At 37.0% G+C, this 118,264-nt stretch overlaps 5 protein-coding genes and 2 non-coding genes across 11 annotated transcripts in view; 3 read left to right on the top strand and 4 right to left on the bottom strand.

Moving 5' to 3' along the window:
- Window positions 1-25,262: 25,262 nt before the first annotated feature.
- On the bottom strand, window positions 25,263-62,268 carry LOC121388171 (kelch-like protein 26). Of its 5 annotated transcripts, none has more exons than XM_041519418.1 (4): window positions 61,527-62,268; window positions 43,095-43,295; window positions 35,076-35,200; window positions 25,263-29,188 (listed from the first exon to the last, which is right to left on the bottom strand). In XM_041519418.1, the coding sequence occupies exons 2-4, from the start codon at window positions 43,268-43,270 to the stop codon at window positions 27,660-27,662; spliced, it is 1,830 nt and encodes a 609-aa protein (XP_041375352.1). In that variant the 5' UTR covers window positions 43,271-43,295; window positions 61,527-62,268; the 3' UTR covers window positions 25,263-27,659. The 5 variants fall into 5 exon arrangements, with proteins under 5 accessions (XP_041375352.1, XP_041375353.1, XP_041375354.1 ...); XM_041519419.1 differs by lacking the exon at window positions 61,527-62,268 and adding an exon at window positions 61,239-61,483; XM_041519420.1 differs by lacking the exon at window positions 61,527-62,268 and adding an exon at window positions 56,749-56,851.
- Trnaa-ugc lies at window positions 53,311-53,382 on the bottom strand. The gene has a single exon. It is a non-coding gene; the product is annotated as a tRNA-Ala (tRNA).
- Trnag-gcc lies at window positions 59,942-60,012 on the top strand. Its single transcript has one exon. It is a non-coding gene; the product is annotated as a tRNA-Gly (tRNA).
- Window positions 62,269-64,893: 2,625 nt separating the features above from the next.
- Window positions 64,894-70,408, bottom strand: LOC121389382 (protein preY, mitochondrial-like). The gene is made up of 3 exons (XM_041520984.1): window positions 70,277-70,408; window positions 69,126-69,327; window positions 64,894-65,488 (listed from the first exon to the last, which is right to left on the bottom strand). The coding sequence occupies exons 1-3, from the start codon at window positions 70,401-70,403 to the stop codon at window positions 65,356-65,358; spliced, it is 462 nt and encodes a 153-aa protein (XP_041376918.1). The 5' UTR covers window positions 70,404-70,408; the 3' UTR covers window positions 64,894-65,355.
- On the top strand, window positions 70,392-82,835 carry LOC121389381 (ribonuclease P protein subunit p29-like). The gene is made up of 6 exons (XM_041520983.1): window positions 70,392-70,529; window positions 71,552-71,613; window positions 74,543-74,775; window positions 76,517-76,585; window positions 80,436-80,611; window positions 82,659-82,835. The coding sequence occupies exons 1-6, from the start codon at window positions 70,508-70,510 to the stop codon at window positions 82,793-82,795; spliced, it is 699 nt and encodes a 232-aa protein (XP_041376917.1). The 5' UTR covers window positions 70,392-70,507; the 3' UTR covers window positions 82,796-82,835.
- Window positions 82,836-89,824: 6,989 nt separating this feature from the next.
- On the bottom strand, window positions 89,825-112,768 carry LOC121388659 (3-ketodihydrosphingosine reductase-like). The gene is made up of 10 exons (XM_041520098.1): window positions 112,647-112,768; window positions 105,259-105,348; window positions 103,505-103,564; window positions 100,601-100,666; window positions 98,481-98,576; window positions 97,442-97,633; window positions 95,926-96,009; window positions 95,399-95,482; window positions 92,404-92,505; window positions 89,825-91,363 (listed from the first exon to the last, which is right to left on the bottom strand). The coding sequence occupies exons 1-10, from the start codon at window positions 112,755-112,757 to the stop codon at window positions 91,244-91,246; spliced, it is 1,005 nt and encodes a 334-aa protein (XP_041376032.1). The 5' UTR covers window positions 112,758-112,768; the 3' UTR covers window positions 89,825-91,243.
- Window positions 112,769-114,531: 1,763 nt separating this feature from the next.
- LOC121388538 (fatty acid 2-hydroxylase-like) overlaps window positions 114,532-118,264 on the top strand; it is a 64,964-nt gene continuing 61,231 nt past the window's right edge. Inside the window, exon 1 of the mRNA XM_041519914.1 lies at window positions 114,532-114,849. Within this exon, the coding sequence (XP_041375848.1) occupies window positions 114,586-114,849 (264 nt within the window). The 5' untranslated portion in view covers window positions 114,532-114,585. The remainder of the gene's footprint in view (window positions 114,850-118,264) is intronic.

Genomic DNA, 118,264 nt, shown 5'->3' with positions numbered 1-118,264 from the left:
AAATCACTGATCCCATGGCTAGTACATTTTTAAATCACTGATCCCATGGCTAGTACATTTTTAAATCACTGATCCCATGGCTAGTACATTTTTTAAATCACTGATCCCATGGCTAGTGGATTTTTAAAATCACTGAACCCATGGCTAGTGGATTTTTAAAATCACTGATCCCATGGCTAGTACATTTTTAAAATCACTGATCCCATGGCTAGTGGATTTTATAAAATTCTAGAAGCCCTGTATACTGAGATGATTTCATCAGACAATTTCATCAATTTTGGACACACCTCGAAAATTTCGTTGAACGTTACATAAACGGCAACGTTTTACAGTGTTACAGTGCCTCCACCCCTCCCCTTCCCCCTCCCCCTCCTCCTTCCTCCTCCAATTGAGCACGAAAATGTACGATTTTTTTTCTTCTTATCTCTGTATTCATAAGGTTTAATTCAGGTGTGAAGACAAAATGCCAGACCAGCCAAGGCATGCAGCTTCGTCAATCGGGACGTAGCCCAGTGGTAAGGCGCTCGTTCGATGCGCGGTCAGTGTGGGATCGATCCCCGTCGGTTGGCCCATTGGGCTATTTCTCGTTCCAGCCAGTGCACCACAAATGGTATATCATAGGCCGTGGTATGTGCTATCCTGTCTGTGGGATGATGCATATAAAACAAATCCCTTGCTGCTAATCAAAAAGAGTAGCCCATGAAGTGTCGACAGCGGGTGTCCTCTGTCAATATCTATGTGGTCCTTAACCATATGCCTGACGCAATATAACCGTAAATAAAATGTGTTGAGTGCGTCGTTAAATAAAACATTCCTTTCTTTCTTTCGTCAACATTACCACTGAATCAATCGATAATGCAATATGCAGACACTATAGGTAGAACTGCCTTAATACCTGTATCAAAAGGGAAGATTTAACCTATGCAATTTGATGGTAATTTGTAAAGACACTTTTTTATTTTTATCTAAACTGAAAACTTTTTTTCTAAATATTATTTTATTTGGTATGAGTTTAAAACTTAATATTTTTATTTTTATTTTATTTATTGTACAGTTACATACCAATTAATCGGTTCCGTTTTGACGCAATCGAACTATAGAATATAAGTGTTTATTTTGTTTAACGCCACCACTAGAGCACATTGGTTTATTAATCATCCGCTATTGGATGTCAAACATTTGGTAATTGTGACATAGTCTTAGAAAGGTAACCCAGTACATGTGTCCATTAGTAGCAACAGATATTTTATATGCACCATCCCACAGACAGGATAGTACATACCACGGCCTTTGACATACAAGTCGTGGTGCACTGACTGTAACGAGAAATATAGAATATAAAACACGGGCGTAGGAAGGTGGCAAGGGGGGGGGGGGGGGGGCACACACATACATGTATGTATGTGTGTATATATATATATATATATATATATATATATATATATATATATATATATATATATACATACATACACACACACACACACACACACACACACACACACACACACACACACACACACACACACACAGTTGAATCCCGTTGTCTCGAACCCCGTCGGTGCTCGAGAACGTGTTCGATTGACCCATCGGGTAGTTCGACCGAACCATTCGGTCACCACAACATCGGACATTTCAGTTAGAAAGTTGAATTAGATACAAATTATGTAATACATGTAAGTGCTCAGAAAGAAAATAAACAAATGACAAATTCGTAATCTGTATTTACATGAATTTATTACTAAACAATATATGAATATTTCAACAACAAAACCTCCAACAATGTCCACTTTCTAGAAATGTAGTCGTGTTCACAGTAACGCATTGTGCTGAGGCCCACATGTATAAATATATAGAAACCATCGCTGGTGCTACAATATGGTGGGCACGTGTCCCCCTCCGCCCACCCCTCCGCCCACCCCACCCCCGGTTCCCTACGCCGGTGTAAGTGTAGAGCTGGATGGTTCTTCTGTTGTCTTCATCTCTGTATTGAAAGGGGCGGGATGTAGCCCGGTGGTACAACGCTCGCTTGATGCGCGGTCGGTCTAGGATCGACCCCTGTCGGTGGGACCAATGGTCTATTTCTCGTTCCAGCCAGGTCATCGCGACTGGTATATCAAAGGCCGTGGTATATGCTATCCTGTCTATGGGTTGGTGCATATAACAGATCCCTTGCTACTAATGGAAAAATGTAGCGGGTTTCCTCTCTGTGACTGCGTCAAAATGACCATATGTTTGACATTCAATAGCCGGTGATTAATGAATCAATGTGCTCTAGTCGTGTCGTTAAACAAAACAAAGATTCTGTATGAAGTAACGGTGTTTGAAGTTTTGGCGTGTTTAATTGGTACTGGATGGAACATGCATGATGCATCACGTCCGACGCGCTCTTTGTGTTCCATCCAAAACACCCTGAAACTCCAAGCTGCAAGGGCCCCGTTTTACAAAGCGAACTTAGCGCTAAGATCACCTTAAAGGGATATTCCTGAGTTCGCTGCAATTTTAAAGATGTTATCGACTAACAGAGACTTTTTGACGACTGTAATTACGTATGAAATATATTTTTCTGAATAAAATATTAGTGACTGTATAATTAAATGTGTTTCTGATCTTTCTAATATTTGTACTAGGTTAATTTTATTTTATTTCCTAAAAAAGATTTTTTTTCGTACGTACGAAATTATTTGAAGACAAAATCCAGTTTGGGATTCTTACAAATAGTAATACGACCAGAAACAAATTGAATATACAGACACTGATATTCTAAACAAGAAAATATATTTAATATGTAAGTTTAATCGTAGAAATATTTTATTAGTCGGAAACATCTTACAATGCAGCAAACTCGAGAATGTCCCTTTAAAGGGACACACCCTAGTTACGGCTATTTGTTAACCATTACGGCGTTGTTTTTCGCTATTAAACCCCATTTTCCACAAATACAATTGCACTTTACTTACATTTTATTATTTAGAATACACATTTCCATTCACCTGAAGTGCTTTTTGGTAATCCTGATGTTTGTAAAACCACGAAATGCATTTTTTGCATTTTTTCACAAGACGTGCTGTCGAGAAAAAACCGTTAAGCAAGCGAGGTCCAATCTATTTTTAGAGGGGATATTTCCATTTCAATGTCACAGACGTTGGTATATCACGTGACCGTTATCATTTTGGTTCGGTTTGTTTTCTCGTGCACGGTTCGCGCAATCAACATCCGATTTGTTGTTGTTCATTTGTGAGATTTTTCTTCACAGTTCGTGAACATTTTCAGTAACAATAAAGTTCAGACAAGTAAGTGTCTCAATACAAAACGTTACAAACCATTAAAACCAATAATTTTGCTAAGTCTTACGATATCTGGAGAGGGGATACAACCAGGACAGAACAGTTGGAACATGTCCAGGAGAGGTGAAACGAACGCACCCCAAGTCTGTGAAATTTGTCGTGACGTAGGCATTGTTGTGCTTCGAGCGACATCTACCGGTGACATCAGAATACTAACTTTCAAAATTATTTCAAGCAATTGGGACATGGGGATTCCCATGGTATTTATCGATATAAAACCTGCTTTTTCACTCCATTTGATAAAAACGTGATCTAAGTGTGTTACAGGTTTGTAGATTAACCAAATTATAATTTATTTTCGCTGGAGGGAACTAGGGTGTGCGGCTTTAAGTGCACGAGGCAGATGGCCTCAGACCACAATTAATTTCGCTATATGTTTCTATATAGCCTTAGTGGCTATAACATTTTTATTAATATCAGCAGGCCCGTGAAGTTTTGTATGTACCTTTGCCTGCATGGGGGACACATACCCTGACATGGGGGACACATACTTTCTCCCAGCATATTGGTTTAAACAGACATACCCTCTAAACCAGGCCGTACACCCATTTTACACAAAAAGCACTACTTTTGCATGGGCCGGAATTACCACAAACAAGTCTCCAATGTCAACAAGTTACACATGTTTACAAACTACATGCTATCCCCTGTCACTTCAGTCAAACAGTTGCCACTTCATAGCTGTCTGCCATGAAATAATCACAGTCAAACAGCAGACTACTTGCGCGGTCAAACTTCCGGATTTTGGACAACCAAATGGGAAGATAACTGTAATCTGAGGCCAGATATGCACTTGCGGTGGTCTTTGTGCCAAGATCGCTTCGTAAAACGGGACCCTGCAGGACCCGAACGACCGCTTTTAGGTCACCTAAACCAAACGCTTGCTTGGCACATGAAAAAAAACTCATTTGCGAATTTCGTCATTCTGACTCCAGCTAGATGTTGGCGGGATGTAGCCCAGTGGTAAAGCGTTCGTTTGATGCGCGGTCGGTCTAGGATCGATCCCCGTCGGTTGACCCATTGGGCTATTTCTCGTTCCAGCCAATGCTCCACAACTGGTGTAACAAAGGTCGTGGTATGTACTATCCTGTCTGTGTGATGGTGCATATAAAAGATCCCTTGCTGCTAGTCTTAAACTGTAATACAATATTTGCTAAAGAAGTGTATTTTGTTGTTGATGAAGATTGTTAGTGTGTCTGTGTGTGTGTGTGTGTGTGTGTGTGCGTGTGCGTGTGCGTGTGTGTGTGTGAGTGTGAGTGTGTGTGTGTGCGCGTGCGTGCGCGTGTGTGTGCGTGCGCGTGTGTGTGTGTGGTCTTTTTGAGGTAAAAGTTCCCATTCACATGTAAATAATTATATACGCGTTTAAAAGTGACAAATGATGCATTTGTTTAATGCTATTAATTGCTGTACTAGGTATAGTAACTTTATTTACACGCATGAATATATTTAGCATGTTTTACTAGACAAACCATAAAGTATGCTTAAAAAGGAAGGAAAAGTCTGCCCCTTACATGGATTGATTTATGTTTTTTATTATTCAATACATAACATTCCAATAAATAATATAAATCTATATTGTTATGGGTCTCAGGCTCGTAGCCGGGTGTGGGGGGGGGGGGGGGTCGGGGATCGTACGACACACACACACACACACACACACACACACACACACACCCGCAGGATTGAGAGTTCCGCTCAAATGAAAAACAAAAACGGATTTTACATACAAAAGTCCTTGTCCCCAAATGACCGGGATACCGTATCCGTGTTTGTTACACGTCTGACTCCTTAATCACCAAATCAGCTATAGCGGTATGGTTAAATAATAACAAGGTGTTAATGCTATAGCACCATCTGACGACTATATACATACATGCGTGCTTCTATGGGACAGGAGCACCTTTCTAATTTGGATGACTAAGATATAGATGTGAACGAGGTTGCAACATTATTCGCCCAACAGCACCCGATGAAAATACAATTCGACTCTGTATTTATACAATGAAATGATATGATCTTATGCAAGTCACTCCGTAGGAACGGTGTACGGCAGGAATTAATTGCACACGAATGTTTTGCTTAGGTAAGCTCCATTTTTCCATCATCACCGTAACATTTTGGTAAATATCTTAAAACATAAAAACCTAATGTATTTGAAATTTTACGCTGTAAAAGAAAGATATAAGATGATATTGTATTCGAAGTTTAGCGACTGAATGTTAACAAAAAGTTAATACGTCCGCCAAAATCGAATCTAATTAAAATTAGCTCCACTATTACATGTGGATCTAACAGCAGCCAGTTGGAGCTCATGTCCAGTTGACCTTTCATTCGACCAATCAAAACCTTACTTGCAAAATCATGCCAGTGATTTGAAAAGAATTTGAAAACATTCGAGATTATGCCGAGGGTATACGAAATGATTCGGGTGAATTACGAAGTATGCCGGAACCTAATTGCAATATAAAATTTTATATAAAATTCGTTTCAAGACGACAAAAAAAACATGATGGTATAGCCATAAAATCTGTTTATACTAGTATACAATCCAGAGTTTATTACTGCACTTTTCCCCCTGTTTTTTCAATGTTGAAATAGACCAACAAGTTCGCCTATTGCATAAATAGTCTCGCCCGATATTTTTATAATTTTTATGCTCCCGAATAACGCTATAAAAGGCGAAGTGTAATTGGTCGATATTTAAATTGTTATTTATAGATGAAATGCCACCTGGACATGGGAGTCCACGCAATGCTGTCAGATCTACTGGTAGACCCAGTAGAGGCGTCTCGCAGAATTTTACAATGTGAATATTTTACAAGCAATAAATTAAAACAATAATAATTATGACATCGCAAATGGGATTGCATCCCAAAGAGGAAATAGAAGGAGGAAAGGGTAATGCGGATGACACGGTTATTAGTTTTACTGTTATATTTTATTTAGAAGAAAGATGACGAATGGAGTATTAATCTCACTTAAATTCTGGACATATTTGAATACAGGACAATTTCCTTATTCTCTTTATTGTTTTAAAGGGTTAATGCATATGCACAGTGACGCTAAATTAATCAAAATACAGCCTTCGACATAAAATTAATCCAGAATTTTATTTAATATAGTTTTATTGCTGACATGAAATAACAAACAAATATTCTCTCATCTCGTGTGAAAGGGCGGGGCGTACCCCAGTGGTAAAGCGCTCGCTTGATGCGCGGTCGGTCTAGTATCGATCCCCATCAGTGGGCTCATTGGACTACTTCTTGTTTTAGCCACTGCACTATAAATAGTATATCAAAGGCCGTAGTATGTGGTCAGTGGGGTAGCGTGGGCTGGGCCACCAGGGCGGTTGCCCTGGGCGCAAAATACTGGACTGGTGGAAGGGACTCGGGGAGTGCTAACGGCCCACTGGTTAGGGGCGCAATACTTGCTTTGCCCCGGGCGCTGGCAACCCACGCTACGCCACTGTATGTAGGGCCTACTATCCTGGCTGTGGGATGGTGCATATAAAAGATCCCTTACTACTAATGGACAAAAATTAGCGGGCTTCGTCTCTAAGAAGATATGTCAAAATTACCAGATGTTTGACACCCAATAGCCGATGATTAACAAAAAGTAAAGTGCACATTGATTTTTTTATCTTATCATCGGCTATTGCACGTCAAACATATGGTCATTCTGACACTTTATTTTTTTAGAGGAAACCCGCTGTCGCCACATGGGCTGCTCTTTTACGACAGGCAGCAAGGGATCTTTTATTTGCACTTCCCACAGGCAGGATAGCACTTTTATATTTACACACTTTTACAAAAACGCAAAATATCTGAAAAGTGTGTGGGGAGGGGAGGGGCGGCACATGATCCCCTTGCCCCCAACAAGCTCCTACGCCAGTGCAAATGAATGTGCTCTAGTGGCGTTGTTAAGTAAAACAAATGTTAGCTCATTTCATGTGTAAAGCCACGTGGGATGGTTACGCTTGACAACAAGGGGAGGTAATTCCAGCTATGTCCATTAATTGGCGTTAAAAGGAAAAAGGCGATATTATATATATCTACACTAATTAATATATATTATCAATTTCAAATCCTATTAATTCATAGCATGTTTAGCGATCAATGTATAAAACAGTGGTTTGTGATATTGCAATATCTTTTACGACCAATTTTATACATTGTTCAAAACGGAATTTTACGTCGAAACCCATTTCACGATATTATCGTATAAAAATAAATACTAGATAACTAAATTGCGTACATCAAATTTAAGATTACCGATCGAGTCTGGTAGATGGTTTAACATCGCTAAAGAAAACAGGCTAAGTAAACTTTGTAATACTGATGAATTATATTAGTTATGCAATTTTATTATTCAACATAACCGAGTTAATAATAATCTTACGAAGTACACGTGTAATAAAAAGTGTAATGACGTAATTTTGTGAAGCGACGTCATAACATGACGTTGCTTCTCCAGTCCTAGTTCAGACTGTGTATTTGAAATATGACGTCATTCCGTCGTCTCCTTCTAGTTGTGGCTGAAATATTCTGAGTTGGGTCATGTTATTCATAAAGAAAACAACAATAATAATAACATAGATAATAAAGAAATTTTTACACTCGCGTGTGTGTCATACTGATTTTACGAAACTCGTTTCAGAAAAAAAAAAAAAATGTTTTATTCAACGACGCACTCAACACATTTTATTTACGGTTATATGGCGTCAGACATATGGTTAAGGCCCACACAAATTTTGAAAGGAAACCCGCTGTCGCCACTACATGGGCTACTCTTTCCGTTTAGCAGCAAGGGATATTTTATTTGCGCTTCCCACAGGCAGGATAGCACAAACCATGGCCTTTGTCGAACCAGTTATGGATCACTGGTCGGTGCAAGTGGTTTACACCTACCCATTTAGCTTTGCGGAGCACTCACTCAGGGTTTGGAGTAGGTATCTGGATTAAAAATCCCATGCCTCGACTTGGATCCGAACCCAGTACCTTCCAGCCTGTAGACCGATGACCTAACCACGACGCCATCGACGCCGGTCAAACTCGTTTCAGAATTCATGCATTACTCTAAGTATTATACAAGCTTGTGTGTCATACTGGTTTTACGAAACGAGTGTCAGGATTTTTGTATTGCTCGAGCCATATCGAGGGTAATACATGAATCGTGACACGAGTTTCGTAAAATCAGTACGATTCACACGCGAGTGTAGTAATTTCTTTATTATCCATATTATTACTGTTGTTTTCCTTATGAATAACAAGACCCAACTCAAAATATATCAGCCACATCTAGAAGGAGATGACGAAATGACGTCATATTTCAAAATGCACCGTCCAGCTAGCACTGGCTAAGTCATGTTATGACGTCGCTTCCCAAAATTACGTCATTGCACTTGTTATTACTAACTCGGTTATGTTGAACCATATGGATATAATAATAAATATTGTGATTTTATAGAAACTCGATTTATGTTTGTATTTTGCATTAATATATGTTGGGGCGGGACGTATTAAAGCATTCGCTAGATGCTCTGTCGGTCTGGGATCGATCCCCGTTTGTGGGATATATATGTCTGTCTGTAGTTTTGTATGTCTCTCTCTCTCTCTCTCTCTCTCTCTCTCTCTCTCTCTCTCTCTCTCTCTCTCTCTCTCTCCCATCTCTCTCTCTCTCTGCCTGCTCTCTAAAGTATGGTTTAATCAATATTTAATGCAATAAAGTATGGTTTAATCAATAGGTATTTTGAAAGAATGTTCATCAGTAGCGATTAGCATAAGAGCAGATAAGAAGCGGATGACAAGGTGATGGGTCGAAGTATTAATCCTGATTTTGCCTTGTATACGTGCACCTACATACATGTACAACACTTTATCGCCAGCGTCAGCTTTCTTAAACTCGTCCAGCATATTTGTTTATTACTTGACTCAACCTTGAGTTGGCGACCGTGTTATTGTCGCTGTAGATCACCGCGATAAAAGTGCGTTTGTTTTGTTTAACGACACCACTAGAGCACATTGATTTATTAATCGTCCGCTATTGGATGTCAAACATTTAGTAATTCTGACATAAAGCCTTAGAGAGGAAACTCGCTACATGTTTTTTATTAGTAGCAAAGGATTTATTATATATATCTTAGCACAGAAAGGATAGGACATACCATGGCGTTTGATATACCAGATGTGGTGTACACGCTGGAACGAGAAATAGCCCAATGAGCGCACCAACGGGGATCGATCCCGATCGATCTCGCATCAGTATGCACGAAATACTAGGCAGGTTGTGCATATAGAGATTTTGGTTTCATTTTAATTTAGTTTCGTGCTTATACAGCCTCTCCTCCCCACTCCCCTCACTTTTTGTTCTGTTAACGTGTTCAAAAAGTTAACACTTTGTGATTTTAACAGCTGAAATTTAACACTTTTCTCGGAGTAGAATAAACCTGAACCATCCGAAAAGGTTCGGTCTCATCGGGACCTAGCATTATTAATCTCCGGGCCATCTCACTGATAGTGCCCCCATAGTATGAAGCAAGGTGTTCAATGTGGAAAGGACTATAGGTTCTATTCACCATCACCACCACCCAAGTCCAGATGGCGTTACGCCCCTAATGTGTTCATATATGCTGTAACAGTTACTATAAGGTTTACGTTTTCGAACACAGCAGACTTGGCCAGTCGTTGAGCACGTGAACGCCGTCGTCAAGTCGTAGCCGTTGTTGTTGCAGTCAGCTTCAGTGGTGTAGCTGCAAGTGTGGTCGGCTTGGTTGTCGCAGACAGTAGCTGTTCAAAATAAAACACAGACCACATTCATTGAAGTATATGTTATATTCATTAAAGCATATGCTTGTATTTATTAAAGTATATGTTTATATGTATATGTTCGTATTCATTAAAGTATATGTTTGTATGTATATGTTTGTATTCATTAAAGTATATGTTTATATGTATATGTTTGTATTCATTAAAGTATATGTTTGTATTCATTAAAGTATATGTTTATATGTATATGTTTGTATTCATTAAAGTATATGTTTATATGTATATGTTTGTATTTATTAAAGTATATGTTTGTATTCATTAAAGTATGTTTGTATTCATTCATAATATCAAAGTTACAGATTATAGATATTAATTGGTTGTCAGTCACTGGTCATAATATATATATAACCAGTCCACATTAAAGTATAATATTGATATATTACTTATTATTTGTTTTTAAACAATATTTATTGCCGTTATTGCGTTTTGTAAATTGGCGTTAGCATATATTAAGGCGTCTCGCAGAATTTTACAATGTGAATATTTTACAAGCAATAAATTAAAACAATAATAATTATGACAATACTTAGGAAGCGGGACATAGCAAGAACGTCTGTCTGAGGATCCATTTGATGATGGTTCGATCCTCATCAGTGGGCCCATTTGATTATTTTCCGTCCTAACCAGCGATCCATAACTGGTCCACCAAAGGACGTCGTATGTGCTATCCTGTTTGTGGGATGTGAATGAATGTTTAACGACACCTCAGCACAAAAAAATACACATCGGCTATTGGGTGTCACAAATGGTAAGTATATGAAAATATTATTTATACATATGTATGTAAAACCACAGTGTAAGGAGCTGTGGGGGAAAAGTATAATATAATACATAAAATCAAGGTAAGTATATTTTTAAACTTTGTATAGAAGTCAAAGTGTTTTTAAAACTTTACAATTAATTCTGGATGGAATTTAAAAGATTCCAAAACATTTCTGTTCCCAAATATATCATTTCTCGTCGGCTTGAGATGATCATACTCCACCAAAATGTGGCGCAGTCAGTGTACGCTGACAATATTCACACTGAGGAGGGGGGTCTTTTTTTAAATAAATGAATGCGTTAAATATGTATGGCCGATGCGGGCACAACACAAGACCACGTCATCTTTCCTGCACCGCCTGTATGATGACTGCCTCTCTCCCAGGACTGGCTTGACAGAATGAAGCTTGTTCGCAGCCGCACTGTCCCAATCACCTTACCAAGTCAAAAAAAAATATTGGTTAATATGAAATTTAAAATCACTGTTGGGGACACCAACATGGACACGGGGCAAGTTCAAAGCAGACTTGGCAGCAACATCTGCCTTTTCGTTACCCTTAATGCCAACATGGCTGGGTACCCAACAAAATATAACATCTTTATTGGCAATTGACGTATGCATTCATAGTCATCAAATAAAAACATTTCAATAGCAATTTTACACTGAAAGCTGTCTAGCGTTCAGAAAACAAAAAAAAACCGTTATGCACTAGTTTATTTTGATGTAAGGACATCCATTCAAAAAGACACCGCGCCACATATTCTTACGTCATTTTAATATCTAGTAATGGTGGACTGGAATTAAAGTTGCGTGTACAGTTTACAAAAACACGTTGTATTAAGCTTGAGATTATATGATAAAGAGATTATTACCCTCGTGTGTTTCGGTATCGTCAATATCATATACATGTGTATTAGGAATAAAAATAATGTATTATGCTCGCCAGAGGTTCGCATAATACAATTTTCATTCCTACTGTATGATATTGACGATACCGAAAAACACTGGTAATAACCTCTCTCTCTCTCTCTCTCTCTCTCTCTCTCTCTCTCTCTCTCTCTCTCTCTCTCTCTCTCTCTCTCTCTCTCTGTAAATATATATATATATATAAATATAAATATCTTTACTCTCTTTGTCTATCTCTCTTTCTAACTCCTTCGCTCTATTTATCTTTCTATTTTTTCTCATCTCTCTTTTTTCCTCTCGCCTTCTCTTTCTTTTGCCTTCTTACATTAATCATAGCTACTTTACACTGCTCTTTGAAATGTTTAATTGAGCTTTTCATGTGACGAACAAAATGCTAATACATGAGAAAACATAGCGTAGCAAGAGCCTATTGTTTATGGATGCGCTCCATTAACGCCCTCTGTTTTACTTGAATGAAACACATTTCGTGAATCATACACCTGTTTAAATAATTAACACAAATGTGTTTTACTTCGATGAACACACACATTCGTGAACTATGTATATGTTTAAATAATTAATTACACAAATGTGTTTTACTTGGATGAAAGACATTTCCCCCAGAAAGCTTAATATTGTTTATTGTCCATTAGCGTCAAAAGGGAACCGAGTGCGTGCTAAATCTATAATTTTTTTTTTTTTTAAAGTCATATGAAAACATAGCAATAAGTTTTAAGCTTTGCATATGGGGCACGAATGTTTGGTTCCACGTACTGAGACGATTTCATCAGACAATTTCATCAATTTTGGACACACCTCGAAAATTTCGTTGAACGGCAACGTTTTACAGTGTTACAGTGCCCCCTCCCACTCCCCGTCCCCCTTCCTTCTCCAACTGAGGACGAAAATGTACGATTTTTCTTCTTATTATTATTCTCTGTATTCATACGGTTTACCCCTGTGCGTGCTGTAACCTCACCGTGGTGCAGGGGTGTAACATTCTCTTTTAGAATGGCCAATACAGCACAAATTGAAGTTTAGAGTAAAATTCAGTATCCGTAAAATTCTGTGACATTTGTATTTGTATTTTTGCACTGTTCTTTACACTGTTTTTGTTTAAACCTTGAATTTTTATATTGATGTTGATCATCACTTTATTTATTTGCATTACCATAGTTTGACACCCAATAGCCGATGTATTTTTCGTGCTGGGGTGTCGTTAAACATTCATTCATTCATTCATTCATACGGTTTAAAGCCGCACACCCTAGTTCCATCCAGCGAAAATAAATTATAATTTGGTTAATCTACAAACCTGTAACACACTTAGATCACGTTTTTATCAAATGGAGTGAAAAAGCAGGTTTTATATCGATAAATAACATGGGAATCCCCATGTCCCAATTGCTTGAAATAATTTTGAAAGTTAGTATTCTGATGTCACCGGTAGAAGCACAACAATGCCTACGTCACGACAAATTTCACAGACTTGGGGTGCGTTCGTTTCACCTCTCCTGGACATGTTCCAACTGTTCTGTCCTGGTTGTATCCCCTCTCCAGATATCGTAAGACTTAGCAAAATTATTGGTTTTAAGGGTTTGTAACGTTTTGCATTGAGACACTTACTTGTCTGAACTTTATTGTTACTGAAAATGTTCACGAACTGTGAAGAAAAATCTCACAAATGAACAACAACAAATCGGATGTTGATTGCGCGAACCGTGCACGAGAAAACAAACCGAACCAAATGATAACGGTCACGTGATATACCAACGTCTGTGACATTAAAAATAGATTGGACCTCGCTTGCTTAACGGTTTTTTCTCGACAACACGTTTTGTGAAAAAATGCAAAAAATGCATTTCGTGGTTTTACAAACATCAGGATTACCAAAAAGCACTTCAGGTGAATGGAAATGTGTATTCTAAATAATAAAATGTAAGTAAAGTGCAATTTTATTTGTGAAAAATGGGGTTTAATAGCGAAAAACAACGCCGTAATGGTTAACAAATAAACGTAACTAGGGTGTGTCCCTTTAATACAGGTGTGAAGACAAAATGCCAGACCAGCCAAGGCCATCTTCATAAATCAAGGCTAATATTCGTTCCTCGTATTCAGCCTTGATACATGTCGTCAAGAAATCGTGCCACAAAATGCTTAAATTTCATTGGATGCGATGAGATCTGATTGCAACGAATCGCAACGCTCCTTATAGATTCCCTTGTTATGTAAACTCCATGTTGGCGGGCGAACACTGATATTGCTTTCAAGATTGTCACATGTTACCGATGCTGTGATTGGTCAGCGATGTCATCTTGTAAGGGACATAATCGGTGTTACAAATTTTCTTCCAATAGAGGGCGCTAGTAGTGGATATCAGTAATCTTGACTACATATATCAAGGCTGAATACGAGGAACGAATATTAGCCTTGATTTATGAAGATGAGCCAAGGCATGCAGCTTCGTCAATCGGGACGTAGCCCAGTGGTAAGGCGCTCGTTCGATGCGCGGTCAGTGTGGGATCGATCCCCGTCGGTTGGCCCATTGGGTTATTTCTCGTTCCAGCCAGTGCACCACAACTGGTATATCAAAGGCCGTCTGTGGGATGATGCATATAAAAAGATCCCCTGCTGCTAATCGTAAAGAGTAGCCGATGAAGTGGCGACAGCGGGTCTCCTCTATCAATATCTATGTGGTCCTTAACTATTTGTCTGACGTCATATAACCGTAAATAAAATGTGTTGAGTGCGTCGTTAAATAAGACATTCCTTTCTTTCTTTCGTCAACATTACACTGAATCAATCGATAATGCAATATGCAGACACTGCAGGTAGAACTGTCTTAATACCTGTATCAAAAGGAAAGGTTTAACTGATTTAATTTGTACAGAAACCTTTTTTATTTTTATTTCAACTGAAACCTTTTTTTTCTAAATATTATTTTATTTGGTATGGGTTTAAAACTTAATATGTTTTATTTTAACTTTATTTAGTATAAAGTTACATACCAATTAATCGGTTCCGTTTTGACGCAAACGCACTATAGAATATAAGTGTTTGTTTTGTTTAACGACACCACTAGAGCACATTGGTTTATTAATCATCGGCTATTGGATGTCAAACATTTGGTAATTTTGACACGTAGTCTTAGAAAGGAAACCCAATGTGACCATTAGTAGCAACAGATATTTTATATACATACATGCGTGCTTCTATGGGACAGGAGCGCCTTTCTAATTTGGATGACTAAGATATAGATATGAACGAGGTTGCAACATTATTCGCCCAACAGCACCCGATGAAAATACAATTCGACTCTGTATTTATACAATGAAATGATATGATCTTATGCAAGTCACTCCGTAGGAACGGTGTACGGCAGGAATTAATTGCACACGAATGTTTTGCTTAGGTAAGCTCCATTTTTCCATCATCACCGTAACATTTTGGTAAATATCTTAAAACATAAAAACCTAATGTATTTGAAATTTTACGCTGTAAAAGAAAGATATATGATGATATTGTATTCGAAGTTTAGCGACTGAATGTTAACAAAAAGTTAATACGTCCGCCGAAATCCAATCTAATTAAAATTAGCTCCACTATTACATGTGGATCTAACAGCAGCCAGTTGGAGCTCATGTCCAGTTGACCTTTCATTCGACCAATCAAAACCTTACTTGCAAAATCATGCCAGTGATTTGAAAAGAATTTGAAAACATTCGAGATTATGCCGAGGGTATACGAAATGATTCGGGTGAATTACGAAGTATGCCGGAACCTAATTGCAATATAAAATTTTATATAAAATTCGTTTCAAGACGACAAAAAAAACATGATGGTATAGCCATAAAATCTGTTTATACTAGTATACAATCCAGAGTTTATTACTGCACTTTTCCCCCTGTTTTTTCAATGTTGAAATAGACCAACAAGTTCGCCTATTGCATAAATAGTCTCGCCCGATATTTTTATAATTTTTATGCTCCCGAATAACGCTATAAAAGGCGAAGTGTAATTGGTCGATATTTAAATTGTTATTTATAGATGAAATGCCACCTGGACATGGGAGTCCACGCAATGCTGTCAGATCTACTGGTAGACCCAGTAGAGCTAATTTTAATCAGATTGGCCGAAATCGTGATTGCTATGCATTCTTCAGTAACGTTCGATAAATACTGCAAAATATTAAAACATATATTTAATTTGACATATAGGATACAAAATATAGTCTATTTAGGTTAAGCATGTAAACTTTTCGAGTCTTACCGCCAATATTAACTGAAATATTGCATTTATAAAATGGGTTGTTGAAAAATCAAGTGTACGACGCACACACCATGCCGGTTTTGACTAGTGTACGATTCCAATACCACCCAGTGTACGACGCGCACACCATGCCGGTTTTGACTAGTGTACGATTCCATTACCCACCCAGTGTACGATGCGCACACCATGCCGGTTTTTATTAGTGTACGATTCCAATACCCACCCAGTGTACGACATGCACCCATCAATTTTTAGAAATATGCCGTCTAATGCATAGTTCTAAGACACTATTTTTAATATTTCTTTCAGACCACCATTATCGTGGAACCATATGGTTGTAAACATTATACTTAGGAAGCGGGACATAGCAAGAACGTCTGTCTGAGGATCCATTTGATGATGGTTCGATCCTCATCAGTGGGCCCATTTGATTATTTTCCGTCCTAACCAGCGATCCATAACTGGTCCACCAAAGGACGTCGTATGTGCTATCCTGTTTGTGGGATGTGAATGAATGTTTAACGACACCTCAGCACAAAAAAATACACATCGGCTATTGGGTGTCACAAATGGTAAGTATATGAAAATATTATTTATACATATGTATGTAAAACCACAGTGTAAGGAGCTGTGGGGGAAAAGTATAATATAATACATAAAATCAAGGTAAGTATATTTTTAAACTTTGTATAGAAGTCAAAGTGTTTTTAAAACTTTACAATTAATTCTGGATGGAATTTAAAGATTCCAAAACATTTCTGTTCCCAGATATATCATTTCTCGTCGGCTTGAGATGATCATACTCCACCAAAATGTGGCGCAGTCAGTGTACGCTGACAATATTCACACTGAGGAGGGGGGTCTTTTTTTAAATAAATGAATGCGTTAAATATGTATGGCCGATGCGGGCACAACACAAGACCACGTCATCTTTCCTGCACCGCCTGTATGATGACTGCCTCTCTCCCAGGACTGGCTTGACAGAATGAAGCTTGTTCGCAGCCGCACTGTCCCAATCACCTTACCAAGTCAAAAAAAAATATTGGTTAATATGAAATTTAAAATCACTGTTGGGGACACCAACATGGACACGGGGCAAGTTCAAAGCAGACTTGGCAGCAACATCTGCCTTTTCGTTACCCTTAATGCCAACATGGCTGGGTACCCAACAAAATATAACATCTTTATTGGCAATTGACGTATGCATTCATAGTCATCAAATAAAAACATTTCAATAGCAATTTTACACTGAAAGCTGTCTAGCGTTCAGAAAACAAACAAAAAACCGTTATGCACTAGTTTATTTTGATGTAAGGACATCCATTCAAAAAGACACCGCGCCACATATTCTTACGTCATTTTAATATCTAGTAATGGTGGACTGGAATTAAAGTTGCGTGTACAGTTTACAAAAACACGTTGTATTAAGCTTGAGATTATATGATAAAGAGATTATTACCCTCGTGTGTTTCGGTATCGTCAATATCATATACATGTGTATTAGGAATAAAAATAATGTATTATGCTCGCCAGAGGTTCGCATAATACAATTTTCATTCCTACTGTATGATATTGACGATACCGAAAAACACTGGTAATAACCTCTCTCTCTCTCTCTCTCTCTCTCTCTCTCTCTCTCTCTCTCTCTCTCTCTCTCTCTCTCTCTCTATCTATATATATATATATATATATATATATATATATATATATATATATATATATATATATAAATATATAAATATAAATATCTTTACTCTCTTTGTCTATCTCTCTTTCTAACTCCTTCGCTCTATTTATCTTTCTATTTTTTCTCATCTCTCTTTTTTCCTCTCGCCTTCTCTTTCTTTTGCCTTCTTACATTAATCATAGCTACTTTACACTGCTCTTTGAAATGTTTAATTGAGCTTTTCATGTGACGAACAAAATGCTAATACATGAGAAAACATAGCGTAGCAAGAGCCTATTGTTTATGGATGCGCTCCATTAACGCCCTCTGTTTTACTTGAATGAAACACATTTCGTGAATCATATACCTGTTTAAATAATTAACACAAATGTGTTTTACTTCGATGAACACACAATTCGTGAACTATGTATATGTTTAAATAATTAATTACACAAATGTGTTTTACTTGGATGAAAGACATTTCCCCCAGAAAGCTTAATATTGTTTATTGTCCATTAGCGTCAAAAGGGAACCGAGTGCGTGCTAAATCTATAATTTTTTTTTTTTTTAAAGTCATATGAAAACATAGCAATAAGTTTTAAGCTTTGCATATGGGGCACGAATGTTTGGTTCCACGTACTGAGACGATTTCATCAGACAATTTCATCAATTTTGGACACACCTCGAAAATTTCGTTGAACGGCAACGTTTTACAGTGTTACAGTGCCCCCTCCCACTCCCCGTCCCCCTTCCTTCTCCAACTGAGGACGAAAATGTACGATTTTTCTTCTTATTATTATTCTCTGTATTCATACGGTTTACCCCTGTGCGTGCTGTAACCTCACCGTGGTGCAGGGGTGTAACATTCTCTTTGAGAATGGCCAATACAGCACAAATTGAAGTTTAGAGTAAAATTCAGTATCCGTAAAATTCTGTGACATTTGTATTTGTATTTTTGCACTGTTCTTTACACTGTTTTTGTTTAAACCTTGAATTTTTATATTGATGTTGATCATCACTTTATTTATTTGCATTACCATAGTTTGACACCCAATAGCCGATGTATATTTCGTGCTGGGGTGTCGTTAAACATTCATTCATTCATTCATTCATACGGTTTAAAGCCGCACACCCTAGTTCCATCCAGCGAAAATAAATTATAATTTGGTTAATCTACAAACCTGTAACACACTTAGATCACGTTTTTATCAAATGGAGTGAAAAAGCAGGTTTTATATCGATAAATAACATGGGAATCCCCATGTCCCAATTGCTTGAAATAATTTTGAAAGTTAGTATTCTGATGTCACCGGTAGAAGCACAACAATGCCTACGTCACGACAAATTTCACAGACTTGGGGTGCGTTCGTTTCACCTCTCCTGGACATGTTCCAACTGTTCTGTCCTGGTTGTATCCCCTCTCCAGATATCGTAAGACTTAGCAAAATTATTGGTTTTAAGGGTTTGTAACGTTTTGCATTGAGACACTTACTTGTCTGAACTTTATTGTTACTGAAAATGTTCACGAACTGTGAAGAAAAATCTCACAAATGAACAACAACAAATCGGATGTTGATTGCGCGAACCGTGCACGAGAAAACAAACCGAACCAAAATGATAACGGTCACGTGATATACCAACGTCTGTGACATTAAAAATAGATTGGACCTCGCTTGCTTAACGGTTTTTTCTCGACAACACGTTTTTGTGAAAAAATGCAAAAAATGCATTTCGTGGTTTTACAAACATCAGGATTACCAAAAAGCACTTCAGGTGAATGGAAATGTGTATTCTAAATAATAAAATGTAAGTAAAGTGCAATTTTATTTGTGAAAAATGGGGTTTAATAGCGAAAAACAACGCCGTAATGGTTAACAAATAAACGTAACTAGGGTGTGTCCCTTTAATACAGGTGTGAAGACAAAATGCCAGACCAGCCAAGGCCATCTTCATAAATCAAGGCTAATATTCGTTCCTCGTATTCAGCCTTGATACATGTCGTCAAGAAATCGTGCCACAAAATGCTTAAATTTCATTGGATGCGATGAGATCTGATTGCAACGAATCGCAACGCTCCTTATAGATTCCCTTGTTATGTAAACTCCATGTTGGCGGGCGAACACTGATATTGCTTTCAAGATTGTCACATGTTACCGATGCTGTGATTGGTCAGCGATGTCATCTTGTAAGGGACATAATCGGTGTTACAAATTTTCTTCCAATAGAGGGCGCTAGTAGTGGATATCAGTAATCTTGACTACATATATCAAGGCTGAATACGAGGAACGAATATTAGCCTTGATTTATGAAGATGAGCCAAGGCATGCAGCTTCGTCAATCGGGACGTAGCCCAGTGGTAAGGCGCTCGTTCGATGCGCGGTCAGTGTGGGATCGATCCCCGTCGGTTGGCCCATTGGGTTATTTTTCTCGTTCCAGCCAGTGCACCACAACTGGTATATCAAAGGCCGTCTGTGGGATGATGCATATAAAAAGATCCCCTGCTGCTAATCGTAAAGAGTAGCCGATGAAGTGGCGACAGCGAGTCTCCTCTATCAATATCTATGTGGTCCTTAACTATTTGTCTGACGTCATATAACCGTAAATAAAATGTGTTGAGTGCGTCGTTAAATAAGACATTCCTTTCTTTCTTTCGTCAACATTACACTGAATCAATCGATAATGCAATATGCAGACACTGCAGGTAGAACTGTCTTAATACCTGTATCAAAAGGAAAGGTTTAACTGATTTAATTTGTACAGAAACCTTTTTTATTTTTATTTCAACTGAAACCTTTTTTTTCTAAATATTATTTTATTTGGTATGGGTTTAAAACTTAATATGTTTTATTTTAACTTTATTTAGTATAAAGTTACATACCAATTAATCGGTTCCGTTTTGACGCAAACGCACTATAGAATATAAGTGTTTGTTTTGTTTAACGACACCACTAGAGCACATTGGTTTATTAATCATCGGCTATTGGATGTCAAACATTTGGTAATTTTGACACGTAGTCTTAGAAAGGAAACCCAATGTGACCATTAGTAGCAACAGATATTTTATATACATACATGCGTGCTTCTATGGGACAGGAGCGCCTTTCTAATTTGGATGACTAAGATATAGATATGAACGAGGTTGCAACATTATTCGCCCAACAGCACCCGATGAAAATACAATTCGACTCTGTATTTATACAATGAAATGATATGATCTTATGCAAGTCACTCCGTAGGAACGGTGTACGGCAGGAATTAATTGCACACGAATGTTTTGCTTAGGTAAGCTCCATTTTTCCATCATCACCGTAACATTTTGGTAAATATCTTAAAACATAAAAACCTAATGTATTTGAATTTTACGCTGTAAAAGAAAGATATATGATGATATTGTATTCGAAGTTTAGCGACTGAATGTTAACAAAAAGTTAATACGTCCGCCGAAATCCAATCTAATTAAAATTAGCTCCACTATTACATGTGGATCTAACAGCAGCCAGTTGGAGCTCATGTCCAGTTGACCTTTCATTCCACCAATCAAAACCTTACTTGCAAAATCATGCCAGTGATTTGAAAAGAATTTAAAAACTTTCGAGATTATGCCGAGGGTATACGAAATGATTCGGGTGAATTACGAAGTATGCCGGAACCTAATTGCAATATAAAATTTTATATAAAATTCGTTTCAAGACGACATAAAAAACATGATGGTATAGCCATAAAATCTGTTTATACTAGTATACAATCCAGAGTTTATTACTGCACTTTTCCTCCTGTTTTTTCAATGTTGAAATAGACCAACAAGTTCGCCTATTGCATAAATAGTCTCGCCCGATATTTTTATAATTTTTATGCTCCCGAATAACGCTATAAAAGGCGAAGTGTAATTGGTCGATATTTAAATTATTATTTATAGATGAAATGCCACCTGGACATGGGAGTCCACGCAATGCTGTCAGATCTACTGGTAGACCCAGTAGAGCTAATTTTAATCAGATTGGCCGAAATCGTGATTGTTATGCATTCTTCAGTAACGTTCGATAAATACTGCAAAATATTAAAACATATATTTAATTTGACATATAGGATACAAAATATAGTCTATTTAGGTTAAGCATGTAAACTTTTCGAGTCTTACCGCCAATATTAACTGAAATATTGCATTTATAAAATGGGTTGTTGAAAAATCAAGTGTACGACGCACACACCATGCCGGTTTTGACTAGTGTACGATTCCAATACCACCCAGTGTACGACGCGCACACCATGCCGGTTTTGACTAGTGTACGATTCCATTACCCACCCAGTGTACGATGCGCACACCATGCCGGTTTTTATTAGTGTACGATTCCAATACCCACCCAGTGTACGACATGCACCCATCAATTTTTAGAAATATGCCGTCTAATGCATAGTTCTAAGACACTATTTTTAATATTTCTTTCAGACCACCATTATCGTGGAACCATATGGTTGTAAACATTATAATTAGGAAGCGGGACATAGCAAGAACGTCTGTCTGAGGTTCCATTTGATGATGGTTCGATCCTCCTCAGTGGGCCCATTTGATTATTTCCCGTCCCAACCAGCGATCCATAACTGGTCCACCAAAGGACGTCGTATGTGCTATCCTGTTTGTGGGATGTGAATGAATGTTTAACGACACCTCAGCACAAAAAAATACACATCGGCTATTGGGTGTCACAAATAGTAAGTATATGAAAATATTATTTATATATATATGTATGTAAAACCACAGTGTAAGGAGCTGTGGGGGAAAAGTATAATACAATACATAAAATCAAGGTAAGTATATTTTTAAACTTTGTATAGAAGTCAAAGTAGTTTTAAAACTTTACAATTAATCCTGGATGGAATTTAAAAGATTCCAAAACATTTCTGTTCCCAAGTATATCATTTCTCGTCGGCTTGAGATGATCATACTTCACCAAAATGTGGCGCACAGTAAGTGTACAATGACAATGTTCACACTGAGGAGCGGGGTCTTTCTGTAAAATAAATGAATGCGTTAAATATGTATGGCCGATGCCGGCACAGCACAAGACCACTTCATCCTTCCTGCATCGTCTGTATGATGACTGCCACTCTCCCAGGACTGGCTTGACAGAATGAAGCTTGTTCTCAGCCGCACCGTCCCAATCACCTTGCCAAGTCAAAAAAATATATTGGTTAAAGGGACATTCCCGAGTTTGCTGCAATGTTTTAAGATGTTATTGACTAATAAAATATGTATACGATTAAACTTACATATTAAATATATTTTCTTGTTTAGAATATTAGTGGCTGTATATTAAACGTGTTTCTGATCGTTCTAATATTTGTACTAGGTTAATTTTCATTTTATTTCCTAAAAAATGGGGTGGCCCGGGGGCTTAGGCCCCTAACGCGCTTATCACCCCTAATTGTCTTAGACATTTGTCTTAAGACAATTTTCTTCAAGGTCAAGATTGTTATTGTCTTCAAGAAATAAATATTTACTTCTTGTAAGATGTTTACTTTCTTGAGACAATAATATTTACATCTTATTAGTGTGTGAGAGGTTGTAGGATCGAATCCAAGGAGGTGCATGAATTTTAGGTGAACATAGTTAGAGTTTGTGGAACAACGAACTGGTAGTTGAACATTGAGTTTAGTTAGTAGAATTTCTTGGTATTCTTTCATTACAACTCCGACTTGGTGTTCATTGTTTCTTTGATTGATTCTAAATTCTTAGATATTGTTTGATGTTCTGAGATTATGTTCCATGTTCGTTATTTCAATATAGTATGATATTCTATTAGAATTAATAATGGACTCTTCCAACTCCCCTACAATCCTATTGGTTAACCAGTTGGACTAGTCCAATTCTGATTAGTCAATAAATGAAATAACCCGACTTACCCATGGAAGATTCCAAGTAGACTATATAAGCATACATTTTTAGAGAAAGCCTCTGTCTTGGACGACAGAGCTTGCAGCAAACTCAGGAATGTCCCTTTAATGCCAACATGGCTGGGTACCCAACAAAATATAACATCTTTATTGACAATTGACGTATGCATTCATAGTCATCAAATAAAAACATTTCAATAGCAATTTTACACTGAAAGCTGTCTAGCGTTCAGAAAACCACAAAAAAAACGTTATGCACTAGTTTATTTTGATGTAAGGACATCCATTCAAAAAGACACCACGCCACATATTCTTACGTCATTTTAATATCTAGTAATGGCGGACTGGAATTAAAGTTGCGTGTATAGTTTACAAAAACACGTTGTATTAAGCTTGAGATTATATGATAAAGAGATTATTACCCTCGTGTGTTTCGGTATCGTCAATATCATATACATGTGTATTAGGAATCCAGAGGCTGGCTCGCTCGCTCGCTCTCTCTCTCTCTCTCTCTCTCTCTCTCTCTCTCTCTCTCTCTCTCTCTCTCTCTCTCTCTCTCTCTCTCTCTCTCTCTCTCCCTATATATATATATATATATATATATATATATATAAACTTTTAATAACTTATATATATATATGGGGAACACACACACCCCACCCTGCCCCTGTCTACGGCTCCGCGCCTTCGGCGCTCGCGTTTGATGAGTTCTGTCTACATGACATTTTGATGCCCCTCGCTAAATTAGCTGCCTACGGGCCTGGGTCTCTTTGGTTGTTCTTATTTTGCAAATACATGTATATGTCAAAGATGATATTTTTCTCACCGTTTTAATAAAATAAAATAAAAATTCATTTCAGTTAGGTTGGCCAATTTTAAAAACATATTCTTCTCTACTCCAGAAATATTATACCTGAATAGCCTTCAGATATGTAAAGGTCAATAGACGTTTATCTAATTATTTGTTAATGCCATTAATGGTGGGTCCCTCAATGTTTACTAGAGTTGTTAACCAGTACCAACGCTTCACGAAAAAAACCCGACGCCCCTACACGTCACCACAAGAAAGTACAGCGCAGGTTCGTTTTACATAAGGTCGTCGGGTTTCTTCCTGTAGCGTTGGTACTGGTTAACAACATGTAAGTTTTGATGTCATGACTGGACTCGATCTGCCCCGGGTTGGGCCCCTGGCCTCTCAGAGGCCGAACCCTGGGACAGACATACTCGAAACCTCTGTGGTATATGAGCATGTTAAAACATTACATACACACTGGACTCGAGAATAATCAAACTAAAGCTCTGTGGCATCAGATTTAGGAACAAAATGCGTATTTTACTATCAAATTAGCTTCCAAATGTGAAAATGCGCAGTGATTCGTTTGCAATCCTATATAGCTGTTTGGTAGTAATGCTAATATGAATAAATGTCATCTAGATTCGGGCATTTTCTTTTAATTTCGAAACAAACCAGCCTCCCCCTCCTAAAAAAATAATAATAATAAAAATAATAAAAATTAAAATAGGAGCCCGTACGCCTATACTCTTGCTCATTATCCTCGTTCATATTTAACAAAACAACTGCAAAACAAAACAAAATTACTTTTCTACTTTATTGCACTAAATAGTAAAACAGAATACAATAGTAATAGTTAAATGACAAAGCTATATTAAGTACTATGCTGACAAATTAAATCAATAAAATATGAAATCTGAAACAAAATCAAAAATAGTGTATGCACAAAAATTAATGGAAACCGTGGGATTACGGTATCTGCGAGAGAAATGGGTTTAAGGTTCTTGGGACAAGATTTATTGGGACGAATTTATCGAAAGGTTGAAACGTTGATTGGTTGTGTTGTAACAGGAACGAAAATTGGACTTAAGACCAATACTGGATAGAACTAATTACTAGTTTAAAGCTGAGGTAGATAGCCTGCAATTAAATTATATATCCCCATAACAGAGGATTACAACAACGGACGCGATTATGTGCAGACTTTTATAAACATCTTAAAAACACCCGAGTAAAACTTAATAACAAAACAAATTCATTATATTTATATGAATTAATCACATGCAGTTATCCAAGAGTTGTCGCCATTAAAATGTGCGAAAACATCCAGTTACACCTGCACGTTTCTCCCTTTTATTGTATTAACTGAGAAAATTACTTGACAATGTGTGAATCAGTATAATATATAACTGGATCAGTATAATATATAACTGGATCAGTATAATATATAACTGGATCAGTATCATATATAACTGAATCAGTATAATATATAACTGGATCAGTATAATATATAACTGGAATTTAATTAAGCACCACTTGAAATGACTTCTTTTGTATAACGTAGCAACCAAAAAGGCGCCTAAAAGTAACCGTCCGTGCCGACGTGGTTTAAACCTAATATTCAGACTTTTTACATATTCTATATCTACTGTGAATTTACTGAGATGGCATGAATAAATTAATCACGAGGCGGATCTAGATGGGGGTGGGGTGGGGAGGCAGGGGCTCGCCCCCCCCCAAATTTTGCGATAGTTATAATTTTATTATATATTAATTTTCATATTTTTACGATCCCCCTCCGAACCTCCCCCAAAGTTCCCTTGGCATTCCACCTCATGTCACTGCCCCCCCCCCCAAATTGATTTTCTGGATCCGCCACTGAGCACATTAGTGTGATTTCGACTCCATAGTTAATTACCATACATAAGGTACACAGTCTTTTTTATATTATTATTATTTCACTAGAATACATTACAATAGTAGTATAACGACAGTGCCACTTGTTGTTTGAGCTGGGCGGTATACCGTATATACCGTTCGGTATCGGCATCATGTCAATACCGATTTACCGTACAGGGCAAATATCAAAATACCGAAATTCCAGTATTGAAAAATGTTTTACGCCACTAACGATATATCTGACGAACACAAAATAGCTGAAAAGACGAGAGAAATAAGGGCATTGTGTATGGAATTTAATTTTATTTAGATGAAATTAGCGGGCGAGTCTGAACTCGGTTAAAGCCGAGTATACCGAAAATATCGCTCGATATTGGTATCGGTATAGGCATTATATCAATACCCAATACCGTACCGATACTGAGTTAAATTACCCCCAAAATACCGATACTGATACCGAAACTCGAAATTTCAATACCGCCCAGCTCTACTTGCTGTCGATCGTTTCCAGTAGCGGATTGGGGGGGGGGGTCTGGACCCCCCGCACCCCCTTTTGAAAACCGACCATAACCTTTACGCGGAAACGTAATTATATTAAAGGAGAGATAAGTCATCAGCGAACAAAAATAGCAACCCAGGGCTAGCCCTGTCATCACATTTGGATTCCCCCTCCCCCTTTCAGAAATCCTGCATCCGCGCCTGGTTTCCAATATCATCTGTACACACAGAACGTTAATTCCAGTGTTTTGTACCAACGAATTGTTCACAATTACTTGTCAGTTATAAGCTACAGGATCAAAACTTGGCGGTGCTTAATTAATTTCCAGGTGTATGCTACAGGCAACAATATACTGGAAATTGTTTACTTATTAGTAGTAATATTAGTAGTAAGGATGCTCAGTTCTAAATACTATTATGTCACTTGGAAGACAAACACGTTTTATTATAAAGCCTGACTCTCCCCATTGTATTTACCACATGCTAACTGACCGGGAGATGAAAGATCTTGAGTGGAGTTAGGGCTAGTGCCCAATGCTAGTAGCAGACGTAAACTCACGATGTTTAGTGAAATGGACCCCAGGTGACGAAGTCTGCAACGGACAGACAACATTGGCGTGCTTTAGTGTCGGCCTTATGTGTGACCTCACACGAAGAGGATTAAGTAACTGACCGTATTACAATGCTGGAATGGGTGTCACTGTTGCAGAATAACAAATCTGTGGTTAATTCAACGTGGTAGCTTCATGTTTTAAAATATAATAAATTAGCATGTCATTAAAGGTATTAGCATAGCACTAGGTTAATAGCTGAGGGACTTAGGGAGGTACAGACAACACGTATTGTGTTCCCACAGTTCCAAATCTTGGTCTTGGTCTTTAGTCCACCGGCGTGTGTCGAGGTCAAACTTGTCAATACTCCTGCACTTCTGGCGATATTTTCCATTCCTCCAGCCACCAACCACATGGATCACGTTGTTGAGCAGAGTGTAGGTAGCATACAGTCTCGACTCATTTAGCGACCCCACCGTTTCCCACGTCATTCTGTCCACGTCGTAGCAGTCGATGGATGAGGCCATGACCCGCTGTCGTGTGTTGGGGTCATAGTACCATCCCCCGATCACGTAAATCTTGTTGCCGTGTGTAAACATGGCGTGGTCGGCTCTGGGAACGAGCAGAGACGAACCTCTCTCCCACTGGTTGCTGTCGGCATTGAAACACCACAGGTCATCGAGAACGCCTTCGTCTTCTTGGAAACCGCCGCAGATGTATAGGCGGTTGTCAAGCGTTGTTCCAGCATGCTGTGTCCTGCCACCGGGCAACGGTTCGATTTCCTCCCACCGGTCCGTGCGGGGGTCGTACCGCTCGCAAGGAGCTCCTTCCATCTGGATATCGGAGGCATGGGGATCGCCTCCAACGGCGTACAGGTAGCCGTCTGCTACCCCTAGCACAAAGCGACATCGCTCGAGAGTCATTTGGGCGATGCTCTTCCAGCTGTCCTCCGCCGGGTCGTAGCAGAATCCAAACGGATGGACGATCTCCTGCATCTGGTCGTTGAAGCATCCTCCGATCACGTAGAGCTTGTTGTTGTGGGCAGCCATGCCAAAGTTACATTGGTCAACATGGGGGATCTTGGTCAGATGTTTCAGTAGCGAGCTACTCTGGTCCAGATACCAGACACTGCTGGTCATTCCCGTCTCATTGCTGAATCCACCTGCTACTAACACAGTCTGTTGGAAGCCCCTGAGATTTCCTATTCCTGGAACACTTTTTCTCGCTATACATTTGCATAAGTTAGGACATGTGATGCTGCCAGGGACTCTGGCTTCGCAATCTTTTGTACATTCAGTTGTGTTGATGAATGAGTTTATCAGTTTTGAAAGACCTGGTACTTTTGAGCAAATGTCTTTGAACACGGAATTATGGCAGACGGACTGAAGTTCCTGAAGAGAAATATTTTCAAATAATACTTTGTCCAATACTTGTAACGTGCAATCGTGCCTGTCCTCAACGTCATGGTCAACCCAGTTAAGAATGGACAGAAAAATGTCCAGTTCACTGCAGTCGACTGGAAATCCAGACTTGAGCAGCTTCAGAAGTTGTGACTTTCGGAGTCTGTGGAAATCATGACAGCTGCAGAACTCGTGCCAGTTCTTACACATGAACTGGAAGACAAACTGCTCCAGTGGTTTCAGTGTGTACAGCTCTGCGACATTGGCGATGTCAACGCAGTTGTCGAGAGACAGATGTTTCTTGAGGTAGTCCTCACAGGCAGCGATCACAGGCAGAATCTGGATGTGACTTGCTGCCCCGAGCACATCAACAACGCTGTCTGAAACAATAAAGAAAACAAAATGTTAAAGAGAAATGCTCTCATGCTTTACAGCTGTTGACCCTATTCTTGGGCAGTACATCTTGCAAATTACTTACACCTTTTGGTAAAATTACCACTTTTGGCAAATCCATCGTGCTTCTGGTCATTCTGGTATTTGCAGTAGCTTAAAATTACTTTACAAGAAAAGTATTATCTTGAAAACTAGGATAGACAGCTTAAGTTTTGTTTCAGTTTGGAGTCAGGTTTAAAGTCCATACTCATGGCACAAAAAGTAAACAAAATGGGCCGAACTTACGAAATCTGTTTTTGTCATACACTCGTGTAACTACGTACATTAACAATGCTTAAACACCTGCGTCTAAAGAGAGATATAATTTCATTACACAATGAATTCTTTAACACAACACATACTATATGTACAAATCGGAAGTTTCTTTTTTTGTTCAGTATATATATATATATATATAGAGAGAGAGAGAGAGAGAGAGAGAGAGAGAGAGAGAGAGAGAGAGAGAGAGATTTGACAGAATATAGACCTTGGAGGAAGGGAACATAGACATAAATAATGCAGAGCAGTACCTAGTCTAAACTATACTGCGTGGCAATACAAAACGAATAGAAAGAAAGAAAGAAATGTTTTATTTAACGACGCACTCAACACATTTTATTTACGGTTATATGGCGTCAGACATATGGTTAATGACCACACATATTCTGAGAGGAAACCTGCTGTCGCCACTACATGGGCTACTCTTCCGATTAGCAGCAAGGGATCTTTTATTTGCGCTTCCCACAGGCAGGATAGCACAAACCATGGCCTTTGTTGAACCAGTTATGGATCACTGGTCGGTGCAAGTGGTTTACACCTACCCATTGAGCCTTGCGGAGCACTCACTCAGGGTTTGGAGTCGGTATTTGGATTAAAAATCCCATGCCTCGACTGGGATCCGAACCCAGTACCTACCAGCCTGTAGACCGATGGCCTGCCACAACGCCACCGAGGCCGGTACCTGTGTCTAAGGAAAACAGGCTTTGTAAATTTGGCACTGTATTTTCTGGGACTGAGAAAAGCAATTCATGGAAAGGAAAGGAATGCTTATTTAACGACACCTCGGCACATTTCAACGCACAGTTATTTGATGTATCAGATCCAGATGATTCCATGACATACACCCCGCCCGTCTGAAGTGCCCGTTTCAATTACTTTTTCTTTTTAATTCATCATCCACAAAATACAGTATAGGGACATATTTGCAACTGGTCGTCTGGCAACATATAAACTGATTTTCCAACTGCACAGATTTCTATCACACAATATGTTCCAAACAGAACAGTAGCAAAACAATACTTAGTTGCCCTGAAAATGTCTCTTTGAGCATCTTTACTTCAAACCTTTCCTGGGGAGCATTCTTTTGGACCTTCCTGCCTTCTCCCGTCGGTGGTGCCAGCCAGTGCTCCATAACTGGTGTAACAAAGGCAGTGGTATGTATTATCCTGTCTTTGGGATAATGCATATAAAAGATCCCTTGATGCTAATCGAAAAGAGTAGCCCATGAAGTGGCGACAGCGGGTTTCCTCTCTCAATATCTGTGTGGTCCTTAACCATAAGACTGACGCCATATAACCATAAATAAAATGTGTTGAGTGCATCATTAAATAAAACATTTCCTTCCTTCCCTGCCTTCTAGAGCTGGGCAGTATACCGTATATACTGTATATATCGTCCGGTATTGGTATCATGTCAACATCGATTTACCGTACCAAGCAAATTTCTAAATACCGAAATTTCGATATTGAAAAATGTTACCGCCATTTAGTAAAGCACTAACAATATATCTGATGAAAGCAAAATGCGTCAAGTATAAATCAGATGAGAGCCTTGTGTATGGAATTTTTTAGATGAAATTAGCGTGCGAGCTTTAACTCAGGTATGCATTTAAAGCCGAGTATACCGAAATACTGCTCAATATCAGTATCAGTATCGGTATTGTGTCAATACGGAATACCGTACCGATACGGAGGTAAATTACCCAAAAATACCAATATCGATACTGAACCTCATACTTCAATACCGCCCAGCTCTACTGCCTTCGAAAGCTTACGTCATTTGCCTTCTGGAAACTCTATCTTGACCTTTTTAGAATATTGTGCCCCCCACCAACACCTTTATAAAATCCTGAATCCATCCCTAGTCTAACATATGGATTATTTTTACACTTGGTCAACAAAGAAAGAGAAGGAACCTGCTGCCACCAGAAAGATGCAATGATTTACGAGTGCATACTATCACAGCTTTGTTAAAACATCATTTGGACTCTTGTCTGATGCAGAGATGTGAGCTTGAAAATGTCTATGGTACTGTCATTCAGATTTAATAATGTACGGTAAAGTTTGTTTTGTTTAATGAGACAACTAGAGCACATTGATTAATTAATCATTGGCTATAGGATGTTATAGTTTTCAGAGGGAACTTAATTTGTTTTTTTCATAACAACGAGAGATCTTTTATGTGCACTTTACCGACAGACAGGACTGCATATACCATGTCCTTTAACATACCAGTCGCGGTGCATTGGTTGGGACAGGAAAAAAATTCCAATCAGAAAATAGGTCCACCATGGGGGTTTGAACCTCAAACTCAAACAACTCGGGTAAACACTTTGCTGACTGAGCTAGATCCCATTCTTTGGACTCTTTATCTGGTGCTGAGACACAAGCTTGAACATGTCAATGATTCACCGGTCTCGGTGGTGTTGTGGTTAAGACATCGGACATACAGCTGGTAGGTGTTCGGTTCGCACCTCGATACTGGCTTCCATCTAGAGCAAGTTTATCGACTTAATGGGTATGGGTAGGTGTACGACCACTACACCCTCTTCTCTCTCATTAACTGCTGACCACTAACCCACTGTCCTGGACAGACAGCCCAGATAGCTGAGGTGTGTGCCCAGGACAGCCTGTTTGAACCTTAATTGGATATAAGCACAAACATTAGTTCAAATGAATGTTAATGATTCTGTCATTCAGATCTTAAAAGTGATCTTTTGTATCCCATTAATAATTAAAGTGTAAAGAGTTCTTTCCCCTTGTCCAATGAATGAGGATGTATGCTACATGTACCTCACTGCCAGTGCTAGCATGTAAAAGAGCATATATAAAATAGAAGAAAAACAAATGGTCTCCGTGACATGCACATGTAGTAGATGGTACAGAGGACAATATATCAAAGCCTTAGATAACCAGCAGTCGGTTCACATTATTTTCACCTACATGTGGGTATGGTCAGTTCTTTGTGATTACTGTCTGTTACGGTTCAGGTATACTGTCCTGGCCACATATCTTAAATTGCTTAACAATGTAGCTATTAATTAGGTTCAAGCATACTGTCCTGGGCACATATATATCTTAACAATGTAGCTTTTAAGATTCAAGCATACTGTCCTGAGCACATATCTTGGATATCTTAACAATGTAACTGTCTATTAAGGTTCAAGCATACTGTTCTGGGCACTTCTATATCTTAACAATGTTATTATTAAGATTCAAGCATACTGTTCTGGGCACATATATCTTAACAATGTAGCTATTAATTAGGTTCAAGCAAATGGTCCTGGGCATATCTTAGATATCTTAACACATATCTGGGCACATATATCTTAACAATGTAGCTACTACGGTTCAAGCATACTATCATGGGCACATATCGTAGATACGTTAACAATGTAGCTATTAAGGTTCAAGCATACTGTCCTGGGTAAATAGATATCTTATGTAGTTGTCTGTTACGGTTCAAGCATACTGTCCTGGGGACCTATCACATCTTAACAATGTAGCTACTACGGTTCAAGCATACTATCATGGGCACATATCGTAGATACGTTAACAATGTAGCTATTAAGGTTCAAGCATACTGTCCTGGGTAAATAGATATCTTATGTAGTTGTCTGTTACGGTTCAAGCATACTGTCCTGGGGACCTATCACATCTTAACAATGTAGCTACTACGGTTCAAGCATACTATCATGGACACATATCGTAGATACGTTAACAATGTAGCTATTAAGGTTCAAGCATACTGTCCTGGGTAAATAGATATCTTATGTAGTTGTCTGTTACGGTTCAAGCATACTGTCATGGGGACATATCTTAGATATCTTAACAATGTAGCTACTACGGTTCAAGCATACTATCATGGGCACATATCGTAGATACGTTAACAATGTAGCTATTAAGGTTCAAGCATACTGTCCTGGGTAAATTGATATCTTATGTAGTTGTCTGTTACGGTTCAAGCATACTGTCCTGGGGACATATCTTAGATATCTTAACAATGTAGCTACTACGGTTCAAGCATACTATCATGGGCACATATCGTAGATACATTAACAATGTAGCTATTACGGTTCAAGCATACTGTCCTGGGTAAATAGATATCTTATGTAGTTGTCTGTTACGGTTCAAGCATACTGTCCTGGGGACCTATCACATCTTAACAATGTAGCTACTACGGTTCAAGCATACTATCATGGGCACATATCGTAGATACGTTAACAATGTAGCTATTAAGGTTCAAGCATACTGTCCTGGGTAAATAGATATCTTATGTAGTTGTCTGTTACGGTTCAAGCATACTGTCCTGGGGACATATCTTAGATATCTTAACAATGTAGCTACTACGGTTCAAGCATACTATCATGGGCACATATCGTAGATACGTTAACAATGTAGCTATTAAGGTTCAAGCATACTGTCCTGGGTAAATAGATATCTTATGTAGTTGTCTGTTACGGTTCAAGCATACTGTCATGGGCACATATCTTAGATATCTTAACAATGTAGCTATTAAGATTCAAGCATACAATTTTGGGCATATAGATACATGTATCTTAACAATATAGTTGTCTATTAAGATTCAAGCATACTATCCTGGGTCTAGCCAGTGCATCACAACTGGTATATCAAAGGCAATGGTATGTGCTATTCTGTCAGTGGGATGGTGTATATACGGTAAAAGATCCTTTGCTACTAATGGAAAAAATGTAGTGGGTTTCTTCTCTAAAACTATATGTCAAAATTACCAAATGTTTGACATCCAACAGCCGATGATTAACAAATCAATGTGCTCTACTGTTGTTGTTAAACAAAACAAACTATCCAAGATATCTTAACAATGTAGCTATTAAGGTTACTATCCTGGGCACATATCTGAGATATCTTAATGATTTAGCTATTAAGGTTACTATCCTGGGCACATATCTGAGATATCTTAACGATGTAGCTATTAAGGTTACTATCCTGGGCACATATCTGAGATATCTTAACGATGTAGCTATTAAGGTTACTATCCTGGACACATATCAGATATCTTAACGATGTAGCTATTAAGGTTACTATCCTGGGAACATATCTCAGATATCTTAACCATGTAGCTATTAAGGTTACCCTTGCCACTGCTGTAACCTCACTGTGGTTTGAGAATGGCCAATACAGCACAAAATTGAAATTTTGAGTAAAAGTAAGTATCTATCTGTGATATTTGTATTTTTGCACAGTTCTTTACACTGTGTTTTTATTTAAATCTTGAATTTTTATATTGATGTTGATCATCACTTTATTTGTTTCCATTACCATAGTTTGACACCGAATAGCGTATGTATTTTTTCATGCTGGGGTGTCGTTAAACATTCATTCATTCATTCTATTAAGGTTATTATCCTGGACACATTCTCAGATATCTTAACTATGTAGCTATTAAGGTTACTATCCTGGGCACATATGTTAGATATGTTGATGATTTAGCTATTACGGTTGCTATCCTGGGTATATATCCTGTATATCTTAACAAAGCTATGTATTAAGGTGACCTGGTCTAGATGAAACTAACCACAGTCTATGTTGCTTTTCGAGGTGTACGCGAAGTCCACAAGGTTGGCCATTCCCTTCGCCGTGACCCCGCTCAGTACGATCTCCTCCTGGTGACATTCCTTCAGACCGTCTGTGAACATCGCTCTAAAAAAAGACAATTACCCTCACATTTGACTACATGTAAGATGGTCACCATAGCAACACATATTTTAATCTGAATCGGCTATTGCTCATAATCAAAGTCTTAACAAGTTTTATACACAATAATCATACTGATTTTTATCTATAGTCCATCCCACAGGGAACACCTTTTTCAATACTATAGAATTTACTATAAGTTATTTATTTCTGAGGCAATTGTTTTCTAAATTGCACACAAAAATTGTATTGTTTTGTTAGACTGATTTAATTTTATCTGAAATTCTCAAATAGTCACTACCGGGTACATGATATCAGTACAACTCTGTGAGCTGGGAGGGAGGGCGGGTTCGGGTCCACTACAAATCATAGAACTTGGGGGTTTTGTTTCTCCACCATCAGAATGACAGATTTAATGTCTACCTGAAATAGTCGCTACATGATGCTAACGTGACTCTGTGAGGGGGGAGTTTTTGTTTCTCCTCTACAAGTATTAGTTCTATGACAGATTTAATCTCTACCTGAAATAGTCGCTACATGATGCTAACGTGACTCTGTGAGGGGGGAGTTTTTGTTTCTCCTCTACAAGTATTAGTTCTATGACAGATTTAATCGGTACCTGAAATAGTCGCTACATGATGCCAACGTGACTCTGTGAGGGGGGAGTTTTTGTTTCTCCTCTACAAGTATTAGTTCTATGACTGACTTAATCTATACCTGAAATAGTCGCTACATGATGCTAACGTGACTCTGTGAGGGGGGAGTTTTTGTTTCTCCTTCTATAAGTATTAGTTCTATGTATTAGTTCTATGACTGACTTAATCTCTACCTGAAATAGTCGCCACATGATGCTAACGTGACTGTGTGAGGGGGGAGTTTTCGTTTCTCTTCTATAAGTATTAGTTCTATGACTGACTTAATCTCTACCTGAAATAGTCGCCACATGATGCTAACGTGACTCTGTGAGGGGGGAGTTTTCGTTTCTCTTCTATAAGTATTAGTTCTATGACTGACTTAATCTATACCTGAAATAGTCGCTACATGATGCTAACGTGACTCTGTGAGGGGGGAGTTTTCGTTTCTCTTCTATAAGTATTAGTTCTATGACTGACTTAATCTATACCTGAAATAGTCGCTACATGATGCTAACGTGACTCTGTGAGGGGGGAGTTTTTGTTTCTCCTCTACAAGTATTAGTTCTATGACAGATTTAATCGGTACCTGAAATAGTCGCTACATGATGCTAACATGACTGTGAGGGGGAGTTTTTGTTTCTCCTCTACAAGTATTAGTTCTATGACTGACTTAATCTCTACCTGAAATAGTCGCTACATGATGCTAACGTGACTATGTGAGGGGGGAGTTTTTGTTTCTCCTCTACAAGTATTAGTTCTATGACTGACTTAATCTATACCTGAAATAGTCGCCACATGATGCCAACGTGACTCTGTGAGGGGGGAGTTTTTGTTTCTCCTCTACAAGTATTAGTTCTATGACTGACTTAATCTCTACCTGAAATAGTCGCTACATGATGCTAACGTGACTGTGAGGGGGAGTTTTTGTTTCTCTTCTATAAGTATTAGTTCTATGACTGACTTAATCTATACCTGAAATAGTCGCCACATGATGCTAACGTGACTGTGTGAGGGGGGAGTTTTCGTTTCTCTTCTATAAGTATTAGTTCTATGACTGACTTAATCTCTACCTGAAATAGTCGCCACATGATGCTAACGTGACTCTGTGAGGGGGGAGTTTTCGTTTCTCTTCTATAAGTATTAGTTCTATGACTGACTTAATCTATACCTGAAATAGTCGCTACATGATGCTAACGTGACTCTGTGAGGGGGGAGTTTTCGTTTCTCTTCTATAAGTATTAGTTCTATGACTGACTTAATCTATACCTGAAATAGTCGCTACATGATGCTAACGTGACTCTGTGAGGGGGGAGTTTTTGTTTCTCCTCTACAAGTATTAGTTCTATGACAGATTTAATCGGTACCTGAAATAGTCCCTACATGATGCTAACGTGACTCTGTGAGGGGGGAGTTTTTGTTTCTCCTCTACAAGTATTAGTTCTATGACTGACTTAATCTCTACCTGAAATAGTCGCTACATGATGCTAACGTGACTCTGTGAGGGGGGAGTTTTTGTTTCTCCTCTACAAGTATTAGTTCTATGACTGACTTAATCTATACCTGAAATAGTCGCCACATGATGCCAACGTGACTCTGTGAGGGGGGAGTTTTTGTTTCTCCTCTACAAGTATTAGTTCTATGACAGATTTAATCGGTACCTGAAATAGTCGTTACATGATGCCAACATGACTCTGTGAGGGGGGAGTTTTTGTTTCTCCTCTACAAGTATTAGTTCTATGACTGACTTAATCTATACCTGAAATAGTCGCCACATGATGCTAACGTGACTGTGTGAGGGGGGAGTTTTCGTTTCTCTTCTATAAGTATTAGTTCTATGACTGACTTAATCTCTACCTGAAATAGTCGCCACATGATGCTAACGTGACTCTGTGAGGGGGGAGTTTTCGTTTCTCTTCTATAAGTATTAGTTCTATGACTGACTTAATCTATACCTGAAATAGTCGCTACATGATGCTAACGTGACTCTGTGAGGGGGGAGTTTTTGTTTCTCTTCTACAAGTATTAGTTCTATGACTGACTTAATCTATACCTGAAATAGTCGCTACATGATGCTAACGTGACTCTGTGAGGGGGAGTTTTTGTTTCTCCTTCTATAAGTATTAGTTCTATGACTGACTTAATCTATACCTGAAATAGTCGCCACATGATGCTAACGTGACTCTGTGAGGGGGGAGTTTTTGTTTCTCCTCTACAAGTATTAGTTCTATGACTGACTTAATCTATACCTGAAATAGTCGCCACATGATGCCAACGTGACTCTGTGAGGGGGGAGTTTTTGTTTCTCCTCTACAAGTATTAGTTCTATGACAGATTTAATCGGTACCTGAAATAGTCGCTACATGATGCCAACATGACTCTGTGAGGGGGGAGTTTTTGTTTCTCCTCTACAAGTATTAGTTCTATGACAGATTTAATCTCTACCTGAAATAGTCGCTACATGATGCTAACGTGACTCTGTGAGGGGGGAGTTTTTGTTTCTCCTCTACAAGTATTAGTTCTATGACAGATTTAATCGGTACCTGAAATAGTCGCTACATGATGCCAACGTGACTCTGTGAGGGGGGAGTTTTTGTTTCTCCTCTACAAGTATTAGTTCTATGACTGACTTAATCTATACCTGAAATAGTCGCTACATGATGCTAACGTGACTCTGTGAGGGGGGAGTTTTTGTTTCTCCTCTACAAGTATTAGTTCTATGACTGACTTAATCTCTACCTGAAATAGTCGCTACATGATGCTAACGTGACTGTGAGGGGGAGTTTTTGTTTCTCTTCTATAAGTATTAGTTCTATGACTGACTTAATCTATACCTGAAATAGTCGCCACATGATGCTAACGTGACTGTGTGAGGGGGGAGTTTTCGTTTCTCTTCTATAAGTATTAGTTCTATGACTGACTTAATCTCTACCTGAAATAGTCGCCACATGATGCTAACGTGACTCTGTGAGGGGGGAGTTTTCGTTTCTCTTCTATAAGTATTAGTTCTATGACTGACTTAATCTATACCTGAAATAGTCGCTACATGATGCTAACGTGACTCTGTGAGGGGGGAGTTTTCGTTTCTCTTCTATAAGTATTAGTTCTATGACTGACTTAATCTCTACCTGAAATAGTCGCTACATGATGCTAACGTGACTCTGTGAGGGGGGAGTTTTTGTTTCTCCTCTACAAGTATTAGTTCTATGACTGACTTAATCTATACCTGAAATAGTCGCCACATGATGCCAACGTGACTCTGTGAGGGGGGAGTTTTTGTTTCTCCTCTACAAGTATTAGTTCTATGACTGACTTAATCTCTACCTGAAATAGTCGCTACATGATGCTAACGTGACTGTGAGGGGGAGTTTTTGTTTCTCTTCTATAAGTATTAGTTCTATGACTGACTTAATCTATACCTGAAATAGTCGCCACATGATGCTAACGTGACTGTGTGAGGGGGGAGTTTTCGTTTCTCTTCTATAAGTATTAGTTCTATGACTGACTTAATCTCTACCTGAAATAGTCGCCACATGATGCTAACGTGACTCTGTGAGGGGGGAGTTTTCGTTTCTCTTCTATAAGTATTAGTTCTATGACTGACTTAATCTATACCTGAAATAGTCGCTACATGATGCTAACGTGACTCTGTGAGGGGGGAGTTTTCGTTTCTCTTCTATAAGTATTAGTTCTATGACTGACTTAATCTATACCTGAAATAGTCGCTACATGATGCTAACGTGACTCTGTGAGGGGGGAGTTTTTGTTTCTCCTCTACAAGTATTAGTTCTATGACAGATTTAATCGGTACCTGAAATAGTCCCTACATGATGCTAACGTGACTCTGTGAGGGGGGAGTTTTTGTTTCTCCTCTACAAGTATTAGTTCTATGACTGACTTAATCTCTACCTGAAATAGTCGCTACATGATGCTAACGTGACTCTGTGAGGGGGGAGTTTTTGTTTCTCCTCTACAAGTATTAGTTCTATGACTGACTTAATCTATACCTGAAATAGTCGCCACATGATGCCAACGTGACTCTGTGAGGGGGGAGTTTTTGTTTCTCCTCTACAAGTATTAGTTCTATGACAGATTTAATCGGTACCTGAAATAGTCGCTACATGATGCCAACATGACTCTGTGAGGGGGGAGTTTTTGTTTCTCCTCTACAAGTATTAGTTCTATGACTGACTTAATCTCTACCTGAAATAGTCGCTACATGATGCTAACGTGACTCTGTGAGGGGGAGTTTTTGTTTCTCCTCTACAAGTATTAGTTCTATGACTGACTTAATCTCTACCTGAAATAGTCGCTACATGATGCTAACGTGACTCTGTGAGGGGGGGGGGGGGGTTTTGTTTCTCCTCTACAAGTATTAGTTCTATGACTGACTTAATCTATACCTGAAATAGTCGCTACATGATGCTAACATGACTCTGTGAGGGGGGAGTTTTTGTTTCTCCTCTACAAGTATTAGTTCTATGACTGACTTAATCTCTACCTGAAATAGTCGCTACATGATGCTAACGTGACTCTGTGAGGGGGAGTTTTTGTTTCTCCTCTACAAGTATTAGTTCTATGACTGACTTAATCTCTACCTGAAATAGTCGCTACATGATGCTAACGTGACTCTGTGAGGGGGGAGTTTTCGTTTCTCTTCTACAAGTATTAGTTCTATGACTGACTTAATCTATACCTGAAATAGTCGCTACATGATGCTAACGTGACTCTGTGAGGGGGGAGTTTTTGTTTCTCCTCTACAAGTATTAGTTCTATGACTGACTTAATCTCTACCTGAAATAGTCGCTACATGATGCTAACGTGACTGTGAGGGGGAGTTTTTGTTTCTCTTCTATAAGTATTAGTTCTATGACTGACTTAATCTCTACCTGAAATAGTCGCCACATGATGCTAACGTGACTCTGTGAGGGGGGAGTTTTCGTTTCTCTTCTATAAGTATTAGTTCTATGACTGACTTAATCTATACCTGAAATAGTCGCTACATGATGCTAACGTGACTCTGTGAGGGGGGAGTTTTCGTTTCTCTTCTATAAGTATTAGTTCTATGACTGACTTAATCTATACCTGAAATAGTCGCTACATGATGCTAACGTGACTCTGTGAGGGGGGAGTTTTTGTTTCTCCTCTACAAGTATTAGTTCTATGACAGATTTAATCGGTACCTGAAATAGTCGCTACATGATGCTAACATGACTGTGAGGGGGAGTTTTTGTTTCTCCTCTACAAGTATTAGTTCTATGACTGACTTAATCTCTACCTGAAATAGTCGCTACATGATGCTAACGTGACTCTGTGAGGGGGGAGTTTTTGTTTCTCCTCTACAAGTATTAGTTCTATGACTGACTTAATCTATACCTGAAATAGTCGCCACATGATGCCAACGTGACTCTGTGAGGGGGGAGTTTTTGTTTCTCCTCTACAAGTATTAGTTCTATGACTGACTTAATCTCTACCTGAAATAGTCGCTACATGATGCTAACGTGACTGTGAGGGGGAGTTTTTGTTTCTCTTCTATAAGTATTAGTTCTATGACTGACTTAATCTATACCTGAAATAGTCGCCACATGATGCTAACGTGACTGTGTGAGGGGGGAGTTTTCGTTTCTCTTCTATAAGTATTAGTTCTATGACTGACTTAATCTCTACCTGAAATAGTCGCCACATGATGCTAACGTGACTCTGTGAGGGGGGAGTTTTCGTTTCTCTTCTATAAGTATTAGTTCTATGACTGACTTAATCTATACCTGAAATAGTCGCTACATGATGCTAACGTGACTCTGTGAGGGGGGAGTTTTCGTTTCTCTTCTATAAGTATTAGTTCTATGACTGACTTAATCTATACCTGAAATAGTCGCTACATGATGCTAACGTGACTCTGTGAGGGGGGAGTTTTTGTTTCTCCTCTACAAGTATTAGTTCTATGACAGATTTAATCGGTACCTGAAATAGTCCCTACATGATGCTAACGTGACTCTGTGAGGGGGGAGTTTTTGTTTCTCCTCTACAAGTATTAGTTCTATGACTGACTTAATCTCTACCTGAAATAGTCGCTACATGATGCTAACGTGACTCTGTGAGGGGGGAGTTTTTGTTTCTCCTCTACAAGTATTAGTTCTATGACTGACTTAATCTATACCTGAAATAGTCGCCACATGATGCCAACGTGACTCTGTGAGGGGGGAGTTTTTGTTTCTCCTCTACAAGTATTAGTTCTATGACAGATTTAATCGGTACCTGAAATAGTCGCTACATGATGCCAACATGACTCTGTGAGGGGGGAGTTTTTGTTTCTCCTCTACAAGTATTAGTTCTATGACTGACTTAATCTCTACCTGAAATAGTCGCTACATGATGCTAACGTGACTCTGTGAGGGGGAGTTTTTGTTTCTCCTCTACAAGTATTAGTTCTATGACTGACTTAATCTCTACCTGAAATAGTCGCTACATGATGCTAACGTGACTCTGTGAGGGGGGGGTTTTTGTTTCTCCTCTACAAGTATTAGTTCTATGACTGACTTAATCTATACCTGAAATAGTCGCTACATGATGCTAACATGACTCTGTGAGGGGGGAGTTTTTGTTTCTCCTCTACAAGTATTAGTTCTATGACTGACTTAATCTCTACCTGAAATAGTTCCTACATGATGCTAACGTGACTCTGTGAGGGGGGAGTTTTTGTTTCTCCTCTACAAGTATTAGTTCTATGACTGACTTAATCTCTACCTGAAATAGTCGCTACATGATGCTAACGTGACTCTGTGAGGGGGGAGTTTTCGTTTCTCTTCTACAAGTATTAGTTCTATGACTGACTTAATCTATACCTGAAATAGTCGCTACATGATGCTAACACGACTCTGTGAGGGGGGAGTTTTCGTTTCTCTTCTATAAGTATTAGTTCTATGACTGACTTAATCTCTACCTGGGACTGGAGTTAGCTCAGTTGGTTGAACGCTCGCCTGAGGTGCTTGCGTCACAGGATCAAACCACCTCAGTGAATCCATTCAACTGATTGTTTTCTTCTCATTCCAACCAGTGCATCACAACTGGGCAACGGCCGTGGTATGTGCTTTCCTGTCTGTGGGAAAGTAAACATAAAAGATCCCTTGCTGCATTAGGAAAATGTAGCAGGTTTCCTCTGCTGACTACGTGTCAGAATTACCAAATGTTTGACATCCAATAGCCAATGATCAATTAATCAATGTGCTCCAGTGGTGTCGTTAAACAAAACAAACAAACATAATCTCTACCTGAAATAGTCACTACATGATGCTAGTACGACTCTGTGAGCGGGCAGTTTTTGTTTCTCCACCACCAGAACAACGTCAAACAGCTGCTGCTTGTCTCGGAGATGACGCAGACCGGCCAACAAGACGTCACCATGGTTCGTGGCCTTGAACTCAAACGAGTCTCCTTGACCTTCCATGTCAAAATAGTCGGGTCACCACAGACTGCAAGACAAACAAAACAAAAACTAGTCAACATTCAAATATACATGTAGATTATTGTTTTGCTATTGTCAGACTGTCAACTGTCAAGACGAACTCAATGGTTGCATTGTAATTTCCACAACTCCTGATGGGTTACACAGATTAACAACTAATGTGTTACTCAGATTAACAACTATTGGGTTACTCAGATTAACAACTAACGGGTTACTCAGATTAACAACTAATGTGTTACTCAGATTAACAACTAACGGGTTACTCAGATTAACAACTAACGGGTTACTCAGATTAACAACTAATGTGTTACTCAGATTAACAACTAATGGGTTACTCAGATTAACAACTAATGTGTTACTCAGATTAACAACTAACGGGTTACTCAGATTAACAACTAACGGGTTACTCAGATTAACAACTAACGGGTTACTCAGATTAACAACTAACGGGTTACTCAGATTAACAACTAACGGGTTACTCAGATTAACAACTAACGGGTTACTCAGATTAACAACTAATGGGTTACTCAGATTAACAAGAGTTACTCAGATTAACAACTAATGGGTTACTCAGATTAACAAGAGTTACTCAGATTAACAACTAATGGGTTACTCAGATTAACAACTAATGGGTTACTCAGATTAACAAGAGTTACTCAGATTAACAACTAATGGGTTACTCAGATTAACAAGAGTTACTCAGATTAACAACTAATGGGTTACTCAGATTAACAACTAATGGGTTACTCAGATTAACAACTAACGGGTTACTCAGATTAACAACTAACGGGTTACTCAGATTAACAACTAACGGGTTACTCAGATTAACAAGAGTTACTCATTAACAACCAACGGGTTACTCAGATTAACAACTAATGGGTTACTCAGATTAACAACTAACGGGTTACTCAGATTAACAACTAATGGGTTACTCAGATTAACAACTAACGGGTTACTCAGATTAACAACTAATGTGTTACTCAGATTAACAAGAGTTACTCAGATTAACAACTAACGGGTTACTCAGATTAACAACTAACGGGTTACTCAGATTAACAACTAACGGGTTACTCAGATTAACAACTAACGGGTTACTCAGATTAACAACTAATGGGTTACTCAGATTAACAAGAGTTACTCAGATTAACAACTAATGGGTTACTCAGATTAACAAGATTTACTCAGATTAACAACTAATGGGTTACTCAGATTAACAACTAATGTGTTACTCAGATTAACAAGAGTTACTCAGATTAACAACCAATGGGTTACTCAGATTAACAACTAATGGGTTACTCAGATTAACAACTAACGGGTTACTCAGATTAACAACTAACGGGTTACTCAGATTAACAACTAATGGGTTACTCAGATTAACAAGAGTTACTCAGATTAACAACTAATGGGTTACTCAGATTAACAAGAGTTACTCAGATTAACAACTAATGGGTTACTCAGATTAACAACTAATGTGTTACTCAGATTAACAAGAGTTACTCAGATTAACAACTAATGGGTTACTCAGATTAACAACTAATGGGTTACTCAGATTAACAACTAATGGGTTACTCAGATTAACAACTAATGGGTTACTCAGATTAGCAATAGCAGATAGTTGGCGAACTTTGTTTTGGCAGTTGGTAGCTTGAATCTAGCATTAGTCTAAATATAGTATTCTGTTGCTGTTGGGTTTTTCAATGATACATGTAGGTACCATGTATTTAAATTTAAAGGTTGTTCCAGAATTGTTTAAGCAATATTTATTACCTGTAAAATATGCAGTATTGATATTGGCCAATGACAGGTCAATTGAGGGTGGTGGGTACCATAATTTTTTATTTTTTTTAAATAATAATCATAATAATATAAAAAAAATAGTATTTAATGTTTGGTGGGTCTGCCATATGATCAATCATAGAACAGCTATAATTAATTAATAAAATTTATAAAACAAATAACTAACTTGCTCAAATGGTAGTCACCTGTAATTAGAAATCGCCTCAAGGGTTTTTTTTTCCAAAATTATGTAACTACACCATAACAAGTCGACATTTCATATAAATTGTTAACATAGGTAACATTTAACTGCACAAATTCTCAAGCAGACTACATGTAGAATGAATACTATATTCCAGTCAACAATTTCAATAACAGTACTGCCGATCAAATCACAACCTGGCATACATACCAGTGCATGTATACATGTATATGTGTGGCTGTCAACATAAGAATTGACCAAACATCACCACACAGAGCAGACAAGTCACTGACTCACACAACCATTAGCACTGGTGTGTCAACTCCAGTTTCCCATTAGACATGTCATCAGATTCCACTAAATGTTGGTCACAAGTATAATAATTATGTACACGGACTCTATGGGCCTATACTGTGATCAATACAAAATCACATGCACACATTTTAACATTTGTTTGACAGTCAAATAGTACTACCACAGTGAAAAGAATGTCTCTGTAAAACAAATATAGAAGACATTTTTTTATTTATCAGAAATCATTAAAACACTGAACTATACTGTAGGACAGTTATACTGTAGGACAGTTATACTGTAGGACAGTTATACTGTAGGACAGTTAGAACCTGATATAATGGGAAGGAAAGGAAGGAAATGTTTTATTTAACGACGCACTCGACACATTTTATTTACGGATGATATGATGGGTGTTCCTAATATTCCATATCACGAATATCACAAATATACATATACACTGTACTTCTGTAAGCCTAATAAAAAAAAAAACCTTGTTTGTTTTGTATTATATACACATGTATGCTGAAAAACAATAGGGAAGTTACACAAATTTATGTAGGATTCTTTGAAGAAAACCGGCGTTGTGGTTAGGCCATCGGTCTATAGGCTGGTAGGTACTGGGTTCGGATCCCAGTCGAGGCATGGGATTTTTAATCCAGATACCAACTCCAAACCCTGAGTGAGTGCTACACAAGGCTCAATGGGTAGGTGTAAACCACTTGCACCGACCAGTGATCCATAACTGGTTCAACAAAGGCCATGGTTTGTGCTATCCTGCCTGTGGGAAGCGCAAATAAAAGATCCCTTGCTGCTAATCCGAAAGAGTAGCCCATGTAGTGGCGACAGTGGGTTTCCTCTCAAAATCTGTGTGGTCCTTAACCATATGTCTGACACCATATAACCGTAAATAAAATGTGTTGAGTGCGTCGTTAAATAAAACATTTCTTTCTTTCTTTCTTTGAAGAAAACAAAACTATTTTGGAAAATCTATTTTTATGGTACATTGATGATTACAACAGCAAACTGTCAGGTTTTTTTTTTTTTTTTTTTTTTTTTTTTTTTTTTTTTTTTTTTTTTTTTTTTTTTACTTCACTGTTTTTATACTTTATTCTGTTTTTAAAGATTAGGTTTGATAGAGCAACAGGAAACAAAATTTTATCTTATGCCTAAGGTGTTGTTTTACATAAACATTATATGTAGTTGAACTTTGTATTACCACATAGAATGTCTAATTTAAATCAACACTGTAGCATATTTTGGTGTTAAAAACATTATATGACTTTTGTGATGTAATGAGAGAGGAAACCAACATATGCTAATTTTACCAAATACTGAAATAGCAGCAACAGATTTTTTATATAATATGCATTTTATATCTATACAGTGAAACCAGTCTAAACTGAATCATGTCGGGGCCTTATATTTATCCAACGTAAACAGGAACTGGAGTTTATATCGAGGATACCCTTTTTAGAATTTAGAAAATTCAGGACCATTGAAATTTGGCCAGTTTTGACAGGATTCCGGTTTGTTTATGGTTCGGTTTAGACGGGTTTCACTGCATATTATTTAATTGGATTATTAAACGCACACACACACACACACACACATACACACACAGAGAGACATGCACACGCACACGCACACACACACACACTCACACACACAGAGAGAGATGCACACACACACACATGCTCACACACGCACGTACACACATACAAGCATGCACGCCCGCGCACATACACACACACATATATATGCCATATGGTTATTACATGGTATTCTGCTATCCCCTCACTTGTAAGATTTCTGTGAGTTTTACATATCAATCAGTGCATACATGTTATTTGTGGGGTGCCAAATTGAAAAGGACACTCTGTTTGCAAAAAATCCAAGACTGCACATTCAGAGCAAGCTGTTGTAGTGCACGCCTGTCCTGGGCACAGATGTCGCCCTCAGCCAGTTCCTCTGTCCAGGACAGGAAAGGGACGACAATATAGCAGGTCCTACATATATATATATATATATATATATATATATATATATATATATATATACATACCACCATAAGCCTATGAGATGGAGGGTCAGGGGGTCGACTGACCACCACCACCACCATCCTCCACACACACATGCACACATCTCCTGGTGTTAAAGCAAATCTTTGCATTTAGGCAAAAAGCAATGGACATATCTTGCCTGAAAATGTTTCGTATTAATGGTTATATTTTAGCATTTATCACAAATCTGTACATAACAATATTATCTATGATCAAAACCTGCCCTTAATTAATTTTGTTGAGTATATTACAGATCCATATAGATCTACTGCCAAGTAATTGATGACATTCTGCTAAACAGGTTTTTTTCACTCTCTCTGTATGCTTGGTGACATAAAGCTGGTATATCTAGTATCTAGTCATTCATATATATATATATATATATATATATATATATATATATATATATATATATATATATATACATGTATGTTCATTAAATCGGGTTGTATATATATCACAGGTGTAAAAGCCCATATTCACTCAAGCAGGATGCAGCTCAGCATGAATGAAAGACAGACTTGCTAAGGCTAAATTAAGGCTGTTTTCTTTAACGCAGAGCTAGCTCTGGCACTCGCCAAATTCGCAAATTGTGAATTTTTAAAGCCCCATGGTGAATTTTATTTTAGTTTGCCGAAATTATTTCATGTAATAATTGAATTTTTTCTTAAATAATTGTTGACTTCTACAACTTTGTTTAGTTTAACAGAAAATTTGGTGATTTGTTTTGCATATCCACAGCTAGCCCTGTAACGACATCACTAGAGTACATTGATTTTTTTTTAAAGGAGTTTATTTTGTTTAACAACACCACTAGAGCACATTGATTTATTAATCAACAGCTATTGGATGTCAAACGTTTGGTAAATCTGATATATATATAGATATATATACAATGTAGTTTTAGAGGAAACCTGCTACATGTTTCCTTTAGTAGCAAGGGATCTTTTGTATGCACCATCCCACAGACAGGACAGCACATACTACAACCTTTGACATACCAGTCAAACAAGAACGAGAATTAGGCCAATGGGCCCACTGACGCAGATTGATCCTACACTGACTGCATATCAGGTGAGCATTTTACCACTAGGATACTTCCCACCCCATATGGCATATACATTTAGGTTACCAGGCCTGTCATTTATGGTGCCCTGTCTGTGGGTTACCAGGCACTATTCATGTTTCTGCCTACATCACCTAGGCTACAGGCAGTCCCATATATCAGAATTCCACTCTATTGTTATGATCGAGTCAGGTCCTATTACTGCCGAGAAGCAAATCTAGCTCAATGGGTCATCGGTTTCTTTGCTGGGTAAACAGGTTCGGACTCTTTACACCGGGCTGTCAGTGTCTGGGTGGATGTCAATATTAGAAACTTCTACACCTGTACAGTCAAGTGCGTCAGTCAGATGACTCTGCTGTCAGGAGGAACAGATAGCGCTACTGAACGAAAGCAAAAAAAAATTATAATAATAATAATGTTTTATTTAACGATGCACTCAACACATTTTATTTACAGTTATATGGCATCAGACATATGGTTAAGGACCACACAGATATGGAGGGAAGAAACCCGCTGTCTCCACTTCATGGGCTACTCTTTTTGATTAGCAGCAAGGGATCTTTTATATGCACCATCCCACAGATAGGATAGCACATACCACGGCCTTTGATATACCAGTCGTGGTGCACTGGCTGGAGCAAGAAATAGCTCAATGGGCCCACTGACGGGGTCAATTAAAGCAATGTCTGTTTAATAAAAACACCTCTCAATATTGTTTTAATCAGTGGCAATTACAAAATATAATAAACAATTTTTTCTTTAAAACACTGGTATACCCCAGCACATTGTTTAATTGGTAGCCATTAGGAAGAAAGGAATGTTTAGTTAATGAAAGTTTGTTTTGTTTAACAACACCACTAGAGTACACTGATTTATTAATCATCAGTTATTGGACGTCAAACATTTGGTAATTTTGACATATAGTCTTAGAGAGGAAATCTGCTACGTTTTTCCATTAGTAGCAAGAGATCTTTTATATGCACCATTCCACAGACAGGACAGCACATACAGAATGAGTAATAGCCCAATGGGCAAATCAACAGGGATCGATCTCAAACTGACCACACATCAAGCAAACGCTTTACCACTGCGCTGCGTCCTGCCCCTCAAGGAATGCAATGTACATTGCATTGTACCAGCACATTGTTTAACTGGTAGCCATTAGGAAGAAAGGAATGTTTAGTTAATGAAAGTTTGCTTTGTTTAACAACACCACTATTGAGCACATTGATTAATTAATCATCGACTATTGGATGGAAAATATTTGGTAATTCTGACACATAGTCATCAGGGGTAACCCTCTATATTTTAGCTAATGCAGCATGGGATCTTTTATACAATTAGTTAATGATACCCCAGTACATTATTAAAGGGACATTCCTGAGTTTGCTGCAATGTTTAAGATCTTAGATGTTATCGACTAATAGAGACTTTTTAACGATTGTAATTACATATCAAATATATTTTTCTGCATAAAATATTAGTGGCTGTATATTAAACGTGTTTCTGATAGTTCTAATATTTGTACTGGGTTAAATTTCATTTTATTTTCTAAAAAAGATTTTTTCACACGTATGAAATTACTTGAAGACAAACTTCAGTTTGGGCGTCTTACAAATATTAAGAAGACCAGAAAAACATTGAATATACAGACAGTGATATTCTAAACAAGAAAATATATTTAATATGTAAGTTTAATCGTAGAAATATTTTATTAGTCGGAAACATCTTACAATGCAGAAAACTCAGGAATGTCCCTTTAATGATACCCCAGTACATTATTAATGGACATGAAATATATCTGCTACATCAAACATTAACCAGTTACACATGTACCCGCCAGTCATTGTCTACAGATTTATTTTAAAAACTTATTCTAATACATGGCTCAATTCAGAACTTTTATTTTACTTGCTGCTGGCTAGTCAGTAGCGGATCCAGGGGTGGGTGTAAATTTGAGCATGATGTGTTTAGCTGTAAGAGGCGTGCTGTGTAAAAGGAGAGATAAGTCATCACATTTGGACACTCCCCCTTTCAGAAATCCTGCATCCGTGCCTGCTAGTAAATGACATATATCCACTAGCCAAATCTCTCTGTCCACTCCTCAGAGTTTTGCCTAATATATATATTCTATATTTATAAACAAGAGTTCATTATAGTAAGAGCTCTTCATAATATATTCAACACTATACATGTACATAAACCAATGGGGAGGAGGGATTTAATATCGCACAGCATAATATCCCACTCAGTGGCGTAGGGAGGTGCCAAATATACATATACATCATAGATGTATATATATATATATGTATATATATATATGTATGTATGTATGTATGTATGTATGTATATGTATATGTATATGTATATGTATATATGTATGTATATATATATATATATGTGTATATATATATAATATTATTATTATATATATATATATATATATATATATATATATATATAAACCATCACTGCTGCCCCACCCCACCCCCACACCCCAGCTTTCTAGGCTAGTGCTACTGCTACTGCTAACCACCCACCCTGCAATACAAAAACGTAATCGTGCATTTCTCTTTTTCATCAGTATACATACATGGTATACACACTAACACAGAACCGCGTCGCCAACTGCTGTGGCGGTTATTAAAACTCACCAATGCTGCAAACCCAAGCATCTGCTAGACGGAGGGAACATATCTGACAGGTAGATCGCCCAGTTCTACTTCTAGCGACATGGCGCTATTTTATCACATATTCCTCGTCTGGTTAGTAACGGTAAAACATCAAACAAAGGTACCGCACAACAAATCGAGTTTCGGGTTGTAACATCTGTCGCGGTTTGTTGTGAGGCGCTTCCGATATCTTACGACTGGACTCGATGTGACGTATTTACTAAAAATAGCACAAATCGCGTAACATCGACGCTTTCCGGATTTACGAAAGACTAGGAAAGAAAGGAAAGGAAATAAGAAGGAAGGGAATGTTTTATTTAACGACGCACTCAACACATTTTATTTACGGTTATATGGCGTCAACCATATGGTTAAGGACCACACAGATATTGAAGGAGGAAATCCCGCTGTCGCCACTTCATGGGTTACTCTTTTTAGATTGGCAGCAAGGGATCTTTTATATGTGTCACGGGGATCCTATAATACCCGTAACTGAATAAAACACGATTATCCAAATATCTCACCTAACTGTATATCTATTTGATCTCTCTGTATCGGGCAGTCTAATACCCGAGTGGCTCGGCTCTAGGTATAATCAGAGATAAGATCTTATATAAAAATATATATGTAGCACGTTTAGTTCACTAGAAAACACAACAAAACACAATACACTTTGGAATTTGTATTAACACTACGCTGACAAATGTACTTGCCGCAGTAGTTAATTAACAACAACAATATATAATAACAACCCAGAGCTAATCACTTAATTAGTTAATCACTAGGTGTCTAGTTTGCACAATATTCCAATCACTTCACCGTGATACAACACACACACGTGTGATAATTGAGAAACGTTGCCAGGGGAACTTAATTAATAAGGGAATTGCAACTCTATTCCTAACTGGTTAATTTTTAATTAACCCTTAAATTCTCATTCAGTAACCTTGTAATACAGAATTAATACTAGTACCTATCACAATAAAGACAATAACATACAGTTTACCTAGGTCCTCTAGGATGACCGGCTAAGCTTTATCTTTTTAGAACAGTGAAGCCTACAATTTACTTCGTCAGATACCGGAGACACTGTCTAAATAATATTGGTATAATACAGTATTAAAATATTTAAAGTCACATCAATCACATCAAGGTTATACAACAGAGCAGAAAAATATATTTACCACGTCCGGACCGAACTTATATAGATCGTTCAGTGGACGACGTCCGTTCCCCTGGATACTTCCAATGTTTCTCCCTGATATATCTAAAATTCTATCTATTTATTCAAAAATCTCAGAGACAGCGAATATCGCCTGGGGGCACAACGCGGTACCTCACCTATCATGTGATAGTTCCACAACTCCCAGGGACGGTATTTCTTCTTAGATGGTCAGACTTACAGTCGCCTAGTTCGCCAGAAATACCCCGGTCGTAAACCGCACTACCTGAGTTATTACGTAACTACTGGCCACATGGCCTCCACACCTGGTCTGGGTGTGTATTAGGGGGTACGGTCGCGCGGAAGTATTACGTAACCAAGTTGCACACAGCCCTCTAAAACAATTAACATCGCCAAAGGCGAAAAGATAAGAGCATGTTCCGTCATAATATGCAACATACCATAGTCAGGATAGCACATACCACGGCCTTTGTTGTACCAGTCGTGGTGCACTGGCTGGAGCGAGAAATAGCCCAATGGGCCCACCGATGGGGATCGACCCCAAACCGACCAGCGCATCAAGCGAGCGCTTTACCACTGGGCTATGTCTCGCCCCCGACTAGGAAAGAAAAAGAATATTTAAAGACACCCCTGCTCGTTTTAACGTGATTATTACACAAATAAATTAAACAGTAAATCAATTTAAATGTACAGCAAAAATACCCAACAACAAAGAGAGTTGTAAAAGTTAATAAATTCGTATGGCTATATAATAAAAAGAAAATTAAAATGGAGATGCCGGGTATCGAACCCGGGGCCTTTCACATGCAAAGCGAACGCTCTACCACTGAGCTACATCCCCATAATCTATACCGTTATAATAGTCTGAACCGTTGCGAAAATAATGCAGCCAATATATCACATATGTCAGTTATATATAGTATTCGTCCGTTTGCATCTAAAAATATCTATTTACTGTCGTTCAAAAACTGTTGGTTAGCTGTTTGGGGAATGGCCGACAGGCCTCTCCCAACATCTTACAATATAAATATTTTACAACCAGTAAAACATAATGATTATAACCTGTTCCAAATTTACTAACAAAGAGGGGAAAGAGAAGGAAGAAACGGTAAAGAGGATTCACGAACAGCAATCTGATTAAAATGAGCTCTACCAGTCCACCAGTAATTAACCAGTGGAGCTAATTTTAATAAGATTGCATGAACATGTTATTATTTTTACCATTACATGGGCGTACATAGGGGGGGTTCGATGGGTTCGACCGAACCCCCCCCCCCCCCCCCCCCCCCCCCGAAATCGCTTTTTTTATAATTTAATATATCTGACATTGATATCTGACATTATTATATTTACTCAACATAGAAATATATGCCCAATATCTCTGCAATCTATTTTGGAACCCCCCTTTTCAAAATCCTATGTATTGGAACCCCCCTTTTCAAAATCCTATGTACGCCCATGCATTATACAATATTTAATTATAATTAGATGTCAAAAGAGAGCGAAAGAATGTCCTATGTCAAAGTTGAAACTACAATATTTAGTTATTTTCACTTTTATTTCTAATAAATAGGTTAATATATATACAAATTAATTGATCTCACGCATAATCTTATAATTAACTCAATAATAATAATTTTTACGTCTTGTACTGGACGACAAGAGGGGTTTCCCCGAATAAGACTATATGTAAAACAAAATACAAACAAAAAACGTTTGACAGCTAATAGCCGATCATGAATAAATCAATGTGTTCTAGTGGTGTCGTTAAACAAAACAAACTTTTTATTTTTCATTTGATATATACTGGATTTCGAAATCCTCAAGTAGTGCTGTGGTGTCGTTTAATGTCGGGGGTGGGGGGGGGTGGGCACCACTAGAGCACATTGATTTATTAATCACCGGTTATTGGGTTATTGGATGTCAAACATTTGGTAATTTTGACACAGAAAGGAAACCCGCTACATTTTTCGATTAGTAGCGAGGGATCTTTTATATGCACCATCCCAGACAGGATAACACATACCACGACCTTTGATATACCAGTCGTGGTGAACACCAATAAGATTTAAAATCATGATATTAATCTATATCACGCCTTGGATTTACCGTTTCAGTTTTTTGTTTTGTTATTATGTATTTATATTCCTGCAAAATTCTTAATTACCGTATACTGTATAGTTAACTGACGTAGGAAGCGGGAGGCAGGGAATATATATGTATGTATGCGTGTACCCCCCCCCCCCCCCACACACACACACACACACCATAACCCCACACATGTGTTGGCACATTCCTATGCCCGTGTAATTATTACATTATATATAATCTACTGGGTATACATGTCTGTATTACGCGATTATTAAATAACTACAAGGTCTGGAAGTGTTCAGGCACGCCTATCATGGGCAATAACTTTGACTTGCAAAAGACAGAAAAGTTTTGAAAGTATTACGGACATTTGATCACGCTAATAACTAGGTAAAAACAAACTAAAACATAATTGTATGCCGCTACTTTAAAGTTTAAGTTACACAGTGTGCTCAAAGTAATATACATATACATTATATATCTATATCTATATCTATCTATCTATCTATCTATCTATCTATTATATATATATATATATATATATATATGTATATATATATTAACATGTACGTGTATTAAGTAGAAACAGGAACATATAAATAGCATCATTCCATATTAAGCACAGTCACAGCAATACCAGAACATTAACACCCCATGTATATATGGCAACAGGAACCTATATCTATTATATACCTTCAATAGAGGAACATTAATATTGATTGCATGGAAACAGGAAGAAAGCGCTGTACAGTTCAGGAATGCCCTGTCGTTGACAGTAAAGCTTCTTGCTGTAAACACTGACATGCGTGCATACATACCGATATCTGATAGCTACTTAATACGAACTTTACGCGAACTCCTCGGGGCCAGTTTACACATGCACGTTGAAGATTAACGACTTGCTTCGTAAGAAGTTAATAGTCGTTCCATACAGCCTCCCCCCCCCCACCTCCTAGAGGAGAGGAGAGAGATAGGAAAAATAGAAACATGCGCAGGCACACCCATAGAGAGAGAGACAGACAGAGACAGACAGACAGACAGACAGACAGAAACAGAGAGAAAGAGGTGCGTGAGAGAGAGAGAGAGAGAGACAGAGAGACAGAGAGACAGACAGACAGACAGACAGAGACACAGACAGACAGACAGACAGACAGAGAGAGAGGAGAGAGAGGACGAGGAGAGAGAGAGGGGGAGGAGGAGAGAGATAGATAGACATACAGACAGACAGAGAGAGAGGGAGAGGGGGAGATGGAGAGGGAGGGAGAGAGAGAGAGAGAGAGAGACAGAGACAGAGACAGACAGACAGAAACAGAGAGAAAGAGGTGCGTGAGAGAGAGAGAGAGAGAGAGAGAGAGAGAGAGAGAGAGAGAGAGAGAGAGAGAGAGAGAGAGAGAGAGAGAGAGAGAGAATTGGATATCTGTGTAACCATATATATATATTTATGAGTTTATGTCATCTTTATACATATATATAGTAGAAAGGAAAACTTAATATAGTACGTTTATGAATACACATTTTATTATACATTACATAATTATTTTATTTTTATTTTTAATGTAAATAATGAAATTCATATGATTGACACCCATTTAATATACATGTGTATTTTTGTGTTTGGCTTTCGTTAAACGTTCATTCATCCATTCATTTGAAACTATAGATACCTTAATTGCTATGTCCATATATAGCGTACATGTTCAATGCACACAATACAAATTCAAATCATTTATTTTATATATGGACCATATAAAATGGCATGGCATACATTGGACAACATAATAAGAACACAAAATGGTTAAATCAGATATATAGTAATAATAATATTGGTAAATATTATACAATCCTATACAAAACAATAACAGCGTTTTACAGTTGATTTTATGAATTTATTCTTCGTCAAATTAATTAAAGAACCAAAAGTACACTTACTGTATTCTGTTGATCCGTATCGTCAAATTGTTGTTGAAATCAAATCTTACTTATATATACCATCTTGACAAAGAAAGACGAACAAAGACATTACACGCTCAATTCCAAATATAACGCTTACCCTCCCATAAAAAATTAAACACCAATAAATTAAAGCAGAAAAATGAGTGAGGAAAACACCACTAACTTGGCGGTTCGATAGATCAGCACGCTGTAAGGACACGATTCTTGCAGTATATTACTAAACTCTCGAGTCGGGAACTATATAACATTACATTAACAACCGCCACATGACAAAGGAAGCGGGCTCAAAACCAGCGATCCGTAACGGTGACTGCATGAGTAAACAATGTTACTTGGATGGAATTAAGATGTAACAAAGAAGTCGTGTTTTGTCACATGCGGTTTAAGTGACTGCATGTACTAGCCGTGTATCAGCGAAAGGTAGCCATACATAATTTTGAAAAGAAAAAAAATGAAAGCTTTGTGACACCTCAGCACATTTTAAACTACGGCTGATGTGTTTAGCATTTACGTGGGTATAGGCAGGATCGAACCACCTCGGTGGATCCATTCAATTTATTAGATTTTTTCGTTCCATCCAGTGCACCACAATGGTCAAAGGCCGTGATATGTGCTATCCTGTCTGTAGGAAAGATACTGGAAAAAGATATATACTAGTAAAAGATCCATTGCCACTAATGGAAAAATGAGAGAGAGAGAGAGAGAGAGAGAGAGAGAGAGAGAGAGAGAGAGAGAGAGAGAGAGAGAGAGAGAGAAACAGAGTGTGTGTACGTGCGTGTGTGTGTGTCTGTGTGTATGTGACAATATGTGCGTGGGTGTGTATGTATGTGTGTGACAATATTTGCGTGCGTGCGTGTGTGTGTGTATGTGACAATATGTATGTGTGTGACTGTGTGTGTGACAGTGTGTGACAATGTGTGTGTGACAATGTGTGCGTGTGTGTGACAATGTGCGTATGCGTGTCAATATGTACATGTGTATATGTGTGTGTATGTGATAATATGTACGTGTGTATGTGTGTGACAATGTGCGTATGCGTGTCAATATGTACATGTGTATATGTGTGTGTATGTGATAATATGTACGTGTGTATGTGTGTGACAATGTGTGCTTGTGTGTGACAATATGTATATGTGTGTGACAATATGTGCTTTTGTTTGTGTGTGTGAGACAATATGTGCGTGTGTGTATGTGACAATATGTGCATGTGTGTGACAGTATGTGTGTGACAATATGTGCGTGTGTGTATGTGTGTTTACGTGCGTATGTTGATATATATGTGTAGGCGTGCGTGCGTGTGTAACGATATAGGATATGTGTATGTGTGTGACAATATGTGCGTGTATGTGTGTGACAATGTGTGCTTGTATTTGTGTGCTTGTATTTGTGTGCTTGTATTTGTGTGTGTGTGTGTGTGTGTGTGTATATGTGTGTGTGTGTGTGGGGGTGTGTGTGTTCATATGTGTGTGCAGGCGTGTGACAATATAGGCGTGTGTATGGAAAGAAAAAAAATGAGTTTGTAAAGGATGATTGATCATATGGCCCACTGCACTCGAGGCAATCGCCAGATACAAGGGGCGGATCCAGGATTTTGTAAGGGGGGTTCACAAAATTCTAAAACGGACAATTTTGTCGAATTCAAACGAGCCGAAATCCTAAAGGGCGTGAGAGCGGCATGCTCTCCGGAAATGTTTTGAAATCAAGATGCTCGGCAAAGCGTTTCCAAGGTAATTTCGTTTTGTATATTGTGGATTGTGAATTTAAAAGAAAAAGTAGTAAAAAGGATACTTCAAACGGGTAAGGGTGGAAATTCACAGGACCCCTGTAACCTCCCTCTAGATCCGCCAATGGTTACGCCCTGCCACCTAAATGGTTTTAAGAAAACACTTGCAGCAACACAATTGATATTCGATGGGAAACCTTTAACAATAGCATGCATATTATATACAAATAATACATGGCATATGACAGACATCTGAAATTACACTTATTAGTTCAACACTTATTTATTCACTATGAATTATAGTGAATTATGTCCCTGTTTGTTACTGCAGCACAAATACACACACGGTGCGAAGGTACCCCCCCCCCCCCCCCCCCTTGCGTTCCAGTCCTTGGTTACACAACACAAGATCACTGCCGTATGCAATAAACCAAATAGAACACCACGCACCAGTGAATAACACAGTAGCTAAATTGTGCGATACGTGAAGTGAAGTTGTTACAATGTTATAAACCACAAAATATATGTGGATTCTGACGGTCACTCGAAGCTTGGGAAGGTGTATATATGAGAGTAAAATTAAAATTGAGTTTGTTATATTGTAACATGTTTACAACCAACAGATTCTTTTTGGTGACTAACATAACATATTCAAGATATTTTCCTCTTTAGAATATCAATGTATGTGTAAACAAGGCATATATATATATATATATATATATAAAATCTTTCTTTTTTATATAATCTTTCTTTTTTTAATTATTGTTAATTATTATTTTTTTATTATTATTAATTTTTATTACGAAGTAAAATGAAAGACATTAGCATACGACCACAATTATACTGGATAAACAGGCACTGGTATTGTAAACAAGAAACTGTACTGAATATGCTATTTCAGTCACCAATAAGGCTATGCTAGTCGGAAATATCTTACAATGGCCGCAAACTGAGGACAGTCCCATTACGGCTCATATGTCAACACCTCGATGGCTCAGTGGCTAGGCATTGCCTTTAATCCAAAGCGAGGGAAGCTATTATTCACTCGCTCAACCTCTCGAGCAATTTTTATCTTTCACACTGTCGGTCCGGTTGTTTGTATGTCTCTGTTTTCCTCTGAATTACCAAATGTTTGACATCCAATAGCCGATGATTAATAAATCAATGTGCTCTAGTGGTGTCGTTAAACAAAAACAATCAAACTTTAACTGTGTTCCTCTATCGTCCGCATACACACAAACAATCATATACAAACACAAATAAGCGTATGCGGAAGGGAGGGCAAAGGAGCAACAACACAACACCACCCCCGTCCCGACCATTTTCATTTAATTCGGGGCAAAAATCAGCCTCCCTCACCCCCTAGATGAGAGGATAGGAAAAAGAGAAACATGGTTACATGCGCAGGCACACATACACACACACACACTCACAGAGAGAGAGAGAGAGAGAGAGAGAGAGAGAGAGAGAGAGAGAGAGAGAGAGAGAGAGAGAGAGAGAGAGAGAGAGAGAGAGAGAGAGAGAGAGAGAGAGAGAGAGAGAGAGAGAGAGAGAGAGAGAGAGAGAGACCATACGGTAATTATGAGACGTGGTTTAGCATTCAGTCGGATGTTTAAACATTGCCTTACATGAAGCATCGGTGGTCTAGTGGTAGAATACTCGCCTGCCACGCGGGTGACCCGGGTTCAATTCCCGGTCGATGCACATATTTTAGATTTTGAACTTTTCAATGTTCACATTATACAATTATCAAAATTATAATTCGTTTTGATTCGAGAGAGAGTGAGAGAGACATGTTCAGAAACATTAGCTTTTGTGTCTATTAAAATTGTCAGTATCTTGTGAACATTTTAGGCCTATTTGACCAAATATATGTATATATGTAGCAATATTAGATTTTACACTTTTCCAGAACACAGGAAGGAAAAAGTAACAGCAACGGGTGGGTTCACACGATTTATTCAATGTCACAACAAAGTGGAAGAGAAGACAAGGAAAAACACCCAGGTAGATGACACCTGGATGTGAGATAAACAGAAAGAGAACAGGACAATATTTCAGATAATTTCCACCTTCAATTAATATTTTCAGTTCCACCTTTAAACATGAAAACTGGCCTGACAATATAATCTTAGCAGGAGAAATGCTTAAGAATATGGGTATGGGTACTCTATTTACGTGCCTCTATCCAAAAAGTTGTTCAGGCACGCCCATGGGATGGGATGGGATGGGAACTCTATTTACGTGCCCATATCCACAGAGGTTCAGGCACGACCACCTCGGATTTAGCCTCTGACTTCGCCAGTGACCAATTCCGGGGCAGGAGGGTGGCACGCTCATCACAGATCCGACCTCTGACCTCACTTAAGAATAAACCTGAATACTAGATACATGTTGTTTTATTCCCTGATGGGCTTGGGAGAGGAGTCTGAGAACAATAGTTAACACGCAAGGCAAGTAACGTGACTTATTACAGTGTAAGCTGAAAGAAACGATTACCACAATTACAAGTTACCAGCCTATTGTTTGACATAACCTGGCTGAGGATAAAATAAAAACATTAGTTACACAATAAGCTGACAGCAAGCAAATTGTAAATAAAACTTACATTAATTACAAAAGCTGATAGCAGGCAATAGCTGCAAATAAAACATTAAATACAAACCCTAACTAAAACAAATACCACATACTTCCATATATGTGTATACATTACTATTATATTATAATTATGTAATTGTCGCCATTATATTATGCTGTGTGTCTATAGAAGCGGGCATAGTAAGTTGTTTTATGCAATAAAATATGTTTTCAATCAATTTACCAAATACATTGTATCATGAAAAATATATATTACAGTTTCGGATTTCTTTTGTTGTGCAGTATAAATGATAACTATACTATACTATATGATAGATATAATACATACTTACATCCGTATTACATACCCACGAATTATAGTTGTGCTATCTTGAAGCGTTCGAACACCGTTTTTAGTTTAGAATGGAGTTAAGAATGCAGACCTGTGTACGGGTTTTCTTACAGATTAAAATATTACAAAAAACATATTTAGCAGGATGTTTACTTAAGAAACAGACCAAATATTTGATCTATGTATTTATTATTTACACAAATTAGTGCCTCTCTGTTAGACAGACAAAAAAAAGATGATGCATACTGGATAAAACTATAAAAGAATATAATACAAGAAAGAAACTCACTTTCGTCCAATAAACTCCACCCACTGTAAAAATATCTCGTCCATAAAAAGTAAAAAAACGTCTCAAGGCGTAAGGAGACGATTCGCTACAGTAACCGGCGTTCAGCGGTTTTATATTGATAAAAGGTATTAGCTTATCATATGCGAGGTAGCATAATAGTTATGTCAATATGGCGTGTGTGACATCCGTATCGGTTATAGCCGCATCATCTGTTGGGTGATTCCCCCCTCCACACATACACCCTTCCCTCGTATCCTACTTCCCTGTTGGTCATTATGACATGAAGCAGGTGGAGTGAAATCTGAGTAGCTGAGTCATGTTCAGGAAAGTATTGGTTGGGTTTGGGGGTTTTTTTTTTTATGAGGGGCCGTGTTGTATTGAGTCTGATAAAATCTTCTTTCTTTCTTCTTCTTTTTTTTTTTTTTTTTTTTTTTTTTTTTTGTCCTTTAAATACATTTTATTTTGGCATGTAGGTAAGCGAACGCGGTTCTTCGCTTGACTGGTTTTTCAGCCTAACTTTAAATGCATGTGATATGATAGAAGACAATGGTACCAGTCAAATTGTTCGCAAGCGCCCGGCCTCCTGAACACGTCACTGTTCTTACTACCAATCCCCTCATGAAGTTTGTTTTATTTAACGACGCCGCTAGAGCACATTGATTTTTTATCTTATCATCGGCTATTGGACGTCAAATATATGGTCATTCTGACACTGTTTTTAGAGGAAACCTGCTGTCGCCACATAGGCTACTCTTTTTACGACAGGCAGCAAGGGATCTTTTATTTGCGCTTCCCACAGGCAGGATAGCACAAACCATGGCCTTTGTTGAACCAGTTATGGATCACTGGTCGGTGCAAGTGGTTTACACCTACCCATTGAGCCCTGCGGAGCACTCACTCAGGGTTTGGAGTCGGTATCTCGATTAAAAATCCCATGCCTCGACTGGGATCCGAACCCAGTACCTACCAGCCTGTAGACCGATGGCTTGCCACGACGCCACCGAGGCCGGTCAATCCCCTCATGAGTTAATGCCCTTCCGTCTCTAGGAGCTCTTCTGTTGGCGTCCGCAACACGGGAGTAATACATATTGGTACCGGACTCGGTGGTGTCGTGGTTAAACTATCGGACATACGGCTGATAGGTACTGGGTTCGCATCCCGATACCGGCTCCCACCCAGAGCGTGTTTTAACGACTCAATGGGTAGGTAGATCTAAGACAACTACGGTACACCATCTTCTCTCTCATTAACCACTAACCCATTGTCCTGGACACAGCTCAAATATCTGATGTGTGTACTCAGGACAACGTGCCTGAACCGTAATTCGTTATAAGCACGAAAATAAGTTGAAATGAAATTAAATATTGGCACATAATATTAAAGTACATGTATAGGCATAACCAGGCATGGGGAGCGACTGATTGAGATCGAGAACACGAAGTGCCCCCCACCACACACCCTTACCCCCCCCCCCCCCCCTTCTCCCCGGTGCAGACGCCCACGTGTCCTTTCGACGCCAACAGACATTCCCGGTGCGTTATGGCTACTGTCATTTTGATGAGAGCGATGTTTTAATTGGCCAACGTAAGGTCATCTAGACATGCTGTGACACTGCCTTTGGTCAGATCTTCAGACGGAAACCTGAAGCCGGGATTTGTCAGTAAGGTCGGGCCTCGTACTTGTTTTACTGTCTCGTCCATATTAATAGCAGGGATGGATAGGGGGGGGGGAGGCAGTTAGAGTATGGAGAGGAGAGGAGAAAGGAAGAGTCAGATAGAAACGAATAGATACAGAGATTGAGACATTCAGCGAAAAAGTGAGAGAAGAGGGAGATCGAGGGGGGGGGGAGAGAAAGACAGACAAACAGACAGACTGACAGATAAAAATTGACATAGAGGGACGTGTTTGGTTGGGGTGTTTTTTTTATAACCGAAGTTTCCATCTTTCAAAATAGTCAGGTTCCATTTTCCAGAAATGTGGCATTAACTGGCATTTGTTTTTTAATGATTTGGTCCAACACAGATTTTTAACCTAATTTTGGGATATTGAATCCAAAATATATATATATTTTTGGCATCTCAGAAATTATATTTTATGATATTAATACAGAAATCACGTACGTAGGTCTAAACTCTTTTGAAAACAACAATGTTTTTTTTTTTTTTAATGCACTGTTGGATTGTTTAGCTGTACAACAGACCGCTAGTATTAGCACAGTTTGATACACAACACATAATCAGCACAAATGTAGATTAAAAAAAACCCCGCCCCCACCCCCCCCAACTTTGCATAGCCATCCACTGCACGTTGAAATCTAATTAATATAAAGACCTCCTCCACGTAGTTGCTGTTATCTCCCCGACGCTTATAGTACACCATATGCACGCTCAGTGGTTTATCCCCTTCCCAATCTAATTAAAATTAGCTCCACTATTACATGTGGATCTAACAACAGCCAGATGGAGCTCATGTCCACCAATCAAAACCTTACTTGCAGAATCATGCCAGTGATTTGAAAATAATTTGAAAACATTCCGAATTATCCTGAGGGTATACGACATTTTTCATGTGAATTACGAATGCCTTATTTAGACCAGTAGAACTAATTTTAATCAGATTGCTAACAACACTGCGTAGTCTCCAATGTCCAAGTAACATTTCGTCTGTAAATAATAATTTAAATATTGATCAATCACACTTCGCCTTTTATAACGTTATTTGGGAGCATACAAATTCTAAAAATATCGGGCAAGTCTATTTTAGTGGCCGCAGTACAGCGAACCATACCAATACGTACGGGATGGGTTATCAGTCTTCAATTTTACATTACAAATTATTTATTTATTAAAAAAAACTAAAAACTAAATCAGTCTTCAATTTTACATTACAAATTATTTATTTTATAAAATAAAACATGTTTTAAGGCATTCGTAATTCACACGAATGTCGTATACCCTCAGGATAATTCGGAATGTTTTCAAATTATTTTTAAATCACTGGCATGATTCTGCAAGTAAGGTTTTGATTGGTGGACATGAGCTCCAACTGGCTGTTGTTAGATCCACATGTAATAGTGGAGCTAATTTTAATTAGATTGGTTATATAACAATGTGTATAGTATATTGCGTCGAACTCTACTGAACTCGTTTCATAACACGCACACATAGGCGTCGGGAGTGAGGTGGACAGGTTAGAACTGTCACCCCACCCCATCCCCCCAACTCTGAAGATAATGCATAGGTCTAGCCCTTTGCAGATGAAAATCAAATTAATATATCTATAGATGTCTCCTCCCACTCCCCCAACCATATACATACGGGCTCCCATTTTTGAAGGTTTTTGCCCGAATTAATCGAAAATGCCCGAATCTGGACAACAACATTTATTAATATTAGCATTCAATTACTTCCAAACAGCTATATACGATTGCAAACGAATCATAACGCATTTTCATATGGATTACAAATACATGGTAAAAAGGTCTACGGTTAGCATATTTTGTCCTGAAATTGAGGACCCCCCCCCCCCCCCCCCCCCAGTCTCGTACGCTTATGCCCCCAGTTACTGTTATCTTTCGACGCCTATGGCGCAGTATGCACGCTTATCGAATAATCGTCTTATATCACGATTGCATCATGTATATATTGTAACTGTACCAAGTAACTTACGCCTGCATATTACAAAATAATGTTTAAAAAAAGTGTTTTGCAATAAAGGGCTAGTGAAAAATTCTTTCTTTGTCCGCTTTCCACGTCGCATCAATGTCAATACTGTCTTCTTTTTTTAAAAATCCTATGTATATATGACACAATAATAGATTGTTCGTGGGTCATGTCTTGTTTGGCTTGGTGTCGTCTTTGATCTTTCTGGCGTCTTGCGGTATAAGGTTGGGAATCCCGTTAATAATCGGATACGCCACGCCCATCTCGTCACAAACCAGCTCGTTGGCGTCTTTGTCATATCTGCAGAGAGACAGAAGCAATGGAAGTTTAAAGATGCAATCTCTTCTTCTCATCTTATATCATCGTTTACTAATGTGAAACAGAAATACAGCTATAGTTGGGCCCCATCCTATAATATCGTTTACTAATGTCAGACATAAACTAAGCTGTAGATGGGCCCCATCCTATAATATCGTTTACTAATGTCAGACATAAACTAAGCTGTAGTTGGGCCCCATCCTATAATATCGTTTACTAATGTCAGACATAAACTAAGCTGTAGTTGGGGCCCCATCCTATATAACATCGTTTACTAATGTCAGACATAAACTAAGCTGTAGTTGGGCCCCATCCTATAATATCGTTTACTAATGTCAGACATAAACTAAGCTGTAGTTGGGCCCCATCCTATAATATCGTTTACTAATGTCAGACATAAACTAATCTGTAGTTGGGCCCCATCCTATAACATCGTTTATTAATGTCAGACAAACTAAGCTGTAGTTGGACCCCATCCTGTAATAGCGTTTACTAATGTCAGACATAAACTAATCTGTAGTTGGGCCCCATCCTATAACATCGTTTATTAATGTCAGACAAACTAAGCTGTAGTTGGACCCCATCCTGTAATAGCGTTTACTAATGTCAGACATAAACTAAGCTGTAGTTGGGCCCCATCCTATAACATCGTTTACTAATGTCAGACAAACTAAGCTGTAGTTGGGCCCATCCTATAACATCGTTTACTAATGTCAGACATAAACTAAGCTGTAGTTGGGCCCCATCCTATAACATCGTTTACTAATGTCAGACAAACTAAGCTGTAGTTGGGCCCCATACTATAACATCGTTTACTAATGTCAGACATAAACTAAGCTGTAGTTGGGCCCCATCCTATAATATTGTTTACTAATGTCAGACATAAACTAAGCTGTAGTTGGGCCCCATCCTATAACATCGTTTACTAATGTCAGACATAAACTAAGCTGTAGTTGGGCCCCATCCTATAACATCGTTTACTAATGTCAGACATAAACTAAGCTGTAGTTGGGCCCCATCCTATAACATCGTTTACTAATGTCAGACAAACTAAGCTGTAGTTGGGCCCCATCCTATAACATCGTTTACTAATGTCAGACAAACTAAGCTGTAGTTGGGCCCCATCCTATAACATCGTTTACTGATGTCAGACAAACTAAGCTGTAGTTGGGCCCCATCCTATAACATCGTTTATTAATGTCAGACAAACTAAGCTGTAGTTGGACCCCATCCTGTAATAGCGTTTACTAATGTCAGACATAAACTAAGCTGTATTTGGGCCCCATCCTATAACATCGTTTACTAATGTCAGACATAAACTAAGCTGTAGTTGGGCCCCATCCTATAACATCGTTTACTAATGTCAGACATAAACTAAGCTGTAGTTGGGCCCCATCCTATATAACATCGTTTACTAATGTCAGACATAAACTAAGCTGTAGTTGGGCCCCATCCTATAACATCGTTTACTAATGTCAGACAAACTAAGCTGTAGTTGGGCCTATCCTATAACATCGTTTACTAATGTCAGACATAAACTAAGCTGTAGTTGGGCCCCATCCTATAACATCGTTTACTAATGTCAGACATAAACTAAGCTGTAGTTGGGCCCCATCCTATAATATCGTTTACTAATGTCAGACATAAACTAAGCTGTAGTTGGGCCCCATCCTATAACATCGTTTACTAATGTCAGACAAACTAAGCTGTAGTTGGGCCTATCCTATAACATCGTTTACTAATGTCAGACATAAACTAAGCTGTAGTTGGGCCCCATCCTATAATATCGTTTACTAATGTCAGACATAAACTACGCTGTAGTTGGGCCCCATCCTATAATATCATTTACTAATGTCAGACATAAACTAAGCTGTAGTTGGGTCATATACTATAACATCGTTTACTAATGTCAGACATAATCTAAGCTATACTTCGGTCTCATCCTATAACATTGTTTACTAATGTCAGACATAAACTAAGCTGTAGTTGGGCCACATACTATAACATCATTTACTAATATCAGACATAATCTAAGCTATACTTCGGTCTCATCCTACAACATTGTTTACTAATGTCAGACATAAACTAAGCTGTAGTTGGGTCACATACTATAACATCGTTTACTAATGTCAGACATAAACTAAGCTGTAGTTGGGTCACATACTATAACATCGTTTACTAATGTCAGACATAATCTAAGCTATTCTTCGGTCTCATCCTATAACCTTGTTTACTAATGTCAGACATAAACTAAGCTGTAGCTGGGCCACATACTATAACATCATTTACTAATGTCAGACACAAACTGAGCTCTAGTTTGGCCCCATCCTGCAACATCGTTTACTAATGTCAGACACAAACTGAGCTCTAGTTTGGCCCCATCCTATAAAATCGTTTACTACTGTCAGACATTAACTAAGATCCACAAAACACAGACACAAATAAACTTGCAACATCTCTAATAGATCTTGGATCAAAAACAAAGAAGCTAATACTTCAATGGATACCAGGGCACTGTCAAGTGGCTGGAAACGAAAAAGCTGACAAGTTAGCGAAAGAGGGATCAACGAAAGAACAAGTCGACAACAATATCTCTTTCCAAGAAGCTAAATCTATCATAAAGACTGCCATGAAAACAAAATGAATCAAACATCACCCACTCTGTGATAAACATGATGCTTATTATCAACTCAGCCGTAGATAACAAGTAATAATCTTCCGACTAAGATGCCGACACAACAGACTGAGACATCATATGCACAGAACATTAAAAATTGGCGATTCCGAAGACTGCCCTTGTGGACAAGCGACTGAAACACCCGAACATATCATTCAACACTGCAGCCTACACAACACATCCAGACAATTAATATGGCCAAACACAACAACACTTGCCACAAAACTGCACAGAACAGTCACTGAACTAATGAACACCGCCTATTTTGTGGGAATGACTGGTCTGATGATTTGACTAATGAAGAACGAGAAGAAGAAGAGATATTAACTAAGCTGTAGTTGGACCCCATCCTATAAACTCGATTACTAATGTCAAATACAAACTCAGTTTGTTTTATATAAGATAATATAAGCTAAATACTGGAGCATTTTGTCATCAAACTATACCGTAATGGTTTCTTTGATAAAGGACAAGCCAAATACTGGAGCATTTTCTCATCAAACTATACCGTAATGGTTTCTTTGATAAAGGACAAGCCAAATACTGGAGCATTTTCTCATCAAACTATACCGTAATGGTTTCTTTGATAAAGGACAAGCCAAATACTGGAGCATTTCCTCATCAAACTTTACCGTAATGGTTTCTTTGATAAAGGACAAGCCAAATACTGGAGCATTTTCTCATCAGCCTTTACCGTAATGTTTTTTTTTATAAAGGACAAGCCAAATACTGGAGCATTTTGTCATCAAACTTTACCGTAATGGTTTCTTTGATAAAGGACAAGCCAAATACTGGAGCATTTTCTCATCAAACTTTACCGTAATGGTTTCTTTGATAAAGGACAAGCTAAATACGGGAGCATTTTGTCATCAAACTTTACCGTAATGATTTCTTTGATAAAGGACAAGCCAAATACTGGAGCATTTTCTCATCAAACTTTACCGTAATGGTTTCTTTGATAAAGGACAAGCTAAATACTGGAGCATTTTCTCATCAAATTGCTGGGTTTCAGGCGTAGATTTGGAATCATCGGAAAGTCTACACGCAGACACGGCTAGGTTTCTGTGAGAGAGACTGACGCGCACGGAAATGATGTTCTGTTGCTGGCGCTTCCATGTCAGCAAAGACGTACTCCGGATTAGTCCTGGTAAACAAATAAAAATACTATCTAGCCTATATCACTGACGAATACTAGTAAGATGGGGGAATTATTTTTTTTCATAGCAAAGATTTTCTTTTCTGGAGTTGGTCTTTCTCAAACGTATATGCCTATTATTCAGTGTGTGTGTGTGTGTGTGTGTGTGTGTGTGTGTGTGTGTGTGTGTGTGTGTGTGTGTTTACGTGTGTGTGTGTGTTTACGTGTGTGTGTACGTGCGTGCGTGCGTGCTTGTGTATGTGTTATACACGATCATGATGCTTAAAGGGACTGACCCTAGTTTCAACCCGTGAAAATTAACACTAAGTTTATAGTTAATCTACAAACCTGTAACACATTTGGATAAAGTTACAAGTGAGTGAAGCATGAGTCTGACTTTGAAATGGTGAAATACCCTATAAAAATAGACTAAAACTCGACTCCATAACTGATACTTCTCAGACGCACGTGCGTTTTTAAAAATATGATAAATGCATTTTCTGATATTAAAAACACCAGGATGACCAAAACCATTTCAAATGTACGGAAATTGATAACCTAAACCATAAAATGTAAGTAAAGTATGATTTCAGTTATCAAAAACAGCTATTATAGTAAAAAAAATATGCCTTAGTGTTTAAAAACTAGGGTATGTCCCTTTAAATTGGTATACCACATTTAGCTAAAACAATTTGTACCCACCTCCTAGCTCTGACACCTACGTTATGTAGTATTTTGATCCTTCCTATAGTGCTAATGCGGAAATCAAGGAACTATAAAAATATAAGATGACGGAAAACATAACCGTAATGTAAATAAGTACCGGTTTCGTACAAATAGCTACTGTTTATTGCTTTTACCTACTGACAAAGTACAAATATAGCCCACACGGCAAAAAACAATTTACAAACAGTTTACACTAATGATAAAACAATTAGAAATGAAAACGTTATCATACTTTGTAAAAGAAACTTGGACTTGAAGGTCACCATCGTATAGACTATCTCCCGGTTGAAATGATTGGCTGTGGTTTGAGTGCTGTAAGCGTAATGTCTGATAATGAACCGGTCGTCTATGACTTTCATTTTAGAAGACACGAATCGCACATTTTTTGTTTACTGTATTTAACCACTGTATAGATCACGTAGCATAATTTCAGTTAAAATAATTATCCCAGAATACAGACAATATGGAACAGAAGGTTACTGCAGGTATTTCTACGAGTAAAAAATATAATGTCTATGTGACCGGGAACCGGTTTTCTGTAAACATTCACATATTGGACAGTCTGTTTTTAATCGGGCAGTTCATTTTACAGCCATTTCATGGAGGTTATACATACTTAAAACATCAATTTCAAAAACCAGTAAATTGTCATGTTATTTTTACATCACCTCTCCCCCCCCCCCCCCCCCCCCCACCACCACCACCACCACCACCACTGCTAGCTACAGCCCTGAACCAAACAAACATAAATACAAATTGAAAATGTAATAATATTGGTAAAATTATATCATAACGGGGAAAGTGGAGGGGTATTTACAAGCATTTTGTAAGTTTATGAGGTGGCATTAACATTACAAGTTAAATGGGTCTTTCTAAATGCTAAATTTTACAATATGTAATTGCTGAATGGCCCCTTTTGTAATTTGTTCTGCGGAAAAATAGCAATGCCATAGTAAATAAGTGTTTAATGTCTTTGAACCATGCTAATGACCGTACAAAATAAACATGAGTACATCCACATTAAATGTCTCTTCTGTGAACTGAATGTTTAAAGGGACATTCCAGAGTTTGCTGCAATGTTTAAGATGTCATCAACTAACAGAGACTTTTTAACGACTGTACTTGCATATCAAATATATTTTTTTGCATAAAATATTAGTGGCTGTATATTAAACATGTTTCTGATTGTTCGAATGTTTGTACTAGTTTAAATTTCATTTTATTTCCTAATATATTTTTTTTTTGTACATACCAAATTATTTGAGGACGAAATCCAGTTTGGACTTCTTACAAATATTAAGACAACCAGAAACACATTGAATATACAGACACTGATATTATAAACAAGAAAATATACATGTGTATTTAATATGCAAGTTAGTCATAGAAATAATTTATTAGTTGGAAACATCTTATAGTGCAGCAAACTCAGGAATGTCCCTTTAAAATAAGTTACGTTGTGAAGGCAGTTTTCTTGAGATATTAACAGTTTTTATTTGTTATTCAGGAGCAATGTACAGCAGTCTCCCTGTATCTGTTGAAACTCACAGCACCCAGCTAGGCTTGAAGGTCAGTGACTCAGAGTGAATGCAAAATCAAACAAGTTGGTAAACAAATTTGCAAAATGTTTTAGAGGTGGGGGTGAACTATTGATTTTGATCCCTCGTATGTTCATAAATATTGAAACTGATTGAATAATCGAAAGTTGATGGGTTGGTGCAAACTAATTGAGCCAAATTTACGGAGCCTGTTTTTCTTAAATGCAGGTGTTTAAGCATTGTAAACATATTTAGTTATATGCATGTAAAACATAAACAGGCTTTGTAAATTCAGCCAATTATGACTAGTAATTGATGATGAAATTTCAATCATTTCTCAGCACAAGACATACCGATATATTGGCATCCAACAATTCATCCATCCAACAATTCATCCATCCAATATACCATCCATCCAACCAACAATTCATCCATCCAACAATTCATCCATCCAACAGTCCATCCATCCAACAATCCATCCATCCAACAATCCATCCAACCAACAATCCATCCATCCAACAATCCATTCAACCAACAATCCATCCATCCAACAATCCATCCAACCAACAATCCATCCATCCAACAATCCATCCAACCAACAATCCATCCATCCAACAATCCATCCACCCAACAATCCATCCATCCAACAATTCATCCATCCAACAATCCATCCATCCAGCAATCCATCCATCCAACAATCCATCCATCCATCCAACAATCCATCCATCCAACAATTCATCCATCCAATATACCATCCATCCAACCAACAATTCATCCATCCAACAATTCATCCATCCAACAATCCATCCATCCAACCAACAATCCATCCATCCAACAATCCATCCAACGAACAATCCATCCATAACCAACAATCCATCCATCCAACAATCCATCCAACCAACAATCCATCCAACCATCCATCCAACCAACAATCCATCCAACCAACAATCCATCCAACCAACAATCCATCCACCCAACAATTCATCCATCCAACAATCCATCCATCCAGCAATCCATCCATCCATCCAACCAACAATCCATCCAACCAACAATCCATCCACCCAACAATCCATCCATCCAACAATCCATCCATCCAACAATCCATCCATCCAGCAATCTATCCATCCAGCTATCTATCCATCCAACAATCCATCCATCCATCCAACAATCCATCCATCCAACAATTCATCCATCCAATATACCATCCATCCAACCAACAATTCATCCATCCAACAATTCATCCATCCAACAATCCATCCATCCAACCAACAATCCATCCATCCAACAATCCATCAAACAAACAATCCATCCATAACCAACAATCCATCCAACCAACAATCCATCCACCCAACAATTCATCCATCCAACAATCCATCCATCCAGCAATCCATCCATCCATCAATCCATCCAACCAACAATCCATCCATCCATCCAACAATTCATCCATCCAACAATCCATCCAACCAACAATCCATCCAACAATCCATCCATCCAACAATTCATCCAACCAACAATCCATCCATCCAACAATTCATCCATCCAACAATCCATCCATCCAATCAACAATCCATCCATCCAACCAACAATCCATCCATCCAACAATTCATCCATCCAACAATCCATCCATCCAACAATCCATCCATCCAACAATCCATCCATCCAACCAACAATCCATCTATCCAACAATCCATCCATCCAACCAACAATTCATCCATCCAACAATCCATCCATCAAACAATCCATCCATCAAACCAACAATCCATCCATCCAACAATCCATCCATCCAACAATCCATCCATTCAACCAACAATTCATCCATCCAACAATCCATCCATCCAACAATCCCTCCACCCCTCCAACAGTTCATCCATTCAACAATCCATCCAACAATCCATCCTACAATCTATCCATCCAACCATCCATCCATCCAACAATTCATCCATCCAACAATTCATCCATCCAACAATCCATCCATTTACCATCCATCCATCCATCCAACAATCCATCCACCATCCATCCATCCATCCATCCATCCATCCATCCACCATCCATCCATCCATCCATCCATCCATCCATCCATCCATCCATCCATCCATCCATCCATTCATCCATCCAACAATCTATCCATCCATCCAACAATCCATCCATCCAATAATCCATCCATCCATCCATCATCCATCCAACCATCCATCTATCCATCATCCATCCAACAAACCATCCATCCATCCATGCAACAATCCATCCACAATCCATCCATCCATCCATCCACATGTACTTACACTCATGCACACACATACATACACACAAACACACATACATACACACAAACACACAGACATACACACAAACACACAGACATACACACAAACACACATACATACACACAGACACACACACAAACACACATACACACACACAAACACACAGACACACACACAGACACACACACAAACACACAGACACACACACAAACACACAGACACACACACAAACACAGACATACACACAAACACACAGACATACATGTACAGGTGTGCATATGCACACACTCATGCACATCATGAATACACACACATAGAGGTCACATACACACACATAGAGGTCACATACACACACACACAGGTCACATACATAGAGGTCACATACACACACACACACATAGAGGTCACATACACACACACATAGAGGTCACATACACACACACACACACACACATAGAGGTCACATACACACACACACACACATAGAGGTCACATACACACACACATAGAGGTCACATACACACACACAGAGAGAGGTCACATACACACACACAGAGGTCACATACACACACTCACACATATAGACACACTCACATGAACACACACAAACAAGTATAATTGTTTACATCAATATACTGCATTATATTTTTAATGTACACCATCAACATACATGATGTACATAATGATTTTTTCTTCCAGCCGAGTTTTACGAAAGATAAAAAGAAAGCGTTTATAGCAGCGTTTTTGAAGAAGAGCATTCCGAAGAACTACCACCAGCAGATAGATGATGACGCGATGCAGCACAAGTGTCTGCTGCTAGACAAACACAAGAAAGTGAAGAAGAAGAAAACCAAGCCACGCAAGAAGAAAACCATCTCCAGCAAAGAGAGGAAAGCTCTCAAGCTGTTCAAACTCAAGAAAGACGGACACAGGTTTTTAAACACACATATCACAACACTTTTAGTCCCCTACCAGTTCAACCGCAGGGGACTATTGATTTTGTCTCCGTCCTTCTGTCTGTCTGTTCGTCTGTCTGTCTGTCCCACATATAGTTTTGCCTAACTTTTTTTCACAATGTCTCAAGATATTGAGATGAAATTTTGTACCGTGTACTGTTTCAGATAAAATTTGACTTCAGTGATGATTTATCCATTTTTTGCAGAGTTATGGCCCTTGAACTTAACCGATACGAAAACATTTTGTGCCCAGTACTGTCTGAATGTTTGTTCAAATATACGGAACAACAAAAGAATCCAGAATATTTTTTTTTTTTTTTTACAAAAAGTCATAAAACATTAAATCAGTAAATAGACTGCTAATGGACCTAAAATGATCACTAAAGTCCGGACCAAATTGTTAACAACCTACGATAAATTACTCTCCTACCTTTAATTATTTAATTACAGTTACATTCCCCACAAATTTTGTCCAGATGCAAGTTGTGAAAACATTACAATGACACAGATTCCATTTATGAGACTGCAACAATGTCACCAGTATCAGCTCTGCTGAGATTGCATAGGCCAAAATATATGCAGTTTTCTGTCTTCTGCCATTTTGTTTTTTTGTGGAATAGTCTTCAAGAGGGGTGAAAGTGTCCAAAGTATGTGACATAATTAATATAAAATCAATGTTTTCTAGTGGTATCTTTAAACAAATTTTATTTTTTTATTTTTTATGTCATCACGTTTGCTTTTATATCATAACATGTTATGACGTAGTTAGATTAAGTCATATCCTTTCACCCCTCTTAGAGAGTATTCCATAGAAAGTCAAAATAGCAGCTGGCACAAAATTACATGCTTTTTGCCCTATGCGATCTCAGCGAAGTCGATATAGGTGACATAGTTATCATCTAGTATGTGGAATCTGTGTCATTGTAATGGGTTTTTAAAGATTTCTGTCAGGACAAAATGTGGGTAAAATCTAACGAAAAATAAAGGTAGGAGAGCAATTTATCTTAGTTGTTAACATTTTGGTTCAGACTTTAGACATTACTAATTTTAATAGACACAAACACTAATGGTTTCAAATTGAATAGTTCTAAATAAATTAAAGAAAACTCTGTTAATGTTCACGTTCCTTTCCTTGTTCGGCATATTTAAAATATTTTTGTATTGCCTGACAATATCAGTGATATCACCTCCACCTGTTACTTGATATAAGACACTGGATTGACTATTGTGATTTCAGATCAGTGAATCGGTATGTTAGGAGACAGTGGGGGGGGGGGGGGAATGCACTTTGTGAGAGGTCAGGTTAGTGTATGAAAACATTCATATTCGTATTAAGAAAGTGTGTTTAGAGCGTATTGATTTATTAATCATCGGCTATTGGATGTTAAACATAAGGTCCTAGAGTTGAAACACAATACATTTTTCCATTAGTAGCAAGGGATCTTTTATATGCACCATCTCACAGACAGGATAGCACATACCACGGCCTTTGATATACCAGTCGTGGTGCACTGGCTAGAGCGAGAAATAGTCGTATTAAGAATAAAGCTTACTATTTGTAACTACCAATGAAGACGTGACTGTTTATTTTTCATTTGCTCCCATTTCCATTCACCTGTACAAGGTATAAACGGTTTAAAACGTGTATTTAAGATATAAGCCTACTTTACATGTACATTGAATTTGTTATTCATTTGATTTTGTTTTTATTCTAAAGGTTTGGTGATTATGTTGCATTGCAAGTTCTGTGGCAAGAATACATCAAAGAAGTAATTGACTTTAAAAAGTAAGTATTTCATTTTAAAAAATGTGTGGGTTTTTATTTTTATTTGTTCGGTATTGCAAGTATGTAAAACCTGGATATAGTTCTTTATTAGACCCATATCTGGTAAGTTACATCATCTTTGATGATGGTGTTGTACAATGGGAAAATATGCATATATAGAAAGTATGTGTTAAAATTATTACCAGTCATATTCAGGACTAGCTCTACGTCAGCAGAAAATTTCACCAAATTATCTATTGAAACTTTAAAAATTGCAGGAACCCAATTCACCAAATTGAAATAAAATTTGCCAATTGTTTTTTAAATTCACAATTGGCGAATTTGGCGAGAGCCAAAGCTAGCCCAGATATTATCTCGAGTCCTCACTTTCAAAGGACTAAAACGTCTCAGCCATAATGCATTGTTAATTTTAAAGGTCTGTAATTTTTACATAAAAGCAGATATAAGAACCAGATAAAATTGTTATTGATCATTAGTTTTGTCCATCAATAATTGATTAATAATCTCAATGTACAGGGTTTTTAGGGCTTACCCTGGATGAAACATACCTTCAGCCAAAAATTTAGCCAATTATAATTTTCATTAACCAAAATCAAAAGTCTTTAACCAAATCTAAATTGAGCTGAAATATTCCAATTTAGTACTTTTTCAACTCCTTGTTTCTTATTAAAAAAAAATAACGATGCCATTTATTTAAAAAAAATAACGATGTCATTTGGATCAAATATCATTTAATTTTATTCATATTTTCATTTTCATATACATGTACATAAAGCCAGTCATCAGTGCAGCGATACTGTGTACAACATATAAGTACATAAAATCAACACAAATATATCAGTACATAAATCACAAATCATAAATTCAATAAGTACATAAATTCAACACAAACATATCGATACATAAATCACAAATCATAAATTCAATAAGTACATAAATTCAACACAAACATATCAATACATAAATCACAAATCATAAATTCAATAAGTACATAAATTCAACACAAACATATCAGTACATAAATCACAAATCATAAATTCAATAAGTACATAAATTCAACACAAACATATCGATACATAAATCACAAATCATAAATTCAATAAGTACATAAATTCAACACAAACATATCGATACATAAATCACAAATCATAAATTCAATAAGTACATAAATTCAACACAAACATATCCATACATAAATCACAAATCATAAATTCAATAAGTACATAAATTCAACACAAACATATCAATACATAAATCACAAATCATAAATTCAATAAGTACATAAATTCAACACAAACATATCAGTACATAAATCACAAATCATAAATTCAATAAGTACATAAATTCAACACAAACATATCAATACATAAATCACAAATCATAAATTCAATAAGTACATAAATTCAACACAAACATATCGATACATAAATCACAAATCATAAATTCAATAAGTACATAAATTCAACACAAACATATCGATACATAAATCACAAATCATAAATTCAATAAGTACATAAATTCAACACAAACATATCAGTACATAAATCACAAATCATAAATTCAATAAGTACATAAATTCAACACAAACATATCAGTACATAAATCACAAATCATAAATTCAATAAGTACATAAATTCAACACAAACATATCGATACATAAATCACAAATCATAAATTCAATAAGTACATAAATTCAACACAAACATATCGATACATAAATCACAAATCATAAATTCAATAAGTACATAAATTCAACACAAACATATCGATACATAAATCACAAATCATAAATTCAATAAGTACATAAATTCAACACAAACATATCAATACATAAATCACAAATCATAAATTCAATAAGTACATAAATTCAACACAAACATATCGATACATAAATCACAAATCATAAATTCAATAAGTACATAAATTCAACACAAACATATCGATACATAAATCACAAATCATAAATTCAATAAGTACATAAATTCAACACAAACATATCAGTACATAAATCACAAATCATAAATTCAATAAGTACATAAATTCAACACAAACATATCAATACATAAATCACAAATCATAAATTCAATAAGTACATAAATTCAACACAAACATATCAATACATAAATCACAAATCAAGTACATAAATCACATACAGCATCCAAAATTATTGAATAAAATCAGCACTATCAGTCAGTTGTTTTAAGGTCCATTTTAATTATGTCGATTCAGTTTCTCCATCACATACATATATAACTACATAAATAAATAATAACAGGAAGCACAATAATAAATAGTCATTCTGTAAACACAAAATCCAAAAAAATATACATTGTACATTAATAGCACAAACTAAAACACCTATGGCGGCACTATCTATTTCAGTCATTGTTACTGTTCATTTAATTTTTATTGTTTAAGTGTCACGTTCTCTTTCTTTTTCAATGAATACTTCTGTGTTAGAATTCTTCATGTTTTTTATCCATTCCATTTATCATCTACCATGTTGTAGTTGAACTGCTCATTTAATGTTTTGTCTGTTGATATCTGTATGAGATGTTCCAGAGTTTGAGTAGAGAGGCTGTTTTTATTATGTTATGTCTGTTGATATCCGTATGAGATGTTCCAGAGTTTGAGTAGAGAGGCTGTTTTTATTATGTTATGTCTGTTGATATCCGTATGAGATGTTCCAGAGTTTGAGTAGAGAGGCTGTTTTTATTATGTTATGTCTGTTGATATCCGTATGAGATGTTCCAGAGTTTGAGTAGAGAGGCTGTTTTTATTATGTTTTGTCTGTTGATATCCGTATGAGATGTTCCAGAGTTTGAGTAGAGAGGCTGTTTTTATTATGTTTTGTCTGTTGATATCCGTATGAGATGTTCCAGAGTTTGAGTAGAGAGGCTGTTTTTATTATGTTATGTCTGTTGATATCCGTATGAGATGTTCCAGAGTTTGAGTAGAGAGGCTGTTTTTATTATGTTATGTCTGTTGATATCCGTATGAGATGTTCCAGAGTTTGAGTAGAGAGGCTGTTTTTATTATGTTTTGTCTGTTGATATCCGTATGAGATGTTCCAGAGTTTGAGTAGAGAGGCTGTTTTTATTATGTTTTGTCTGATGATATCCGTATGAGATGTTCCAGAGTTTGAGTAGAGAGGCTGTTTTTATTATGTTTTGTCTGTTGATATCCGTATGAGATGTTCCAGAGTTTGAGTAGAGAGGCTGTTTTTATTATGTTTTGTCTGTTGATATCCGTATGAGATGTTCCAGAGTTTGAGTAGAGAGGCTGTTTTTATTATGTTATGTCTGTTGATATCCGTATGAGATGTTCCAGAGTTTGAGTAGAGAGGCTGTTTTTATTATGTTTTGTCTGTTGATATCCGTATGAGATGTTCCAGAGTTTGAGTAGAGAGGCTGTTTTTATTATGTTTTGTCTGTTGATATCCATATGAGATGTTCCAGAGTTTGAGTAGAGAGGCTGTTTTTATTATGTTTTGGCGACTGAAGCCTCTCTCACAGTCCACTGTGGACACTGGTACCACTGTCTGCCTCTGGGCAGCCCTACACATTATAGCCGTGTTTGCTGGTGGACCCATTGGGCTATTTCTCATTCCAGTCAGTTCCGCACAACTGGTGTAATAAAGGCCGTGGTATGTACTATCCTGTCTGTGGGATGGTGCATATAAAAGATCCATTGCTGCTAATCAAAAAGAGTAACCCATGAAGTGGCAACAGCGGGTTTCCTCTCTCAATATCTGTGTGGTCCTTAAACATATGTCCGACACCATATAACCATAAATAAAATGTGTTGAGTGTATCGTTAAATAAAACATTTTTTTTTTTTTAAATTTTAGATTAACCAAGAAGAACATGCATGCTACAGAGGAAACCTTTCTCAAGTCTGATCTTCATGGTGCCATTCTGACAGTCCAGAGGTCACTCTGTCCGTCCTATGTCGGTACATCCGGCATCGTTCTGCAAGAATCTCGCAACACATTCAGAATCATCACCAAGGGGAACAGGTTAAAAAGTATGTATTGGAAGTTGATTTTCTAAGTCGAGCACATTGATTTTTTAATCATTGGTTATTGGATGTCATACATTTGGTTATTAAGATACATAAATGAAACCTGCTAAATTTGTATATGCACTTTCTTACAGACATGACAGAACATACCATGGCCAGTAGTGGTGCACTGGTTGGAACAGGGAAAAAATCCAATTAGAGATTACATCCACCAAGGGGTTTCAATCCTTTATAAGCACTTTAGAAAAGATCTCTAATGACTAACTTAGATCTTGCCCCTTATTTATTTTGTGTCAAATATTGTGTTCCCATCATTTAACATCTTTTATTAATTAAAACAGAACGGGGGCAGGACATAGCCCAGTGGTAAAGCGCTTGGCTGACGCACGGTCGGTCTAGGATCGACCCCTGTTGATGGTCCATTGGGCTATTTCTCGCTCCAGCCAGTGCACCACGATTGGTATATTAAAGGCCATGGTATGTACTATCCTGTCTGTGAGATGATGCATATAAAATATCCCTTACTGCAAATGGGAAAATGTAGCAGATTTCCTTTCTAAGACTATACGTCAAAATTACTAAATGTTTGACATCCAATAGCCAATGATTAATAAATCAATGTGCTCTAGTGGTGTTGTTAAACAAAACAAATTTCGTCTTTAATTAGAAAACACAAGTGCAGCTGTAACAAGGTGCATTTTTCTTTATTGGCCAATATTGCCAACTGCCTTGTTACTACTTGTACTGTTCAGTCACATAATAGTATATAATCACACTTTTTTTTTAATAAAGTAAAATAGTTTTTGAAAATATTCAGTACCGTATATCACTGTTTATTAGCTGACTCTGTGGATAAGCTGACCCCTTAGTTTGCCCCTCAATATCTGGTACCAAAAGGTTGGTATATAGAGGATACTCTCCGAGTGTCTTGTGATATCATAATTTATCAGCATGAGTTGATAAAAGTATGACATCCGAGGCTTGCTGAGGATTTTTATACTTTTATCAATGAGTGCTGATAAATTATAATATCACAAGACACGAGGAGGATATTCTTTTTATCATCCATTATCATTCTTTTCATTTGCGATAATTGTAAACAATGTCAGTAATGTGGGTTGAATGTCACTATATTTGGCAACAGTAGACTCGTTAACTAGCAGGATGACAGTGGCGTGACATCACTAATGATAGGTTTAGCGCTGAAATATACACAGTGACTTAACAAAAGAAGCGTTATCTCCTAGGAGAATATTGCAGGAGATATCACAAATTATAGTGCCAGCAATATCTCCTACAAAAGCCTTTAATGGATGATAGACAATGTCAGTCTCGTGCAGAAGTGAATCATGGGAATTTGTTTTGGTCAACCGATCAAAATACAATGTATAAAAACTATTTCAATTAGGAGATAACCATATTGAGTTTTTTTATTTGCGTGTGTTATTGTCTATTTGATCCCACACATTTTTGACCGGAGGCGTTACGTCCATTGTAAATTGAATAATTTTTCTACTGAACCAACTGTATATTTGATATTTCTTGAAAACAAATTCCTGGCTACAATCTAACTGTAGACCCTTGAATCGTCAACTTCGCCTGTTCCAATTACTAATGACATCACTTTCTAATGACGTCAGTAGCTTTCCGGGTGTGATTTTCATTTGATTCCAGAAAAAGAATGTAACTAACCAATCACAATACAGAACTCACTCGACATCAGTTTACAATAAAGATTTTAAGATAGCTAAAAAAGAATAAAGGTTTATTTTTTTAAATTCCCTAATGTGGGATAACATTGTTCTGTTCTTTTATTTCTCAACTGAATCAATCGCATGGACATCGCCAGCTGATAAATGTAGTTTCATTTTTATATGGCAGTGTAAATATTATTCAACACCTACGATAGATTATTGCAATGATGCACACAACATATTCCGTTCTTGTTAAAAGTGGTGATATCTCTTAATAAAAGAAGTAAGTAAAAATTCAATGATTACATAGTATTACAATATCCTTTTAAAGACTTTTTATTATTTCTTTTTCACAGCTATACCCAAGTTAAACAGTGTCTTCACAACAGAAGTGGCTGGCTTTGTCTTCACAATCCACGGAAATCATTTTAGAGTGAAACCATACGAACGGGTAAATAAGAAGTTCAAACGAAAATCAACAACAGATCTGTAAATATATTATATTGATGAAATAAATATTGCTGTAAATTTTATATTGATTTTTCTCTTTGTTATTCAGTTATATTTTCCACCAAACCAGAATTGAAAAAGAAAAGAAAAAAAAGACTTCATCACCTTAATAAAAAAAAAAAGTAATATTTTCTGTACAGGTATCTTAGGAATACATTATATTATAGCATTAAAGTGACAGACCCTAGTTTTTGAACACTACGTTTCTTTCACTATTAAGGCTGTTTTTGATCATTTAAATTAGAAGTACATGTACTTTAATTTTACCATTTTAGAACATTCATATTCTAAATTCATACACATATACAGATGGTTCAGGTCATTCAGGTTTTTGTAATACCCCAAAATGCATTTTTTATAATTCTAAAAACACACATTCACAGATTAATTAAACTTTGTGTCTATTTTCACGGACTGAAACTACGGTCTGTGCCTTTAAGAGCATAAACTCTTTTTCTTGTACATAAGATAGCATACAAAATCATGGTGTTTGAAATATTTTTGCAAAAAACTGGTTGGAATGCAAAATAATTTAATGTAGAAGATGCAGTGTTGAATAGATCAAACATGTTGGCTATAGAATAGACCTGGATAATGGTTGAAGAATCCTTTCTTGGATACTGGCCCAAGAATCCCATCATTGATATGAATCCCATTACGGATATTAGCACAATAATCCCATGGTGGATATTGTTTCAAGAAAGAATCCCATTATGGAATTTGTTTTAAGAAAGAATCCTATCATAGATTTTGGCCCAATAATCCCATAATGGATTTTGGTTCAAGAAAGAATACCATCATGGATTTTGGTTCAAGAAAGAATCCCATCATGGAGACTGATCTTCAGTCAAATCCACTTCTTAGGCGCCACCAAATGCCACTTTGGTAATTAGTTAATTTTTCTTCAAGTTTATTGTCACAAGTTATTGGTGTTCAGTCTTCACCACAAGCCAAATCAAGGCAAGCTATAGATCATTGTCCTGATGTGGTGCTCTCCTAAAAAATTTCAGGAAAGTGGCAGTGATCGTTCACGTTTCCTGGCAAAGGCCGACTGTTTGAACTAAACTTTAAAATTCTGAAAAAATGCAGATGATTTCCATCTCTGTGTAGTGTAGAGGACGGGATGTAGCCCAGTGGTAAACTACTCGCTTGATGCATGGTTGGTTTGGGATTGATCCCCTTTGGTGGGCCCATTGGGCCATTTCTCATTCCAGCCAGTGAACCACGACTGGTATATGAAAGACTGTGGTATGTGATATCCTGTCTGTGGGATGGTGCATATAAAAGAACCCTTGCTGCTAATCGAAAAAAAAAGAGTAGCCCATGAAGTGGCGACAGCGGGTTTCCTCTCTCAATATCTGTGTGGTCCTTGACCATATGTCTGACATCATATAACCATAAATAAAATGTGTTGAGCGAGTCATTAAATAAAACATTTCCTTCCTTCCTGTGCAGTGTACAGCTACTCACTGACCTTAGCAGTGCTCTCTCTGTAAGTTGGAACAGGTACTGGAATTTGAACCCAATACCTTTTAATCAGAGGACATTCAATCTGCTTCATTGAGGAATTGTATTTATTTTTAACACTAGTTGTTGCCCTCTGTCTTTGACATATCCGCTAGGAAATTCTGAGAATATGCCCAAGATGGGCATCCTTGAGCCTTCTGTGGATGTAAGCACATGTCAAATGTTCACTAATGGCCTCGATGGTGTCGTGGTTAGGCCATCGGACACAAGGCTGGTAGGGACTGGGTTTGCAGCCCAGTACCATCTTCCACTCAGAGTGAGGGTTAATGACTTAATGGGTAGATGTAAGACCACTATACTGACTTATCTCTCACTAACCACTAACCCACCGTCCTGGACAGACAGCCCAGATAGCCGAGGTGTGCGCCCAGGACAGCATGCTTCAACCTTAATTGGATATAAGCACGAAAATAAGTTGAAAGAAATGAATGAATGTCACCGATGGACTAGTTGATAATAGTGCTTTATTATTCACATGGTTCAAGATATTCAGGGAAATATAATCAGTATGACCCACGTGTCATGATTTCATGTGCACCACGAATGACGTAATTTTGTGAAGCGACGTCATAACTTAATGTGGCCTTCCTTAGTGTAACGTTTATCAAAAATGACGTCATTTTGGAATATGACGTTGTTTCATAGTCTCTTTTTTTTATTACATTTCAAACGTTTTGGCATGGTCCTAGTTTGTTATTTATAAAAATAATATTTTGGATAATGTGGATAATAAAAACAATTATTACACTTGCGTGCGAGTCGTACTGATTTTACGAAACTCGTGTCATGATTCATGTATTACAATACAATAATCCTGACACTCGTTTCGTAAAATCAGTACGACACACGAGCTCATATAATAATCTCTATTTACTGCATGTGCATAAGGCAGACAGACCTTTTATCAAATATTGAGCACCAAAAGAAATGTAAATATATTTTTCAGATGTAACATTAAATGTAATTTTTAAAGAAGGGATTAACACTTGCTGTGTATTCGAAACTCGGTGCTGGTGCAGGGAACGTGTTCCTAAATGTTTCAAAGAGGCGAGAACGTGTTCATGAACATGTTCCAGTTCTCAAATTACACACTACCTCGCCTGATGGTGTGACGAGAACAGGTCCTCAGCTGTTCGTGAACACAGTTTCGATCACACAGATAATGAGAGTCTATGGCTAACTTCAGATAATGTTGTAAGCCTAGTTTTACATGAAAATGTATACCTATGATTAAACCGGAGTTTGTATCATTAATAACAGCACAACAATATAGTTTGAAGTACACATATTTAATTTTCTTTTGTACTTAAAATGCTCCATCTAACATTATCATGCAATTTTCTGCATGAAATAGATGCCAAAAACATGTAAAGGTATCACTGGTACAATCACAGCCGTAAACTTACGACGTTCTGTGAAATTGGCTCGAGAATTACAGGTTAATTACCACATTAATTTTGCAGAATTGAGCAATAATTTTTAAACCTATTCTCATTACACACTAACCATAACTCTGAATTGCAGGGGGTTTTGGTGTTCAGTATAGCTCGAGAAGAAGTATATATTGTTACCCATATGGTTAAAATATCTGGATACATATCAAGTAATACATGGTGGGTAACATCCCACTAGAACGCCAAGTGGGACGTAACACTTCGACGTCACATCATTGATTAGCGAACTACAACCGTACAGGATCGTCAACCAAACAAGTTGAGTGATACAAATTAAGATCGATTATGGGTAATAAATAGGATATTAAACTGGCTACCATTTCCAGTGGCAGATCCAGAAAATTCATTTGGGGGAGGGGGGGGGGGCAGTGACATGAGGTGGAATGCCAAGGGAACTTTGGGGGAGGTTTGGAGGGGGATAGTAAAAAAAATTAAAATTAATATATAATAAAATTATAACTATTGCAAAATTTAGGCCCCACCCCCCACCCCCAGATCCGCCACTGATTTCATATCATGTTTATGTCCCTCATGAAATAATTTTCATTGTCCCTCGCTAAAGCTCGAGACAAGTGAAATTTTTTGCACTCGGGACATAAACATGCTACGAAATGGAAGCTTGTTTAATATCCTATAAATACATATGGTCGTGCAAATAATCAAACACAAGACCGTAGAACAGAAGTTTATTTTAAAAGAGTCTCTCATGAACACCAATTACAATGATCAAAGCCTTCAAAAATACTTGGTCAAATGAAACATGATTTTTCTATATCACAAGTTCAAACCTAAGTATACCGAGATAAACCAAAACCATGTTGACGTGCAGCTAATTTCAGCTAAAACAATTACAAAAATTACCAACTGAAAAAATTATATCGGCTTTTGTATCATGATTGGATACTATAATTTTAAAATTTCAGAACATATTTTAAAAATGTTAATGTGAGAATTGCCAAGTTATTAAAAATACAAGAAACCCATAAATATACATGAAACTTATAATACTCACAATGTTAATAATTAAAAATAATAATTTAAAAAACAATACAAAACATTCCAATTGAGTACTACCATTATAATCATGGTAATTAATTAATGACCTGTAAATATTTTGAGGTTGTTGTTTTTTAAATATGGTTTACAAAAATACAGCTTCTTTCAGTGTAAGGATGAATCAGTATTGTATGGATCTCAAAACCTTTATTGGCAGTGGATTCCTGAGATACATGCTGCCTTTAATATTATCCCCCCACCCCCACAATAATAATTATATGAAATTTGAAAGTAATGCCCATACACAAAGTTGACAGGAGTTGGTCTGAAATGCTAAAAAAAAAAACACACACAAAAAACCCCACTTTAATTTAGCATGATATAGTTTTTCTTCCATGTCTTGGATAGAACTCTCTGGCAAGAAAAAAGGTTATGTCCATGACAGGCATGCTTGAACAGTTCTCTGATTAAAGCATGCCAAAAAATATCACCAACACCCCCCAATTTTTTTAGCTCATAAAGAACATAGCTGTTATTTTTTAAATGAGTATTGCATCTTTGTTAATGGCCCCTCAAAAATTCTGTTTGGTCCTAAGAGTCATGAATCATTTTGGACTAGATTCAGCTTGAAGAGAAATATGATGATTGTACCATGTTGAAAAGTGGAAGATGTACCTTTAAGAATATATTCTGAACATCAAAACGAAAATTTAATATAATTTCCAGCTGTAATATTGTTTATTTTATTTTATTTATTATTTTATGATGGGATTAACACATTGAGATTCAGTCGAATTACAGGTTGATATACCGTTATCATTTTTACTTAATTAACCTATTGTAAATCTATTCTAATTACCAGAGCCGGTTTAACCTTTACATTACTGGATGAATTTTTGACAAAAACCACGATGAGTGTGTACAAGTTTACAATTTTTACTAATATATATTTACTTAAATGTTTTATAAATATATAAAATAAAGTTGATATTTGAATCGTTAAGTACGGTATTATTTTTGTGGATTTTTCAAATTGTGTTAACTTACGGGCATTTGTGGCCAGCTGTCTAGTATTTATGTCCATTATTCCAATTAACAGTGGCGTGACGTGTAGTCAGAAGATTAAGGATCCGCGAGGCATGTAGCACAAATAACAGCGGGTCCCCTTCCCAGAATATATATTTTGCAACCCCCCGGGAAGACGGGAAAATTACCTGGGCAAAATAAATGTACACATAAGCGTGGGACCTGTAACACGTCCTACATGTGCTACTAGGATAAACTGGCTCTGGTAATTACAAACAAATCATAACCTTGATTTATATTTCTTTTGGTTAACAGTAAATATTATATTATAACGGCTACTTTTAGAAATAAAGGTTGGACAGGCAGGGGGTTGAAGGGTTGTTGAAGTTTTCATTTCACAGTACATTTTCACAAAAACTTCAAAAATTACATATAGATGTGGCTCGATCCTGTGACGCAAGCACCTCAAGCGAGCACTCGACCATAGTAATGTGTGACTACAATTAGATATATCATCTATCAAAAACATTAAATGCAGTTGCTTTACACGACATGTTTTTCCAAATATCTCTAGTAAAAGTCGACTAGTTTACAATGTTGGGGGAACCATAAGAAGAAAATAATTAATATATTTTCTGTTCAGATTTCTGGTAATTGGATTAGCAGATTACAAATAAATCTCATTGTGTGTATATAAGAATGAAATACCCTGTTGAAATACAAATTTAATTAGGAATGATAAATCAATAAAATAAACTGACGAAATGCTAACTTAAGAACAATATTAAGCACACTTATTTCAGCTGTATTGCACAAATGTTTACACCATATTAAACATGAAGAATTTCTTTCAGTCATTCCAGCAATGCCTGGTGTAGTGTGACAGAAGAAACCTACCGCCACCACACAGGATACTCTAACCAATTAGCAGCAAGGGATCTTTTATATGCACTTTCCAAAAGCCTCATCCCATTCCGTATATACAAAATATAAAATATCATATTAAAAAAACCCAGAAAAAATAATACACATGTATATACAGTGAAACCTGTCTAAACTGGACCCTGACCAAACCAGAATCCTGTTAAAACTGGCTTCATGGTCCCAAATTTTCTAAATTCTAAAATATGACCCTCTAAACATTGGATCATGTCTTAATCTAATAAAAATTAGGTCCTCCGTGTGATCCATTTTAAACAGGTTTGACTGTAGTTAGATTTAAAAAAAAAAAAAAAAAAAAAAAAAAATACACATTGCAGTTAAAAGTTTAACAACACCACTAAAGCACTAGATTAATCATTGGATATTGGATGTCAAACATTTGGTAATAGACTCGTAGTCTTCAGAGGACACTTGCTACAAGGGATCTTTTATATGCACTTTCCTACAAACAGGACAGTACATACCTAAACGTTTGATATACCAGTTGTGAGCACTGGTTGGTATGGGGAACAACACCCAATCAGAGAATGGGTCCACCGAGGGGATTCGATCCATGTACCTCAAGTTAGCATCCTACCGACTAATCTAGATCCCGCCCCATCAACATCAAAGCACTAAAAAGTATATCCATCTATTAAATACAGTCAAAACCATGAACCATATCCATCAAGAAAAAAACTATTTAAATGACCACCTCTATCAAGTAGTCAAGTCTGTCAAACAATTACAGTACTTATTAGCCCAAATCATCCAATGTCGTATGAAATGTACAAAACCACCACCTGTCTGAACAGGCCACCTTACTATTCTATCAAACTATACTGACACACAATGAAAACGCAAAACAGATATAAATTGTTATTTTAAGTCCAATAAATATATTTTTCATTAACCACAACAAAATATTGAAAAATATCTGTTTTGCGTTTTCATTGTGTGTCAGTATATATAATACAGCACTCTGAAATGTATACTGTATACATGTATCAGGCACAGTGGAGTGGGGGGGGGGGGAGACTCTAGCCCCTCCAATAATTCTGAATCAAAAATATTATTGGTAGTAAATCTTAAGACAGAGATGAATGCAGGAAATTTCAATTCAATTCAATATTTTATTAACGTCTCACCTTTTAAAATATTGCATTTCAGGACCTCATTTTCAAAATTTTACAGGGGAACATACCCCCAAAACCCCTAAAAACCTTGCTTTGCACGCTGGATCTGTCAGCCCCCCCCCCCCCAATGTCTACTTGCTTCTGCCGTGCCTGTATATATCTGTTTTAATATTCTCATAAAAAAAAAAGAGTATAATATAGTACAAACTGCCCTGCATTAACCAGTCACCTGTTTTACAAGACTGCTTTTAGACATACATGAACGTGCCTGCTTGTATAAAACTACATGTATTATCACACAACATTAACGGTCTTTCATCTTTTTTCAGCGAATATTATTTGCCAATGAAAAAAATCAACACTATAATGATCTTTCTGAGGGTTTTCAGCGAGTATTATTATTCCCCAATAATAAAATCAACAAAAAGCTATGTCTCCAAATTTGTGAAAAACTTGAATTTGATTTGGACTGTTCCAAAATTTATTTTAAAAAACCACGGGTAGGCATTAATTTATTTATATATACTCACTACCCCAAAATGATTTTTTTTATTTAAACCAAGTTTTCATAGGCGAATAAATATGCCCCCCTCCTCCCTCCAGTCAGAAAGGCAATATTTGTATCTTATTTTTGGACTTCAATCAAGACAATAAATTACTGGCTACTATCACTTTACTCAAATAAACTCTGCACAGTTTCCTTTGTTATCTGGAGTAGAAATTCTTCTGTATGGTGCAAAAAAAACCCCAATATGTCCAATACATGACATTACACCTGTATATGCATAAATATAACAACCTTGCATTTTATGTGCATATTTTAAAACAAAAATAAAATTACTCCATCAATAACAGACTGCAGCAAAAGTACAAGAACATGTGTGCATCTGTTCTAATAACATAATATAATATAATATTTAAATGTATGTGTAATAAACATCAAATAAAAGGGTTTTTTATATGGGAATAAACTACGAAACAAACACTATTCCATATGGTTATCATGGTTACTCATACAATAATATTATAATTTATCACTTTTACTTTAAAAAAAAAAGTTTTTGAAACAAATGATAAAAAAAATTCCCCAGTAAATGCAATGTAAAAACAAAATTACAAAGAATTGGAAAAAAATATCTACCATAGTAGGAATTTGTTGTGTCAAAAGTTTTCGTTGTTAATGCCACATTCTGGGACATAAAGAGATGTATCAGGCTATGTTATCACATAAACATATATAATATACAGTACATTATTTGAACAGGTGCAAAAATATTGTGCGTGTTTAATATCAAATTAATGCATATATTGTTTTCAAAAGTTCTTTCTAGTCAACAGCTGAATAAATATTTATAAAATAAGTAGCACGTTTCACGAAGTTTTCTTTTCACTGGACGGGTCAGACCGCTCCTGTTTACACTTGCGGCAGATCCGGTCGAAGTGGTCCAGATAGAAAAGGGAGATAATTCGGAATATTCCCATACATGCCACCTGAAAGAACAAAACATAGTATTTTAGTATTGTATTTAGTATGGTATATATCGTCTCTCATAATTCCCTATGGGATGGCTTATGTACTTTTATATGTTTATTTTAAATGTAATTATGTTGTACATGAGGTGAGACGTAAATAAAGATATCTGTCTGTCTAGTATTTTTTTTTTTTTGCTATTTTGTTTAACAGAATATCATAAATAAAAGGTCGGTTTAGGTTTCAAAATGAAACAACATGTAAATAAAAATTTAATATGCATTATTTTGAATTCTTTTTTATGTCTTTTTCTGGGATGGACTTTTCTTTTCTTTTCTTTTTTTTTTTGGTTACCAGTACATAACCATTTCATCTAGTGCCCTACTACTGGTATATCAAAGGCCGTGACATATGCTACTCTACTCTGTGGGAAAGTGCATATAAAAGAATTTAGTAGGATTCCATGCTTTCGCAAATTCCAGGTTTTGGGTCAGAAGTGTAAGTTTATGAGATAGAATCCCAAAATATATATAGCACATCATTTCATGATTCTAGCCAGTGGTGTAGCATGGGTGGGGCTACCGGGGCGATTGCCCCGGGCGCAAAATTCTGGACTGATGGAAGGGATTCGGGGAGTGCTAACGGTCCACTGATTAGGGGGCGCAATACATGCCTTGCCCCGGGCGCTGGCAAGCTACGCAACGCCACTGCTTCTAACACATCCTAAAAACAAATATCCAAATTCAATGCCTGAAATCTATCCTAAGAGAGTTTAACAATTCCTCAAATATGATTTCCAAATCAGTGTTTCGGTGTACTGTTGAAGATTTGGGACATTTTGTTCAATATCGCATTTCAATTCGTTAGGTATGTCTTAAATATTGCTACACAATTGTTAAACATTATTAATAAATAATTGCTGATAAAATAAAGCAATTTTTTTTTTAGCTGATTTACAACTTTCAGTAACAGAAATATTTACAACAACGTATTCCTGCCTGATGATAAACACTACAGATGGATTTGGTTTGTCGTAGAAGAGTGTGATGGCTTGTATTACCTGTTGAGTTGCTTCCATGATTGACGTGACTGGAGACATTCCACAAGTAACAGCAGCCAGCATGTATCCATCTAAACCTGCATAACTGAAGAATCTACCCGACTGAAAACAAAACAATTTACATCTTAGAAAAGAGTCAGAATGTAGCCATCAAAACCCACATAACTGAAGAATCTACCTGACTGAAAACAAAACAATTTACATCTTAGAAAAGAGTCAGAATGTAGCCATCAAAACCCACATAACTGAAGAATCTACCCGACTGAAAACAAAACAATTTACATCTTAGAAAAGAGTCAGAATGATGCCATGTCAACTGCAAAAAATAACAGAAAATACAAAAATGTACAAGTTATGTATTATGTTACGGACCAGGGCCCCGTTCCACGAAACGATCTTAGCCCTAAGATTACCTTAAGCACATAACTACCCTATGCACTTAAGTTGATCTTAGGGCTAAGATCGCTTCGTGGAACGGGGCCCTGCACCAGAATGTAACTGTCTAAACCTGCATAGTATTACAATTTATCTGGACAAAAAATTAACAAACATTTGCTATTAATGTTGGCTTGTAGCTGTCTAAACAAACATAACTGAATAATAATAATATAATCGTTGAAAACACCGACGTTTGTTTGGTTTTTGGGGTCTTTTCCCCTTTACACTTGAATGAACTCTGTACAGTGTTTTCCGATACGGCAACATACATATATTTTAGTGACTATATTGTAGTATTTAGTTTTATTATCCACATGGTTCAACATAACCGAGTCAACATAAAACATATGAAACACACGTGTAATAACAAGTGTAATAACATGTGTAATAACAAGTGTAATAACAAGTGTAATAACATGTGTAATAACATGTGTAATAACACGTGTAATAACACGAGTAATAACAAGTGTAATAACAAGTGTAACAACATGTGTAATAACACGTGTAATAACACGTGTAATAACACGTGTAATAACACGTGTAATAACACGTGTAATAACACGTGTAATAACACGTGTAATAACACGTGTAATAACACGTGTAATAACAAGTGTAATAACACGTGTAATAACACGTGTAATAACACGTGTAATAACAAGTGTAATAACACGTGTAATAACACGTGTAATAACACGTGTAATAACAAGTGTAATAACAAGTGTAATAACATGTGTAATAACATGTGTAATAACACGTGTAATAACACGTGTAATAACAAGTGTAATAACAAGTGTAATAACACGTGTAATAACAAGTGTAATAACACGTGTAATAACAAGTGTAATAACAAGTGTAATAACACGTGTAATAACAAGTGTAATAACAAGTGTAATAACACGTGTAATAACAAGTGTAATAACACGTGTAATAACAAGTGTAATAACAAGTGTAATAACACGTGTAATAACAAGTGTAATAACACGTGTAATAACAAGTGTAATAACATGTGTAATAACACGTGTAATAACACGTGTAATAACAAGTGTAATAACAAGTGTAATAACATGTGTAATAACATGTGTAATAACACGTGTAATAACACGTGTAATAACAAGTGTAATAACACGTGTAATAACACGTGTAATAACACGTGTAATAACACGTGTAATAACACGTGTAATAACAAGTGTAATAACACGTGTAATAACACGTGTAATAACACGTGTAATAACAAGTGTAATAACACGTGTAATAACACGTGTAATAACACGTGTAATAACAAGTGTAATAACAAGTGTAATAACATGTGTAATAACATGTGTAATAACACGTGTAATAACACGTGTAATAACAAGTGTAATAACAAGTGTAATAACACGTGTAATAACAAGTGTAATAACACGTGTAATAACAAGTGTAATAACAAGTGTAATAACACGTGTAATAACAAGTGTAATAACAAGTGTAATAACACGTGTAATAACAAGTGTAATAACACGTGTAATAACAAGTGTAATAACAAGTGTAATAACACGTGTAATAACAAGTGTAATAACACGTGTAATAACAAGTGTAATAACAAGTGTAATAACAAGTGTAATAACATGTGTAATAACATGTGTAATAACACGTGTAATAACACGTGTAATAACAAGTGTAATAACAAGTGTAATAACATGTGTAATAACATGTGTAATAACACGTGTAATAACATGTGTAATAACAAGTGTAATAACAAGTGTAATAACATGTGTAATAACACGTGTAATAACAAGTGTAATAACAAGTGTAATAACATGTGTAATAACAAGTGTAATAACATGTGTAATAACATGTGTAATAACATGTGTAATAACATGTGTAATAACAAGTGTAATAACATGTGTAATAACATGTGTAATAACATGTGTAATAACATGTGTAATAACAAGTGTAATAACAAGTGTAATAACATGTGTAATAACACGTGTAATAACACGTGTAATAACACGTGTAATAACACGTGTAATAACAAGTGTAATAACATGTGTAATAACACGTGTAATAACAAGTGTAATAACATGTGTAATAACAAGTGTAATAACATGTGTAATAACATGTGTAATAACATGTGTAATAACAAGTGTAATAACATGTGTAATAACAAGTGTAATAACATGTGTAATAACATGTGTAATAACAAGTGTAATAACACGTGTAATAACAAGTGTAATAACATGTGTAATAACAAGTGTAATGATGGAATTTTGTGCATGTGAAATATGACGTCATTTTGTCGTTTCCTTTTAGTTGTGGTTGAAACATTTTGAAACAGTCCTTGTTATTCATAAATAAATTACAAGTGTTATAATAATATGGATAATAAAGAAATTATTAACCTCAAGTGTGGGTCGTACTGATTTTATGAAACTTGTGTCAGGATTCATGTATTATCTTCACTCTCACCGAGTAATAAAAAAATCCTGACACTTGGCCATATAATAATCTCTATTTATTGGTGACATTTCAACAGAAGCAACATATTCAGACTCAGTTTGGTATCACTTTTTGTACTGACCACAACATCTTTAATAATTGACGATGCCACCACTGACGGTTGAAACAGACCCGCAGTTTCAGAAATAAGTCGAGTTTCTTCAGGCTGAAAAATAAAAACATACAGAGATGAACATTATTTCGACCCGTACCCCTCTATATCAAAGGCTCTAAAGACAAACCCTAACCGTATACCTAAAACTACCCTAACCATTGAAAGGGGGTATGGGTTGAACTCATGCCCATTATTTTTCATTTAACACAAATTTCTCAAAAACAAACAGGTTCAAAGGTTAAAAACATACCAGTAATAAATTGTTTTTAAATTTAAGATTAATCTACTTTTATATTTTTTAAAAATCATAATTTGTTTTAATTAATTAATTTCAAGGGCTGCCTTCCATCATTTACTGCAACCCTGCTCTACTTGTTTTCCTTAAACAAAAAATGACTTCATTTTTAGAAAAGGCTATTAACAGGTAAAATTTTAGGGGTGTGTGTTAAATATTTAGTAACCCGATATTTAGTGTATATAAACATTACACCTACCTTTGATTTCTGTTCCTCAGCAAAGCCAGGTGTGTCTGTATCTGGAGGGAATGCTAACGTAACATACACATTGTATGGTTTTAACTGAAATTAGAAAGTGAATGTTACACACACATTGAATGATTTTAAATGAAATTAGAAAGTTAACATTGTAAACACATTGTACACTTTTAACTGCAATTAGAAAGCTAATGCTACGGTTTTAACTGAAATTAGAAAATGAATGTATTATGAAAAGTATACGGTTTTAACTGAAATTAAAAAGTTAACACTGAATGGTTTTAATTGAAATCGTAAAAACTAACAGTATATACACAGTCACACACAGTATGCATATAACTGAAATCAGAAATCTACATTACACAAAGAAAGAAAGAAATGGTTTATTTAACTATGCATTCCACACATTTACGGTTATATGGTGTCGGACATACGGTTAAGGACCACACCGATCTTGAGAGAGGAAACCCGCTGTCACCACTTCATGGGCTACTCTTTTCTATTAGCAGTAAGGGATCTTTTATATGCACTGTCCCATGGTAAAGTGCTTGCTCGATGCGCGGTCGGTCTAGGGATCAATCCCCGTCGGTGGGCCCATTGGGCCATTTCTCGTTCCAGCCAGTGCACCACGACTGGCATATCAAAGGTTGTGGTATGTACTACCCTGTCTAAGGGATATAAAAGATCTCTTGCTGCTAATCAAAAAGAGTAGCCCATGAAGTGGCGACAGCGGGTTTCCTCTCTCAATATCTATGTGGTCCTTAACCATGTCTGATGCACATAACCATAAATAAGTGTTGAGTGTGTCATTAAATAAAACATTTCCTTCCTTCATGAATTCTGAACCATACAGATACAGTGAAACACCTCTATTCCAGACAGCCATAGAACCAAGAAAAAAGAAATTTGTTTTGTTTAAAGACACCACTACAGCACATTAATTTATTAATCATCAGCTACTGGATGTCAAACATTTGGTAATTCTGACTTGTCATCTGCACTTTCTCACACAGGACAGCACATACCACAGCCTTTGATATACCATCTGTGGTGCACTGGCTGGAACGACTTATGGAACCAAGTAAAACATTCAGTTTTAATGGGTATCTCGTTTAGAGAGGTTATGTTCTGTACTGATATCTAAAAAGAGACCGTGAAAAACGTTTGGGTTAGCTATAATAATTATAATCATTCCACTTTACAGAGGGTCCAGTTTTGAAGGAATTCCAGTTTACACAGGGTCCGATTTTGAGGGAATTCCAGTTTACAGAGGGTCCGGTTTTGAGGGAATTCCAGTTAACAGAGGGTCCAGTTTTGCGACAATTCCAGTTTACAGAGGGTCTGGTTTTGCAATAATTCCAGTTTACAGTTGGTTCGGTTTTGTAATAATTCCAGTTAACCGAGAATACGGTTTTGAGAGAATTCTAGTTTACATAAGAGTCTGGTTTTGAAAGAATTCCAATTTACAGAGGGTCCTGTTTTGAGGGGTGTCACTGTAATAATTAAACGAACCCACCTCCATGTGCAGTGCCTCGGCCAGACCTCTGAGCGCGAACTTTGACCCGGAATAGGCCGTGTAGCCGTACAAACCAATCTGACCGGCCTGCGAAGAGATGAACACAATTCGGCCATGTTGATTTTTCTTCATGCTTGGAATGACTGCCCGCGTTACGTGTACTGTGCCGATGTAGTTTATGTCTATCATCCGCTGAAACACAGGTTACATTTTCAATCATTATATAATGTGGTTATACTGATAAGAAAAATATGGAGCTAATGTAGGTTATTTATGTTTATCATCCGCTAAAAAACAGGTTACATCAATCGGTATACAATGTAGCTATATTGTTAACAAAACTATGGTACTGATGTAGGTTATGTCTATCATCTGCTAAAATTGGTCACATCAATCTTTATATCATATAGGTATATTGTTAACAGGAATTCTGAGAGTACTGTTAAAGTAACACATGTCCCCTACTGGGCCAAACAAATTTCCATCTTTCCTAAATTCAAGGGCCATAACTCTGTGTAAAATAGGTAAATCGTCATGGAAGTTAAACTTTATCTGTAACAGTGGATGATAAAGCTATACACAAAATGTCATCTCAAGGAATTGTGAAAAAACCCATACAGAATACTACATGTATATGTGAGACAGACAGATGGACAGACAAACAGAAGGACGGAGATGAAACCTATAGTCCCCTCTAGTTGGACCAGTAGGGGACTTAAAAATATGGTGCCAATGTAGTTTATGTCTATCATCTGTTAAAACATGTTACATCATTATAGTTACATTGCTCACAAAAAACATGGTGCAAAATTTAATATAGTTTGTGTCTTATCAACTTCTAAAACACATACATCAACCATTATATAATGGAACTACAGTATACTGCTAACAAAAACATGGTGTTGATGCCTATTAACCACCCAAACATGTTACATCATTGTAGTTATACTGCCAAGAAGGAAAGAAAAGGAATATTTCTTCAACGACTCCTTTCTACTATCTCTTTAAAAATTAAAGACACGTGTTTAAATATTGATACCTTAAAGTCGTTGAGTGACAGGTCTTCAAACGAGCCAGCGACAGACGCACCCGCACAGTTCACTAGTAACACAACCGGGCCCAGCTCCTCCTCCGCCTGGCAGGAATAACACACAACCATCAGTCAGATTACAACATAGAGATTATTATATGAGCTTGTGTGTCGTATTGGTTTTACGAAACGAGTGTCAGGATTTTTGTATTGCTCAAGTGAGAGGGTAATACATAAAACCTGACAAGAGTTTCGTAAAATCAGTACAACTCGCAAGCAAGTGTAATAATTTCTTTATTTTCCGTATTATTATTGTTGTTTTCTTTATGAATAACAAGACCAAACTCAAAATGTTTCAGCCACAACTAGAAGAAGACTACGAAATGCCGTCATATTTCAAATGCACAGTCTGAGCTAGGACTGGAGAAGCAACATCATGTTATGATATCGCTTCCCAAAATTACATCATTGCACTTGTTATTACACGTGTGCTTCATATGATTATTATTAGCTTGATTGTGTTGAACCATATGGATAAGAAAGACAGTTTTTACGATGTGAAGAGTTAATTTCCAAAAATGCAGCATGTCCATTTATATTATTTTGGAAAAACACGGTTATGCTTCAGCATCACATAGCATGTAATATACAATGCACAGTTTGGACATCACATTCAATGGGTTAAAATTGGATTTTATTGTCAACTTTACTATTGCTGTTGACTTGTAGCATTGTACTAACATATGTATGCCTTCAGTGTTAACCTCCAAATCTGGAAATGGGCGTACATCACATTTTGGAAATGAACCTTTCAGATGTTTTACAGTACAGGACTGTAGCTAGCAGAGTAGGCAGGTGTGTTTGCCCCTCTCCATACCCCCTAAAGAAATGTTTTCATAAAGTATTGATACCCAACATCTGTAGAACTTCCAGATGTCATAAAATCATGTTTTTAGCTATCCAGATATTTCTTTTCCCATCAACAATGCACTTTGCTATGAGTTTCCTCCACAATGATAATAACTGTCCTCTAGAGAAAAAAGAAAGAAAGAAATGTTTTATTTAACGACGCACTCAACACATTGTATTTACGGTTATATGGCGTCAGACATATGGTTAAGGACCACACAGATATTGAGAGAGGAAACCCGCTGTCGCCACTTCATGGGCTACTCTTTTCGATTAGCAGCAAGGGATCTTTTATATGCACCATCCCACAGACAGGGACATACCAGTCGTGGTGCACTGGCTGGAACGAGAAATAGCCCAATGGGCCTACCAACGGGGATCGATCCCACACCGACTGCGCATCGAGCGAGCGCTGTACCACTGGGCTAAGTTTCACCCCTTGTCCTCTAGAGATGCCATACCACCAACACCACCCACGAAATGTAGTTTATACTGTACACTGCTGTAATACATGTAACAATGAAATAGTACATTTAGTACAAACCAGATAGATTTTCATGAATATGAGTACTTCTGTGAGGTCTAATAAAAAAATAGGTGACGAACATTTCTCTTTAATTATCACTAATGAAAGAGTTGATTTTGTATTCTATATGGTATGTATAATTAGGTATATATGACTTTATTTAAAGTTTGCTTTGTTTAGTAACACCACTAGAGCACATTGATTCATTAATCATCGGCTGTTAGATGTCAAATATTTGGTAATTCTGACATATAGTCATCCTCGAGAGGAAACCCATTACATTTTTCCTTTAGTAGCAAGATATCTTTTATATGTACCATCCCACAGACAGCATAGCACATACTACAGCAACCCCCCCCCCCCCCCCCCCCCCCCCGTCATGGAATCGTGGACTGGCTATACCAGAACCGAATCCATGGTGGGCTTGCCCGAACCGCAAGGATGTGGGCATGTTAATATAGTTCCCTTCCCCTTACTACAGCCTTTGATATACCATTGTCCACGAGTGTTGTTAAACATCTATTCTATTTTATTCTATTGATATACCAGTCATGGTGCACTGGCTAGAACGAGAAATAGCCCAATGGGGTAACCAACAGGCATCGATTCTAGACCAACCGCACATCAAGCGAACACTTTACCACAGGGCTACGTCCCGCCCCATGACTTTATTTATACCCATGTGTGTACTTACCTGTTGAATTGCCTGCACCACTGCTGCATAATCTTTGGAAATATCCACAGAAATATGGATGACCTTCTGGAAAGAAACAGTACCAATTAATATCTACTTGTAGTTGATAACTTAATTAACACTGATAACAGCAATGATACACAGTTTTATTTAATAAAAGACAATTTACAGTTATACACTGTAAGGTATTAGGGGCCGTTCAAATATTACATAACGCTATTTTTGTCAAAATTAGACAAGGGCCCACCCCCTTGTAACACCCCGTAACGCTAGACCATACACCCCCCAAAATATTACATAACGCTCGGAGATACCCCCCCAACACACAGACAAAGCAATGTGGCAATGTTTACTTATACCCAAGTGTACTACGATGATGTCATCAAAGTGACATATTGCTGTTCAATGGAAAACAAAGTGATAATTAAAATGTCTGGTGTATTAAAGCAGTTCAGCTTGATTTATAATTGTTTTGGGTTTACATTTATCTCTAAAAACCTACATTATATATTGTTGTCATGGCATGGCACGTTTAAGAGAAAACAAAATTGTGTTACATAACGCTGTTCAATACATTCCCCACCCCTTGTAACGCTACATAACGCTTGGACTTACACCTCCCCACTCCCCTAAGCATTACGTAATATTTGAATGGCCCCTTAATATATGTAATTTCCATCTGGTGAAGAGAATTCATAAGACGGGTTGAACATACAGTAAAGTACATTTATAACGAACATGGTTAGAATGAACTACTGCATAGTACGAACTGATCATAAAGTCCTGTTTTATTTTCATATATATTATAATGCCCAACTTATGCAAATGTTTACAATGAACTACTGCTGTAACGAGCTAACTATCGTGGTCCCTCCTGGTTCGTTACAAGAGTACTTTACTGTATATAACTATTGATGACAACACACTAAAGCACCAATAACTGCAACACCAGTTACCTCAGAAGTGTATTATATATATATTATGTCATTAAAACTTGAGATTGCTGCATATTTAAACAAAAACTTGCAATTTTTTAATAGAAGGATGATGTGACTTATAAGTAAAAGGGTCATTTAAGGACTGTCCAGGACTTCTAGATTATGGTAGCCCCACTCCCATGGCTAGTGATATTCAATGTTGGGCTAGTAAATAACTACTATTGCCATGCCCGACGGCTAGTGAAAATATTTTTGTTAAATGTTGCAATTAAGTCTTTTTTGTAAATATGAATATACTGACTCCATCCCAACCCCAATGTTAGTATTTTTAAGCTCTATCTCCCTCTTTAGTAAAATTGTAAATTTTTAATCGTGGTTAGTAAATTTTTAAAATCACTGATCCCATGGCTAGTGGATTTAAAAGAAATTCTAGAAGCCCTGGATTGTCTGTTATTTCTTTTACATTCATCAGGGTATTTATTATGTTCATACCCAGATGAACATAAAAGAAATTACAGACAATACTTAAAATTAAATTTGAAATCATACTTGCTAATAATAACATTAAAACTTCATACTTTATTTTGAATTATTTTTGGTCCATAAACAATAACTCTCAATACAACAACTTGCCCATATAAAATGACGTCATCAGATATGACGTTTCCTGACTATGTAATTTTTACGTGCATCAAGAAATGAACAAACTCCCATTGCTACGTCTGGACCAATGGGATGATGTTATGTAATGTAAATTTAATTATAACTCCATGGCCCTAAAATTAACTACAATGTATTTTGCGTTACGTTTTATAATTATAACACTTGCCTTTGTTTTTCATTAATGTGTTCTACTGGATTTAAATATTTAATTTCCAGCAGATTATACTTTAATGGAACTCTGACCTTTGACCTGGACATGCTAACATAATTCATTGATCTACGTTCAACTGCCATCCATACATAAACAGCATCAGATTTCCAGCTTGAAATTATTCCCAATTAACGAAATAAGGTCTTAATTAAAAAATGTGTATGCACACTGTGATTTTATGCGGTGTGGCATACAGTATCAATTTACTATTTACAGGTAGCAAGCACAACAGCTGGTTCAAGCACACTACTGGTGAAACTAGCAAACCTGAATTATCTTCACCTTCATTTATTTTGTGCTCCAGGTATATCCAATTATTGTTCAAACACGCTGTCCTGGGCACATGATTCAGTTACCTGATCGGTCTGTCTGTCCAGGCTAGATGAGAGACATCAGTACAGCGACCTTATAGTAAGTTATACATGCATTTCCTCACCGAGCTGTTAAATTTTTATTTTTTATTTTTACCATGGTAAGTGAATTTTAAAACAATTCTAGAATCCCTGCATTATGCTTCTGCAGGGCTCGACCTTAGCAGTAGCCCAGAGTCTTTTGACTACCAATTTATTGCTCGGGCTACCAGAGGTCTAAACCCAGAAGTCCCCTGATCTACTAGATTTTTTTTGCACAACTCAGCAATCAACGAGATATTTAAACACCTAAATAAAAAAACCGCACCTAAAACAATGTGTTTAAATAAAAAATAAATTATTTTGCTTTTTTTTTCTCTCTTTTTTAATTTATTAAAACTAGGGTGCTACCAATTTTTACTGAGGGCTACCTGATTTTATAACCTGGTAGCCTGGTGGGCTACCACTGAAAAAAGTTAAGGTCAAGGCCTGTAATCTGACAAGATGTCCCAGGCTCTCACCTCAGCTACCTGTAGGTAAACATGAAAGTCAGAGGCAGATCCAAAAAATCCATTTAGGGGGGCCCCAATGACATGAGGCGGAATGCCAATGGAACTTTGGGGGAGGTTTGGAGGGGATCATAAAAAAAAATGAAAATCAATATATAATCAAATTATAACTGTCGCAAAATCTAGGGGGCTCCCCCACCCCCTAGATCCACCTCTGAAAGCTTTCAACTCACCTGTTGATTCTTGTCCACTAAAACTTTTTCTATTTCAGACTGGGCTTCCTCTAACTTTGCCTAATGGAACAGAATAAAAAAGACAATAAAATTTTGTTTAGACTGTTGTAATTCATTTTAGATTGTTGTGTTGTAATTAAGTGACATTAGTATAATTAGGATATTGCTCAAGTTATCAGTTATTATCAAGTAAAATAATGTTGAGTTGTCACAAGATTCAAAAAGGAAGATATAAAACTTATTTCATAAGGGTCATAAACTAGATTTTCATTTTCATTTCAACTTATTTTTGTGCTTATATCCAATCAAGTTTCAAGCACGCTGTCCTTGGCACACACCTCAGCTATCTGGGCTGTCTGTCCAAGGACAGTGGGTTAGCTGTTAGTCAGTGTTCAAAATAAGCACTTGTCCATTTGTCCCGATCAGTGAACATTTATTCGGACAAGCAAAATGTGCCTCAGTGGTTGTTCAGTGGACAAGTAAAAATATTCAATGCAGTTTAATTCTGAGCAATCACAAACATCATCCTGGTACTTGAATAAAACAAACCATTTATTTGAACAAGTGAAAATATTGACGGACAAGTAGATTTCTAGATATATTTGTCCAGTGGTCTAGTAAAAAAAATCTGCTTATTTCTATCACTGTTAGTTGTGAGTGTGAGTGAGGATGTAGTGGTCTTACACTACCCATTAAGTCGTTAAAAACTCGCTCTGAGTAGGAGCCGGTATCAAGCTGTGAACACAGTACCTACCAGCATTATCTATGATGGCTTAAGCACGACACCACCGAGGCCGGTAAGTGACATCAGTTTAGCAGTGTTGCATTTTTTCAGGGGCAAATAACTGAGATAAAGCTTCTTAGTGGTAATGCTAACCTGAGTAAAAGTTTGTTTTGTTTAACAACACCACTGGAGTACATTGATTTATCAAATGGATGTCAAACATTTGGAAATATTTTGACATAGTCTTAGAGAGGAAACCCACTATATTGTTCCACTAGTAGTAAGGGATCTTTTATATGCACCATCCCAGATATGTAGCACATACATGTACCACAGCCTTTGATATAGCAGTCATGGTGCACTAGTTGGAACGGGAAATTGCCCAATGGGCCCACCAACAGGGATCGATCCCAGAGAGACCTATATCAAGCGAGCGCTTTACCACAAGGCTACATCCCACTAACCAGAGGTACAACTGGTTTATTTGTTCTTCTATACTTAATTTGAAAGAAATACTTGCAACCATTCAACACATTTTGTCTAGCCTTACACAAACCAGCAAAACTACTAATGCAGATTGGTGGTTGACAAAAAACAGTTTTAGAACTGGTCACATGGGGGGTGTACACAGGGATGGGGGTGAAAGCCAGTGAGGCACTGTATTTATTATTGTATGTCAGTTACACGTAGGTCTGCCAGAGGATTTTCCCCCCGTGCACATGCGGTTTAAATACAATTTTATTCTGTAGCTAGGGATAGATCAGTGAACATTTTGTTCAGTGTTGCAATGTGATCAGCTATACAAGTTCTACACATTGCTACACAATTGTAAAATTTTAAACAGCAGTTGCTAATCAATTTTCAAATTGAGCAACTGTCAATATCAACTTTTTTTTTTTTTTTTAAAGGTTCCCTGCATGTAAAACAAAACAAAAAACTGAACCCCATTCCTAACCCTCCACCACCAATGTGATTAATTATAATTTATTGAACAACAGTCAATGTTTCCCCACTCCCAGTAATGAATCACCTTATTTCTTGCCAGCAGACAGATATTTGCTCCTCTCTGCGCTACTTCCACTGCAATTGCCTTACCGATACCACTGGAACCTCCAGTGACCTGCAGAAACGGAAAGGAATATTTAACAACATCTAAGAATATTTTACACCAGGATAGTACATACCACATCCTTTGATGACTGCATGTCAGGTGAGTGCACTACTACTGACTGTGTATTTTATAATTATATGCACGCATTAAAGCACAAGCCTTGGGTAACTGTAGGCACACCTTGGCTATCTGGCTGTCTGTCCAAATGAAATACAAGGCGGAGCGGATAATTTTGCCATGCTCATATACCCCTTAGGTTTTCGAGCATGTCTGTCCAGGGTCCCGCCTCTCGACAGCCAGAGACCGTATCTGAGACAGAAGATACAAGGCCGATGGATCGTGTGGTGGCCTTACATATCTCCCATTAAAGTGCACTTTCCAAGTTACAATTGTCACATTTCACTATGTTTTAATGTGGAATGTATTTGTGATATAAATAATTTCAAATTCCACAAATTAATCAATCCCATCTATAATCATTGCATAATTAACTTATGAATATCAAAACTGTAATGTGCTGCCTTAAAGTGTAAACAGTGGTTTCCTTCAGATTACTTGATCAAAACAATAAAGAACATGGAGAAAATCATGGGTTTTTGTGTCCTTTTTTTAATGTTTCGGGCACCACCAAACAAGCTGGATGCCCCATTTATTTCCTACCTATTTACAACAACTGAGGTTTTATTGAATATAAAAATTAATATGTACTATAAACAGTGCCAATCTTTTGTCAGAACAGATGTGCAATACACATTCAAACTGTGATGTCAGTCATCATTATTGTTTTAAATAAAATATAAATTATTGTCCGAACCAAATTGTTCACAACTACGAAAAATTACTCTACCTTTAATTGCCGTTAGATTTCCTCCAAAGTTTGTCCACACAGAAATCTTGAAAAACCCATTACAAAGACACCGATTCCACACACCAGATGATAACTATGTCACCTATATCGACTTTGCTGAGAGCGCATAGGGCAAAAAGCATGTAATTTTGTGCCAGCTGCCATTTTGACTTTTTTTTTAATATTCTTCAAGAGGGGTGATTTGTCTGGAAAAACTTTTGAGGAAATCTAATGGCAATTAAAGGTAGGAGAGTAATTTTTTGTAGTTGTTAACAATTTGTTTCGGAATATAGTAGTAAATAGTTACTGTTACACAGTAGTAAATAGTTTGTGACCATGTAATTCAAGGTATAATATTGACATTTCACCAAAAAAAAAAAAAAAATTAATTTTTTTTTTTTTTTTTTACGATTATGGAACTTTGCGACATGCTTTGAGTGGAGCCAATAACAGGATGGGAACCCAGTATCTACCAGTCTTAACATTAATTACTAAGCCATCAATTCATTTATTCATTCATTTCAACTTATTTTCGTGCTTATATCCAACTAAGGTTCAAGCACGCTGTCCTGGGCACACACCTCAGCTATCTGTCCAGGACAGTAGTTAGTTGGTTAGTGGTTAGTGAGAGAGAAGAGGGTGTAGTGACCTTACACCTACCCATTGAACCATTAAAAACTCGCTCCGGGTTGGAGCCGGTACCGGGCTACGAACCGTGTACCTACCAGCCTGTAGTCCAATGGCGTAACCACTGCGCCACCGAGGCTGGTACAGGTCATCAAGGCCAGTGCCCCAAGGCTTGTGCATGCATCCACACAATATCTTCACTGAACAATAGTTATTATACACCTGTCAGTTGTACATTAATTCGTAAAAGTAATTTTACGGTGCTTTACACTAATGTGCACTCAACCCTCTCTAATGATGTCTGCTGAAGTCAGGTATTACCTGCATCTTTGTAAGCCAGCAAACTGCGGTAGACAGTCAGTCAAAGACGTCAAGACAACACAATGGATTTGTCTAAATACTAATTACTTGCTCATCTGAACACTGTGCTGGACATTGTAAACAACTCACAATATACGGAAAATGCATACCATGGTGTGTAGCTATTGCCCAAGACAAAATCATATTTGTACTAGAAGATGAATAAGCCGTTATAAACCAGAGAAAAAGAAAGGAAATGAATGTCATTTTGTTTTTACTTGACGACACTTCAGCTCATTTTAAAATACAGACTATTAGATATTTCAACACTTGGCCTAAAGAAAGTTAAAAGTTTGTTTCGTTTGACGACACCACTAGAGCACATTGATTAATTTATCATGGCTATTGGATGTCAAATATTTGGTAATTGTGACTCATAGTCATCAAAAGAAACCCGCTACATTTTTACATTAGCAGCAAGGGATCTTTTATATGCATTTTTCGACAGACAGGATAGCACATACCATGGCCTTGCTGTGGTGCACTGGTTAGAAAAAGAAAAAAACCAATTAGTTGAAAAGATCCGCTGAGGTGGTTTGATCCTACGACGCAAGCACCTCAACCAATAGCTAAATCCTGTCCCAGTCTAGAGAGGTAACTTGCTGGCATCAGTTAACTCCTGGGGGTGGGATTTAGCTCAATCAGTTGAGCGCTCGCCTGAGGGGCTGGCATCACAGAATCAAACCACCTTAGTGGATCCATTTAACTGATTGGGTTTTGTCTTGATCCAACCAAGGGGTGGTACGTAGCCCAGTGGTACAGCGTTCGCTTGATGCGCGGTCGATCTGAGATTGATCCCCATTGGTGGACCCATTAGGCTATTTCTCGTTCCAGCCAGTGCTCCACAACTGATGTAAGAAAGGCTGTGGTATGTACTATCCTGTCTGTGGAATGTTGCATATAAAAGATCCCTTGCTGCTAATCGAAAAGAATAGCCCATGAAGTGATGACAGCGGGTTTCCTCTCTCAATATCTGTGTGATCCGTAACCATATGTCTGACGCCATATAACCGTAAATAAAATGTGTGGAGTGCTTCGTTAAATAAAACATTTCCTTTCTGATCCAACCAGTGCACCACAACTGGATGTGATATGTGTTTTCCTGTCTATGGGAAAGTGCATATAAAAGAGCTCTTGCTGCATTAGGAAAATGTAGCAGGTTTTCTCTGTTGACTATGAGTCACAAATACCAAATGTTTGACATCCAATAGCCGATGATCAATTAATCAATGTGCTCTAGTGGTGTCATTACACAAAACAAACAAACAAAAAACTTTATTCCTAGAGAATAGAGTGGCAGGAATCTAACACAGTAGATTGGTAGATCCTATAGCACTCACCTGAGGTGCCTTTGCTGTAGGATCAAAGCCCATCAGTGGACCCATTCCTTGACCGAGTTTTTCCCATCCCAACCAATGCCCCACCACTGGTATATCAAAGGATATGGCAGGGCTTTTATAATTTTATAAAAATCCACTACCCATGGAATCAGTGATTTTAAAAATCTAGCCATGATTAAAAATGTACTAGCCCTACTTTAAATAAATACAATTTTACTAATAGTAATAATCAGATATATGTCACCTAAAGAGAGAGATTGAGCTTAAAAATCCTTAGATTGGGGTGGAAAGAGAGGGCAAGATATTCATATTTACAAAATATGTAAATGCAGGATTTGACAAGGATTTTTTTCCACTAGCCATCGGGCTAGTTATAGTAGTTATTTACTAGCCAGCCATGGAAGTGGGGCTACCATAATCTAGAAGCCCTGGATATGGTATGTGCTGTTCTGTGTGGGAAATGGAAAAATTGTAACAGGGTTTTCTCTAAAGACTACATTGCAGAATGACCAATGATTCAAATGCGGATGTTTAATAAATCAATGTACTTTCCTCTAAATAGTAGTCCAACACCATGTAACCATAATTAAAATATGTTGAGTGCACCTTCAAATTCCAGTAAAAAGTTTTGCCTCTAGTAATGTTGATAAACAAAATAAACATAACATACAGAACAGCAGCATGGTATCTGCTGTATGTGCACTTTCCCATACACAGGACAGCACATACCATAGTCTTTGATATACTAGTTGTGGAATATTGACTTCCAGGCTTAATGTATAAAACCTTAATGGATAAAACAAGGACAGTCAATTATATGGTCCACCACTCCCCCAGCAAGCACTTCACTAGTTTTCTACCACTGTATAAGCTGAACACCAAACATTCATTTCAATTTCAGGGCTTGAAATAGTGGCCTGCAATAAAGCAGTTCATTTTTAAGACCTAGGAAGTGGAACCGAAATTCACCTGTTAAAACAACAATAAAAAAATCATCCAATGTTCATGAGTGGCTATAACAAAAGCCTAGCAGTCATTTTGTAATTACTATTCCAATATGCGACCATACAATTAACAATAGTTGGACACACTCTTATTTTCTTTTAGTTTTACCATGCATATTTGTTAACTGACTTCAGTGGTTCACACCAGCCTCGGTGGCGTCTTGGTTAGGCCATCAGTCTACAGGCTGGTAGGTACTGGGTTCCAATGGGTAGGTGTAAACCACTTTCATCGACCAGTCATCCATAAATGGTTCTACAAAGGCCATGGTTTGTGCTATCCTGCCTGTGGGATCCCGTGCTGCCTGTCATAAAAGAGTAGCCTATGTGGTGACAGCAGGTTTCCTCTAAAATACAGTGTCAGAATGACCATTATGTTTGACGTCCAATAGCCGATGATAACATAAAACATCAATGTGCTCTAGAGGAATCGTTAAAGAAAACTAACTTTACTTTACTTTTTTCAATGATTCATCAACTCTTGACTCATTAAGCATCTACATACATGTAACTGAAAAAAACCCGCTGCCAACCTGCCTAAGTGTTTGCTCAATATGCTCCAGTCAAGATTTTTTTTTTACTGATTATATGACATTGTACACGTAGGCCTATATCCTACTAAACTCATTTCATTAGCATCTTGCTAACTTGTCCCTGTTTATAGTGTATAAACATTGGGAATATATTTTGTTAATTAGTGGTATAAACTAATCAATAAAATATAATTTCATTTTCCACGTAGCATGTAGCAGATGATATTTAAGATTTACTACATGGACAAATATTGCTGTTTTATTTATAACCTGAACAATGTAATTATGTAAACTCCACATAAAAAAATAATTTCAATAATCGGAATGCATTAATATTTAATTTTTTTTTTTTAGGTAAAGCCAAACTGAAACAGACAAAATCAACTTTTTTTTGGATCCTTGGATGTAGATGATGGAACTGACATAATTCCATAACCTTTATTTTATATGGTTCTCATTCCAGCCAGTGCAACACAACTGGTATACCAAAGGTCATGGTATGTGCTGTCCTGTCTGTGGGATGGTGCACATAAAAGATCCCTTGCTACTAATGGAAAAACGTTGCTGGTTTCCTTTTTAAGACTAAATGTCAAAATTACCAAATGTCTGATATCCAATAGCTGATGATTAATAAATCAATGTGCTCTAGTGGTGTTGTTAAACAAAAAAAACTTTTTAAACTTGATTGTTTCAGTACATTTTTACTCAGCTTTTTTTCACTTTAGCTAATAACTTGAAATTATAAAACTGAAATAGCCTTTATCCTTGAGTAACCGTGAACTGGCCTATTAATAGGAAATCTGCACATGTGCATTGTAATGCACGATCAATTTGATGAAATAATGTTTTAAATGTTTTAAGGTAAATACCTTGTTAATTTTATTGTCAAAATCAACCAACAAATGTTAATATCTATGCCATTTTCTGTTGTGAAGAGATTAAATGCATGTCGTAGTCTAATGTTGACATTTTTCAGTTCCTCCCATAAACCAGGCTATTGTTTTTAAAGAGTGAAGTCACCAAAACTCTTATGCAATTAATCTGCGCAGCAGACATGACTTTAACAATGACAGCAGTGTAAAACTGTTTATTTAGGTTTGTTTAATATTACATGTCATTTAACATTGTGCGCACAGTACAAAATGGTGGTCGTGTACACATTTCCCTATGTATAAAAATTGTTTGACATTTACTTGTCTTTTCCTCATTTGCGCACTTTGTTTTGGGGAAGGTTTTTTTAATGCAACAGAAGTATTTTGATGTCAGGGTTCAGTCATATGCAGATTCCTTAAAAACAAGTCAAATGTAAATAGACCAGTTTATGGAGTAACCCGGTTCACGGTTTTTAACGATACTGGAAAGGAAAACATTTAAATTTGGCCTGGTGCAGATAAGACGAATAATACTTTAAGCCAGTATTGGGGCACTGATAAAAATATGAGTGATGGAAATATATTATTTTTCTTGATATTATCTACATCCCAAACCTACAGAATTAACATGTTTCAAATTTCAGAAGAATCGGTCAACAACTAGTAGAATTATCAACATGATAAACTGCACTAAATATCACTATTTTTGTGTGACACACTTACATGTATAATTCATAAAAGATTATTACTAATATTAGTGTTTTCCTTTATAAAGCAATAGAATACAAATATTTATGATATAAATCACATACCTAACTTGAACAAATGTTTCGTTACCATGACAACAGCTATAAAGGGATATTTTGACAGTATTTTCAGTTAAAATGGTCAAATGAAGCCAAAATTCACTAAATTGCTTATTTCTAACATTTATGGATCAGTACTTGAGAATTGAGAAGATATAATAAAGAAAAAGGCTTTATTGGATAATACTGGTCATAGACTACAATTCCCCAACATTACTAACCATCTTCTGTACATAACACTTGCACTTGTATCCTAAACTGCACCTGCTAAATGTGTCCCAACCATAACAGTACAGTTTCCAATCTGCATTATGCCTCCTGCATGCAATATTATGTGGCTATATGTGTTCATTTTAATTTCTCAGCTTTCCTTAATGCATGTTAGCATCTTTTTATTTCAGAGACTCCGCTTTCTCGAGATATTACTCGTAGAGCATGCCGAAATCTACATGTCCCAACCATAACGAAATATGTTCCAACATCAAGCTTGATGGCATGCAAATCAATTTTTTTTGCTAAAATAAAACATGTACCCCATTCAAAAATAGATGATTTGTGCATGTTTAAAGAAATATCTTTTGGTGTCAAATGTCACACCTTATTTGCACCAGGCCATTTTAAAGTCATTTCCTGATCAATATTTGACTAAATCTTTGCCAAACAATTTTGGGACTAGTTTTAACTTCAATTTATTATAAAGTTAACCTTTCAACTAAAATACTAAAAAAAAAAAAAAAAAGGTATTTTTAACATCAACTTATTAAGCAATAATTAATAAAATAATAATATTGTCCCTTCAATTTATACCTCCTCAACTGGGCCTCTTATTATAGGTTGTTTACAAAACTTGGCAAAACCACATGCTGTGAACAATGTTGTTATGGACTACGAATTGCAAAATGCATAATTGGGGACGCTCACCAACACATGAACTCCTTTCAGGTCCAGTGGTTTTGGTGTTATCAACGGAGATGCTAAATACAGCACAATTAAAAACCCGACAAACACTGACACAGCGATCAAAAGCCACATCTTTCTTCCTTGTCTTTGGAGGGTCTAGCGGGAGATAACTCTTACTTACTTATGTGGATTATTTTAAAGGGACAGACCCTAGTTTCAACCCGTGAAAATTAACACTACGTTTAGTTAATCTACAAAGTTGTAACACATTTGGATAAAGTTACAATTGAGTGAAACGTGAGTCTGTGACTTTGAAATGGTGAAATATCCTCTAAAAATAAACTAGAACTCTATTCCATAACTGTTACTTCTCAGACGCACGTGCGTTTTTAAAAATATGACAAATCCATTTTGTGATATTAAAAAACATCAGGATTACCAAAAACACTTCGAATATACGGAAATTGATAATCTAAACAATAAAATATAACTAAAGTATGATTTAAGTTATAAAAAACGGTTATAATAGTCAAAAATATGCGTTAGTGTTTAAAAACTAGGGTATGTCCCTTTAAAGAAGCATAGTCGCTTGGGTTCACATCACAATACCAGCTCCCATCCAGAGTGACCCAGGCGCGTAAAACCACTATAATATATCGAATTTCTTTTCACTAATCACTGACAACTATTAACTTTTGCACATCCTGGACAAATAGCCAAAATAAGTGTGTGTGTGTGTGTGTGTGTGTTTGTTGTGTGTGTGTTTGTGTGTGTGTGTGTGTGTGTGTGTGTTTATGTTGTGCATGTGTATTAGCCCATGTCAGAGTGATAGTTTTGACATATATAGTCTGAGAGGAAACCCGCTACGTGTTTTCATTAGTAGCAAGGTATCTTTCATATGCACCATTCCACAGACATGATATCTCATATCACAGCCTTTGATATACCAGTCATGGTGCACTGGCTGGAACGAGAAAATAGCCCAACGAGCCCAACGACGGGGATCGATCCCAGACCGACCGCGCATCAAAGGAACGTTTTACCACTAGGCTACGTCCCGAACCTAATTTCATATAAATACGAAGATCAAGCAATCTTATTAAAATTAGCTCTACTGGGTCTGCCAGTAGATCTAACAGCATCGCATGGACTCCCATGTTCAGGTGACATTTCATCTATTAATAACAATTTAAATATCGACCAATTACACTTCGCCTTTTATAGCGTTATTCGGGAGCATACAAATTCTGAAAATACCGGGCGAGATTATTTATGTAATAGGCGAACTTGTAGGTCTATTTCAACATTGAAAAAAAAAACAGGGGAAAAAGTGCATTAATAAACTCTGGATTGTATACTAATATAAAGAGATTTTATCGCTACACCATCACGGGTTTTTGGGGTTTTTTTTGTCTTGAAACAGTTTTATATACATTTTTATATTGAAATTAGTTTCCGGCATACTTCGTAATTCACCCGAATCATTTCGTATACCCTCGGCATAATCCCGAGTGTATGTGTGTGTGTGTGTGTGTGTGTGTGTGTGTGTGTGTGTGTGTGTGTGTGTGTGTTGTGTGTGTGTGTGTGTGTGTGTTATCTCTCTATCATAGATGTTATCTATCTCTAAAACTTTCGAGGTCTTGAATCTAATGGTGCCTAATATGATAAATAGCACATTTGAGAACTGACATAGTTTATTTTTAAAATGATCATCCCCATCATTCACATCCAACCACACAAAAGGGATACAGATCAAATACCTAGACTATTTAATATGTTTACTTATTTTAAAACATACCTTTTAGTACAGTTTACATTTAATTATTTTATTCAGTTTTTAAAGACACTGAATTTTAAAGCACTGTGGTTCTCCAATAAAAAAGACGGAGATACTTACAACCAACAATCGTGACCTTGACCTGATCATTCATAATCGAGAATCGAAAGTGGTTAGTCAACGATGGGATCCGTCAGTGTACCTGGACGTCGACTGAGAAATCGCAAGGAAACGAAGGGGAGAATGTTGGTGACACACGACGGAAAGGTGTACGACATCACCGATTTCGCTGACAAACACCCGGGAGGGAGAGATATTCTTCTCGAACAAGAGGGACGTGATGTCACGGAAACGATGAAACGTATTGATCCACACCACCACAGTGACGGGGCATACGCTATCCTTAAGGAATATTACGTAGGTGAAGTGGACAGCGCCAGTTTACAGGTAAAAGTATACAGGTGTATAATTTGTTATAATGCAATCTGGCGATCAAACAGCGCGTCAATTTGACCACAGCTAAGGTAGGCTATGTTTTGTTGCAAAGGTAGCCCTCCCTCATTCCAAATCTACTCCCATGTTTACAACGATTTCAGCAGCTTTGTTGTTGTTTTGTAATACATGTATTCCTTTATTTGTAAACATTCAAATGCTACAGATTTTTTCATCGTGGATCTTCGTTAAACACACAAAACATGGGGGGTTTTTCCACATGGTAAAATCTGTAATTGAGGGTACCCCAAAATTTACAGAGTGACATTGTCATTGTTTTTTTTTTTTACAACTTGAAAGGTTAAAAAGTAGTTTAAATGTATGCTTTGCAAATGGTCAGTGATATGCAACCACGAAACACAGTCTTTGTTCATTTATCGCTGGCCTTGGTGGTGTCGTGGTTAAGTCATCAGACATAAGGCTCCCCGGTTCGCACCCCAGTATCAGCTCCCACCCAGAGCAAGTTTTAACAACTCAGAAAGTAAGACCACTACACCCAGTCCCTCTTATCGCTCACAAACAACAAACCCATTGTCCTGGACAGACAACCCAGATAGCTGAGGTGTGTGTCTAGGACACTGCTGAACTGTAATTAGATATAATCACAGAAATAAGTTGAAATGAAAAAAAAAGAGTTCATTTATCACTATATATGCCACATCTGTGATCAAAACTAGAGATAGTGGTTTTTTCACAGTCACAAAGGAAAGAAAAATTGATGGCAAATGTATACAGTACCCTATTAAAAAAAAATTTGGTTAGAAACTCACCTACATCCCCATAATACCAAACGGATCTCACAGATGTGATCAAGTTTCTGGGTCCCTGATACACGTGATTATAGATGGGATGCGCCATTAGTGATTTCCCTAGAAATTAGGCAAGGCATGGTAGACCAAACACTTTTGGGGCATTTTCACCATTTTTGGGGCACTTGTTTTTCATTAAAAATACATAAAAATTAATTAAAATAAACATTAATGTAATTTATGTCTTTGCTTTAATAAATGAATGGCAAAAGATATAAAAGGCATATTTTATTTATTAATTATACCTTTTTGGGTGTTTTATAAAGGCAATTTAAGAATTAATTAGTGAAAAAGGTTTTTTTTAATCTCAGGGCAGCATGGTGTTGATTACGGCAAGATGACACTAGACTGTTGAGGCATGGTGCCGCACCATGCTAAAACAAGCTAGGGAAAACACTAGCCATATTGTATACCTGTGGATGCTGCATACAACTTTCATGAAACAGTATGAACTATTTCTAGTATTTAATCCATCCATCTATCTGGAAATATAAGAAGACGACAAGTACCTCTTTTTTTTTCTGTTAACTCTGAATATTGTTTTTCATTTACAGTGATAGAAATAAGCAGAATTTTTTACTAGTCCACCGGACAAATACATCTACAAATCTATTTGTCCACCAATATTTTCGCTTGTCCAAATAAATGGTTTATTTTATTCAAGTATCAGGATGATGTTTGTGTCCACTGGACAACCACCAATGCACATTTTCTTTGTCCAAATAGATTTTCACTTGTCGGGACAAACGGACAAGTGCTTATTTCGAACACTGATTTACTAATTTTTAGTAATCTACTATGTTTGTATAATTCCAATGACTCAGTGATAAATGGTGATCTTTCTGTTTTATTCATCACTACAGACATAAACTGAATTGTTCCTGAAGATTTATGATGCAAATGGGCAACCTTATGGGGGATAGCACTGGAACCTGGGAGGAACACTGTTTCAAAATAGTTATTATAATATGCATAAGTGGAGGATAATGTTCAAGTTATTATCAAGTAAAATAATGTTGAGTTGTCACAAGATTCAGAAAGTAAGAGATAATAATTATTTCATAAGGGAAGATAATTACTGGTAGTGACTTTATTAATCAACTTATTATTCAGCTATTCTTCCAGGACTATAGAGCTCTCTGAAATTTGCCAGTTGCATATATTGCAAATTTTAAGAAGATCAAATTAGTAAATTGCATTTTAATTTGGTGAAATAATTTTGTTGGAATATAAAATTAAGTTTCTGAAATATTTGAAGTCTAATAGATCACTTGATATTAATTTCCGGTTCACCCAGCATTACATGCATGTATATAGCCCTGTCTTAATGTTCTGTAAGTATAAAAACTTTCAAATTATATTCTACATATTATCTTATATTCCCACTTTGCTATAACTCCCAGTCCTCAAAATAAACTGTAGTGAGGGTAATAGACTAGTTGGTTAATAACTGGTGTTTTGTGATTAAAACACAAAGTTTTTACATCTGATATACAGATAAACATCTACCCTGTAGGAATAGGACACAATATTTCTAATATGCCCTCACACATCACAGAGAATTTGACATAACCATGTGTGGGTGAAAAATTGCTGTTTGTGTGCATACGTCGACACCATGCATATTTTCCTTTGTACACTTAAAGTGACATAAGGATGGAATAAAGTTTTATGTATAACAATGGTGCCCTAGTTGGTTCTTACAATGTATAACAATAAAAGTTGTGAAACTTTTTGTACATTTATGTAATGCTTGGCTGAAGTGTCTGAAATGTATGTCCAATAGAGCATTATAAAGGAACTGTCTTTGAGCCATTAAATTGTAAGATTTAGTCCTTTTGGTGATTAACATTACATACTAAATATATATTTTCTTATTTAGAAAACCAGTGTCTGTATATCTAGTGTATTTGCGGCCTTATGTGATACTGTTCTTGAAAGATAAAATCTGGTTTGTGTTGCTGCAAACATTAGGATGGCAACAAATCGAGGGGTTAGTGCCAGAACCACTTACTGTGTGTATCTCCTTTCCACTTCAATCTGAGAAAACTGCACTGAAAACTTTGGAATGCACTTAAAAATCGTAAAAACTTAACTTTTGCTAAACATTTTGCTTTTAGATGCTTGTAGTTATTTGTTTTAGTATAAACCTTAAGCGTTTTTTCTGCTAATAATAATAAATCATGATGTAATTAGATGAAGAACTATTTAATTTATTCTGGCTCCTGGAACTTGAACACAAACAGCTCCAACCAACATGCCAGAGCAAGCTATTTTATAAACAGTTTTTCTTACAGTCCAGCATATGTGACAAATTGTGTGAAATCTCAAGTCAAGAATAATGTTATCTTGCAGTGAGTCCACGTGGCATACAGTAAACGTTTAATTTCGCAGCAGCTCTAAGACACCAAATTGGGACTGTGTTGTTAATATAAACCTGTAACACACTTAGATCACGTTTTTATCAAATGGAGTGAAAAAGCAGGTTTTATATTGATAAATACCATGGGAATCCCCATGTCCCAATTGCTTGAAATAATTTTGAAAGTTAGTATTCTGAT

Source organism: Gigantopelta aegis, chromosome 14, assembly GCF_016097555.1.
Source record: "Gigantopelta aegis isolate Gae_Host chromosome 14, Gae_host_genome, whole genome shotgun sequence".
NCBI classification, from domain to species: Eukaryota; Metazoa; Mollusca; class Gastropoda; order Neomphalida; family Peltospiridae; genus Gigantopelta; species Gigantopelta aegis.
Note: the sequence above shows the minus strand (reverse complement) of the source record. Positions and strands in the feature narration are given on the sequence as shown.

Excerpts from the sequence above, each read along its gene's own strand:
- LOC121388171 (XM_041519418.1), bottom strand. The coding sequence starts at position 43,270 with ATGGAAGGTCAAGGAGACTCGTTTGAGTTCAAGGCCACGAACCATGGT. Across the intron at positions 35,201-43,094 it reads TCATGTAGTGACTATTTCAG|AGCGATGTTCACAGACGGTC; the intron begins GTAGAGATTATG and ends GTCTTTTTTTAG. Across the intron at positions 29,189-35,075 it reads GAAAAGCAACATAGACTGTG|ACAGCGTTGTTGATGTGCTC; the intron begins GTTAGTTTCATC and ends TTATTGTTTCAG.
- LOC121389382 (XM_041520984.1), bottom strand. The coding sequence starts at position 70,403 with ATGAAAGTCATAGACGACCGGTTCATTATCAGACATTACGCTTACAGC. Across the intron at positions 69,328-70,276 it reads GTCCAAGTTTCTTTTACAAA|GACTAATCCGGAGTACGTCT; the intron begins GTATGATAACGT and ends TTTGTTTACCAG. Across the intron at positions 65,489-69,125 it reads TTATCAAAGAAACCATTACG|ATATGACAAAGACGCCAACG; the intron begins GTAAAGTTTGAT and ends GTCTCTCTGCAG.
- LOC121389381 (XM_041520983.1), top strand. The coding sequence starts at position 70,508 with ATGGAACAGAAGGTTACTGCAG. Across the intron at positions 71,614-74,542 it reads GCACCCAGCTAGGCTTGAAG|CCGAGTTTTACGAAAGATAA; the intron begins GTCAGTGACTCA and ends TTTTTCTTCCAG. Across the intron at positions 74,776-76,516 it reads CTCAAGAAAGACGGACACAG|GTTTGGTGATTATGTTGCAT; the intron begins GTTTTTAAACAC and ends TTTATTCTAAAG.
- LOC121388659 (XM_041520098.1), bottom strand. The coding sequence starts at position 112,757 with ATGTGGCTTTTGATCGCTGTGTCAGTGTTTGTCGGGTTTTTAATTGTG. Across the intron at positions 103,565-105,258 it reads GTCTGCTGGCAAGAAATAAG|GCAAAGTTAGAGGAAGCCCA; the intron begins GTGATTCATTAC and ends CTGTTCCATTAG. Across the intron at positions 96,010-97,441 it reads CCGAGGCACTGCACATGGAG|TTAAAACCATACAATGTGTA; the intron begins GTGGGTTCGTTT and ends TTCTAATTTCAG.